At 39.5% G+C, this 118,504-nt stretch overlaps 3 protein-coding genes across 12 annotated transcripts; 1 reads left to right on the top strand and 2 right to left on the bottom strand.

Moving 5' to 3' along the window:
• Nucleotides 1–1,335: 1,335 nt before the first annotated feature.
• cdkl5 (cyclin dependent kinase like 5) lies at nucleotides 1,336–36,510 on the bottom strand. Of its 5 annotated transcripts, none has more exons than XM_019278104.2 (21): nucleotides 36,148–36,510; nucleotides 33,358–33,685; nucleotides 31,011–31,045; nucleotides 21,560–21,605; nucleotides 21,328–21,464; nucleotides 20,804–20,924; nucleotides 19,745–19,804; nucleotides 18,702–18,792; nucleotides 15,427–15,529; nucleotides 13,279–13,365; nucleotides 12,705–12,785; nucleotides 12,406–12,581; nucleotides 10,382–11,235; nucleotides 9,651–9,991; nucleotides 7,945–8,046; nucleotides 7,501–7,606; nucleotides 6,667–6,808; nucleotides 6,041–6,146; nucleotides 4,288–4,410; nucleotides 3,007–3,267; nucleotides 1,336–2,060 (listed from the first exon to the last, which is right to left on the bottom strand). In XM_019278104.2, exons 2-21 carry the CDS (start codon nucleotides 33,392–33,394, stop codon nucleotides 1,656–1,658), a joined length of 3,414 nt encoding a protein of 1,137 aa, XP_019133649.2. In that variant the 5' UTR covers nucleotides 33,395–33,685; nucleotides 36,148–36,510; the 3' UTR covers nucleotides 1,336–1,655. The 5 variants fall into 5 exon arrangements, with proteins under 5 accessions (XP_019133649.2, XP_019133646.2, XP_019133648.2 ...); XM_019278101.2 differs by having other exon boundaries at nucleotides 4,249–4,410; nucleotides 36,148–36,509; XM_019278103.2 differs by lacking the exon at nucleotides 36,148–36,510 and adding an exon at nucleotides 35,908–36,097 and having other exon boundaries at nucleotides 4,249–4,410.
• A 2,249-nt stretch (nucleotides 36,511–38,759) lies between these two features.
• scml2 (Scm polycomb group protein like 2) lies at nucleotides 38,760–62,962 on the top strand. 5 transcript variants are annotated; one of them, XM_019278110.2, is made up of 15 exons: nucleotides 38,760–38,837; nucleotides 42,308–42,394; nucleotides 42,540–42,628; nucleotides 42,847–42,912; nucleotides 43,775–43,845; nucleotides 43,926–44,160; nucleotides 44,829–44,917; nucleotides 45,557–45,800; nucleotides 56,987–57,303; nucleotides 57,627–57,753; nucleotides 57,869–58,075; nucleotides 59,003–59,176; nucleotides 59,407–59,625; nucleotides 60,377–60,531; nucleotides 60,769–62,962. In XM_019278110.2, exons 3-15 carry the CDS (start codon nucleotides 42,607–42,609, stop codon nucleotides 60,892–60,894), a joined length of 2,052 nt encoding a protein of 683 aa, XP_019133655.1. In that variant the 5' UTR covers nucleotides 38,760–38,837; nucleotides 42,308–42,394; nucleotides 42,540–42,606; the 3' UTR covers nucleotides 60,895–62,962. The 5 variants fall into 5 exon arrangements, with proteins under 5 accessions (XP_019133655.1, XP_010730148.1, XP_019133653.1 ...); XM_010731846.3 differs by having other exon boundaries at nucleotides 57,624–57,753; nucleotides 60,380–60,531; XM_019278108.2 differs by having other exon boundaries at nucleotides 57,624–57,753.
• A 4,257-nt stretch (nucleotides 62,963–67,219) lies between these two features.
• nhsb (Nance-Horan syndrome b (congenital cataracts and dental anomalies)) lies at nucleotides 67,220–116,563 on the bottom strand. 2 transcript variants are annotated; one of them, XM_027281610.1, is made up of 12 exons: nucleotides 115,747–116,563; nucleotides 78,337–78,489; nucleotides 78,099–78,235; nucleotides 77,696–77,743; nucleotides 77,413–77,457; nucleotides 77,273–77,317; nucleotides 76,539–76,731; nucleotides 76,092–76,223; nucleotides 75,352–75,504; nucleotides 71,783–74,971; nucleotides 71,422–71,563; nucleotides 67,220–71,232 (listed from the first exon to the last, which is right to left on the bottom strand). In XM_027281610.1, the coding sequence occupies exons 1-12, from the start codon at nucleotides 116,024–116,026 to the stop codon at nucleotides 70,605–70,607; spliced, it is 5,145 nt and encodes a 1,714-aa protein (XP_027137411.1). In that variant the 5' UTR covers nucleotides 116,027–116,563; the 3' UTR covers nucleotides 67,220–70,604. The 2 variants fall into 2 exon arrangements, with proteins under 2 accessions (XP_027137411.1, XP_027137412.1); XM_027281611.1 differs by having other exon boundaries at nucleotides 71,422–71,545.
• Nucleotides 116,564–118,504: the final 1,941 nt, after the last annotated feature.

Genomic DNA, 118,504 nt, shown 5'->3' with positions numbered 1-118,504 from the left:
CCCTGTGATGGACTGATGACTTGTTCATGCTGTAAAACGTCTTTCACCCTTGTCAGATGGGATTGGCTCCAGCCCTGGATGACCTTGACAAGAATAAATATAATGTATTAACACAGTTTAAAACAACAGGGCACTGTAGTCTTGTAGCAAACGTTACACAAACAAGAGCAGATACTGAATTTAGTGGGGACTATTTTCAGCTGTGGATTAATACACATAGCAGCATGGTGTATGTGCGGTTAATTTAAAATAAACTACAGTGCCAATGTCTATATGAATAGAGGAACAAGAATTATAACACAGTGCAATGAACTATATCAGTTTCGGACACAGACAGCACTTGTATTAGGTTCAGTCCATTGTTGGTTTTCATGGGATTTATTGACATTAAGAACGTATAAAACACCACCAGAATTAACCTTTAAGATCTTAAAGGTTGCAGGTGAGGTATGCGTTTTTGCAGAGACTTCTCCTACTGTAACAATTCACCACCAATGAACACCAACGTCTCGACGCCTGTTAGGCTGTAGACAAAACCAACATGGCAGCATGGAGCTGGAAAGCTGATAAATGAACTGAGAGACGGGGCTTTACATTTTGAAATGAAAACATTAAGAGTGGGACATAAAGTGAAATGACAGTTACTGTATGTAAAGCACAGAGCCTAACAGTCTCACTCTGGCTGTTCTGCTACCAAACCCTGTTGACAAATAGCCCAACTTATCACAAAACTTCAAAACTGATGTCATGAGGGTGAAGGGCAGATCTATACTAGATGTAATGTCCAAGATTTTTTTTTTTCCACTTTGGGCAACAAGTATTTATCAATATTTTTTACATTTTGATGAAACAAACAGAAAAAAAGGGTAAAAATAACACAATATAACCTGAAAATCTGTTAATAACATATCAAATTGAACAGAAAAAGGACATTCACCATTATTAAATATTCCTTGTGACATATTGTATTATCAACACATAAATATCTATGCATTTCTTTGTGTCGAAACTAAAGCTCTTGCAATTACACATTTAATTCTATATTACCTTATAATATTCCCATATAGCCTACATACTGTGTCATTTATAGCTTATATCCTTGAATTTAAAACAAATAAATATTTAATAAATAATGTTGATATAAATCTTTTTTTTTAAATTATTATTATTATTCTTATCAAATACCAGAGTTTGAAAAACATTTTGAGTTTATTGGCCACCGGTGTGACGGCGGCTGTCTGACGTGTTGCTGTAGTGTCCTGTGAGCAGTAGATGGCAGCAAAGAGGCCACATGGGCAGTGTCTCCTTGATAGGAAAGATCAGCTTATTCTGATGTTCTAACCTTGTTGAGTAGAGAGAGAATAACATACAACCGATACAGTACTGTCATCCCCAGGAGGGAGAGGGCCCTTTGCTGTCTTTGAATCCTTAAACAACAATGTTACTGGTGTTTGGCCTGTCAACGTCTATAGTCTTTGTAGATTTCAGAGGCGTTAACAGATAACTATGTTTCTGTATAAGGACTTGATCCAGTGAAATAGGCTTTCATGTAAACTTTTACTACAGTATCACGATGTCTGCGTCTGGCAGATGCTTCCAGGATGGAGACATATTGGAGGTGGTGTGGTTTAGAGGGGTTGGGTTGGGGGGGGGTATTACAGCGCGGTCTCCTTCAGGTCATTGAGGTTTGGCATCCTGGTGCGGGAGGCTCGGGTAAATGTGGGTCCATTCTGCCCCGGTTTGATGCCAAGCTGTTCGGGTGTGAACTGAGCACCCTCCGCCCGCTGTAAAGCAGACACATGCCAGCTGGACTCGATCTGTCCGGGAAGAGGGTAGCTGGCCTTGCGGCTCTTAGCCTGGGCGGAGCTGCTCACCCCGGTGTGCCCCCTGCTGTCGGCGTGCCCTCGACCCTCAGGATAGCCCGCTTTGGAGGAGGGCTGAGGGGGGTTGGGTAGGGGGGCTTGGAAGCGCAGGTCTGGAGGAGGAGGAGGAGGCTGTCCTTGATTTGAGGAAGAAGGGGAGAGGTGAAGGAGCCTGCGGAGTGACTTGAGTGGTTGACTCTGTTTTAAGAGAAAGCGATAAAGTTGATGAAGATAAGGCTTTTACATAGAAAAACCCAACAGTCTCTCAATAGTCTGACTTTCCTAGCCTGTCTGTGTTCATTCCTACTGAAGACATAAGTCTTAAAGTTAAATATTGGAGCAGCATTTTATGCTTTACCAGGCAAATTCTCTCTTTTGAATCCCAGTTTGGGATTATTAGGCAATGTAATAGACATAGAGGAGCCTTAATACCCAACCGACCTTCCTTTTTCTTCCTTTATTTTATTCTCCTTTATTTTACTCTATTGAATCTCTGTGTGAGACATTTGCCAAAAAAGACCTGGTAGATTCAAAAAGGATGACTTATTTTAAAAAGAAATCTGTTGCCATGAACTACCTTTCTGCAAATGTATTTAAATCAGTAACACTTTGTCATACATTTACCATTTATTGCAACAGATGGAGACACGGTTATGCTTGGTGCTGACAGCTCCAGTTTTAGATGCTCCCTGGATTAGTCATAAATATCATTCAACCTTTAAGACCTGCTAGGATTCTGAATTAGAAAGGTGGAGGTTGGGGTGACGGAGGCAAAGCTTTGCCAGCAGTAGCAGTAGCAACAACGGTGTAGCAGGGATCTGTGCCATATTTAAATGGATCACCTTGTGATGAGAATTGGCCGTGTTTGGTGTGTGTATCTGATTATAAATGATGATTCATTCAGCTGTCAGATGATTACAGCTGGGGCGTATGAGCATGAACTATCAATGATGCCTCATTTGTGACAAGTTGACATGCGTTTTTTAAATGATGCAGAACAACTTTGAATGACTTAACTTACAAATGTGACTGAAATAACATAATTTACGTATTCATGACTGTCACAGGTAGAAAACAACACAGCATCATGATATTTTGATGATCTGAAAACAAATCCAAACTAACGTCTCCAGTATGTAAATACCTGGGAGTGTGAGTCCATTGGTTTGTCTGGTGGCCAGTCATTGACTCTCTCTCTCTCCCTCCCTCTTTCCCTCTCTCTCTCCCTTTCTCTCTCTCTTTCTCTCTCCCGTTCCCTCTCTCTGTCTCGATCCCGGTCCCGGCTCTGTTCCCGTTCCCGGTCTCTGTCTCGGGATCGCTCGCGGTTTTTCCGTCGGCTGCTGTGGTGAGAGGACGACTTGGAGCTTCTCTGCAGGGACAGGTGTTCTTGTCCGTTACCAGGAACCTGATGAAATACAGAGATGTCATTATTAATTATCTAAAATATTGACTTTGTGTTAATGTTATTCCCTCTGCCACACTCATTTTCATCATTCAACACATCTCACTCCGGTAAGGTTCTTCATGCACCTCTCTGGCAACACCAGACAAAACACAAGGAGGCGATGATGGTGATGACTTTATACAGATAAAAATGTTTTGTGTGCGTGTTTTCACTTCAGGGCTGCAGTTAACAATTATTTTCATCATCACCATTACTAATGAATTAATCATTAAAACATCAGGAAACAGTAAAGAGGCCCATCACAGCTTTCCAGAAGCCTGTTGCCTGTTTTGTCTCTTCATCAATAGTCCCACAACAATAGTCAAAAGAAAAGCAGTGAACTCTCGTTTTTGCTTGATAATTGATTTAAATGACGTTTCAATTGTAAATTATTTAGATGACAAGAAGAGCTTCGGTGAGCCAGACTATTTGTTTCCCAAAACAGGCTGCTGTTCCTCCATCTCCTCATCTAACTCTCTGCAAGAAAGCAACAATTCCTTCAGTATTCTTCCAGTACAGTACAATAAATGTCTACAGTATGAGTTTGGATGCATGCATGGGTTCATGTGCTCATAAAAGAATTAAAAATGTTCTTGACCCTTTTATGATAACATGATATTTATCATAACATGATATTTTTTTGACAATAAGAAGCCTCGATGTGCAGAAGTTTTGGCCTCAGAAACAACACTGCAGCATGAAATCAATGTCTTACAATGCAATGTGATGCAAGGGGACTGCGTTTGACATACCGTACAGCGAGACAAAACGGATGCACAAACAACGTGCAGTATTAAGACTCCAAACATATTTGAAATCCTTTCAAAGCTGGAATATTTCTCAGTCAATTAATCATCAGGCGCTTGAGAGGATTTCAAATCAGGTCATTCTGGTGAGTGCGGTGTGAGTTAACATGCAGTCGTAGTGTTGAGGTTAGATTACTGGTGAGGCAGGATAGGGCGCGGGAGGCTGGTGTTGTACCATAGGCGAGGCGACTACAGGTAGGACTTTGACAGCTGAGTTGTGCTTTAAGCTATTCTTTGAGCTAAAGAGGGGGAAAAGGCTTTTCTTGATGCTGGGGTTCCTCCCGTCCTCCATGTCCGTCTGTGGAACAGAAGACGCACAGCCACAACTCTCAACACAGCAAACAGAAAAACTACTGCAGCACAACTAAACATGCACATCTAAAGAACCTAACAATAGATAACGAGAAACAAATCAACAGCATCGAGAGTTGATAGTTAAGATAAAAAGGGAAGGATAATTCAGTTTTATTACAACTTGTGTCTTGTATTTAGGCCATCATCTCTATCTGTCATTTTAAATTGTACTATCCAAGGCAATTGACACGTCCTTAAACTCTGACAGGGCAGGAAATTAGTGGTGACCAGACTGTTAGCCAGGTTATCTAAACCACTCTGTTTGGAGAAACTGGGGCAACTGGACTTTGTTGTAGATCCATGAAGACGTTTCACCTCTCATCCAACAGGCTTCTTCACCTCACATCTTCTGCAACCAAGTCCTGTTATGGAATTTTCTATCCTTAGGTTACACAAGGTCACGTGTGGGCCTTGTGGTCCTCAGCAGTATTAGTTGTTTGGCTTTGGTTGAGAACAGTAGGTGCCAGTTTATCTCAACACTGTGGTGGCCAGAAACCTATTGCAGCTTTCCTAGACATAGTAGATATCTTGCCATTGACGTTCTAATCTGCGTAAACAGACAACTGTGTCTCCAGACTAGAATATGTTGACAATAACATCTGCATAGGTAAAAACATTCTCTTTGGCTAATTCTGAGCGTATAGTATTTGTGGTGTTATCTTGGGGTTTAAAGTCTATCCACCAGGATGAGTTGGGCAGAATGTGAGACTGACTCAGGCACTTCTGATGAACTTTGAGAGTGTCTCTAATTCTCCTTGGCCAAGCGTCAATAAATAATACAGCATAAGACATCAGAGGCTCCTGAACACTTTCTTCCCTCCTGACTTCACCACTGACCTTTGACAGCAATTTCTCCACAACAAGTCCTCTTGCCCGAATTTGATCTCTTTTTTAAAGAAAGACGCAATCATCCTTCCTTCCTCATCCTTAATTTCACAGGTAAACTGTACCATCAATACACATTTCAAGTTTGCACATAAACATAGAAGAACTGACAATTAAAAAAAAGGTTAAATATCGTAAAGAAGTTGTGTATCTATGCAAACAAGCGCAATGGAAACAGACTTAATGAAGTAATCATAAAACGACTTAAGATCACAAAAGCTTCCACTCCACTGGAGAGATGAAAAATGGCTGCAGGTTAATATATCAGATATGTTTGGACCAATGAGGAGACTCTGACGTTCTCCAAATCAATAGATGCCATTTTTTGCCAACATGTGTGATATTTCAGTAATATTCTTTTAATTACAACATGTCGCGCTCTTGTTTTGCTGTGATTTAGTGGCATGGAAAATAAGCACCACTGAAAAAGACATGACTAAATGATTTTGATTAAACTGGGGCTATTTTTACTTATTATGTCACCGCTTCTTGGCCCATCACCATGACTCCAACATTATTATTACCCATTATGAAAAATAAGACCCATGTTGTAATAAACCAGAACTGGCACATGTAGAACACTGATGACAGAAAGTATAGATGCTACAAATAACCATTTTTACTACACTCTAGAATAAACAACAACACCTCCTAGATGAAATGACAGGTGATGTCTTATATGATCTTACTATTTGTGTCTTCTTCTTCTTCTTTTTAATGGCTCTGAAGAAGCCTTGTTTTTCCTTCTCTTTGGTGGGCTCTGGAGGATTCATGACCATCGCTTCTGCGGTAGTCCTGCAAGGTAAATGTAAAGAATTGTTCATATGAGTCATGTTTGTAATCGCAAGCTCAATATTAAATCGTGACTTCTTCTCAGGTGCGTCTCGGGCAAACCGAAATAAATAATGTGATGACTATAACACAGCATGAAAGGACACAAAAATAATAACATCAGCAAAATAAAATGATGTAGAGTGCAAACCAAAAAAAACATTTAGAGTCTCTGATACTTTACAGACGACACCACAAGTGATCTTGTAAAATCATTTGTATCTTAATTAGTGTTGTGACAGACTCACAGAGAAGAAAATATGTCGCATAGAAACACCCGAGTTTGATCAAGTGAATACATTTTGACGACAAAGTTTAAATTTGTCTTCATCATTCAGCATCTACTCCTCAACGTATTGTAGAAGCTCATCTACTAACAGCTAAGAAATGCATGTAAAGTGTAAAGTGTTTACGTGCAGACACTTTAGGTCATACTTAAGGCTTTTTATGTGAAGTCACAGCTAACAAACATGGCAGTTCTCACCAGTCAAAAGCCGTCTGGCGTTTGGAGTGGTTAGCCATTGCAACAGGATCGACAGGTACAACAGGTACGACTGGACCTCGACCAGGCACCTGCCCAACACCATCATGGAAAGAGGAAGAGTTATCTGGTCTCGGGGACGGGACTGAAGAGAAACAACGAGGAGAGAGAAAATCATTAAAAGTGTACATCTTCAGATTTCACTGAGGAATTTAAAGGGGTTAAAAATCTGCCTTGGATATTATGAATGTGTGAGGTTAAATTTATTCTGCAAGTTATTCTGCAATGTTTTTTGTTGCACTCACATCTCCCAAAATGCATCATGTCTGCCTTGTCTATTTAAGTTGATATCTGCCTCTTTTATTATGGATTTTTCCCTCTATAATTGTCAAAGACAATGCAAAATGGCAAGTGTAGAAAGAAACCCTTCTAAGACCTGACATTTACTATTAATCTGTCATAAACCCCCAAGTTTTTGTGTCAAACTAATTTATTCAGAGCAGAGCTCTGATAATATCTCTTTCTTTTTCTTTTTTGGTTTGTTTTTCCCCCCTTGGTCTTTATTTGAACTCCTTGTTTATAAAGCACTGAATGGTTTAGATGTGTCTCCTTACTGTTTCCAGGATCAAAATTTAACATGTAGACACATTTTTTATGCGCTATTCATCAGACACAAACATCAAAAAGTCAGGAGGTAGGATCCAACTTTCATTTCTCTTAATACAAGACTTTAAACCTTTTTGTTTGCCACTGCATTTCAATAAATTCAATTCAAGGATATTTATCAACACAAATGAACTTTGAATTAAGTGAAATTCACTTTTGATGATCCCTTACCTCGATAGAAGCTGCCTACTCTCCGAGGCATGGACTCAGTGAAGATCATCCGGTTCTCCTTGGAGGAACCTCCGTCCTCACCATGAGGGTCATGATACATACCCACCTGAGAAACACACAGAACATGTGGACACACAAAAACGCACAAATACAAACATGGACACAGGACCATACATACAAAGTTTCTCAGTATTTCAGCTTTGTGATTGATAATCTCTCATTTAGATTCACTTCATTGCTTATCATTAGCTATAACATTGTTCGCTGGCTCACATCACAAGACATTCAGGACAATCTTAGAGCTTTTCAGTGAGGTTACATTTATACCAGCGACAACGTGCAGTGAAGCTGTTGACCTGAGTAGAAACAGAAAAAGCTATGGGGTCAGCTACTGGCTGTGTTTAGTGAACTGGTTGGAGGTAGGGAGGAGTCAGGGGGTCGGACCTCGTTTTTAGAGCGCTGTGTATGAAAAGCGGCTGTGTTGTCCCTCGTAGAGTCTTTGATGGGGGCACAAGGGTGGCTCATGTCTTTAGGGGACTGCTCACTCTGTTGAGAAGACGGACAGGCGCAGGTCAAAGCAGACTGGAGAAGCAGCATGAAGCAGAGGCAATGATAATGCAAGACAGTGACAGTCCCTGCACACACTTGTGAAATGTGTAACTTTACTTGTGTAAGTGAAAATACATTTTCAAAGAAAAGATTCACCCTTAGACGCTCTTACAGTATTTAATGTCTTGAAGCTGTGTGTGGCCTTGAAAGTAAGTCAGAAAAAATGCTATGATTTTTGTGTGTCTCCTATTTCAGTCCAGATTTCTTGTTTAATAATTCTTAGTAGACTGCCTTCACCTGACTTTAGACGTGGGTTTGAATTGCAGGTGGAGCAACAATATATTTTCTAATAGTTTCCAAAAACTCAACATCTTTTAGCGGCATCTCACTGCGGTCCCTTAAGAATTAGTTAGCATCAGGTTCAGGTAAAGATAAGTCATCTGTCATCTGTTTATATTTATTGTCTGTTGCCTCACCTTGTTCTTAAATCAGTCACTTATAATTGGCCATTGTATTCTTTAATCAACTGAATTTATATAGTTTCATAGTTATATAGTATACTTTTTTAATTTTGTAGCTACGCTAATGTGCTGCTGCAATATGTGTTAGTGTTAATATTGTGGTAGTGTTGTGTCCAGTCTGACTTTCTTCATTGCACGTAGGCTACAAAACCAGTTTCCCCCTGTGTGATTAATACAGTTATGTAATTATTATATTACTAATCAGTTAAACCTATTTTATTTATTTGTTTAACAACAGCTTTTAGACCATGTCTTTTATTACCAGATTCTCTGAGAAACTACTGACAATCATAGTGAAAGTTCAACCAACCACAGATGTTTTCCGAGCACTAGCTCAGTGAGCAACTTTGTGTAGATCTGCGTACATGTCACCACAGGTCAGCTGCTTTGTATCATGTATGCAACCGCTGAAATAGGACTCTGTTGACAGTCTTTTTCTCATCTTGATGATTCTCATCTGATAAAATCAAACATGTTAAATATTGTCAGAAGGCAGGCACACTTTCTTCAGCACTAAATACAGTAGGAAGCAGGAAACAAGTTAGACAGTTTATTCAGATTCAGATTCTGAATAATCAAGAAGACTGTCGACACACGTCCTTTATCTCATGTTTCTAGTGTGATGTGTTTTATGGAGACATAAGGGATTATTCAAATTTTATATTTCTTAAAAGGGAGTTTGGTATCATATTTCCCCCGGATAGAGCAGGGAGCTTTAGCTTAATTCAAACTGCTGCTTAAATATGCTTAATTCAGAAACAATAGGTAACTGCTGAGTATGATAAGGTTGTCTGTTAATCATTGGCTTGATTAATGGTTGTGTATCGATTACTGACAGTGACAGATCAGGTTTATTATCAGCTAATCTTATTCAGTTTCTAGTTTCAGTATGCAGTAAATAGTTGCCCCTTGTGTGCTTTTTAAACTACTTAGTAGGAGTATGTTCATATAATCTAAGATTGACGATGACTGTTAACTGTCTATATCGGATCATAACTGGACCCTCTTAACAGTGTCAGTATTTTAGGGTGAACGTTTCCTTTAACTACTACCACACTCACAGGACTGTCTGCCACTAACCCTCGTCATGTCATCAGTGCAGTCCTCTCTCGAAGAGCTCACTGAGTGTCCAGTGAGTGTGGTCCGGTGCTGCAGTTGAGGGGAGAGAAGCTGCAGGCTACTGGCACGTGTTGGTATCGCCTGCCCCGGGGCGGGCAAGCCCGCCATACCGCTTTCAACCCCATGCGGTCGGTGGCGCTCCCTCCTCACGTACATGGAGTGGCGTTGAGGCCGTTGCTGAGAGGAGAAGGGGGAGGTATAGCCCAGGCCGTAATGATAGGACTCATGTGGAGAAGGCAGAGTGTGAGTGGACGGCATCCCTGCTCCTCCGGGGTCTAAGAGCTCCGGAGCACCGGCCTCCTCTGGAGAAGAGCGAAAAGATCAAAGTTATTAGAGCTTCAAGTAATGATTATTTATTTTATTGACTATTCAATCTATATAGTGTGTGAAAAAAGCATATACAAAGCATATTCTTGGTGTTTTGTCTTTAAAATATAGATTGAAATACATATTTTTCTGTACATATGGACACATTAACTGTCCATGTTATCATTTGTTCTACATCAGCCACTATTTACTGTACTATACCAATTATACAAGCAGCTTCTGGCCATCTGTTTGTTTCTTTTTGCTGTTTGATGCGTTGAATATAAATACTTACAAAAAGATCTGGTTGAAGCCTGAAGCCAATGTCATTTTTCCATTCTTAATTCACTGAACTCTTGAATACAAATGTGACAAACGTGACCTACCTGGCGCTAAAGATTTATGTCTGGATTTGTGTCTGGATGACGAGTCCAGAGTGCTGCTCTCCATACGGACGTTGCCGCTGCTACGAGAGGCAGGGCTGTGCCCAGATCGATCGCTGTGTCGAGCAGAAGGGCTGCCAGGTGGCCCCGGAGGACCTGAAGGGGTATTGAGGTCCAAACAGCTGGCAGGGAAGAAGCGGGCACTGGGTCCCGCCCCCACTGTCGTGTTGGCGTTTGGGTCATCTGGGTGGAGTCGACCGTCGCTGAGGTTCCCCACAGATTTGGCATCACTCAGCGCGCTGTGGCTCTTCGACAAGCTGAGATAAGAGGCTGAACTCTTAGAAGAGGAGGACATGGATCCATGGGCAGAGTCGGCCATACTGTGGGTATGTCGGCCATGTTGTTTCTCTGCTCCAGACTGCAGTGTGTTGGTCTTATTTTCCAGGAAGGTGTGGCGGCCGGCCTGCTGCTGCTGCTGTTGCTGCTGCTGCTGCTGCTGCTGCTGAGAGCGAGAAGAGGTGGGTTTGCTGTGCCCGTACTTTGCCCCGTGTCCCTGGTCTGACAGCTTCGGGGAGGGTCCCATGCTGAAATCAAACTCTGTTTTGCCTTTGGCTTCTTTGGGACTGAGGAGGTGTGGCAAGTTGTTGTTAGCCAGGTCTTTGCTGGATGAGGCAGAACGATTGAGGGTCTGGGACATGTACTGGCCCTTAGGGTGGAGTGTAGGACTTAAACTGGATGGGGGCGGTTTGTTACCATTGAGAAAACTCTTGTTGCCAAGGTGATGGAGGTCTCCATGGCGAGGGAGGCTGGAACATTCTTTGCTGTTGGAGCGACGGCTCGTGCTCTTGGTGTGACTCCTGAAGGGGACGAAGGACAGACAGTAAAGGGAGTGTTTACTATTTAAATTTAACATTATGTCGAGTCCAAATCTTTTTGGATGAATACTCTCTGTTTTGGTGAATGTTGCACAAACCTGCACTCAAAATGATCCCCAATGAAATCAAACTTAATCCAAAAATTCTTCTACTGCTTGATCTAAGAACAGACACACAAAAATATTCCACTCTCTTAACTAGAAGAAATAAATCCCTGAATAGGACAAAAACAATATTTGTGTGAATTACCCAAATATGTTGCTGTGTGCATGGATGGTCTATATATATATATATATTTATATGTAAATGTATGCGTTTTGTTTATGTGGCTTGTGATGAACTGGCGACTTGTCCTGGGTGTACCCTGTCTATCGCCCAAAGCAACTGGGATTGTCTGCAGCCCCATGCGACCAAGCGGCAACCTCCACGACTGTGAAATGAAGCCAATGTGCAAGTGCCAGTTCCTCAAATGTCCACTTGAGGCTGGCTACAGAATGAGTCAATCTCCATAAGTCCCCATATTGAAATATCCAACTTTACAGCAGAAATAAACATGTTTACAGCCTGGTACAAAAATTAAAAGACTGTTTTTATAGCTAATTTCTCCGTTCATGGCAACTGTACTGAGTCTGATGTGCTTAATTAACAGCATGGCCGCTTGTTTGAGCAACCAGGCTTCATTCTGTCCGCCTCAGATCTGCCGATGATCCACGTCTTTTCTGATTTTCAGATTAGCTGGGAGGTAAAAGAGGTAGGACAGCCAAAATGGCGCTTCGAAAACCTATGGGTGATGTTACGCATACACATTGCATCCTTCATACTATCAGTGCCCGCAGTGGTGGTTATTGAAAATGGATCGATTGTTTTTCAACAATCTCCAAAGGAAACATCTTTAACTTTCATTGCATTACAACAGCATTACTTTTCATTTTCAGCATGCGCTCTATGGATGCCCTTATAGAATTAGGATGTAAGTGAGATCTATCCATCAGTGAAGAGTTTCCTATATGGTTTATACTGAGATGGCAATCTAGGACTTTACTGGATAAGCCGAAAACCAACATCAGTCCTGGTGTCTACTAAGCGGGATTCAAAATGATGACTGCAGGTAGAAGCTATGGAGAAAGTGAAAATAAACAAATGTAGTGAAACCTTGTAGGAACTGTGTTCTCTCCATGATGGTGTGTTTTCCTCTTGGAGGAGCGCGGTGGGTTGGGAGATGCAGGAGGAGGCCGCTCTCTCTCCGCCTGCCTCAGAGGCTGAAAGGCCGGATGGTTTAAACTCTGCTCTGTCAGATAACGCTCAGTGGGGTTTAGCAGCAACAAGTTCTGATGGGAAAAGACACACAGAGGGGGTATATGTTAAATTTTATTGATTTAAATAATTGGTGGATAGATTAGGGATGCCTATGTAAATACTAGAATAAAGAAGTGAATTTCTTGGCATTTTACCTTCATCAGATCCAACATCAAACCACTCAAGATGCCTTGGTACCTTCTCTCCAAAGTCTGAGGATGAGTAACAGAGGGAAACTGGCACACACACACACACACACACACACACACACACACACACACGCTGGATCAAATTCATATCCAAACTGAACTTTTTTGTGTATGCAAAAAATACTATTACGTTTTCCAACATACAGTAGATGTTCCTGCCAGTAAAAAAAAAATGTAGCTCTCAGTTCATATCACACAAAAATCTATCACCAGATCACACTAAACAAACCACCAAACACACACACACACACGCACACACACACAAAGTCTTGATCGGCCTTCTGGGACATTTTCTCTCGCTGCTAAACTGAACACCAACCACCTATCTCATGAGTCATAGCAATCCACTCAGTCATGGTGCTGGGAACATTGCCACAAGAGAGAGAGAGAGAGAGAAGGAGACAAAGCTGGAGACAGAAGGAAAGGAGGTAAAAACAGAGAAGAGGAGGAGGAGGAGGAGAAAGAAGAAGAAGAAGAACACAAGCGAGTGTAGAAAAGATAAAAGATAAACATTTCCTACCCTGATTCCATGAAAGCGAGGGTTATTGTAGAAGAGTTTCATCTGTTCTGCAGGAAGTGGCCCCAAAACCTTCTGAATGGTGAAGAGCTGGAGACAAAACGAAGCAGCGCCTTCATTAATAAATGCAAAATGACCTTGACCTTGGAAACTGCAGTTTGCCAAAACAAATCTCAAGTCAAGGTCAACTGAGCAGCCACATTTAGAGGTGAGTTTGTGGTAGGTAAGGTGGTAGGCTGAGGTTAGCACAGTTAAAAACAGTTGTGATTGGCTGTAATTTTGTTTTAAATCACATCTAAGAAATGACTTTCTCTTCTGTGAGTTGCTTCTGAACATGTCTGTCTTTTTCTGTTCGAACCTGCACTGATTGTTTTTCTTTTTGTCCGTTAATTGTGTGATAATTGCGTCATTACTACAACTGACCAGTCATATACACAATCACATATGTGTAAAATATGACACATTAACATCAAATTGATGATGATGATGATGATATGTAATTCACATGTGTTGTACAAATATATTAATAAAGTTAATAAAAGTTAGTAAGAGGATTTCTTTTCCTCTTACAGTTCACTGTTTTATCAGGCAAAATGGTGATTATGATGGAAATCAGCCAATCATGTCGCAGTGCATTGCCCCAGTCCATAAATTTCACAATTGTTGAGATAAAAGCGGATATCCATGAAGTCTCACAGTAGCATGGGGGGTAGGTTTGAAATGAATGATTATTTATAAATACTGATGCACCCTTTGCTAATTTCAATGAGTTGATGAGCTGTCTGAGGGTCTACAGAGCGAGGACAAACTTGCATAACACCTTATTTGGACAGTTCACCTACAAATAGTTTATAGAGAATTTGAAACATTTTAATCATTTTAATCATTTTCTGATATTACAGCACTGTGGTTAAGGATTGGTTAGGTAATGTTCATGAATGGTCACATATAATCTATAGATAATCAGTTAAACATCTGCTTAGAATTACCCAAACTTGTGATTGTGGGTTATAGACTTTTGAGCGGACTTGTTTAGTCCATAAATGTCAAGGACAAATGCTCATCCCCAGCTCCAACAGCCTACCGTGTCGTCTTTCAATTGCTTATTGTGTCTGACCTGTTTACAACTAATTCAAAACACTGCAGCCTAGTTATTATGAAACCAGAAACGAGACATCACCTCATATTGTTGCAGCCTTACGCTGACCCCATTTCATTCCAGTACACATTTCAAAATCCTTTTAACTATATCTATATCTTTTTATGTCTTACCCCTATAATCACACATATCTCTGAACAACTCACCCCTGATAGCACCATCAGACCTCTCAGATCCACCACAACAGTGGTTTTCTGTAGTGGCTTCTTTGCTTTGAATAGCCTGCCAGAGGCCATTAACCAGGCTGATGCTAAAATAAACCTTAAGACCTTATATAAGACTTTTATTCTCTAGTTTTTAAATTGTATTTAATCCATCCATCCGCTTTCTTGAGATTTTAAATAATATATTCATACTCATATTCATAACACCGTAGGTGTTAATGTGAGTGTGAATGGTTGTTTGTCTCCATGTGTCAGCCCTGTGACGAAGGGGTGTACCCCGCCTCTCACCCAGTGTCAGCTGAAAATGGATGGATGGTTGGATATTCATATTCATTGATTAATATTTAAAGCTTTTTGCTTAATTTTTATAACATCTCTTTTACACACATACGTCTTTATGCTTGTATGTGTACATGCATGTCTGTGCTATAGTGATATAAACTCAAAATCTGTCCCAAACAGTCAGTGTGCAAAAGAGATGCACATCTGTCGGGTCAGGTGCTGAGCCCAACAAACTGTAACTGTGATTTTCATCTCACACTGATTCACAACACTGTTTAAAAAGTCTATTTAACCACTTCAGAAAATAATTTCAAGCCCAAATTCGCTTTTCGTCAAGTAGTGAGGAACCATTTGTTCTGATTTGAACTCAGTGAGATTCACTAAATAAAGATATGAGATGAAGAAAAGCGTCAAATCCTCACTAGAATCCACAAATACCACTTTGATTTGGCAAATCAGTTCAAACAATAAATCATTTATTAAAGTTGTTGTTGATTCATTTTCTGTCAAACTTATTTCATTATTACTCAGGGCTGGCTCACCAACCTGATCTATCTCACTTTCCCCTGGAAACAGGGGCTGTCCATCACTCAGCTCCCCGAGGATACACCCCACCGACCACATGTCCACCGCCTTTCCGTAGGGAGCCCTGAGAAAGAGAACAAAACATTATTTATGTGATATTTCGTGGCAATCTTGTCAATAAGATGGCAGGAGTGATGATAGTGAAAATGGGAATGATGATGATAGAGGTGAAAATGAAAAGACTTGATGATGATGATGATGATGATGATGATGAGAAGGATGGCGATGGTCGTGCGGCAAAACGAGATGATGGATACTGTGTTTCTGATTGGAGATGCTCATAAAGAAGATGGTCATTTCTGAGGGAACGGCGCTGAGGAGTCTGGTGAAAAATGGCGAGAGATCTGGCAGCAGAGAAGCAGAGGAGCGATGGTGTTGGAGGGAGAGAGTATTTGAGTGGGTGGCATTCAAACACTGTCTCAATAAATGTTCCAGGGCATTTACTAAATCAGGCTACAGCAGTGAGGCTACATGACGTTCATCTGTCTCCGAGCTAGAATGGACATTTAATGCAGCAGAAGCATCAAAAACAACATAAGCAACAATAACAACTGCGAAACAGAAAATTGATCTCAGGATATGCTGGTGTGCACACGATGGTTCATGTCATCGTGTTGTAGCAGGTGAATCATTGCCTCTTTTTGGTGGAAAGAGTAAAGCTGTTTCTCAGTGATGTGAATTAAAACAATGAGGGTGAAAACATGGAAGTTACACAAAATACTCTGTGGGACTCAACAACAACAAAAAAGTCTAATAAATATTCTTAAGTCTTAATACTGGACATGAAATTAATTATAAAAAATAAACATTTACATTTAAAACAATACAATACTTAATTTAACATGTTGGTTAACAATGAAAGTTAACAAAGAAAATCCACTTTTGTGTCTGCTTGGAAATCTCTCTTAAACACTATGAGGAAGAGGATTAATTGTTTTTAATGTTGGCAAGGAAAGCCATCATGGTGAAGTGGGTTAGGGAAGACTCTCCTATGTCCATGTGGAAATCTCTGATCTCTGAGGTCCTGACTCTGGGAAAATTAGGACAATTATGTTGATGGAAGGACTCATCTTTTTCTGCAGAAATGGAAAAAACCATGAGATTCTCTGGGTTTTAATCTGGATTTAAGTGGGTAACAACTGTGGACAAATGACTGAATTGGGGACAATGGCATATTTTTATTTTTTTGTGGATAGGTTTTGTCGTTTTGTATTTATGCAAAAAAACTTTAATCAAAAAATGTAAAAATAATAATAGTAATTTAAATTATTTATATGTAGAAACATTTAGAAATAGAAACACCTCCTTTTTTTTACAAACAGAGCTTGCATAATGGATTAGGGTGACAAAATAAGTTTATTGTGGGAAGAAAATGACAATAAAGCGTTGTTAAATAAACTAAATAAGGAAATATATATTCCTTTAGCTTCTCAAAAAGTAATTATAACATAATAAAACTTCAATAATAGAAATCCAATGAGACTTATTTGCTATTTGGGAGGACTAGTGCAATGTAAAAAACAAAACAAAAAAACTGTCAGCATCTGAAAATGTAACTATGTTTTACATCCGGGGTTATCAGAAAACAAATAAATATGCCATAAGCTCAAAATTGTGTTTGCAAGCAATCCTGATAAAATTACAAAAAGACAGCATGCCGATGAAACCTATTAAAGACTCTACAATACCAGGGCGCATGCAGTTAAATTATTTCAGAGCAAATTTAATAAAATACTATTTTTTTGTCCAGTGCAATTCTAGAAGATTTTCACTCTCTAGTAGATTGACAGACAATATATTGGCAGCTATTTTGAAAACTCATTAATTAGTGAGTTTCCCTCCACAATCTGGAGACTGACTGGGATTCAGATTCTTCGTGGGCTAAGTCAAGGCTCGCTCGACAGACGAGGACATGGAGGTCCATGTGCCCCATCCACGCAAGAGAAAGATGTCTAGAGAATATGGAAAGTGTCTATTTTGCAGTCATGCTCCATGACTCAACAGGAGAAGCAGAGAGGCCAGCAGTCTCTAGTTGTTATTGTGGACTCGATTCAACCCTAGCAGACAGAGAGGGCCGACCCCTACTACGAGTTCCTGCACATCCAGAAGAAGATCGAGGAGGATATGTGAGATGAAATATGTGTAAGCAAAACCAGAAATATTCTCTCTCTTACCCTCATACAGAGTGCCTTGGATATAACTGGACACTATGTAACTGTAAAGCTGTGCTTAAGGTAATGCGATGTATTAGGAGTGACAACCAAGAGGAGAGCAGCTCTTGCATATTGTTTTTACAGTAACGGTGGTGCTCATTACTCTGGGGACTCCCTGTAATTCCCTCATGGTTCCCTGGAAACCACTAGCTATCTGTAGCCTATTTTAGTGTGTCAAACAACTAATATGCTATGCCAGATCAGAATGACAGTCTTAGCCTGAATACCTCATGAGTATCTTATGAAATGGATCAGGTATCAGTCAAGATGCCATGTTTTTTTTTATGGCTGCACTGCTCATCCATTCGAATACTTTACGAATGCTTGGTATACACCAGTGGCAGGAGCAAGTCTCAGCTGACATTTGGCTACACCTGGGCCAGCTTGGCACACCTTCGCACCTCCACAGTAATTAACCAAAGCGATTAATTAAAAGGAGGAAACTAGAGGGAACCCCCTCCAGACAAGCTGTCAGGTGTCAAACCCAGAACCATCTTGCTGTAAAGCGACAGCACTGTGACAGTGATAAGTACACACACACACACACCTGCACCACTCAATCAGATGGAAAGATTCAACATGTCTGCTGCATCATTTTAGGCGCAGAAAAAATTCAGCCTGACATTTGCGATCTTGTGAAATTTTGGTCTGAGTTTGACTGTTACACGGATGGGTCGTATAGTTTCTTTGGTTTCGTTATAAATTTCTGTGTTTTCTCTGTCTGTTATGGCAGACTAAAGTTTTTAGTGCTACAGCAATCTTTGCCTCAACTGAGTACTGGTATTGGATAGGTACTCCTACCTGTGTTTGAGGTACTGGTATGTTATCAGGAGAGAAATGTACAGATCAATGTGTCCCTATCTGATACAGTCTTATATAAAAACTCTGAGAAGATAGATGAGAATGAACAAGCAACGTAATGAGGTCTCCTTCTCTCTCTACTCGTTTCTCACGTAGTCTCCTGCACACAAACACACACACACACACACACACACACACACACACACACACACACAAACTCACCCCAGCAGCAGCTCAGGCGAGCGGTACCACCTTGTAGCCACATACTCAGTGTAGTTGGCATCTGTTCCTTCAGACAGGTTACGAGCAAAACCTGAGAGCCAGAGTAACATGGAAATGAATAAACCACACAGACCTGATGCTGTATTTTTTAGATGTCCAGTGCGTGCGTGACAACATGCAGACAGTCCTTTACATAAAGGAGTAAATAGCTAATTAGTAAGAATTAAACTGCAATCTCTCAAATTGTTTTAGACAGCTACAGTGACAACATGGTCATCATCTCATGTGACCAGACTCTTAATTATTAGTTATGTCACCGCAGGCGAGCTGAGACCATGCTTCAGATAACTGGTGTACAGAGAGTCAATTTTAAGCATGAAAAATCACAATAAACAGCTCCAACAGTGAATAACAAACAAATCTCACCCCGGCTGACTCAGTTGGGTTGCATTAGCCAGTTATGCAAAGCTAATTGACCGTGTGATTTTGCAAAGACTCATCCAAATGTAAAATACACACCTGGGAAACTGTAAAATGACAAAACTCAGCTGTGTCAATACAGTTTATTAGTAGGAAAAGGGTGATGAACATTAACCTGACTTTCTTGATATATACCTCTTGGCAGATGCATTGTGATAACCACCAGAGTACATTTAATAGTGCTGGTTGGCAGCTTCCCAGTGGCAGAATTGATCCTTCTGATACACAACTTACAAGGTGACAAATGAATGGTGGGATTTTTCACAGTGAACTGAGCCCAAGAAACCAAACTGCCCAAAAAATGGAATCACAGATATAACTGCAAAAATCACAGATAATTTGACACCATTATGGTGAATCTGCACCTACGGCAGAATGTCTGATAACTCACCAGGAAAAAGCTGATTCAGTCTGTTAAACGAGCACCTCAATTTTACAAGCAGTTACCTTTATTTCACAAGGTAAATGTGCGGTGTCTGGGTGGTTTTACTGCACCGCACATGCAAATCTCTTGTGACAGTCTGGCTGCTGGAAAGAGGAGAAGGAAAAGACCAAAGACTCACCAAAGTCACAGAGTTTGAGAACATCCTCTGAGCTGATGAGGAGGTTCTCCGGCTTGATATCTGTGAGAGAGACGCAGCCAAAAGACCGTTAACAACACAAGCTTCAAGCGCATCACTATCAATACTCCAACTCACTGTTATGGAGCATAACATCGAAACACGACTGTGTCTTTCACATCTTAACACATGTTACCTCAACATGGGGAGTAGAACTGCTCAACATAACTTTACCTTTCGATTTTTGTATGTGAAAATAAATTCTGTTTCAAAGCCACACTGCCAAGAAAAAAAAAAGATGTTGGGGAAATACTGTATACACATATTTGTTTGGTCTACAGGTGCTGAAATTTAAATCTATTTTAAGTCTGGAAATATTATAAACAACCTCTCTAGATAATCACACTGACCGACATGGCTGATTTCCTGTTGGTTAGAGAGGCATTTTCTTTTCTTTTGCTCTCAGTAGCGAATGGTCTATCCTTTCCAACAACTTCATTTTCAGCTGATATAGAAACTGTGGTAGGAGTTGCCAGATTAATGTTTAAAGTTAATGCTGTTTCATACTGATTAGAGAAATGAGTCAAAAGTTGTTTTAGGAATTTTTACAGTTGCTGCAATCTCATCCACACATCTACACTGATAGTAGCTTGTTAGCTTGATAGTAGGGTAACGTCCCCATTCTTAATCCTGCCTACAAAGCTCTGATTGCTTGATTGCTTCCCTAAATGGGTAAACTGCTATTGTTAGGCACAAGACCTCTTTGAATCACTGCCTGGAATTGGGGTAACTCCCTGCAGGTCCGATCCTGTGTGGGTTATTTACAGTAATTCCACTTTAATTTCTTCTTTTGCTTTATTAATTTCTCTAAATCAAGCAACAACATCATTGGGGAGGTTATTCAAGCATCAAAAGTGTCACAGAATTCTTGAATCGCTGGCAAATGACTTCCCCTTGTTCTAATGTGAAAATGTGATTTCAAGACTCGACACGACTAAGTGATCTTGATATTTTTGCAGTAGCGATATATAAAAATATAAACGAAGAAAATAAACTCCTCACCTCTGTGTACTATCTCGTTCTTGTGACACCAGTTGATAGCTTTGATGAGCTGGTAGATGTAGCTGCGGACTTTATCGGGCGGTGCACCGTTGGGCAGTTCCTCTAAGAGCTCCAGCATGTTCTGCAAACCACAAACACATTAACTTGTAGGAAGAGCTACAGGAGTGTGTAGCTGCAGATTTTAATGTAAAAGATAATGTTGCTAAGTAATTCTTGGAGTGGGAAATCCTGGCCCTAGCCCTGACTGGGGAGCAAGAGGGGACACCGCGCTCAAATGACGAGAATACAGCATGAAAATAAAACCTGTCATGAAATAAGCACTTGGCTGGATACCCTGGCAACACAGTGGGGAATACCATTATTCACCAACAGCATAGTTCATATGTTGCCATGGTGATGTTTTTTTTCTTCCTAACTGAGCAGTGTGAGTCTAGATACAGCAGAACAGGGATATGTAATGTAAGAGTGAATGTATGCACAGTGTGCACACAGTGAAATAATAATGATAGTGTCTTTAGGCTGACCCTCTCCACATATTCAAAGACAAGGTAGAGTTTCCCCCTCCTGCGAAAAGCCTCCTTCAGCTCGACGATGTTGTCCTGCTTCAGTGTCCGAAGCATCTTCAGCTCCCGAAGAGTCGTCTCCTTGACCTCCTCATTTTCTGTGTGGAGATTAAACAGACAGAAATGACATAAATGTCCGTCTCTTCCTCTTCCTCTTCCCATCCTCTTCTCCCTCCCTCGCTCCTTCACTCACCTTCGCTGTCTTTGAACTTTTTAATGGCCACCAGCTCATTGGTGTCCTGTAAAGAAATGAGTAGGTGAGTTGTGTTAAGACGAAAAAAAACAAGTGACTGACTTTAAACAGAAGCCTTGGTGACTCTCTAAAATAGGATAACGCTTTGGAAACTGTCTTGCTTCACATACAGTACATCCAAAGAAAATCTGCAAAAGGAGTTCCATCTTGTGTGAGGACCACGTACACAGTCACAGATATATAAATTAACTTCCTGACCACTCTTAAGATGAAATAAATAAATAAATAAATGTGCCCAAGTAGCCAGCAGTGCCAACAAAAGCCATGCAAGTGTTCTCATTTCAATTATTTTACCACAGGGCACTCGCACACACAAAAATCAGCACATGCTTGGCATAGTTAATAAAGCATCTTAAGTCTCCTTCAGCTTCTTGCAGGTTGTTTGATTGACCTCACTTAATTTAACAAGCTGGGTGTTGTTGCAGCTACGGTTCAGACATCAAATATGTGTGGGTATGTTTTGTAATCACGCATACAAAAAAAAATCTGTTTTTCTGCAGCTTTTCACAGAGCTTCAACACAGGTCAGTATGATCATGAAGAGGACACAGGATAATCACACGTCTTCATATACTCTTAATGCAGTTCTATTGGATTTATTTCTACTAGCTAGATGCTGGAGTCAGTAAATTGACCAAAAACACAGTAAGTACAAACAGATATATAGAAGAAATATCAGACTATATAATGAGTACTGAAAATTTGATTTATAATTAGATTTTTGAAGACTTAAAAGATGACCCTGCTGAACTAGAAAGCAACAGAACAGATTGAGCTCTACATGTTTATAAGACTATGTTTCAGGATACATACCGTACTACATCTGGTAGTAAGATTACTCCTTATTTTTATGGGCTTTTTTAATAAACATTTGTTTGTTTGATGATTGTGAAAGGAGAATGGAATGGGCTCTGGATGGAAAATTCATCATGTTTTTATGATTCCTGTCACACGCAGATCCATCTTTTCATGAAGCTTTGCCTACATCCACTGCAGGAGTGACATCAGGAACTTTTTCACAATGCACCTCACGTTTGTCATATTTTTCCGATAACAGCCTCAGTTTGAGTAGAGCCTCGTGTGTTTCTAATACATGCTGCTGCAGCAGATAACCACATGACTTTAGCCAGTGCTAAACAACTGGAACTGGAACATCATGTACCAAGTTTGAACTGAAGCTGCCACATCATTTTATTGTTTTTCCAGCAAGTTGTTGTCAGGATATTGTTTGTCCACATCTATGATTAAATGGGAACGCTGTGTATTTAATCTTAATGTTGGACTCTGAGATTGGAGTGAGTGAAGACAGGGGTCTGGAGGGAATCACAACATACAGACCAGTCTCCCACTGTCCTCTTCTCCTCTCATGTTTCTCTATTGTCCCTTTGTTTACGGGGGATCAGACAACAGAGTGAGCCTTCGTGTTGAGAAGAGGCCGGGTGATGAGGAGCTGGGTGCCACTGGCAGCACTCTTACTCACACAAGCCAATTGTTTGACTGAACACGTTTTTTTTTTTTAATACAAAGCTTTCTGTTTTGAGATTTTTTTTGGAGTGACGAACATCAAGGATTTACAGCTTTAACAACACTTACTCCTGTGAGTAAAGATAACGTTTCTGCAAAGGCAAACTGGGAGATTTACTGTTTTTACCAGGCAAAAACACACACACACACACACACACACACCGCAAGTGTGACATTTCAAGCTCGGTGGTAGCACCTTGAAATGTGCTGATGATGCCCGTGCTCGTGTGGGGTGACCTCCACTGATTTACCTTTTGAGCCACCTAAAAATAGATCCAGGCTTGCTCATGTCCTGCTGATGACACGAGAAGCTCCCAATTGTCACAAGACACAAGAGTAAAGCTATAATGTTTCACTTTTTCCCTTCACGGAGACATCAGCCATGTTTTAACAAAGCACGGCCTCAGATGTGGTGATATTGCTGCAATTGTTTAGTCAACAATTATCTTTTAATATCTTTACATGTCTGTTGAATAGAGGACATTGTTATTATGCAATGTTGGGGCGAGTTGGAATTATTTATTAATGACTTGCTTGACTTAAGCCCTTTGCTCCTCTTGAGAGCATAGGCCATTGACAAACGTCCTCCAATTTTTTAATAATGGATCCCATTAAATAGAGCCAATAGGGCCGACTCCTTTTTTTCTCCATTGCTATGTTTTTATGAAATTGATGACGATTGATTTGCATCATTGCGATGCAGTTTCTTCAAAGATATTGTCATGGTTTTGAGTTGTTTCATGTTTACGGTTTTATTTTGTAACAGGCCTTTTTCACAGCAGCCAGTCTGACATGAACTAGTTGGGTCAACTCAGGTGTTTCCAATGATACTAATTAAGGTTTTATTAAGGTCGTGTATCTTTATTTACTATCTTCACCTTTGTTGCATTTTATCGTCCGTTTTGATTCTGTTGCACTCACCTGTGTCTAATTGTCCTGTCCTGTGTTCCTTTGTGTCAGCGTCGGCTCATACTGTGTCTGTTGTGCATACTCTGTTTTAGTTCAGTGGTTCACACATGAAATAGTAGGATAAACGCAGGTGTTTCCATTCATACTAATTAAGGTTCCGTTCCATTTATTGCAGCAGAGACTTTCCAGTGAGCCAACATGCACTCACAGCAGCACCCTGACTCTGTCTGACCTGAATGGAACTGAACCTTAATTAGTATCACTGGTAACACCTGCGTCTACCTGCTATTTCTTGTCAGACTGGCTGCTGTGAAAAATGTCTGCTCTGAAATGAACGTGAATGCTTCTTTCATCCATTAATAGTTTTGCCTTTTTTATTGATGCTGTGATTATAAAATGACATAAACCATGACAGAAGGCTAACCCCACTGCTGACCTCTGTGCTTTAAAGATATAGTCAAAATAAAACTGTCAACGTTTGCATATAAAACTGACAAAACCTCATTAAAACTTATAAACTTATAAACGTATAAACTAGCAACCAACAATTATTTCATTATTGTCCCAAAGCAACGTCTTCATAATGTAGCCCAAAAACAATTCAGATTACAAAGATTTAAAATCAAGCAAAGCTCCACGTTAGACTTGTGGATGTTTTCCTTGATAAACTGCTTAAGCAATTAACCAATCCTTGAAGAGTCACTGATAAATGGATCAACTACCGGAAATTAATTAACATATTCTTTAGCGCCACAGTACAGCTTAGAGATACTGTATAGGCACCAGGAAACACTGGCTAGCGTGTAGGTTGTGCTATTGTCACAAATTCAAGATAACACATAAGCCTCCATACACACACCCACATACGCTAATACAACACTTCCATAAAGTGGCAGAACATTGCACAAACGTTAGCACACATTCGCTCAGGCTAATTAAATGTTCCACCACACACGTACTGCACTGTACTGTACTGTATACATTATTTATACAGGAGCACACATTTTAAATGAATTCTTTCCTTCGTAGTACAGTTAAGAGTCTATTCTGAGTCACCTGGTTGGGTTTTAGCCCGGTGCTCAGAGTCTCTTTGATTCTCTCACCCATACACATGTCTGCTGTAGACTCCTAACAGGGTGACCCATTTACCATCAGCATAGTCTCCATATTCAAAACCTCCCTCTGCATCTCCTCCTCTCCATCACTCTCTCTCTCTCTCTCCGCCACCCTTTTCTCTTTTGCCCTGCTTCCAGCGGAGAAAAGTAAAAATAACTGCTCTCTTGCAGCAAAGCTAAAAAGCTTTTATTGCTATGGTCTTAGTCTCTGGCTCGACATGTGAACATGAATCACCTATCTCTATATATAAGTGGGAAACATGTCACATCTCACTTCTTAGTAACCTACTTGGATACTCGTTTTAACACATACTGCACTTTGCCTGAAGTATATTTCGTCTCTAAAGCCACATATATAGCGGACAGTCGTCTGCATATTACCACACTGAAAGTATTGAGAGGGTCCCTGAGTTGAAATATCTCACATTGACGCACAGTAAGCTATGACAAAAATGGATATTTGTATTGGAACAGAGCTAATTTTCTTATGTTGGAAGCAGATCATTTTGGTTGTCTTCTGGTTTATGGTTTTATCTGTATTCTGTTGTTCTCTACTTGTTTTTGTTTTTTCAAGTAATTTCTATTTTGTGTGTATTTCTTCTTTTACTCTCAACATCATCAAATAAAGACATGCCCTTGAGATTAAAATAAAGGTTAAATGAATCCATCAATTACATATTTTTCATATAATAAATTAGTATGAGAAGAAGAAAAAAAATTGTTTAATTTACCTACAAAGTTATTGGCTTAGATATTTGTACTATCTGAGCATGAAAACATATTGCAGTTCACCCAAAGAATATTTGTCCTACTTGTTGGTTCTGTTTCCCATGTTCCTATATTCTTTGCTTTTATTTCTCACACATTTGTCCAACAATATGACACATCGCCTGCTGCCTCAATACACAAAATAGAAGTCATAATCAATAACTAGAGGCTTCTGTCTCTGCTGCTCAGTCTCTCAGTCTCTCTGCTGGCTATTTCATAGAAGTAATAGGTCGTCAGTAAGTCATTTGCAGTATATTTGTTATTTTCTTTAACTAGTGTTGATAGAAAAACATTTGTCGCATTTAACTTTAGGTAATGAAGTCACAAACCTGTTAAATGTACCCCACGCATCACATACAGACATATTTAGAAGACGAGATGAAGGAAATGTGTCAACAAATATACACATTCACACTCCTGTGCATTCTGCATTTTTATCAGACAGTGCAGATTGTTGCTTCTTTTTAGCTTTTATCTGCCTCTGTCGGGCTGCAACTTCCTCTCTAACCACCGCGTTCTGCTTACCATGTCATTTTGTTCATGGTCACAAAATGCGAGCGTGCGCATATTTAGAATTTCACTCAATGTATATAATTTATGACTCGTTTAAAATTTTCATGAAGTGCAGCACTGAGAGAACTTCTTGGTCAATGAATAAATGTAGGGCATAAAATGAAAGAATCATGCACAAATGGCATTTAAAAGAAAAAGGGACCACAGAGCAAACACCAAGCACCCTCAGTACTCCATAATGAATCAACCTGTTTTTAGAAACACTGGTTACACCTCAATATAGTTTCCTCTTCATCTGTCCTAAAGTGTAGGTAGTAATAACCTAGCTTTGTTTTCATTTCAAACTGAGTGCTACATTATGAAATAAAACGTGAAAATAAAATTTACTTTGTTAATGTAAATCCTCTCTGAGAAATACACGAGGATAGCAGCAGCATTAAACATTTAAAACATCTCTTTCCTCTCTTGTTAACTCTGCTGTGACTGTCACTCCTCCCACAGTTGTCCTCTCTTGTTCTATGTGTGGAGTGAGGTGTTTTTTAACAAATATATTATGTTCAGAAATGTGCTGACAGAAGGAATGATATAAAATCAGACTAAAAATATGTAATCCTGTTCAGTCTACGCAGAATATGTTGCTTTATTCACAGTTGATTCTTTACTATAGAACATTTTGAGGAGGGTAGCTCACTGCGGCTAAAGTGTTTAGCAGGGCGATAGTAGAGAAAGTGAGAAATCTATTTTAAGTATATAGATAAAATCTATAAATACACGAAGAGATACAGTGTGGGTTTATCTGTAGGATAAGACTCAATGCTGAGCAAGATGTAATATGTTAAACCTGTGAGAAATCATGGTTAATGATGAATATGTTGGGACTACAGTTTTTACTTTATTTACTGCAAGTTTGCAACAAAAAAGTTTCTTTCTCACATTTTCCAGGTCACAAAATGTTGATGAAATGATGACGTTCAGTGATGACGTGTGTTTGTTTTCCCTATAGTATCTGCTCTTGCAATACAGCATCTACCCAAAGCAACCAGGCGTGTAATTTCCACCGGTGATAAGGATAAGGGGGAATGGTCACTCTCACTTTCCAAAAATCCTATTTGTGTCACCCTCACTTTCATAATTTCAGGTTGATCTTCTCACTGAAGTCTCACTGAATATTGTTGTGGTAACGTTCAGACACCATAATCCACCTGAGTGAAGAGCTGAGTTGATAAACGTGTTCATACACACTTTGAGTCGCTTCAATTATTACTGTGCAGTCAAAGCAAAAAGCTGAAAGAGCGGCAGTGACTGGTGCAGCGAGTGCTTAATGGACACGTTTTTTTTCTCCCCTGAGTTTTGCCTCTCAGGCTACATTTAGGCTGAAGGTTGTTGGGGCTGTATGCAGCATGAAAGCGGTGCTAGAAACAAATAAGACAGCTTTCTGAAGACATAAACTTATCATTATCTTATCTAAAATTATTTAAACTGTTTTTAAAGGTTCAATGTGTAACATTTAGGAGGATCTACTGGAAAAGTGTTTTTGTTACTTTAAAATGAGCCCTTTGTATCTACAGAGAGTGCAGGTCCTCTTTCACAGAGTCCGCCATGTTGACCTACTATGTTTCTACAGTAGCCCAGAATGTACAAACTAAAACACCGGCTCAAAATAGTCGTTCCACAGCCACCGTATTTCTCTTACATGCTTGGCAGTGGATTGTGAGGCAATGCCACTAAATCCTAGTGATGTAGCAAATTTCAACCCTCACATTTCACCCTCTGCTAGCATGTAGGAGAAAGTGTGGTGGCCATGAAATGCGTCCTATCAAGAGTAAGTGTCTATTTTGGGTATACTTCTAAATCCCCTTGTGCATCATTCAGTATTCGGTACTTCAGTACTGTTGTAGCAAAGGCATAATCCTAGAGTCCAATGATCATTGTGGATGGATTAAAGGATGAAATATACTTTTATACTAATGCTGATTTCATAATGATCGAGATAGAGAGTTTAACCTTTGCTGGATGGGCCACTTTAAAAAACAATTTGAGGCATATATTAAGAGTATACCCATGTTTCCAGCACCATTACACCACAGAATATATGCTAATGAAAATATAGTTATGCATATTACATTCCAATAGAGCCCCCTAAATCTTACACACTTAACTTTTAAGTAGGGTTACACTTTTAAAATGGCCTTTAACACACCAGTTCCCGCATAAACAAATACTTGTTCTTGTTCGATTTTCATTGAATAAAATAAATGTTTGTGACAACTCTAAATATAGGTCACAGTATTATGAAATTTGATTTGACACAGTTTTTAAAGATGCTGATATAAGACTCTACTTTTCAGTAAATTATCACGTATCTCAGCAGCACTAAATGTGGAAATGGCTATTTTTGTAGCTGCTGTGACTCTCATCAGCTTTACACCAGTAAAGGGCACCTAAAATTATCTTTAATTATTTCCACCTAGACTTTTAACACATTGTTAAATAAAGACAGAAAGTCTCTCTTTTCTTTTTTGTCTTAAATATTAAGACAGGGCTACAATGCACTGTTTGAAATGGCTCGTTTCTGGCATGGTTCTTTACATCAAACTATACAGATTAGATAATATTTGTACATCTGGAATTACTTTCATCTTACCCTATTTGACTCAACACTATAACTAATATTAATGTGATGCTTTGTTATAAGGTCACATTTGGTGTTGTGTTCATCATCATTAATAAACCTAGCCACAAAACCAACACATTTTCAAAATAGATAAAAGTAAAGACAATTCATAAACTGATTATGTTTCACCTCTGATGTCTGTTTTTATTTAGTTATTGCATTTGATCACACAAATTGTGGATAAGTAAAATGTTACATAGACAATCCAGTAAAAATTATGAAAATGAAAATGTGATTGTTGATGGATCACCTGCAGGTGTTAATAATCAGTCACAGTAATCTGCCATTAACCCCATTCCTGTCTGATCATTGTAACAATGGTGATAGATTTAAAGATGTTTTAGCCTTCATGCTTCTAAGTATATTCACTTATATGTCAATAGTTTTACTTTTTGTAGTTTTCTAAACATATTGTTCATGTTCTTTAACATCACCACTCTACTTTGGACAACATGCCAAAGATTATGTCAAAAGCAATTGCCCGGAAATGCCTCCATAAGCCAATTTCATTATATTCATCCTATGTGAAAAGACTTTGGTATGTGTTGTTGAAACATGGGCATAATATAAATTGTAGGTTTTTACTAAACATTAAGTTACTTTAAAGGTCCCTAATCACAGAAAATCACAGACAAAGGTAAACTTGTTGTTGAGTGTGGAAAGCTGGACACTTCTTGCCCTCAGTGGTCTCAGTGGTTATGTAGCAAAATGGGAGGGACCGCTGGCATTTTAAAACTGCTAGAGCTGAAGCTGTTGCAGTGAATACCGCAATTTACAAATGTTTTATGTTTGTATTTATATTTTGGCGGTCAAATGTTGGCACTAATGCATGGTTGCAATTTGGAAGAAGAGAAGATGAAGCAGTAAAACGTTGCCTGTTTGTCATTTCCGTGAAATGCACAACGTCCGTACTCGAATTAAGACAAGATTAGTACGCTTTGTCATGAAATACATAGTATACAGTGTACTACGTAAAAGTGCATGGAAGTATCTAACTTCATAGTATGCGTAACTAACTGATCCTCTTTGCTGACTTACTCTACTTTTTACCATCATGAATGTATGAATACACAAATTATCCCACAGTTGTCACTTGTTTTCACGCCAGCTGCATAGAGTAGCTTAAAAATTGACATTGGAGTTAAAGTTAAACAAATACAGTGCATGACAGTACACTTACTACTTTGCAACTTTAGGATGTGCAGCTCTGAACGACACAGGTTGCAAATAATGCCTTTGCTTGATGAATACACCTTAGAAAAGCAGCAAACAGAGGAAGATACAACAGCACTACATGAGCTGAGAACCATGCAGTCACATGTAGTAGGCCCTGCTGGATGAGTCACACCATCAAGCCTTGCTTTCATGCATACCAAGCACATTAATGGCATAAATTTCAATACTTTTATGAAGAGACATGGCTAGAACCCACATTATACTGCAATCTTTCCTTGAGAGCACACCACAAGCAACTGGTGACATCAATTGTTCCCCAGCTTGTCTGTGGAAATTACCATTCTTGATGATGCTGATTTGCGATTAATTAAAATCTGTTAGTGATAGCAAGGATGGCAAGAGGTTATCTAATATCTCAGCACAGATTAACATTTTATGTAAGATGTTAAGCACTTACGCAGATTTTCTGATACATGAGAAGCTGGAGCTTCAAAAATGTCTCATCTATTATCGAAATAGTTTCTTTCGACCAACTAATCCTTCACTTAACCAACTGTTGCATCTTAAGTTTCAATGTTGCATAATTATATCTTCATTATCATCTGATTTTAATATCTCAAACTGCAAGCTGCAAGACAAAGACTTCAAAATAATGCAAACCACGAATATGTTCATACAAATGACGGGCCTACAGAAATTAAATGCTGTCTTACCTTATGCCTGCACTTAAGCACGACTCCATATGCTCCTGTACAGTGAAAAAGACACACAGATACTAAAGATCAATAAAAAAGTGAGGCTGCGACATGTGTATAAGTTTCAACATCTTAATTATGTTTTAGCCTCTTAAACCTCAAACAAACAAGTTCCTCAAAAACAAGTGCAGTAGGTGAGAACCACCAGAGAAACAACGGTTAATAGGTGAGGCGGAGGCATACGTACACTCCCACACACTCAACACACACATATGCCTGTTTTGACAACTAACACCACACACACACACACACACACGGTGTCCCTGTAGCTTTCTATCTTTTCTAAGCACATCATGTTCTTGGTCGATCATGTTAAAATGTGTCGTTTACGAACATCAATCTGTTTTCTGACTTGGATTGGTTAAATTTATTTATTTAAAATCACACATGCAACATAATGAGGTTAGGTAAGTGCTGCTAATCTCAGACACTAACCCATGTGTCCACTTCCGGTTGTCTCTGTACCAGTTTAATATCTTTATTTGACTAGAGAACGGTGCAAGAATATAGTGAGCTATTGTACATCATGGACAAATTGATAAACAAACAGACAAAATAGTGTTGTAGTACTTAGCCCTGTTTTTTCCTGTTACTAAGTTACAAATGGAAATCATCTTAAAGACACAAGCCTGATACTATAAATCTTATGGAGAGCTGAGGTCACACTCCTTCCCCTACAGCTAGCCTGTCATGCTACCCTCTGTAACAAAATAGCTGTTCATTGTTCTTTGTGAAGAGCTGAAACCAGATAAAACAATTATTAGTGTGAACTACCACAACCTTGTGGTAGCTGCAGTTGTTTAATACTGACAGAATGAGGGAACATACTTTGTATAAAGTAGTTCAGCTTTTCAGAAGGATTGAGGAAACAAACCCTCTATGATAAAAAAAAAAGTGCTGAGTTATTTCAGACAGCTCTGTCTGCAGGTAGGTCACAATTTGCAGGATCAAATTCGTAAATAATTTCACTCATAAATTACAAATAACAGAGCTCTCACATGCTCTGACAATGATGAGCTAGAAAGATGAACAACTGCTTTAGAAAATCCCTCTTTCTTTGATAATAATTTAGACGTACAAGATTATGTGACTCCTAAGAAGTGTGTACAAAATTCAGTACAGCTAACATGAGCTAAAGGAAAAGGTTATACTTCATGGAAAATGCAGTCAGTCAGTAACACAATAGTTGCTGATTGCAACCTCCTCCCCTCGCCCTCACTATCCTAGCATGAAGATGAAACTGTGATGGCCCTATCTGACCCTGTCCTGGGTCACTGTAGGGACTGGACCTTTACATTTCACATCATTTAATTGCTGTTCTTTGTGTGTCTAACGTTTTGATTTATGTACGCTGACAAGGAGCGATGTTCTTCACAGTTAGTGAGAATTATTAACAGTACAATAAACACTTGGTCACTCTGTCTTCTCACATTAGATTGAGGCCAGGGATGCATGTCAGTCCGACTCACAGAAATCAACTCCAAAATGACCTGTGTGTGGAATACTTGAGAGTAAAATGCAACTACATTTTACAAGTTTTATCCTTATTTATTTCATTTTCTGACCACCCATCAAGTGCTGTCCCTGGAGCAAAAGTTGACTAGCCTTGTTATTCTTCAGCAAAACACACACAGACGTGCACAACCGAGGCTTATCTCCATGACCTCAGCATTTCAGATATTATAAATAAATATAATAAATATTTGTATGAGCCCAATAAATAAATAAATAAATAAAACAGAATGTCACTGCTATGTCCAAATATGCTTATTTTCATATTTCAGAAAGGAAGTATGAAGACAACAAGTAACAGTGGAGGATGTTTTTTTGGGTTTGCATCAACAGCTAATCAAAACAGGACCAGATCATGGTATGATTCTTATTAGAGGACGTGTCTAATATAAACCTGTTTCAAATAAAGCCTTGGTTCTCTCTGCAGTTGAGGTAAAGTCCCTGGAAACAACTTGAGTATAAACAAATGACTAATTCCTTGTGAGGACAGTCTCGAAGGATTATACACTGCTCTAGGAGAAATTTCACCAACCTCTCAGGCTCACGAAGCCCTTTTAAAGTAAAAAATGCTATGCTCATCTAAAACATATACAAGATTTGACACCAGTGATATGCAGGTTTCAGCTGTCCAATATAAAATCCATGTAAAGCTGCTAAAACACCTCAGTTTCCATAAATAATGAAGTGGATATGACCTCAGAGTCCTTGATCAACAGGATCAGAGTTGCAGGTTAAAAACAATCCGCACGTTCTACAAGCATACAGTAAAATCTGCTGTGTTAAAACCACCCACCTTCTCCCACAATGCCAAGGACTTCAAACTTATTCATCACATCACCGAGAGTGGGGGCTCCTCCAGCAGATGAAATGAGCTGCTCGGGTTTTAGCGAAGAGACTCCTGCTTTGACCGGTGGTTGATGGTGTGAACTGTAGAGTCCAGGAGAAACGTGGCGAGCGTCTGACCACACCCCATCTTCACTCCTCTTCTAAGCCTGTTTTAAAATGTCAGTTTGTTTTATTTATGGATCCGACTGTAGGTGTTCCCAACTTCAAATTCCCTTTATTCCATGTCTTGAGGTTGTACGTCTCGTGCTTCTATCCAAACCTCCACATGGTTGTACCTGCAGGACCAGAGACAAAACAGAGAGGCAAGATGTTATAATATGCTATTGTGGGGTCATTCCAAGGTCTAACTTCCCATCATCCCTTGCACAGGCAGTAGCATGCTGGTGGTATTCCTGGCACAGATGGTGGCTAACTAGGACATGTACTGTGCATGATGCACAGGAAGGCATTTCCTTGAGGACACATTCAGAGCATGGATGACTTAAGCATGACTTCCACACACTCATTCTATCCCTCTAGTCCCAACAGCCACACATTCAATCTGGGGGATGCTGCAAGTGTGACAGTCTAGCATGAATGTATTAGGCTGGCAGCACTGAAAAAAGGTGGGGTCAGTCATACTGGAGACCGATAGGTGATTGTTGAATCTTGTTCCAAGGTTGTCAAATACCAAATACCCAGCTTTGGGTTATGGTACATGGGAAATGAAGCACCTTGATACAATAGGTGATGTTAGTGATGGGAACAACACTCAACAATCAACTGTCCTGATCCAGTCCTGCTAAGTCCAACTTAAATTCAGTTGGACCACCACTTTGGTCCAAATATCTCAACAACAATTTGATGTATTGTGGTAGAATTTTGTACAGATGTTGACAACCCCTTACACCCCCAGGATGAATCCTACTGGTGATCCCCAGACTTTTCCTCATGAGATATTTTGTCTTTCAGTCAAATGTCTCAACATTTACTGGATAGATTGCCATACAATGCGGTCCAGATATGATGGTGGTGCCAAGAAAATGAATCCTAAGGGCTTTAGATGATCCCTTGACTTTTTCTCTAGCGGTCAAAGGTTTCACTGACTAAAATATCTCAACATCTGCTAGGTGGGTTGGCACAGTTTTTGGCACAAACGTTCACAGTTCATAGATGTATCCTACTGATTTGGTCACCTCCTGATTGCTACACTTACGCCACCAGCAGGTTGACTTATGAGAACTGTTGGATGGACTGCTGCCATGACATTCATTCAAAAGGACATTCCCACTTTGAGTTGTACCCAGTGGATAATTACCTACAGCTCTCTGTTGCTGTGCTCCGTTGCAGCCTTACTTTGCCCCCCCCCCCCAATTTTCAAGAACATGTTCTGCATTTATTCACCCTCAATTTGTTTTACTAAGAAAAAAAGAAGAAGCTCACAATTATATCCAAAAGGCTTAGATCTCCTCCTGTCACACATCCAAAAACTGACCACGGTTATTAAATGCCTCTTTTGTAATGCGAATGCTGTTGGACTGGAACCATCAAAGCTTCTCACAGTATCAGTCCAACTTCATTTGTATAACACTTGATTTATTCAGCAGTGCAAAAAACACTTTAATGTTGATTTGGCTCATGTGCCTGTGTGGGCGTTTTCCTATGCAGTGTACACTCCACACAGCTAAGTCTTTCCAGGGGGAAGTGATAAGGTGGATGTTGAGGCCATCCATGGCTAGTCATTTAAGGATACAGGGCTGCCACTGGGGGTGGGGGTGATTAGATCCATACTGTATCTCGGCTTAATATACTGATATACCCTCAAAGCTTGCAACTGGAGCAACCAAGGATGCAATATGTCCTGTCTTTCAAAAAAATCTTTAAAAACATGATTACAGCACAGGGTCAGTTTATTGATAAGCTGCTGCTCCTCCTTGCAAACCATCAGGCAGACAGCTGGTAAATGGAAATAAGGTGGAAAGCATCACTGTTAAAGTGCTGAATACATTGACAGAGCTGACTGAAACATTCATCTTGCAACAAACGCCTGTTGGTGACTGCATGCGAAGAAAAGAAAAAAAAACACGCGAATGAGGAGTGAGTTTGAATTGGAGTGTGAATTTAATAGGCAGGTGCGTGCACGAGAGTATGTGTGTGCATGTGTATATGAGGTGTGTGTGTGTGTGTGTGTGTGTGAGAGAGAGAGGGAATGAGAAAGAGAGAGAGAGGGAGAGAGGATAGTAATGCTGCTCTCTCTGCATCGAAACTGCGTCTCTATCATCGCTGCGTTGCGGAGCGCACCACCATTCCATCGCTGTCCACGCGTTTCTCAGCCTACACAGCAACCAGTGCATACATTATAACCTAGTTCACGGACCAGTGTTCACGACAGTGTTGCACAAGATCCACAAATACCCATAACCCCTACACAATTAGCCAAAAAAAAACAAAAAAACACATAGAAATAATCAATCGCAGGCTCAGTCCATCCATTAAAAACCAACGAACCCCTTTTTACCTGCAAATGTGATGATGTGTCGCCTGTGTGAGGTGAGAAAAGCTGAATCTGTGAAGCACACACACGGCATCATGCCCCAATGAAAATGATGATGTGGGAAGACGAAGAAACATCATGTGGAGCGACAGGAGGAAGAGAGAGAAGGAGGAGGAGGTGGAGGAGGAGGAGGGGGAGGAGGAGGAAGGGGGTATAAGCCCCGGGCCCCCTGCGCGTCGTGACACGATCAAATATCCTACTCACTCAATCTCTGGATGGAGATGGAGATGAGAGCGAATCCGCAGGCATAACACCGATGATGGGGTCTCCATGTACCGTCAACAGTTCTTCGGAGGCTCCGTGTTCATAGCCACAGCATCAGCTGGTTATAGCAGCAAAATCGTCATTCATCTGAGCGACGCTGCGGACAGCCAATAGAAACGCGGACGTCTGCGCGTTCCAGCACTGATTTTTTTTTATTTTTTATATCCAATATGAGCTGTGATCAAATAAAACTTTTGGGATGGAAATGGAGTCCAGCTCATAATTTGTTAAATCTTATACATGCCTCATATTAATCACACAGCTGGTCCCCTCATGGTGCTTCCTCTCTTTTTGGTTGTGTCAGTGATTAAAAATCTTTCCTGCAGCTCGTCTCTCCACTCTCTCCCACCTACACCTCCCCTTCATGACTGCACTAATTGGCGAAATCAGTGTGAATTCACTGGATTTTACAGACACTCGGTCTGTTTCGTAATGAGCAAGTGTTATAAAATATTTTGGACAGTAGAAATGCTGCAGCTACAGGCTGCTGCAAGACACCACCTTCTTCAGTGTTTGACCTCCACACCACCATCACCTTTCAGCTTACTGTCCTCACTGAAACAACTTTATTGGACAGCTCCAGATGTGGTTTATGGCAGCTTTCTTCTCTGACAAGAACATTTAATGCATTCAGTGGATACATACTTAAATATATTTAAAAAAGCCAGTGGTGAAGGACCATTTCTGATACCACAAGTAGGCTTAAATTCCTGCATCAAAACTATGTATACCTAATTGTGCACAGGACAGAATGACCTTCTTCATATTGTATTACTGATGACTTGACGATGATGATGGTTGAGATGGAGCTGCTATGGAAACTGGGTTTTGTCCGGAAGGTAGTAGAGTTACATGTGTTTGTAAGTAAGTGAATGTACCACCAAGTGGTCTATATGATGGGACATTGTGGCCTGACTCATCTTTACTGAGGGTATCATCATCAGTGACATTTTTATATTTAACTTTACAGTCATTGTGCAGAGCTGATAAAATAAAAGAACATTTGGTCGGAGTCGTCGCCAAAGGAAAAAAAACAAACTTTCTCACCTACATTTGATGCCACATTTGTTATCTGAGAGAAAAGTGTTTGAATATTTAGAGATCAAGTTTTCAAAGAAGTTATTTCAAATTTTATCAGTAATCATTTCATTACAAGTTATATCACACATCACTGTACTTAGGCAGTAGGTAAGCAGCTGTGTTAAGTACATTTACTCAAGCATTGTACTTGTATTGTACAAATCTGAGATATCAGAAGAAAATACTGCATCTTTTACTTCTCTTTAGAGTTTAGGGTGTTCAAACAAACAATATTATTAGTTTAACATAAAATAAAACTTTACTGATCCCAGGAAAATCATTTTTACTTTATTTATCTATTTTATTAGTTTGATAAAAAAAGCATTATTAAAAATATGATGGTAAAAACAGCCTTTAAAAGAAACAAATTCTAAACATACACATCAACAGTGATATATATACACCGACTGGCCACTTAATTAGGTACACTTGTACAATCCAATGTAATCTAATAAGACAACTCTATACTATAAATTCTACCTTTACGAAGCTTTTAATGTTTCAGCTTTTGTTGACGCTGTCAAAGAGGTATTAACTCTACTTTATGTTTATTATAAAAGTCTTTATATTGAATAGTGTATTGCATTATATTGAAGGTTTTTCTAATATTATGGCCATCTCATGTAGATAGATTGGACAAAATATTAGAAACACCTCTCAATATAATGCAGTCCAGTTTAACACAGCTGCAAACTACATCCTCAATAATAAAATAATAGTTAAATGAATGACAGTGACAGCAAAGACTGAAACATTAAAAGCTTCGTAAAGGTAGAATTTATGGCAGAGTTGTTGTATTAGATCACATTAATGAAGTGTATAAATGATACCACACTACAATATGACACACTGACGCAGATGCATCAGAATATTAAAGAGATTAAAGAGTTACATTTTAAGTTTTATTTAATGACTTTAAGAGGGACTATTCTGCATAATACGTACTATATTACTTGTAAACTTTTACACAAGTACAATTTTGAATGCAGGTCTGTTTAAACATAGTATTTTTTTAGTACTTTTAAAAAGATAAAAACTTGAATAATCAATCCAGAAATAACCTTCTGATGTTGTTTCCCTTAAGTAGATCGTGTCGTTATATTATTGTAACCATCTAAACCACTCATAGAGTTTGTAAAAGGTATATTTCTTCTTCATTATCACTCGGTCACATAACTCTGACCTTCCTGTACCTGCAGTTATCTCTCATCTCACCTCATCCTGCACGAACAGGAAACACTTTTGCACAATTTTTCGTTTGCACACGACGTGCGCTTTATTATGAAAACCCAACACGAAACAATATCCGTCTTAATAAAGCGACTAATTAATAATTTCCTCTCCTCCCTATCTCTCTCTCTCTGCTTTAAAAAAAAAAAAATATATGTATATATATATAAATATATATATATATATTTTTTTTTACCAACAGCAGCAAAAATATGAATTACAGCACTGCGTAGTGGACATGCGCGGAGCTGCAGCGAATATGGCGGCTTGCATCTGATAGAAAGTGAGGAATCTCCCCATGAAAATACCCTGTTCAAACGGTTGGTACGGCTCCATGTCTCATTATTACTCTCATGTTGCTGCCAGCGACACGTTTCTCTCTCGTTTTGCGATCATAAGAGATCAGCTCGTTTCCTGCCGTGCGTCCAGTGCGCATTGATAGATGAGCACAGCGTGTTTATATTACTGTCTTCTGTGCAAGGCGGAGAGCTTGGTGCGTACAGCAGCAGCAGCAGCAGCACCAGCAGCGACATTGAACTCTGCAGATTTCCCTTTGCTTTCTGTTTACAGGCTTTCCTGCAGCGGATTTACACCGCAACTAAAGAAAGGCGTTCGGCATGATCCCGCAGCCTTTTTTTTTTTTTTTGGTACTATCACGCCTATTGTTAAATAACGTAACGATAGCGGTGTTATAGCCCCGCATAATAACCACCGTCCCGCCCACAAAATGTGACCATAAAACCAAATGAAAATGCGTCACAGACTTTTTCCTGCAAATTAAATTAAACCTTTAGACGATTCAGTTTGTAAATCCTGCAAATGCAAGACGAAATTGATTTTTATTTAATCAACCACACATGCAGCCTAAAACCACAGAGGTATGATGCAATTTAACCTCTTTATTAAAAAAAAGAAAGAAAAAAGCTATTAAGAAAAACTGGATAACAAAAATATGTCATGAGAGTTATTAGATATGAAAGCATATCCTAAGTTACCATCCTGGAGGTGACGCCCTGCAGCGGCTCACACCCCGCAGCCTCTCAGCAGTAATATGATCCTGCCTTTAAACTGTCCTGCCCGACTCAGAAATCACCAGGGGAGCCTGAAGAGATGCTTCTCGGTCTGAAATTTGTAGGTTGATCTAATTCATAATCACATTTTAGGGGGAAAAGGGAAAGGTTATTTCCACTCTAGTCCCACAAGGAGGATGTGCTGCTGCAGGAGAAACGCACATACTTTGTCTTTAGGATTTAAGTGCATTGCAAATTTATTATAGAATCAGCTGAAATGAGTTGACCAATCATTCAGCAACTACTTATTATCATTAAAGTTATTTGTTGAGGAAAAGATGTGAAACATTTGCTGCTTTTTCTGTTGTAAATTTGACTAATCTTTTGTCATGTAAAATATTTCCTTGTTCCAGGTCCTTACTTGTGAGTTTTTAAAAATCTGGGCTGCAACTAAATTATTTTTATTATTCATTTGTTTCTTTAATATTTTTGTCAAAATTTGCCTTTAATGTCAAGGGCCAAGAGTGACATATTCATAACAGTTCACAACCAAAATATATTCAGTGTCAGCAGAAGCTAGAAAATATGTGATATTTTGGTGATTTATGACTAATTGATTATAAAAATAGTATAAAAGGTTAAAAAAAAAGGTCATCTAAACAAAGTAAACGTAATGTTGTGTTGATATTATTATAAGTTCTTTTGACTTCTTTCCATAAATGTAGGTCAAAATAATGTTGTGACCTCTGAGAAATTACGGCCGCCTCCTGCTTCTTTCTAAACTTTGGTTTAGTTACAAATGTCTCACTTTTATGTTGTAAACATGTTAAAGAAATTCATGCAAATGTTATTGGTGCTGAAATAATTAGTCAATTTATCGTTAACTGATCAAAAGAAAATTAATCAACATACATTTTGATAATCAGTTGTCATTTAAGCCATTTATCAATCAAAAGTGTTCTGTGTTTGCTGTTTTTCTTTTTTTGATTTTATTGTGAATAAATTTTGGGGGATTTTTGGATTGACAGGATAATTTGAATTTGTCAGCCTTGGCTCTGGGAACCTGAGATGGACATTTTTAATACACATGTATGATATTTTCTAAACTCAGTCAAGTAATTAATGATAAGAGTAATCCACTGATTATTGGTTTGTTGATGAAATTAATCATAGTTACAGCCCTAGCATCAATGGTTAATACTGTTTTATTTATAGAAATGTGACATTATGTTTTTCATGTAACTTCGGGTAAAATTTATACCATACTATACTGAACTGACACAAAAAAGTTACAATATTTGTTTGAGCATCATGTGTCGTAATCAAGCTAAATATGAATATTACAACAATACTGCTTTTAGATTTTTATAAGACATATTTGAGTAAATTTTAAAGTTTAACCTTGACAAAAACACTTTGACAGCTCCTCCTGTCAAAGAAAAGTTACAACCTCCCCTGAAACCAGGTCTAGGGTCATTTTTTAGATCTTCTTACTGTTCAAGTTTGTGAACTTTACACTAATCCAAGATAAGTGGCTGCCTTAGTGGAAATGGAGGTTGTAAAAATTAAGTGCTTCCTGGTCTGCGGGGTGGTTTTTGTCTGACCCCTCTTGAGCGAGTCAGACAGACCAGTGCAAACACTGAACCAGTCTGGAGCAGGGCGAGGAGCAGGGCAGGAATCCTTTTCATGTCGGCCAGCAGACGTCCCACATCCACACGTCTTAATGGCTTTTTATGGCAGCTTGGAATCTTTATGGCTCCTTCTGACTCAATGGGATTCGCTGTAGAGACAGAGGGGTCTTCGGAGGGAGGGACAGCCACAATACATTGCAGATGCTAAAGGTTTTAAACACAAGGAGAAGAGACATTGTCTTGGTTCTGGGGGAGATTTTAACCTTTGGATTTCTGGGTTTAATTTGGAATATATCTTTTTTTTTTTGATAATCTGGATTACCTTTCTGCTTCATTTTGAGCTGTCACTATGTTCAGACTTTACAGGGAGTTGGACAATGCTCAGAGTTTTTGTAAACCTGGATGTTTTTGCCAGAATTTCAGCATAAACCGTGTGGTAACAATTACATTTTTTTAAACAATTCTTACAGTGCCACAGGAGTAAATGTTAGTAGTGTAGTAAAGCTGCTAACTTGAACCTTTTGGCCAGAGGTCATATGGATTTAACAACATGTACCATTTGTTGGACACTTTTTAAAATCCCCTTGTTTGTGTTTATACTGTATAATACCTATTTATCATTTACAACTAGCAGGATTAGATGTTTTAATTGGGATCTAATGCATTTTTTATGGCTTTTTTGATGTGTAAAGTTTCAGTAAATTATAGAATATTATCTGCTTATATCCAATTTGTGAGGATTATAATAATGCAGTCTGAAAAGGGTTAATAACTATTACCTGTGAAAGTTACAGAATGAAATCTGAAGCAGACAAACTGCAGCAAAACAGAGTATTTAATTGAAAGATTGGCCTTGATTGTGGGATTATCTTGTTGTCAACGAATCCCATTGGAAAAAAAACAAAAAACAGAACCACAAGATGTTAGTCCATCTCTTAATACTTTCCGACCTTCCTACCCTGTTTGCAGGATCGTGCCTGAAGCCTGTTTGTGTGATGTTGTTCCTACTGCAGACAAAAATTATAAATGTAAATTTACGAATATATACAACAGGAGTAAATAGCGCATTTGTTGGGGGAGTATTTTAATGTATTTTAGCAGCCGTTTAGTGCAACAGCATTGTTTGAAAATCAATTCTTTGACACACAGGAAGCCAGTGTAAAGATCTGAGAGCTGGAGTGATGTGATCCACTTTCTTGGTCTTAGTGGACAAAAGTGGAATGATTGTTTTTACATGTAAGTTTCTAATCTCTTGATTTTATTGTGGCTGTTTATAAAAGAGGCATTTCAAAACAAAAAAAAAACTGAGGATGTAGTTCTACAGTAGATCTGTCTTTTTTTTTAATGAAGTTTTCAGACTGTATCTGCTTCCCTTTTCCAGTGTGTGTGTAGGTCAAAGCCCGTCTTACTTCACCTCCTCTGCAGCAGCACGTTTATCTCTTGTCATCATGGGTCGAACCCCGCACAGAGGTACGTCCTCACAATGCTGTCTTTCTGGTTGTCTTGACTCTTTCTCAAATGTCTCAAAGTGATTGCAAAACAAACATCAAAATGCTCATTGATGTTTCCTACCACGTAATTAGAATTCCTCGTGTTTGAGAGTCATTTTATTTTCCCCTTGGTTTTCTGCTTTCATAATTACAGTCTGTATAATCCTGATGAGTGTTTAAGTCATCTTTTCATTTCAGATCAAAAAGAGGAGAAGGAGAGACGAAGCAGCATCACGGCAGGCTCTCCCCTCGACAAGTCGAATGGTTTGGCAACTCTGATCTCTGGCTTGTTCTTTCAATAACAGTCTAAACTTAAACTTTTTGAGTCGGTGTCCCTTTTGATTCAGCCACTTTTCATGCCAATTCTTGGGTTGGCAAAAGCACACATAAGTTAGATCTTTAACTGTGTATTCTGAAGATTTTAGCAAGCTATTGATCTACCAAGATTACCCTCATTCTGCGGCATCAACAACCATTAAATGGGCATTTTTCTCCCTGTCTTTAATCCGTTGTACATGCAGACAATTTATTTAGGTCTGCTATATTTATGAGTGTAGTGAGATTTTTATGACAGAGTCAGGTATTTCTTTTTCTTTTGGCCTTTTCAAGCTTTTTATTTGGATAGAGACGGCTGAAGAGTGACAGGAATGTGTGTGTGAGAGAGACAGGGAATGACATGCGGGAAAGAGCCACAGGTCGGATTCGAACCCTCGGCTACCGCAGCGAGGACAACTGAGCTAAATGCCGCCCCAGAGTCAGGTATTTCTCACAGGAGTTGGTAGAGACCAAAAACAGATCAAAAAGAGAGGGAATATGGTGCTTATGTTTCGTTGGGAGGCCACAAACACAACTCAAAATGAATGCAAATGTTGCTCTGTAACTACTGGATGTATTATAAACTGTTGTGAAGTGAGGTTGTGAAATGTGAAGAAAGTGAAGATACTGTATGTAAATGGTGTGTTCACAACTTGTTTCTGCTGCCCCCAAGTGGCAAAGAAAGTCACTTAAATAAGACAAAAAAAGAGGAAGTTTTATTCTTCCTAAAAATGTTTTGTTTTGTAGTAGTTCTATTTATGATTCTCACTTTACTGTTTTTTCTCACTGTTCATGTTGTTTTTGTTGCTAGAACCGTTCAGTTGGGAAGACTATCTGAGAGAAACGTCCTCTATTGCAGCATCGCCCACTTGCTTCAAACAGGTAGCTGATCATTAGTATGTATATTAAGTGTCCTCGTAATATATGACAGTGACTGAAGGTCCCTGTGTGTCCTTCTGCAGTCCAGAGTCCCCCCCACCAATGACTTTAAAGCTGGTATGAAACTTGAGGCACGGGACCCTCGCAACTCTAACTCTGTGTGCATTGCAACGGTGATGGGCATGATGGGTACTCGTCTACGCCTGCGTCTGGATGGTAGCGACAACACCAACGACTTCTGGAGACTGGTCGACTCGTTAGACATCCAACCAATAGGAACCTGCGAGAGGAACGGAGACATGCTGCAGCCACCACTGGGTGAGTGTCTTTTAAACTCTTAAATAAATATAAATATTTCTCTATTTTTACACGACTTCAAGTTTGTTTGTTTGTGAAATACTTAAATAAACAGTTTCTCAAATAAATGTCTTACTCAGGACGTGACAGAAGTGTGGTGGGCGTAAGAGCAGCCACAGAAATAAAGCATTCACACAATCTCTCTTGAATTAAGGCTTTTTGTTGCGTCCAGAGACAAGTCCAGAATAAGAAGAAGAAGAAGCAGGAACTCCTAAAACACTTACATTTAGGAAGATTAGGAACTAAATGAGGCAACTAATTGAAAAAACTACACAGGGTTCCACAGGAGTTTATAATTCACTGTTCATAATTTACAACAAAATCCATACACATTTTTTCAAATTTACTCTGTGTAATTTTCCTTTGAGAAAAGTGTCCACAGTTTACAGCTACAGTTTTATCTTGCAGCTGTCACCTGCTACAAGAGCCAGCCATAAATAACTGTTAATTTTAATGAGTTTCTACAAAAGGTTGTGTGAGAAGTTTTTCTTCATAACCTTCGTGGCTAAGATGAAGGTCAAATTCCTCTTTATGGGAGGACTTCTGAGAGATAACCGAACACTGAATATCATCATATAATTGTCTCCACTTGAATGAATCTGACCTTGTGTTTTGTCCTTTGTGTTCAGGTTTCAGGATGAACGCCTCCTCGTGGCCCATGTTCCTCCTGCGGACGCTGAGCGGGGCGGAGATGGCTCCTGCCTCTGCTTTTAAAAAGGTAACGACGACTCTGTTTTCTCCTGGTTGTGTGAGACAGAGTGAAACAGCATGAATTGTTAACATTAAATAGGTTCTATCTTTCCAGGTAAACCATGGAAACAAGGTGGCCAAATAACTTTACAGTGTTAAGAACACTTTGAGCTCCGTTACTACTTTTAAATTAATTTATTATTTAATTGATTTATTATAACTAATAAAAAGCCTCATAATTAATGCACTTATAAATCTGTAAAAATATAAAAATATGAAATGTTATTGTGTAGTTTTAACTTTTCTTACATTGTTGCAATAATCAGCACAGACACCAGGGGGAGCTAATCATATGTGACGTACACTATGCATCAGACAGCAGCATGGCAGTAAACACATGCAGTGTTCACCACAGAAAAATGTGGAGAAAGCAGTATTTTGTTTTGGTTAAATTAAATTTTAAATTCTATATTTATAGAAATATGTACAGTTCTAGATTATGGTGTAGTTTAGTTTTAGTTTTGCTGTATTTTGGCACGTTATTGACCTGATATACGTGGTTAACTTTTGCACAGCTCTTTGTTTCACTCAAAAAGAGAGATCGTGTGAATGTACAGCATTATTCTACTTGTTTATGTTGCTATGGTTGTGTGTGTGTTATGTTTAGGAACCAGCCAGCCCCGCTAAAAACTACTTTCAGCCTGGTATGAAACTGGAGGCAGTGGACAGGAAGAACCCTTACCTGATTTGTCCCGCCACAGTGGGAGAGGTCAGAGGACAGGAAATATTCGTCATGTTTGACGGCTGGCGAGGCGCCTTCGACTATTGGTGCCCCTTCGACTCCAGAGACATCTTCCCTGTCGGCTGGTGTGCCCTGACAAAACACAGCTTACAGCCACCTGGAAACTTCTGTAAGTGCTGCTTTAAATTATTTATTTCTTGTCATGCATTGTGTGGAAATGTCTAAAAAAATGTGAATTCCAGATGTTTTTTTTAAGCAACTTTGGAGTTAAAGTTGATGACCTTGCATTGGTTTTCACTATAAAGTAGATTAAATGATTGTATTTTGGATGACCATGATGTATAAACTTGCATCCAAACAAAGAAAAAGAGACTTTTATTCAAGCTATAATTCCGTAATACATCAAGATTTAATTGCATTGAAAATAACTAGGTTTGCTGAGTTCATATACGATTCAGAATTCGGTTGTTTAAGCCCACATATATCTTATCATAAGATGCTCATGTAGACCAATGGAAAGCTAGTTTAGCACATACTTATTTGGTAGTTATAATGATGGACAGGCGTTGGATCTCAGACTGTCCAACGTTCACCAGTAGAGAGCAGCAGAGCACAAATTCTGATGTATCTGCTTCATCATCATCATCACAGGCGGTAATCTTAGTTGAGGCAACCCTGTAACAGACTCCTCGGCGTAGTTGTAGAGTTCACTTTACAGCGAAACGATGCGATGTGAGAAGCAGATAGTCGTCTTGATTGTTCTGCGCTCAATCATCCTTGATACTGGGTGTCGTATATCTGCTGGCTGTAGACTCCAGCCATTATCAACACAGAGCGGCCTCGATCAGAGCTTCTTGACTCTGTCTGGATCCCACTGAGAACACAATGTATCTCAAACGGCTCATCAGAATGAAGTTCCTTGTCAGTGGTGGAGAAAGTACTTAGATGTTTTACCGAAGCAAAAGTAACACAAACTATAGTGTTAAAACCACGATGTGCTTCCTGTTAGAGTCCTGTGAGAATGTGCTTTTAAAAGTACGTAAAGGTTACTCATTACGTTGTCGTTTTATAATTATTGATACAATAATTTGTTTCTTTATAGTGCGCATGAATCAATTTGAATGAATTAATTTAAAGGCGTCATTAGAAATTTGTTCAACAGAAACATTTGCACTGGATCTCGACACTCTAAAGCAGTGGTTACCAAGCTTTTAAAACCTTTTCTATCATTTATATAAAGTGATGACCTGTAAGTGACCAAATTTTATTGAATAAAATTCATATTATGTTCAATGCCGATAATACCGGTAAACTGTACGGTTAACCCAAATAGTGAACGTGATAACAGAAGGAAGATTCTGTAAAACAACTAATTAGGATGAATTTTGAGCAGACTATTTTATGTGAATATTATATTACAGAGTTCTTTCTTATATTCTGGCAACATATTATACAATCCTCTGTGTATATGTTTTTTTTGTTACATAATACACTTATTTTTTGACAAGTTAACTGTTTCCTCCCCCCCAACATTTGGTCGTTGTTCTATTGGCTCTTTGGTTGTTTTACCTGCGTACTTTTCTAACGCAGGACAAGCCTGTGTAGCAGCTTTTTGCAGATATTAATGAAATGCTGAGATATAGGTAAACTGTATATATTTGTATTTTTACATTTTATTACACTACCTCAAAGTCACGAAGGCCTTGCGAGGCTTTGGCCACCTCTAGTGGATTCAAAGTGACAAAAATGTCTCTGGCAAACAGTAACGGTGTGATTATCATAACAGGAAGGAGTCTTGATCATACAACGTAATATATGAATAAACAAAGGTTATATAATATAATCTTTGAAGCATTTTGATTGAGAATTGTAATCAGTGATGGAAAAAATGGTTTTGGTTAATTTCACAGATTTACTTTTGGGTAAATGAATAATTGCTCATTCTTAATTATGTAGTATCATGATATTATGTCTCACCGGATGGTGTGATCGGCTAATAAGGTTTATTTATTCTTCTAATAAGATAAATACTTTAGGATAGAACCATTGTGTGACACATTGGTATTTCAGTCCAGTATGAAGCAATAACGTAGAATATACAGAATTTACAGATGTGTCTGTGCTGGTGTTCACTGAAACACTTTAAGAATATAGAAGAAACTTGGAATAAATAAGTGTGTTTGTGTTTCCTCTATATGCTTTTTCCCTCTGCTCTGTGTTGACTTCTCTTCTTTGTTGGTGGGGTTGTGACCTGCAGCTCTGACCTCCACTCTGAGTTCCCTGAAGATTCAGCTTGAATAGCTTTCTGATCTTTTTTTTTCTCATATATTAATCCACTGCTTTACATAACCACAGGCTGTTTTTTTAATGTGTGATTGTTTGAGCTGTTTTTAGTTCCATGTTGGCCTTTTTTGAGAGACGTGATAAAGCAGCTTGGCAGTTAGACTAAAACAACAATCACTGATTTTTCCCACAGAGGTACAAATTTAGTCATGTATGTCCAGAAACAACAAAATTCATGTTATAATCCTCTGAAGAGAGTTTGCATGTCATCTCATTTAACTGAGAACTGCTTCAGACTTCTTTAATATGTATCCAAAATTTGAGTTTTTCTGAAGAAAATAAATATGCAAGATCTGAACTATACTAAGTAAAATTTGAAAAAATAAATAATAGTTTAAAATAAATAATAGTTTACTTTATTTGGAGTAAAATAAAAAGATGTCCAGGCACATGAAATGATGTCACAAAGTTGTCAAAATATATCTAATTATAGTTTTAAACTTTAATATTTCTGTTTTGCTTTTTTGTGTTGATTGTGGATTTTCTTGTTTCTAGGTAAGGTAATACACATGCACACTGAGGTGACTCAAACAAAAGAACCTTTTTCAAAAAAATCTGTGATGCTTGCTCTGTTTTTTTTGTTTTTTTTTTCAAAGTTAAATGACCATTTTCAAAATCAAATTTCTGATTTTATACCTTAATGGCTTCTAGAAAAATTTTAGATTGTAGAGGAGAATACAGTATATTGCACATGTAGTTAATCTGAAAGAAATAATAATTCCTAATAATAATTCATAATAACTTTTCAGATAGCGATAGAAAAACTCAGATATCAGCTGTTTAAACACTTAAAATAATTTAATATTATATTATAATTTAATGTTTTTAAAAAATATTTCACAGTGCTTCTCTGACCTCTTTAAGATTTGTCAAATGTGAAAATTTGTCTTTGGCCCCTTCAGATAACAAAAACATCATACCACTTCCTTCTGTATGTTTTAATATACTCCTAATTTTTCCATGGACCCCATGCAGGACCCCTGAACCTCCCTATGCCAAAACATTCCCTGTGTGTGTCTGTGCAAATTAGAGCTTTGGTTGATATTATTAAAGTGTGAAGGCAGCACAGAACTATTAATTATCAATCAGGATGTAATTATATGGTAATTATGCTCAGCGGTTACAGGAGTATGTCACCATATGATCTGCACAGTTTAATGTTCAAGGTTTAGCTGTTTAGTTTCTTTGGCATGGTTAGACGTTCGTCATCCATCAAAATGAGTTTGACAAATGTTTCCGGAGTGAGTCTGTTGATTCTGAAATTGGGGTTTTTAGCAGGTGTAATAAATATCAATCATGCTTGCGGATATATTACATTAGCTCTAATTCAGTAATTTCCTCCTCTTTACCCTGTTGTTGGTGCCCACTGGTCAGGAAACATGTGGCTTTGAATTACCCAGACCAACAACCTTCTTGATTAATGCAAAGTATGTGTGTGTGTGTGTGTGTGTGTGTGTGTTTGGGTTTTCCTTGATTTTGTTGATGGATGACAGCAGTTACATGTATGTCAAGCATGTTCTCCAGGCTCGGCCAATGAGGCAGTCAAGTTTGCAGGATCAGTCCAGTGTTTATGTATCGATACACATGAAGGACAATAATATCAGCTTCAGATGGAGTTCCATATTAGACGCCCCAGCCTGCAAAATACTGATCTTAGTGGCTGAAGGGAGCAGTCATGATATGACATCCTCATATCTTATTTATATAACTTATTTGATATTTGACATTGGACTTTTTACTTCACTACAATTATTTTGCAACTTAGTTACTTTACAATTTAAGATTTTTGCATTCAAAACATTCAAATAGCTTATAAATGATTGTGTTATCAATTAAACTATGGATTGGATAAAGCTGGTAAACAACAAAATAATTAATTGAATCTTTCAAGGCATTTCAAGGTTTCAGCTTCACATGTGATGATTTGCTGCTTTTCCTTTTGATTATTTTCATTTATTTTTAAATAATTTGGACATGGTGCCCCCCACCTCTCACCCAATGCCAGCCCCCAGCGACCCTGATAAGCAGTTACTGAAAATGGATGTATGGATCATTTTGAGGTAGTTTTTTTTTTTTTTTTCAAAACTATTACTACTTTTTTACAAACTAAACAATTAGTCAATTAATGAGGAAAATAGTCAGATTAAACCACAATGAAATCAGTCATTAGTTACACAAAATCAGCTTCTCTTCAACCAACAGTAAAATCCTAAATTCCTGTACTAATGCATGAGTAATAATAATTTAATATATAATAGTAGAAGTGCATTTTTAATTATATTTACATACTTTTACTTGAACCTAAAAAGTTAGTCACCCTATCCTGAGGCAGACCCACGTTTCCATGGTAACACACAAAAAAAAGAAGGAAAAAATCGCTGAAAATTTGTGGTTTTCTAACAATTTTGTGAAGCAAATAAAAAGGAAATACGTTTTTAGAGAGTGTAGTGACCTGTTTTTGGAAAGTAACTGATGAGTTAACATAAATACTACATCCTGCCTCAGCTCTGCTACAGGTATGCAGTGCACCGAGTAAGTTTTGCACTATTTGCAACTATTTACAGCAAAATGTCACTGTTAACTTTTAGATTTGACATGGTTACTCTGTCAGCTATGTTTTAGTAGTTTATTAAGTCTTTATTCATCCAGATTTTACATTTAGATCTCTATCTGAGCGGGTAGATCTCAGCCACAGTTAAAGTCTGTGTTAAACCAGCCCACAGTCGGTGCTTCCAGTGAGACTGGCACAGATTTACCCTTTGTGTGTGAGTGCAGGGTGTGGGTAAAAAAAGAAAGGATAATGTAAATCATCAGACAGCGATGTTTGTATGTGAGTAAGTGAGTAAGTAGGGCTTGGTTGAGGTGCTAATGAGCTGATAATTAGCTTTATATGTGAGAGAAGGAGTGAGAGACTCTGTAATTACAACTACATTTGAAATTTCTAATTAGCTTTCATCCAAATTGTGCTGTTGTGACCCTGCTACACATTTTTGTAAGAAGCTACAGAGGGATTGCCAAGACGGGGTTGCTAATTATTTTCCTTTTTGTACAGTAAGCGTTCATCATCATGTTTTTTTTTTGTTTTTTTTTTACTTTATTTTTTACATTTTGTTGTGATACGTCTTTGTCTTTGCTTGTGGGTATTAAATTGGGTCAGAATGGAGAATAGTGCTCTCTGAATAATGCATGAAGAACGCAGCTTGTCTGTGTTTTAGCAGATGGTTGTTGTTTTTTGGCAATTTAAGGCAAAGTAATATTACTTTTTATCATGTTATATTCAGCAAAAATCGCTTTGTAGAGCATCCGATTTTCTTGAAAATTTGATCAAGACAGAAACAAGGTGCCAGGCATTTTGACAGAAAAATTTAAAAATCCTAAAAATGATGTGCATTCTTTTTAAGTATGTAAATTTATTGGCCCCTTTTATTTTGAAATCATCAACTGTCAGTGTGATTTGCCCCTCCATAGACTAAACAAATCAGATCCCCAGTGGGCGTCCCAACAAGAATAGACTTGAAGATACATTAGGAATGCAAGAAAAGTGTCAAATAATTATATATCTGTAAGCCATATCTCATACACTTAGTTATTTCTGTCTTGAGGCATTCCAGTTTGCACGTTTAGATGCAGACTAAGATGTCTCTGGCTGAAGGGACTTTTCCCACGCAGGCTTCCTCTGATTGCCCTACACCACATTGTTCGGGAGTCGGGGTGATATCCGACTGTGTGACTGTTTCCTGATGCTGGACCTGGCCATCTTTCATCAGGGAATGTCTGAATAGTCTAGGGTTACACTGAGGGGGCGCCTCCTTCTGGGCCATGAGAGCTTGTGTGTGTGTGTGTGTGTTGAGGGAAAGCTTGCTTATGCGCGCACCAACTCCAGGAGTTTGCCCCTTTTCACCCGTTTCAATCAGAACTCTTCTGATCCAGTTTAACCTTTTACCCCGCTTCCCATCCCCCATCCGCTCCCGGAGCCCCACGGTTAACCCCTCTCCCCCGTCATCCCCCCCTCCCCCAGAGGCTCGCTGAGAAGCAGGTGACTGATGTAGACTGTCGATATGGCCTACAGATAACATGAATAAATGGTCAACTTCCCCCCCCCGCCTCCATCCCTCCCTCCCGTTCCTCACCTCCCCACCACACCCACCCACTCTTCCTTCCCTCACTCTACCCCTCCCCAGCGCGTATGCAAATGTGAACACCCCTCCTCCTCCTCTTACTACTCATTCATTGGGAGGGAAGCTTTGCAGCGGCTTCAACCAGCAGCAGCAGAAGCAGAAGCAGAAGCAGCAGCAGCGTGGGCTTTGTTGTGGACTACTGCCGAGTGGAAAAAAGACGAGAGAGACACACGGAGACAACTGAGAAAGCAGCTGATAGAGAGACAGAAACTAGACAATGATGTCCAAATGAGGAGAGAATTTTAGGGAAAGTTAGGAAGGGGGAAATTACCAACTAAAAGAGAAAGAGTTTGAAGGAGAGAACCAGGAAGCAACTGTACTCTGTGTACTATTGTTACGTACATCACTACTACTACTACTACATCTACTTCTGTCTCCACTACTGCCATTACTGCTAGTACTACGAAAGCCATAAGAAGTGAAGTTCTGCTTTTTTTTTGGTGGGGATTTCCTGGTGAGTTTGATATATAACAAGTTGTTTTTTTGCCCGTTTTTTTTTTTTTTTTTTTTTTTTAAAGAAAAAACTAATTGTAAGGCTCAAAGTTTGTGTTATTTGTTTTATTGTGTTTTTTTAAAAGGTTTAAAGTTTTATGATCAGGTCTAGCAGATGCAATATATTAAACTAAAGTGCAGGCACAGTCATATAGCAATAACATGTTTATTTTTTCTGTGGAAGAGGAGGAGGAAGGATCTATGTTCCTCTTTTTCATAATATGAGCGATTTATTTCCACTGAAACTTCCCTAAAATGTAACAAATCAGTGGATACAGCACAAAATCACACTATTTAAGTTCATGATTTGCTCAGTTCTGAAAGTAGTAGTGGTGTCTTGGAAATTATTGCTAGTTTAGATTTGATTATTCTGCCCCTGCTACAAATATTTATTTTAAAAAACGCATACTTCCTTCTTTTTATTGTTTTGGTAAAGTAGAAAAAAGGAAGTGCTGTTCATATGAAAGTTGCATGAAAGTGTGGCAGCCTCCGACTCCGGTGCAAATGATTAAAGCTTCACACTGTTTTCTTTGTTTAGCATAAAGACTTTTGGAATGACTTGCATTCACTGTAAGAGACTAGAGGGCCATTGCTTAGTCAGAAAGCCTCATAGTCTGTGGATTTAACAGTATTTTTGGCTGTAATTAAGTTTGGAGCTGCATGTGTTTTTAATCATGTGTTTTTTTTTTTGTCTGTGTCAAGCATCAGGAATTAGTTTGCCAAAGGCTCAGCCAAGGATCAGATCAGGATCAAATATTTTCAGTACACTGATTTTACACACCTGTCTTTTTTTTATTATGTGAAGTTATACGATACAGTTTAAAGGTGAACACAAGTCAAAGCAGATTATTTCTTCTTGTTTTCGGTGAAAGAGCTGGTGTGCCGTGCTGGAGACTTTTTGTGTATATACTTTTTGCCCTGAAGCTGTTTAAGTCACTTCCCCTCTCTGTTATCTACACACACACACACACACACACACACACACACACACACACACCTGAAGCTCGTGAGTTTACTTTAGATTCACTCCAAGGAACAGCCAGTATGTGTGTGTTTGAATGGACTGTTTGCTGTGAGGGTGCCTGGCATGTGAGGGGTGTGTGTGTGTGTGCGCGTGTGTGCGTGTGTGCGTGGAGGGTTGTAATTAGATGAGAAACAACTCTGTGGAGCCCCTCCCCCCACCCCCCAGACAGCAGACACACTTCTCAGCGAGCCCGTTCTCATGCATGTACATCCACACACACACACACACACACACACACACACACTCGCATGTGCACACATTTCCTCGGGCTCTGGTTTGCACAGGTCATCGGGTCGAGTTGGAATTATATAGTCATGATCAGTACCATATGTCTCTGTTTTGTTGCACCCAATGTATGCTAGTGACGTGGTACTTTTAAAAAATAATTCTTTGTCTGCAGTTTATCTGAATGATGCAGATTTGGATTCATATACATTACACACTTTATGTACTTCTAACCATTGTGCGCACCACAACATTTGCATGCAGTACGATATCAAATGCAAAACCAATGGCTGCCAGGAACAGGAAGAAAAATGCATGCAAAACCAGATAGTACAATATTGACTGCTTAATGGACAAGGTAATTGAAGCTGAATTTGCAACAATTTTGTTAATTAAATTAATAATATGTTATTATTAACAAACATACAGATATTTGTTGGTTCCATCTTATTAAATGTAAACATGTGCTGCTTTTCTTTGTTTTATAGTTTAATGTTAAATCATTTTGTTCTGTTTTTTTTCACTGTTTGTTGGAAAAAACATTTTGACAGCATAGATTTGGGTTCTAGGATACTGTGATATCCATTTTATTGCAGTTAATTGACAAAAAGCATCTGAAAAAAATTAGCTAAAATATACATGACTTTTAAAGTTAAACGTACCCAGTGTGGTCCTTTGCAGCCAAACAGTATTCAACCTGTTGGGATTTTGATTTAAATTCAGGTAGAGAAAGTTTCGGCAGATAAGATTTTAAATAAATCCGTTTAATGAAATGCTGCAGCCATAAAAACACGTCTTGGGTTTGCCAAGAGAGCTTGAACAAACTGACAGAATATATACTAGACTGTCAGACGGTGTGGGATGAAATGCATTTATAAGCAGATTTTCTTTGGAAGTTGTGGTTTAAAATTCAGAGGTGATTAGTTTTTTTTTTTTTTTTTAAATAAATGTGATGATAAACCAATATATAGTAGAATGTGACAGTAATCACCAGTGTGGAAATGTGGTGCATGTTGCTCTGGTGGTTGTCACATAACGTGAATGGATTAGATTTGCGGGGAAAGATCAGAGAAGGCCTCCCAACTCACATTCCCTACAGTGAATTAAAACCTGCTGATACTGATTGGTACCCTGCAAACAAATTTTGATCTGCCTTTGTAGGGCTTATGGCTTCGAGCTTGGCGTGAATAAGTGTGCCACTGAGAGAGCAGGTTGGCATCGCTGGTCCTCTGAGAGCACGCTTTGTGTGACCGCCCCTGGTGAGCGAGTGAGCCCTCGCCCTCTGAAACAAAACACTGCTCTATTCTGTGCCCACTTTCACTTTTTCCCAATTAAACAGCTTTCAGGGTGCCCCGGCTGGCCCCTCAGAGAATACTGTAAACCTTCTATAGTCTCTCCATATCTCCTCAGTCAAGGAGGCCCTAATGAAAGCCTCGGCCCCTTGAGAGCTTCCACATGCACTCTCAGGCCCCTGCTCTCGCCAAGCAATGTGTTTGTATTGAAATAGGAGATGGTTATCTTTCTTCCACTCTCCTTTTTGCCGTCTTTTTTCCACACACCCACAATGATGATTGTGTGATCATATCACAGAGTCACGCTCACGGCTAATGAAGACAGAAGGAGGTAATGGTGGTGTTTTTTTCCCCCCCTTCCTAACAATGGTTATTGCCTCACTGTTTCCCTCACTTCATTGTCACTTTCTCTCTATGTTAACACCTAAGCTGATGGGCATTTTGGGAATATATTTCTTAGCTGGGCAAAGATTTTAAGTTGGAGGGTGTATGTGATTTATAGTGCGGTGGTGTAGATTGCTAGATATTTTTCAAGCTTTTTGAAAGGCATTTTTTCTTTTATTTGGAAAGTGAACAGGAGAAGGACATTATGGGGCAGTATGGTTACATGATCAGGATCCCTAAAACCGCTGGAATTCAACATCGGTCTACTGTATAGAGTCTCAACCAGGCTATGAATTTTGGCTAATTGTAGCTTATCACAGATAAAGCACCAATAAAAACTATTCATCTACCCTGGAAAGTTTTAAAATTAGAACGTTTTTTGATGCAAAAACTATGTTGACAATCAACGTAAAAACTTTTATAGGACTCTAAACCCAGGCTAATAAAAGCCTTTAGATGGTTTGGTTCAACCATGACAGCTATTTTAAAACACTCTGTATGTTGTTATTCTGTTATTAGGCCAGTCTAATAATTCCAATATTGCCACCAATAGTGACATTTAAAATGTCACTCTACTTCGGTCAATACAAACTCCAGTGTATTGGTATCTGTGTAGGTCAGCTGGTGAGTACAGTCATGTTTTGAAAAGGTATTTGAGTCCTACCCATATAGTATAATGATATATATATATATATAGATATATATATATATAGATATATATATATCTATATATATATATAGAATATCATACAGACTTACTCACACCACACACTACCTTGTTTAGTATAGCTCAGTAATATTTTCAAGTTTTATAGACTGCATCTTTGTTGCATGTTTTTTGTATTCTTCTTTATTTTAAAACTTGACACTTGAACCCGCTGTTATTGTTGTTTAAAATGTATAAAAGCTGATCATCAGATGTTATGAGACATTCTCCAGCTTGCTGTATGTGGAATACAGTTTAAATCCCATCACCATAATCACTCTTTTGGTTGTGTTACTGAAAGCAGAAGGTTTTAGGCATCGTCTAGCAGGCAGGTCCCTGGGGGACCATGACTTTTGACTCTGATTTCAGTGTAGGGAGGGGCTAAATACAAAGGACCTGCCAATCTCAGAATCAAATCGAAATCAAAATCAAAACAAATCTCCTCTGCAGGATCACTCAGTTATTCATTTTTCTCTGTCTTTTGTGTTTCTTGCCCAATTTCCTCACTATATCTTCAGGGTGTGTTTAAATGTGACATTTCTACTGAGGACCTACAGCAAAGCTGATTCTCTTTGGATTTATCTACTTTAAAATATGCATCCCATTTTTAATGTCATCATTATCATTATGATCTGTAGTGCAATGCAATCTAACCGGATCGCAAGAAGAGTAACATTTTTTTTTGTCTTCCTCATGTTACATTTGTTTCAGTTACCCTTCCCGGTGCTCTCCTCGCTCCTGTTTCTTCCACCTCAGCCTCCCTCACTACACGTCGCTCTTCTTCCAACTCCTCCTCCTCCATGCAGACCTCATACCGACTGCCCAACCCCTTGCCACCCCTCCCCGTGCGTAAGGGTGTCCGAGGTCGTCGTCCAAAATCCCAGACTATTGCTTTGCTGAAGGCAGCGGCTGAGGCTGCAGCAGCAGCAGCGGTAAATGGAGCATCACAGAGCCCCGCTAGAACAGGCTCTGAGACTCAACTGGCCCCCAGACCACACAAGAAGAGAGGGCCCAAGCCTAAGAACAAGGTGAGATGTCACAGGAGCTGTAATCTGTTACGCTGTGGCCCAGTGACCCTGACATTTTCTGTTTTATATATTATGGCAGAAATGATTTTGATAAAGAGGAGACAGGGTCAGAGGTGGACCGTCTGAGGTTGGGAGAATTTTTTTTTCAGATGTTTATTCATGATAAATGAGGAGAACAGCTCTGTTTTTAGAAGCTGCTGTGTCTGCGTTATGTGTAGCGGTGAAAGAGTAAAAACAAGCCTTTTTATAAATCATTAACTAACAGCCATTGTAGGTTACAGAGAGTTAATGAGAGAGGGTTTGTTTGTCTTTTGCTTCAGAAGAAGCCTCGGGTGGTGCAATCCCTTGGGGCACCTTCGGTTACAGCTCCGCCTCCAGAGACCAGACTGAGTTCCAGCCATGTCTCAGCGGACAACAACCATAGCAACGGTTCAAATGTGGTTTGCACAGGTAAACTGGATAACAGAGACAACTGAGTCTGATGCCTGAACGTCACCAAAAAGTGCAATAATATTTAGGTTGGCTCATCTTTGCCCGTGTCTAATGTTCTTAATGCCGTTTCCAGTGTGCGTCTATGTAAACAAGCACGGTGACTATGGCCCACATCTTGACCGAAAACTGGTGCAGCAGCTCCCGGACCACTTCGGTCCAGCTCCAGTCAACGCAGTGCTTCAGCAGGCGGTTCAGGCCTGTGTGGACTGCACGTACCAGCCCTCTGTGCTGCTGTCGTTCCTACAGAGCCAGTCCCACACAGGAGGAGAGGTCATCAGAGGTAAATGCGGTGAACACCAACGGATATTCCTCAAGTTGATGTCTCCGAATTGTTTCTTTTGTCCAACTAACACTGCAAATCACAGATGTAGTCAATACAGTCTCTGTTTGGCAACTGGTCCTGGCCAAGAAGTAGTCTGAATGGTCATGATAACGTGTTAACAAGCCAACTTTAGAAGTGCTGGTAGGGGGATTTCATTGCCTTTGAACAGAGCCAGGCAAGCTCTTTCCATCTCCTGTTTTGTAATGCTAAGCTAAGCTTACAGCTGGCAGTGGCTTTATATTTATCATACAGACATGAGGCCCAGTTTTTTTGTAAAATAAAATGTTGAACTTTTCCTTAAAATGTAATTTGAACTCCTTGAAAAGCAGTGCTAGATACATTTTAATGTATTCCTAAATGCCATAAAACCTGGATAGGCAATCAGCCAGATGAAATTGGTTTAAGTACACACTCTTGGGTGATGAGTGCTGTGTGTGTGTGTGTGTGTGTGTGTGTGTGTGTGTGTGTGTGTGTGAGGAGAAAGAGAGGTAGAATAAAAGACCGTACTTATGGCAGCAGCTGATGTGAGCTCTGTGTCTGTAATCAGAACTGACATGTGCGTCTAACCTGGTTTGGGATGCCGGGATTGGGTCTCCCTTGGGGGGCTGGTTTGGGAAGGCTATGGGTGAAGCTGGAGGGGGGGGCGGGGGGTTAATTTGTGGATTTGTGCAGGCTTGGCTTGGGTGGGAGGGTGTAGTGTAGAGTGTGGGATGGGGCGAAAAATGTGGGTTTGTGCTTATAAAAGGGAGGGTGCTAACCCTAAACCATCTGCTACTTTTCTTTTAGCTGTGAATACATGCAGTGTGTGTGTGTGTGTGTGTGTGTGTGCACGCGTGTGCGTGCGTGTACACAGACTAATAGCTGTTTGTGTTGTGCCACCCCAAGTGCGGTCAGAGCATGGTATCCGCTACGTGAAGCTGCCCTCCGCCTCCAGTACGTCTTCTGTGCTGCGGTTTCTGGAGAACATGTGCCAACATCTGGAGAGTGACAGTCTGTTCAGCTCGCAGCCATTCAGCCCCTTCAACAACAACACACGCTTCTACAACAGGACCAAGTCAGGTGGGTGAACGGGCAGATGGAGTAACTGTAGCGAGAGGAAGTGAAGTGCAAAAATAGGATAGAGGAGTGAGCTGTGGCTTCACTTAATATAAGTAGTGACATCATTAAACAAATAAAATGACCTCAGACATTTCCTCCTGAGTCTTCCTACATAATTCAGTCACTTTATGTGCATAATGCAGCATCTTTCAGTTTTTCTTACTATCTCTTCCGTTCTTTTTTCGAAACAGAACCACTGTCTCACACTGAGAACGGCGTGCCCAATGACGATTCGTCAAAGGAACCCGCTACCAGCAACCGTTCCCTTCACACCACATTAGACTACAGGACGACAGCAAAGAAGGAGCGGCAATATTACCCCGGACAGACGCACACGGCTTCACCACTACGGCGCGTCAGCTCCAACCCAGCTGAAGTTGGCCCAGTGTGTGCGCACAGACGAGTGGAGGGTAGGGTTAAACACAAACACACACACACACACACACACACAGTTACCAGGAGTAATCTAATTCTTAGGGACAGTTCCTTTGAGGGGAAATTGTATTAAACTATGAAGTCATACATTTTAAACTGGAAAATATCCGCTTGTGTAGTCTAAGATCGTGTTATTTTGCTCTGCTCAAAACTGTTTGGGGAAAAGATGGTAATCTTTTCCCCAAACAGTCCATCGCATTTCAACTGATCAGTAAGTCTTGTGTCTGTGCCTGTTTAGAGCTCAATTTTCACACTTAGCATATGTAGTTTACAGTGATCACTAGAGGTATAGATTACAGATAACATTGTCAACTGGAATTCATTCAGCTCAAAGATTTGTAAAAACCATTCAAAGGAACTCTATACGTCAGTAAGTGAACGCAGACATTCAGCTGACATGCAGCACTAAGTCAGAGTGGTAGATCCAATCTGTTTTGATGCCTGTCGCTTTCTAGCTACAGATAACATGAGCTGGTTGATCTTTTTAATGTTTCCAACTGACTTTTAAATCTTAAGAAATATTAGCTATTCTGGGGAGGGTGAAATGGTCAACTAGCTTTTCCTAATTAATATAGGATGTCCCCACATTTTTGTTTAGTTTGGCCTAAATATTACAGATTTAAAAGACATTTTTGACTCAAGGACTTCTTACTGCAACACTGCTGAATAAAATCATGATAGATATATCTGTATAATATCTGATTTTCTCTTTTTTTTTTGTCACAGCAGCTAGCTCAACAACAGGCCCAGATCATGTGAAACAAGACAAAGAGGGTTCAGGGAATGACGCTTCTTCCTGGTCGGTCGATGATGTCATACGGTTTGTCCAAGAGGCGGATCCCCAAACTCTTGGCCCGCACATCGAGCTGTTCAGGAAACACGTGAGTATTTCACTGATGTTGTCTTTCTTCTAATTTACTCACTGTGCTGTATCATGCAGTCGCCTGTTTAAATCAAATCTCCCTCAGCTTTTAGTCTCAATGCTCAACACAAAGCAGACTGAACATTTTCGCCATTTCAACGCTTTAATCAAGTCATTGTCATTTTGATGGAATCGTTCTGAATGGAAGTGTTTGTAATGTGGCCCCCCTGCTGACAGCGCGCTCCTCTCTCTGCAGGAGATTGATGGCAAAGCTCTGATGCTGCTGCGCAGTGATATCATTATGAAGTACATGGGACTGAAACTGGGCCCTGCGCTTAAACTGTGTCACCACATCGAGAAGCTGAAGCAGACCAAACAATAAGAGGATGAAGGCGCTCTCTCTTTTTACTCACTGGCAACCAAACACGCATTATTCTACAGGGATGTAGTGCAGTGCAAATCCACCTGAACCAGGGTTGTTTCTACTATTTAGGGCGCTAAGGTCAAGTCCTCTGCCTGTGGAGTGCGAACTTACACATGATGGTCATTTTAGGAACTGATTCCAGTATTTTTTTAGAATCAAGATGTTTAAATTTGACTACTTTTTGGACAATATATTTTAAAAAATCAATAGTATTTAATTCTGGGCAGTGTACAGAAGGAACAGGATTTAGACATCGTGCTGGAAAATAAAAGTGTAATTGAAAAGCTAACTGAATAAAAAGTGATCATCATTAATGTCAATAATCAATAATTTTTTGGAGTGTGCATTGAGGGACTTATGACCTCAGTATTTCTAAAATCCTGGCCATGACCCTGGTCTGACATCACGTCTGTTATTTAATTTGCAGATTATATTTTAGTTTCACATTACAACAGATACACTGTACATGAATTTATCATTGGCATAAGTGTAGTTACTATCAGATATGAGTGTAGGCATATTTTCTGTTCACGTTAGTGTCTTTTTGCCTTATTATGAAAAACTGGAGTCCATAATTTAACAAATGTTTAATTATACTCTACACTTAGACACACAGACACAGAGACATACAATGTAAATTTTTCAGCTTTATCTCTTCGGATATCTGGTTGTTGAAGTATGTTTTCCCTGGTCAGTGTTTCAGGAATGGACGCTCTGCACTCAAGATTGGGAAAGTTAGTTCAGGTAGTGGCAGTGAACGTCTCACTGCATCATTTCTAACAATGCAATAAAGATTCTGAATGACTGAAAGACTGAAAATGATTGAAGTCAAACTGAGTTTATGCAAGCCAGTGAATGTATGAAGTCATGAGCATTATTACTAGCAGGTACTAAACAACAGTGAGAGTGCCCCAGTTACATGTACGAGAAGTGTTGAAGGGTTTCGTTCCAAAATCTTGTTTCTTGTAGTCAATCATTACACGAATGATTCCTGTCCTCAAACACTGAAGTATTTTTTTGTCAGATATCATGAATTAACTTTTGCAGATCGGGCATCATTATTATTTAAATGGTAGATATTTTATTTTGGAAGAAAACCTTTCACCAGTTGTGATTCTGCAGGGCAGGCTGTAGACGTAGAAAAATCAGTTAGTGAAGAGTTATTTCTCTTTTATTTGTGTCTGTTTTGTGTGCTGGAAGGCATTCAAGCTGTATTATTAGAGCTTGAGCCCTGACGTAGCTACATGATTGTACTATGCTTTGACAGTCACACTTTCACACACACACTCGCGCACACAGGAGATACGGACACAATGACTGGAATACTGTAAGTGTTGACATTAAAATAAAGAGAAGGCCATTAACTGTCTAGTTTGAGTGCTGTACAGGACGTGAAGGTACTCCATGGAGCGTACATGATGGAGAAACTGTTGTATAAAGTCAAACCAAAAGGTTTTTTGATATCATTTTGTACTGTATCAAAAAGTGTATCAATCTGTATCAAGCGTAAGTGTAATCAAATTTTTCTCTGCCTGAAATTGTTTTTGTGTGCACCGTCAAATAACTACCTACAGGACGATGTTGTGTCTGAGTAATTATTCACATGCTCAAAAGTATTTATCTGTTATCAACGGCAGAAATACAGATTTTCTGAACATTTCAGAAGCATTTTCAAACCAAATCATGTGTGTTGTAGCTGCATTTCACAGTGTTGCTCTCCTGTAGTGGTAACAAGTTGATACTTGAAGCCGTTTTGCTTTAATGTGAAACTCAGGTTTTAGTAGGGGTTGTTTCTTAGAAGATGTTTTACATCATTAGCATTTTGTGTTCATTACTACAACATAGAGGGACTGCACAATAACCAACTATGTATATTTTTATGCCTTGTCATCTATCGCTCTGCGGCATTTCGTGTGTGTGTGTATATATATATATATATATACGACTTTTTACTGTACGTTCAACAAAAGATGTTTGTTAAATATGTTTGATATGCATTCTCACAATTAAACATTTGTTTACATCATCTTAGTGTTTGAGACCCCAGTCCGAGACCACCGTTTTGTTTGAAATAGCCTGGAGAACCTTTTTGACCTCTTAAATCAAAGGAATTTGTGATCCATTGTGATAAGTTGTGTGAGGTTTTTATTTCTTGTTTTATTTTTAGAGACCTGGATGAAGAAAATTGATTAATATATGATAAAAAAGGAAAAATCGGAAGAAGAATGAATAATCCTGTCCTGTTAATCATTGCAATAACCCTCAGTTTCTTCTTGTGACCCAGTCAATGAATACATAAATGCAAAAAAGAAAAAGAAAAGAAGCACCAAAATTAGTTGAATGTCCTTTTAGTTTTGGTTGATGTGTGTGACAGTGTGTGTCTATGTCTGGAGGGTATGGGGGTTGGGGGGGTCAAAGGCTCATGGATGTCTTATTTAAGGAAAGTGACAGTCCAATAGGCATCATTGTTCCAAAGATCAACCAGTTCAAATATCTCAGCAGCAGCACTCAGGATAAACAGGCTTATTATGACTCCTCTTGCAGATTTTTTTTTGTTGTTGTTTCCTGCTTGGGAAGCGAGCTCCAGTCTCAGCTGCTAAAACTTGTATTACTCCACCACATGTTTATGATTATTTATGCGCTAAACGATGTTGAATAAATAGTATGTGTGGTTTTAAGGAAACCAAGGCCAGCTCCCTGCCACGAAGCTGGATAGTTAGTTTATTTAACAAGAACCAGTAACCGTTCAAAAGTAGACACATGACATTAAGTAGAGGGACTAAGAGTGCTTTTTACCCCATGGAATGAAAAAAATATGACTTTGTGGACTAAATCCTTGTGAATAAGTATCTTTAAGGTGTGATAATATCGTTCTGCTTTTAAATGGGATTAATGTTGTCTAGCTTAAATCAAGTAAAAAGAAAAAAAGAATACTCTTGGTTAAAAAAGTATTCACTAAATACATTTTCTCAAGAGAAATGTGGAAGAGGTATTCATATCTTTCATTTAGGTAAAAGTAGCTATGCCACAGTGTCCTGTAAAGGCAAAAATTCACATTTTTACTTGAGTAAAAGTAATCAAAATATACTTAAAATACCAAAACTATAAGTACTCATGTACATGTAGAACGGTCCTTTTCAGATTCAGAATGATGTATATTATAATATATAATTGGATTATAATTATTTACACATTTATGTGTACATAATTTTATTCTCACAGCTGGTAAATCTGGTGGGGCTAATTTTAACTATTTTATATAACTTACTGCTGCCACACAGCATTTGTGAATTTACTCCCTAGGATCAATACATAATTTTAACTTTAGTAACTTTAAGTATTATTACTTATTTACTTGAGTAAGTTATCAAAGAAATGAAGTGGATTTGCCTTTAAAGTAGTCTTAAATTATACTTAAGTCCAGTACAGTTACGTACAACACGGCAATAATTTTGAAGGTATTAGCTCATAATTTTAACATGTTTTATATTATAACATTAATTACACTGGGGAACACAATTTTTGTTGAGTTATGTCTGACAGCTGTTTTTAACTAATTTTTGGGTACGGAATCCAAAACTGATCTCAGTTTTTCATCACGTCAAGTTTTTGAACTAGAGGATCCCCATTTTCTTTAAAAATATGAAAAATACTGTACTTAACAGATATGTGCTTGTTTGTTGAATCCTCGTGAATTTCAAAATCTGCATCATTGCTGTCACTGCGTTCTTCAACATCACTCATCTTCTAGAGGAGGCAGTTGTTCAAAAACTGGCACTGGAATTTCAGCTGAATGAGTCATTGGTCTTATAGCTGACAGTAGATTAGGATATTCTGGTTTACTTCTATTTTTCCTGATATTTTCACTAAACAAAAGTATCTTTTCGCTCTTACCAAACCATGGGGATACCAAATGCCAACTTTTCACGTGTTCCTTTGGACCACATCCGTAAACTCTCGACACACTGCTTAAACACTTTGTGAGGGGCCCATGGCCTGTCTTGATCACCAAGTTTTACTTTAAAATATGACAAATGCACTGATGTTTGCTTTCCTCTGACTTGGAATGATGAAACTATCACAAATATAGCAAAAGGAGTCAGGGTTGTTTAGGCATTTACGACGAGAAGTAGCAGGAGCAGACATGATCTGGAACAAAGGAAATATATACCTATGGAAATAACACACTAAGATGGAATAGTTACAAGCTTTAAAAACTACAAAAACAGCATCAAACCAAACAGAACTTACAATGGTATGCCCATGGTTACAGGGGAAGAGAAAAGCCAGCACAAATCCTCTTCATTCTTACTATGCCGGCTTTCTGTTTGCAGATATTGATAGTACTGACCTATTGGGAGCTGCACACACCTTGAAAAAACTTGACGTGCTAGAAAAAAACGGACTGCAATTTTAGAATCAGCATAAAAATCTAACTCAACAGATTTTTTTTTTTTCAAATTGTTCCCCAGTGTTATGACAGTTTTCCCGCTATAGTAGCGAGTAGGAACTCGTGTTATTAGTTGATGTGACAGTCGACTTAATTAAGAAGTGGCACTTGGAGTTTGTAGTCAACTGTACTGGAGCTGGAGAAGCTAACAGGCTAGCTCTTTGTTTCGTTGTGTTCACGTAAATAAACAGAAAACGGTGAGCACTGTGAGAGACACCGGTCCTTATCACCGAGGTCTGACCTCCCACCACAGTCAGAGTAAGTCTAACTAACGTACAGAGCACACAACAAACACTTAAACATCATTCATTAGCTGGATATTATTGGCTACAGCTAACCTGTTGAAGCAAGCAGATGTGTTTACTTACCTTTGGAAATCATTAACTCAATTAACTAGTCTTTTTGGAGCTTTTATATACAATAAAATCAAACTTTATTTATTTATATTTATATATATAGCACCTTCCATGCAAACACACAGCCCAAAGTGCTTCACAGAGCATAAAGTACATTAAAGTAAAACATAAAGTATAAATCTTAAAAACTGCTTTAGTGGAGTTAAGATGACATAAAACTACAGGTTTTTTTTAGTCAGGTCCTCAACAAGTGAAGAAACAAGTCTTTGCAAAATACAAGTCAGTTGCAAGATTTAAACATATAATTACCATTAATAATTACCAGTACGGTCATACATTTTATTTTTCTCATTTTATCACGATAAAGAGTTATTTAATTTATTTTCTCTACATCTCGAGTCATTTGTATCCCGAAATAACATGTCATCACATGATAATGAGATAAAGAATAGTCTGATATATTAAATTATTGCAGTTGCAATGCTCCTCTGAAGATGCAAAGATTTTAATATACTAGACTATTCTTTTTGTTTTCTTGAGTTTTCTCAAATTTATTATGTTGTTATCTCGCAAAAAAACGACAACTAAGTTTTGTTATCTTGAGAAAATTATTCTTGGTTATCTTGGGTTGATGGCATTGTTATTTCCATATTAATAAACATATCAACATAAACAACTTGAGTTTTCGAGAGAGAAACAAAATATACTTGAAATGTGAATACCGCTCAAAGCTGCGTTCAAATCAAGTTTTTAGAGAGTAAAGTAGTAAGTTAAGTCACCTCATTTGATCTAGACTGATTTGGCTCAAGCTTACTGCCTTGTTTAGTCACTATTATGAGACAACCCCATTTTTTTGGGTGATATTGTTGATTGTGTTTGTAAATAAACCTTTTTCACAGCAGAAATTTTGACATAAAATAGTAGCTGAACACAGGTGTTTCCAGTTAGGGTGGGGCATGTCGGCTCACCGCAAAGTCTCTGCTATGCAATAAATGCAACCACACCTTTGTAAGTATCAATGGTAACACCTGAGCTGACCCTACTATTTCATGTCATTTCATGAATCCCAGTTGAAATGTGTTCAATGCCAGTAGTTTCACAGCCAAGCACTTCCATCTAGTGGAGAGATCGTCTCGGTGCACTCGGTTCTGATGTCGGGGTAGAAAATGAAGCGTCACACAAAAGGCCTTCCGTTTCAATGCAATCACATTTATTGGCTTTTTTTTTCTATGCACAGTTACTAAGCAGCCTGATGAGCTGTTAAAATGAATTAGATATAGAATAATGGAATTTTCACAATGTTGTAACCCCTTCCCAAGAAAATAAATACAAGACTGAAGGTGGTGCACAGCTCCAAAATATACAAAGTCTTGGAAATAATCATGTAAACTTTGGGGGGAAAAAAAAAAAAAACCTTTTTTGTTTTTATTAATTTTATTGATTTATTTTACAAAAGAAAGAATTTGAAACATTTTTTTCTTTAAAAACTTATTTACAGGTTTATACAAAAATACAAAAGTGATTCAAATCTGTTAAGTCCTACCTAGTTTTAAACATGGAGCCTCTTTTAAATAGATATAGTTACACTGTGTCTGTATTTTTCTGTTCTCTGTCAACATATTTTAAAGTCTGTTTAGTGTTATTCCATACTGTACACCTTTGAGAAAAAATGATCCAGTGGTTTTTGTCACACTTCCCTTTAGGGCAAAATTGCGTGCAGATGTTTGCAAACATGTTGGGACAAAAACTCTATATAGAGCTTTATTTTGTTATATTCCCAAACTATTAAGGACCGGGGTTTGAGAGGGTTAAACTAGAGTCTACATGGCAACCTCGTAGTTTTTCCTCTCTAATCAAATTGTGTCTGTCAATCATCTATCCACTGCTTTCACAAATAAAGGAAACAGTCTTAAAAAATCCTCTATAGCATCACTGTCAGGTACAGTACGGAAAAATCCCACTAAACAAATTGTCAAATACTTTGGGTATTTTTAAACTTTCAAATGGTATTTCACAGTCACATTGCGATTTTCATGTAATACTGTATCAACCTTAATGATTAATGTATTTTAATCATTCAGTAACAATGTTTTCAAATCAAAATACACTGCTGTAAGTCAAAAGTAAAGACAATGACCTTTTCATCAGATCAAACTAGTTTTTAGCTATATGAAATGATATTTTCTCCATTTCTGTATTGTTGTTTTTTTTGTACATTTTATCCAAAGTGGCTTGTCCAGATATGCACTTTAAAGTGAATCAGCTGTTTCTCCTGGAAAATATTTCTCTCACTCCCAACTTCCGCAGCTCCAGCAAGACTAGGACCCAGCACCAAAAGTGTTCAGATTCTCCATCCCAACAGATTCTATATCATTTTCTTTACAGTCTCTTATACGTATGATTGTCCAGTGAGTAGATATACAGTACAAGATAAACCCCTGTTTGTGATCACGACTATACAGAACAGAATTAGCCAGACAGTTTGTACATCTATAGAACACACTATTGAACTTGACATTTGAACGGAAAATACAAAATCTTTTTCTCGTGGTATGGAGACATCCCTTAGATAAAAATAATGATATGGTGATGTCGTTTTCTTTTCTTCTGCCTTTTTTTTTCTTCACTTATTGCATGCGATAAAAAACACAACAAATAAAACAATGAACAGGAACAAGTGCGCGTCAGCAATATGGGTATGATGAATGTAAAATTCTAATAATCATTTCACAGCTTTTTACTCTCTCCATCTTACACAGTGTCAGTTCTGCAATTCAGATTCGCTGAGTATCAAACAGTTGTGTTTTTGTTATCTATCTATCTATCTATCTATCTATCTATCTATCTATCTATAGCATTTACAATAAAACAGTAATATGCTTGCTGAGGTATTCACAGAATACAGTGAATGGTTTCTACTTAAGTACGGTCTCTGAATGTAAGAAGTACAGTATATGTGTTGTGTTTGCTGTGGTAGGCAGGTGAGAGTTCAAACTTGCTTCTGTCACACACTGGATACTCTACACGTGTAACATTTATTGGAAGGATGAGATTGATTTGAATACTCTAACCCTGGTGTTGGATAGAAAAGGCTGCCACAGTGCAATGGATGCATTGCTGACATATATTGGTGGTATGTAGTCCTTTCCTCCTCTTGTCTCCTCTCTTTCACACTTTGTGAAATGCAGTTTGGAGGGTAAGACAAAATGGTGTACACCAGCCACTGGGTTGAGCTTTCACCTGTCTAATGCTACTGGGTCAGTGCAAATGAAGGAGAGGCAACAAGGAGAGGAGAACAGTGTACATTGTTATACATTGTCATGTGTGTTGTTAGTATCAGTGAGACCTGTTCTTCTTTGCTACACTCAGGTTGATTCCCTATAAAATTTTCTGCTCGTTGTTTTATAGATATGACTTTTTATATTCAGTACAAATATACATATGCAATTTCATTATAAGATATATTTTTATTTTCAAGGAATATTCTTGAAGAATCATGAAGTGCAAAAATGAGGTTGGTTCTTGGAAACCTTTCCAAATTAACCTCTTGTCAAACCGATTGGGGACCCTCTAAAGCATTTTCACCGTCTGCACTCAATGGTATCTTTAAAACTGCTTTGAAATGCACCTTTTCCACTTCAAGTCAGCACAGCAAGACTGGCCAGCAGTTGGAAAGCTAAATCAGTCTTAACATACTAGATTTCAAGATTGGGTCTAAATAAGTATGTGATTGAATTCTGGTGGAACATGGCGCAGGTCCATGTATATGGACAGGGACTTATAAATGCCCTGTTCAATACAACCACCTCTAGTAGAGAAAGGCCACTGTGCGATTGTCCAAAATTAGCCTGTATCTTTGACAAATGGGCCCCATCTAGGCGCAAGCCCTTGCTCCTTCTTGTTAGACACTCAAATCCAAGACAAATTAATTTAGATCACTGGCAAATGTCACTAAAACCTTTCACAGTGAAAGACTAATTATTTTTATAATACAAAGGAACCACAAAAATGTCGACAGAAACCTGGATCCAGGGGATGTTTCCATATAGGGTCATGCAACATGGTGAAACTTTATCATCATGTTCTGAGGCGCAGTTTTACAAAAATACATGCATTATGTTATCTTTTTGGATATAATTAATGTGAAGAAATATATGATTGGCTCTCTGTGATATATTTTCTATGCCAGGTCTGCAGATGGAAATATAATAGGTAAGTTGGTGCTGTGTTGTTAGTAACGTCCACCACTAAACAACCATTGCTTGTTGGCAGGAATATTGAGTATGGACTCTGGGAAGTCTGGCCAATGCCAAGTTTAAATAATATTAAATTTCATAAGAATTTTTCATTTCAAAAGGAAAGCAGTTACTCAGCGACACACACACACACACACACACACACACACACCATTCAAAACACAAGAAGTAGAAATATCAGTGGATGTTACATGTGCTTGTTCATGCACACGCACGTTGTCATACTCCACACAATTTCTTTTCTTATCACAATTTACCAAACCTTAGGGACTTTTTAAAATTATTATTGTTTTTTTTTTTTTTTTTTAAAAGACTATTCAATCAAAAAAGGTTCTAAGTCTTGCTCTTTTAACTATGAGGTCTTTTGATAATACAGTATTTCCTCAAAGTTTTCATAATCATCCCTTTATGGTTCAGCATCTCACAACACTCTTGTCTTACACCCTTTAAATAGAATAGTAGATCCAAAATTGAGTGCATTTTAGCAACAGTCAGATTATGTGTGTCTATTGGCCTGGTTGACACATCTAAGATTATAAAAGTAGAAGGGGCCATTTCAAATGTAGGACACAGCTAAGAATAGAGGACATCTCTCATCAGGTGGTTTTAGGATGATCTGTCATCATGGGGGCTCCCGTCTGAGTTCTCTGTCTCCCCTTCAGAAATGGCTTGCATGGGGGCTGTGTAGAGTCGACTGCGTGTACTGTAGCGACTGCTGTTGGCTACAGGGGGGATCCGAGAACGTCCCTGTCGAGATGCAGCTGACATAGGCAGGTTTTTGGGGGTAAAACTCTCAGAGTTGGCCCTGGGAAAAAGACCTGGTATTTGGATTGGGTCCAGGCCAGAAATGGGTGGCTCTTGAAGTGTAGAGAGTGGCTCCTCAGCCTGTCTAATGGGCCCTTCCTGAAGAGGCTCCCCTGGGGTTTTAGGGGTGATAGGGCTCTTCAGAATCTCTGTAGCTGACATGCGATAGCTGGAATCAGATCTGCTACCTTTCTTAAGCAAAAGGAGTTTAAACTCCTCATTGGACGTGCTGGATTTCTTGGCGCTGCGGTAGATTGGCACAGGAGCTCGTTGTGACCCAGCAGCAGTGGGTAAGGTGGCTGGGATGTTGAGAGGAGGCGCTGGCGGGATAATGACTGTGGAGACAGGAGCCACTGGTGGTACAGGACAGAGACGAGACTTCATGTTTAAGTCTCCTGAATCTTTACGGCCCAGGACCTTTCTCTTGGATCTGAATGAGGAAGTAGACAGTGGATGAATACATACAATTTTGGATAGGCAAACTAAGATTAGATAAAGATTTAAGTAGCTGAGGAAGAGAAGTTGCTGCGGGATCACCACTAAAATCTAAGAAATAAATAGATGCACATGTACATGCAGTGCATAGATGCTGTAGACAGTCAAACATTCAAACATTTACCTGTGTATCATGGCAAACAGGTCCTCGGTTGTACGGGTCTTGTTGGGTGATGTGATGATAATGTCATCATCCACTTTGGTGTCATCCGTCAGGGGGGAGAGTGAATTATCACTGGGTGTGGAATCTGTAGCACACAACATCCCTATCACATGTCATCTGGTTGTCTGGTCATTTAGTATACAATTGGTGAAATAACCATCCTGTAAATTTTAGTGGTACTGCATGATTAATCATCTATTGTAGCAACAGTTGGCTCTATTCTTACATAAATAAATAGTAGTATTTTCTGTGTTATTTTCTGTAATCTCTCCTGAAGAGTTGGCTATTACCTCTGCTAATTTAATTCAGTTTAAAAGCTTACCTTTACTGAAGTAATCTTCAGTGTCAGGAGTGGTGGAGTCATCTTTGCTCTCCTGTGGCTGCTGCTGCTGCTGATGGGCACTTCTGGTAGCACCTGATGTCACTTCCTCCTCGTCTTCCTGATCTTCTTGTCCACCTTTCCTTGCATCGCTGATTAGGTAAGGATGCGATGTCTCCATTGTGGTACCAGGCACTTTGACTGGACTAGCCCAGGGCCCTGAGTCTAAGTGGGATCCCCCAGCAAACTCATACGCTGGGGGTGGAGGGTGGTCCGATCGCATGCCTCCTCTGGAACATGCAGCCCTTGGTGGCTCTTTCACCTGTTCCTCCTCTTCCTCGTCATCGTCATCATCATCATCATCATCATCCTGGGAGAACGAACGCTCCCCCAAAACCCTAAACTCAGGATGTGCATGAGCTGAGTGCGGGAGGCCTCTGAACTCTGTGTGCGAGTGGATATGTGTGTGTAGATCCACAGGCGAAGGGTGGGGAGCACGAGGCACAGGCCGATGCAAGGGTGAGCTGTCTTCTTCTGATGATGGGTCCATCCGGGTTCTAAAGCCTGTCATTGCCCAGAAGGTTCCAGGTCCATAGCGGTCCTGTCTGAGTAGCAGGCTTTCATAGGATGGAGGCCCATCAGGGTGGCGACCAGGGGGAGGTGGTTGCACGTGTTCAGGGGAGGAGGTGTGGTCATGACATGGAGGTCTGGGAGGTGGTCTACGAGGAGGGAGAGGCCTAGTGTTGATAGGCGGTGGAGCCAGAGTAGAAACACTCGGAGGACATTTGGGTCTTGTAGCAGTCTCTGCTCCACTTGCTGTTTCCTGATCTGTGGTGGTAGCACTATCTGTAGATTTGCTAACAGAATGGAGCTGTACTGAACGAAGAGCAGATGGAGTTATCACCAATAGGTTGGAGCTGGGAATTGTTGGAGCAGTGTTTGAACTTGGTGGTGGGTTAGTATTTGATGCCTCAGGGACCAACAACTTTGTTCCAGTGGTTAAAACACTTGCAACCCTGTGTTTGCTGTGGTGGAGTGTGTGCATGTGGTGCGTCCGGTGGGATAGTGTGTGTCTGACATAACCACCATGGAGAACATTAAGATCAAGTTGAGAAGGTGGAGGTGGGAAGTCTGGGTCTCTTTTATAGCCAGAAGAAATGGAAGCTCCATCTCTGGAGAAGTGCTGCAGGGAAGAGAGAGAAGACTTCCTCTCGGGCACTTTTGGCTTTCTCTTTCCAGTTGAGGGAGACAGAGGTCCTGGAAAGAATGCTGCCGAAGATGAGGGCAAGGTTGATGTTGGAGTCTCTGATTGGCTGGAATAGCCACTTGATGGTGATGCCAGGCCAGCAAGTTTCTCAGGTGACCCAAGTTTGAAGTCTCCGGGCGGGAGAGGGGGACTAGCTGCTCTAGTTTCTGAAGCCTGGGCAACGCCCTGGGTTTGGGTTTCCGTAGAGGAGGAAGAGCTGTCTGGTGACTTGATACACTCCATGACTGTAGTGCCTGTGGCTGTGCTTGAATTGGACATGGAGGTGTACTCACCGTTGTTGGACTTCAGCTCAGAGTTGTGAAGCCATAGATCTGCATAGTCAGATTGCACAGCACCTTCATCCTTAAACGAGTGTGTATCTGCAGAGCTGAAGGACATGGGCTCTACTATATCCACGGTTTCACCCAGTCCCATTCCCCAAGTTCCCAAAGGCTCTGCCACTAGACAAGATGTTTGTAATGGTTCTGGAGCACCTCCAAGCTCTAGCTCCAGTTCCAGCTTCATATCTGTGGAAGACAAGGTAAGCTCTTGTTCACTAACCATCTTTGGTTGATCCTGATCTGCCTGTGTGTCCGTTCCAACATCAACACAACTACTGGTGTCCTTCAGTGAAGAGGTCCGTTTGGGTGGTGGAGGTTTGACTTTTGGTTTCCTCAGAGGACGAGAGGTTCTCCCTAGGGTCATAGTGCCTGCTCTGAAATCAGTTGAGGGCTGGGGGTAAACTCCATGGGATAGTGATGCTGCCACAGTGTTGGATTGACCACAGTCAGGTCCTGGGTCTGCATAGTTATACATGTATCCCCTGTAACTCTGATTACACTCACCAAAGTGCACAGAAGAGGAATAGAAACCCTCTGTATCGGATGGGTAATGAGAACCAGGCTCTTTTTCGGTGTTGCTGGTCTTGCTGTCACTGAAACAGGTTTGGTCTTCTAGACCTTGTTTGGATCTGTACTCCTGGGCTAACCCATGACTCTGGCTCAGATTTTGGGTCTGGTCAGGATCATGGTCTGGATCAGTCTGGTCTTGGTCTGCAGGGTATGTCCACTCCCCCTCACTGGCTGTACTGACCCCTGCATCATCAAGCTGGTCTGTAGCTGACGATGTGAACGAGCTTGACCTGTGGCCCTGGCCCTGGGGTCTGAGGTCAGAGTGGTATGAGGGATCCATGGAGAATCCCTCATCAATGGCATTGGGCACAGTGTTGAGTGACAGCTCTGAGTCGCAGTGGGATGAGCCTGTCAGTGGCGGAGAAGAGGGTGGAGGGATGGTTTCAGATGTCTGAGAGGGGCAGGTGGAGCTGGAACCACTCCAGTTACCACTAGACGACTGGTGATCCTCCTTGTGATCCACATGGCTGCCTAAAACTCCAGTTGTAGATACAGAGTGAATAGGGCTGCTGAAAGTATCTGAACTTGATGAGATCTCACAGCTACCCATGTCAGCCTTGCGGGGCAAGCGAGAACGGCCCCTCTCTATCCAACTATGCTCTGGGCTTCCTCCTCCTCCACCCCCTCTGTCTCTTTCCCCAGATCGCTGCAACCTTTTTAGGCTTCCAAGTTGCAGTGGCTCAGGAGCTGCCTGGTCATCTGTGCTCTCTTCCTCATCCTTCATCATCATCATCTTCATTCGCGGACTAGGACCAGGTGGAATAAAGTCCTCTACTTCATATGGTGATAACTCCTCGTCTTCGTCATCATCATCGTAATTGTCATCGTCATCTTCGTCACTGTCCATCAGACGTCCACCCTCTCGCGGTAGGCTACGAGAGCGTAAGCGTCCACCGTGGACTGCAACACTGGTATATGTGGAATCTGACTGGTCACCCAGGGAAGAAATGTTGCCTGTTGAATGGGACAGCGAGGCAGGGATTCCCTGATGGCCACGTTGAGCTCTGATGCGCCTTCTGGAGGGAGCAGCTGTACCTGCAGAGGGAAAGACAGAAGAAAGAAAGGGGAGTAGAAGGAGACATTTCATTAACATGAATGTTGACCATATGGACTATAACAAATTACTGTGAATAAATAATTTGAATTCCAGTTTGATGGATCTTGTTTGAAGATAAAACTACTGATTTGGTATTATTGGCAGCCTTCAGATGGTTGTCCTGTTCAAAATTAGCGATGGCAGCTATCTGAGAAGGATTATCCTACAAAACCATCACAGAAATAACTGCAAAGTCAAATTGTAATTTAATTTAAATCAGGAATGTCTCATTCTCATTCATAGCACAAATATGGGACCCTCACCGACTAAAAGGAACAGAAATAAAGAACCAAATTCACGTCCATTTTCAGAAACTTACATGCTATAAGGAAATCATCTGTCTGGCAGCCAGAGTCACGAGTGTGATGGAGACGACCACTAATTGAGAGGTCTTCATGACAGAGAGAGAGTTGGTGGGGATTGGCATGGACGATCACTGTGCGCTCTCTTGCTACAGGTGATTCATCCGAGTCTGAATGCAAAGAGACAAAGCATGTTGAGTCTCTGAAATATCATACAGACCTTTTCTTCAGAGGATATAAGGAACCAAACATGGTTTCTATGTTGGAAGGGGAACAACAAAACAACAAAGTTTAGGATTTTTTTTTTCTTACCACATACTCTTATTTTTGTAATTTTGGCCTGTACTTCTACATGTAATGGAAACATTTTACACAGTAGCTTTATTGCTGAGAATTGGGACCTCCCTGATTCATAATCAGATTGTAAACAAATCAACAATCCATTTTACTAAAACCACATTATTTGAAAGTGAAACCATCTGAAATACATGACAATTGCCCATTTCATTATTAAACTGTATACATGCGTAACTATATAGGTAAACGCATCAGAGTTGAACCAGGAGATATCTCACAAGTAACTATTACAGTTTGGGTTGGACAGTTTAAAGGACCGCCAAGTGTTTTTGTTTGCATGTGATTGTTGCTGCTCTTTTATCTTAAAACCAATTCATATAACCAACCAATAGTAATTTGCCAAACCTATTATTATTCCCTCTAAATTTTTACCAGTTAGCAGGTGTGCTCTATAACATACCCATGTCGTGTTGTACTCTTTTGGGTATTCCTGTGATAGTCTTCCTCCTTCTCAGCTTCCTTCTCCTCTGAAGAACTGACTGGGAATGGACTAGAGAGCAACGAGCACTTGCTTCCCTGTCAAACCCAACTCCTGCAATAACAACACAGAAGCCATAAGCCACATGCAAATAGAAAGTGAAATATATTTATCTTTACAACAGACTGTTAAATACATTAGAGGTTAACACTGCTTGCTTTGTTTTTTATTAAATAATAATATCATCTTGATACGCATTCCCATATGGTATAGTGGTAGGATTCCTTGATTCCATGCAAGCAGTCTGGGTTTCATTCCTGATATGGCAAAAAGCTGTTGCCTAACAATAATAATGTTCCAGGGTTGATCCTCATTCAGGCCAACCTTGTTCTTTATTATTTTTTTGTTTGTTTTTCTTCTTTGACTTACCTGTGACATTGATGGGGATGATGCAGGAGGAGATGGCATGAGAATCGGCAGTTGTCTTCTGATCCGATGGTGGGACATTTTCCTTGGACCAGTTAGTTTGTTTATCCTGGGTCGAGGGGGCATTGGGGGCTGAGGCCTTGGCTCTGTGGCCTCCCAGGGCCTCACCACATTCACCTTCCCCTGTCGAGGTAGCCTGGAAGAAACAGATAGGTGCTGATACAATCCTATAGTTTTAATAACGCAATAATAGCTACCTTTGTTGTACAGGCTAAAAGGAATTATTTACAATGAAGCATGTATCAGCCACAGTTTTACCATTTTTCAGTAGATGTAATGTAATGACAAAAATAATATCAAAGGTAAACTAGAGTGAACTATTAGACAAATAATGTGACTAGAGGATAAACAGAAAGTTAACAACACAAATGCTTGATACCTTTCTACTCCATGGAATGAAGATGCAACTCTCAAAAGATTGAAGTGAGTAAAAGCACTCAAACTATGAACACAAAATACAACAAAAAACAAAAGAACAGATGATATGACATGACAACAACAGGTGAAATCATTTGAAATAAAAACATTAAGGGAAAGCCAAAAGGTGAAAGATGAATGAGACAGACTGCATTGTTTTATATTTTTTTGTCTTTCAATAACTACATTCAGGAAAACCTGAGTTAAAATTCATCACAGTAGAAGTCCAATATAGTTCATCATTTAAACATCTTTCTTACCTTTCTTTGGATCGTTTGAATATCTGCTTCTCTGCCTGGCCTCTCCTGTGACAGCAAGAAAACGCACACATACATTGCACTGTGTATAAACACAGGTATTTTTACATATTTACTGACCACGTGTCAGTACGTTTTCTTACTTTTCTCTGAATGGTCTGGATCTCTGTTTCTCTCACTGCCCTCTCCTTCAAGAGATTCAAAGAGAAATTGAGATTAGTGTGCTAAAAAAGACACAAAATATACCCATAATGTATACCAATATATAGCAACTGGTACCAGTGCAACCACATAATAAAAACAATGTTTATATTGGAAGCTAATGTATTACTGTAGTGCAATGTTACATGAAACTCCACACACACAGCAGTAACTGTACACACAAATCATTAACGGACATAAACACACAGACAAATATCTGTTTACCTTCCTGGGTTGATAGTCTAACTCTCGCTCCCTCTCTGCTCTCTCTTGCTGCATGGCAACATCAGAATGAGATATTGTATTATTTTATTGTAACACATGTTTAATAATAACCAAAGGTGTCAATAAGCACAAAAAAATATGAAAAGAAAAATGAATAAGAAAAATGGCGAATGAGTTCCCTTGATGTTCTATGTGAATGTTTTCCTCACTATCCCAGACCTCTCAGTATGTACAAGGCAAGTCCCGTAACATGAGTCCAGAATTTATTGGCTTACAAATGAATACAATCACATAATCTTAGTTCCTGCCATTTAAAGTAATCAATTTCTGGATAACTGCCCCCTGGTTGATTTTATTGGTAGATATATTATATTTTCACTTGTGCACAGTGTGTCGTCCTCACCGCTCGCGCCAGGCGACTCCTCTGTTGCCGGCGGATGGAGTGTGGCGAAGGGAAGGTGGGCATTGGGGGTGCCACTGAGATAGAGATGGTCACCCTGTTTCTCTCCCGACTCGTGGAGCGGTGGCACTGTTGTTCATCTGTTAAACCCAAACACCCACATATAAAAACTCTACAATCCGTGTAAATTGTACACACACAATTGTAATGCGGCTGTGCAGTCTGGATCAGCCTCTCTCACCTCGGTGCAGGGCTCTGAGGCTGAGCTGGGCATTTCTGTGCAGCTCTTCCAGACATGGTGGTCGGGTACACGGATGAAACACGTTGTGTTGCTGGTGCCATGGAGCCTGATAGTGAAGCGACAGCTTGCTCTCTATATCCAGGTTGGACACCGCTAAAAAGTGAGACAGAACATGTTAAATCTTTGTAAACTACAAGTTATCACCATCAGACACATACAAAAAATCCAGTCAACACATGAAAGCAGCACATGAAACAAAGAAAAGTAAAGAAAATATTACAAGCTGATACACAAAAAACTATACAGAAGGTTTGATGTAAGGCACATCACAATCCTCTGTCAATACTATGCATTAAAACAAGACCAAGATACACCAGCAGGTGGCAGCTAAACACATCTCACCACTGCAACTCAGAATGCATCAACAGACCACTGGCCATTTCTCAGTCGTCTGTGCTACCACAGTATATTATTATCAGAAAACACGACCTGTCATCATGAATAATGTACAACCGAGAACCTCTAACTTTCATTTTCAAATATTAAAACGTTTGATTTCCAGACGAAAAGAGAGAGAAGGACTGTGATTATCCATCTCTCTTATCTGCTCTCAGAGCCCCCTTTAGCTTTATTATGAATCCTATTTCCCCTCGTTTAACTCAGAATTCAAAATGCAATTGTGTCCTTGAAAGCCACACAGTACATCAGTAGCCAGGCAACCTTTCATTGCTCATCAAGGCTCGTATTTGCCTGCAATTAAATCAGTGAGCTCACATCAGCAGCATTTGGCCAAGGTTAAAGAAGCACAGCAGACCAGCTTATTCACACTAAACAAACAGTTTCATGGCTTTCTGCCCCAAAGACTGTGTAATACAGATAAAGTTATTTTTCTTGATTTGCATGTTACACCTTGTGTCTTTAACATTCATGAAGATAATGATTAGAAAATACAACTGCAGCTGAACAAACTCACTAGACATATGAAATTATATCTATTGTCCATAGAGGTGCAACAGTAATAAGACAAATTGAAATTAACTTAAGATGAATTCGTCACTTTGAGCATTATTTTTCTCTCACTAAATGATGGGCCGTTCAAGGAAATTCTGAGAGATCCTTGTGCTAGTTGTATAGAGTTAGACTAAAGTGACAGATCTGCAAAATTCCCCAAAAGCATGCTTTGAATATTGTATGTTATTCTTGGTTGTGAGTGGTAATTACCATCAGTGGCGGGAAAAAGGAGGACAGAGAAGTAGCATATCGGAACCAGGCTGGAACAAAGGTGTTTCTTTGAAAACAGTTTGTAGGTGCTGACCTAGTTGTTGTGACACAGTTAAATTAGCAGATTTGTTACTTTGGCTTCACTGGTTTCCTTGATCTTCTCATCATCCTTTCCTTCTCTTCCTCTCTTCTTGCCCTTGCTACAGTGTGAAGGTATCTTCTCATCATTATTATTGTAGAGCTAAGACTGCATTACTCAGTTAAATGTTCCCTCCTAAGAGTCATACAAAGGATTTTTTTTTTTAATTAAACGTCTCCTCTTGACATCTTTAAAAATTATGAAACCACACTTTTTTTCTCTCACCAAAAGATTCAGTTAGTCTGATCTTAAAAGCACATCTCCTGCTTCAGAAAACCCAGACAAATTTAACTGCAGGACACAAAAAATCTTTTATACTTCACTAAAAAGTCTCTTCTGTGTGCTGGAGATTTCATGTTTCCACATTTCACTTTACTGGACCACAGTTGGCTCCAAAAACGTGATGTCACAAAATCATGCTTGTATATAGACCCCTTAAACTTTGGCCCTTCAAATAGATGGAGATGACTTAAAAACAGCCTTCTAGTGTCAAAGTTCATATGTAAATCAATCTGCACAATGAAGCTCAAACATCCAAGGGAAGCAGACTATAAGCAAAGCAAAATTTTGGGAACATGCACCCATAAAATCTAGAAATATTATAGAATACCAGCATAGGTAACAAAAATTTCTATTAGACGTAAATTTAGGTCCATTGACAGGCTGCAGCAGCAACTTAACTGATCAAACATGTAAGAGAAATCAGTATTTAGCGTCGGACTGGTGTGAGTGTATTAGTGTTTCCCTCTTGAACACTGGGTTCTATACGTTGCCAACCTTCCCTTGGGCTACAACTCACATAGACCTTAAAGGACTCAGAAACACTCATGAACAATGCAGTGCTGGATTCAAAGTTGATTATGATATCTCAAAGAATCCACTCGAAATACAAATAATTTCCCCGAATAAATTATTAGTAACACAAAATCTACATTTCTGTATTCAGCATCTTTTAGAGTTTCACCTCTCTTCCCTACCTGCATTGTCCTGCTCCTGCCCCGCTTTTGCTGTCCTGCACCTCTTCTTGCCCATCTGCATTCGCTTGTAATGAAGCTTACGCTGGGAGTTACCCATCGCTATAACATCCAGGACCATTCAAGACATGGCTGAGCACACATACATACTCCTCTAACGCACATTCTGTTTCACTCGCTCTCTTTCGGTCTCTTTTACCCGTCACCCCTCTACTTCTCACTGTATTCCTCCATCTCTGTTCCCCTCATCCTGAAATCTGCAGGTGCAGTGTCAGCAAATTGCAGTGTCATCATCAGGACTTGCATGCCAACAGCACCAAGAGAGGAGAGGAGAGGAGGTACAGTAAAAAAGAAGGTAGAAAACACTATGTGATAAAGAAATGCAGTGCAATACAGAAAATAGAGTAATGCAGCAATGTACAGGTGCTCTAAAACATTAGCTCAAAGATTACACAGAAGCTATGCAAATATTTATGGTTAAGTTGTGAACTTTGATGCTATTTATGTGCTGAAAAATGTTAAAGGCGAGAATCTAATAAGAAAGAAGCACTTTATGTTAATAACAGATGGCTCCACGAGGAATAACCTTCTTTATTTTAAACAAAAAAGGTTTAAGAGTCGAACCAAACATTGAGATAAATTCTTGTAGACAGAAAAGAGGAAGAATAGAGACATCAACACAACAGCTGAGGAGTATAAATGAGAGGAGAAACGGTGAATGTAAATGGATATATCAACAGCTAATAGGCTGTTGTGCCCTCTGTGAATCATCACTTAGAAGTTTACAGGCACATGCTTGTAGTGAAGGGTTTAAAGGTGCCAATATACTCCAACCAAAGTGTTTATTAAATGGTCAAGCAGCTTTAGAAACCCCCTCAGCCCACACCTTTCTGATGTTAGACTGGGGGATGATGATGAGGGTGGCTGTGTCTGTAACTATCAAAAACTGACATTCTTGCCCGTTTTACACTGTGATCGGCCAGGTGTCTGGATGTGAAAAAAAGGGCAGTGTTTGAACTTCTTCTTTACAGTTAGAGTGCAACTCCATGACCATCTTCAAGGAGAGACTTGAAATAAACACAGTTTTCTACATATTTAAACTTAAATTTCTCTATGACAGCCGGCCTTTTCACGCTGCCTTCAATTGTGGATGTTTGAAACCACTATAAATTTTGCCTTCTGATATTATCGGACAACAAACTACTTCATGTATTGCATACGTCAAGTATACAGGCAGGAAAGTGTGTTCAAACGATCAAGTGGTCTCACTACTACTACTTGCCAGAGTCCTGGAAACAAGAAGAACTCAAAAAGTGTATCAAATGAGGCAAAAATTAACCCAAGTGCTGCTTAACTGAAGCAGATTCTCACCCCACATCAGCTACAAGTGTAAACTTAGTCCTTCAGTGCCAGAACACAACCTAACGAGCTGACAAAGGCAATCAGGCTGACTTATCTGACTATCTGAAGAACAGCAGCTCCAAGGACTTTTGTGTTGAAATGCTGCTTTTACCCTATGTTGTTTGGGAATCTTTTAAGGACATCGCTATTGCAAGTTTTCAATGCATGCCCAACTGGCAGGAGGACTGGTGGCAGAATTAGTAGCTAGGAAGTAGGAGGGCTTGCCTCCAAAGGGCTTCTATGGAAGAGGACATTTATGCTACTCTACTTGCTCTTGAAAATAGAGGGATAGGCTGACTGTAGACAAGAGGTTTCAAGAAGATTTAGCATAGATCTCTAGCCTTTACGAGCTGCTGAAATGCTGCTTTAATGTCGATAAATCTCACCCTGGATACACAATAGCATGGGGAATCTTATTTGCAGCAGATGCCTTCATATAGACTTGACAGTGGTCAGTCAGTCACCAGGAGAAAGCCTGGTGGGGCAAAATTTGTGTAATTTTATATGGCATAGTGTCAGGAGAGCCATCTCAACTAACAACTGTCAATGCCAGACTTTAAATGTGTGAAGTACATACAGTGAGTTATTGCTTAAAATGTAAAAGTATTTTTTATGGTGCCACTTCAGTTTCATCTGGCTAATGGTTCTAATTTTCATTACCTAAGAGTGGATGAGTTTTTTTAATCATATCTGGGAGGCTTGGCTGATGTGAGCTTTATGGTTTCCACAAGCATTTAGGGAAGTAGAAGAGAAAGGATACAGGGACAGAGAACAAGAACTGTAATACATACATACATTGAAAAAACAATAACTTTGCTTATTTATGGTGTGAGATGTAGTAGCAAACCACAGCAACTGAGCAAACAGGACACACTATATTGTAAAAAAATAAATTAAATAAAAACATGAAAACCAGACAATCATTCATGACGTGCAATGAGAGCACGGACACGTGTCACTGCTTTAGTATAGCTCTTTCTCTTTCTGGTACAGCTATATGATTTTGAATCACTCTCTCCGTCTCCAGTCCAGATGTGAGTGAATGTAAGTCATTAGTGTAGAATGTATTAGGGTGTATCTGGGTCAGGCAGCACACTCCCTATGGCAGTAGCTGCAGAATCTTGTCATAGTAGACAGCTGTTATATAAGAAACACTAGCTGGCCAGTTTCTGCAGTGGAAAAACTGTGCACTGTTAGCACTGTAAGTGGGCCTACAACGGCTCAGCAGTCACACCATGTACCACCTCAACACTTTCATTTTCAGGAATAATTGTTTTACATTGACTTCCCACTGGCAGAATACAACATAGTAACATAAGTGACTAGCATGTTAAATCTTTAAACATAGCTGCCGCCCTTAACCTAGCTTTAGAGTCCGTGTAAAGGCAATTCCATGTTTTCTTTCAAAACACAATAAATATGTTGGAAAATAGTTGCTGAAAACACATGAAAAGATGATGCATGTACTGAATGTGGAGTTAAAGGTTCAAACAGTTTTTCACCAGTTTTTAGTCCTGGATTTTTTGGGCGGTCCTAAAAGGAGACCGCGTGATGTCACGCGGTGACCACCCAGCCCCCCTTAGCGCAACGGTATAAAAGCCGCAACACCCCCGCCCATCATTTTTGAATTGCAACACTGACGTACAGAAAGACCGAGATTCAGCTCGCCCAGAGTGGTTCAGTGGACACGCCCCCACAGTCCTGGAGCTGAGTACTGTCCATTTTTACGTAATCTTGACACCTAATTTCATAAACCTGTCGTTATTTTTAATCATTCAAATTTGGCTGGGTGGTTGATAACACTTTCTTCTTTAGTCTGACAAACTCAAAACACACATTTATTTTGACTTTACACGGACTTTAAGGTTGTTAAAATGATCCTATTCCACACTGTCTGGCAGTGTTATACATGTTATCTATCACTCTGTTAACTCTTCATTGAAGCTATATTATGGTTTTATACTATAAGTCTGCAGCTAACAATTATTTCAAGTGTTTGGTCAATAAAATAGCACAAAATACTGATAAAAGCCTATCACAAACTCCCAGAACACAAGGTAACATCTTCAGTGTATTTGTATTCAGCTAACCAACAGTCTAAAACACAAATAGATTAAGTTTACTATTAGAAGACAAAGACAACTGGTAAACATTGTCATGAGAGTGTGTAGCTAGTAAATCGTTGCCATTTTTACTTGACAAAACAATTGTGAAATGACAAAATTATTAATTGATTATAAAAATTGTTGATTCATTTTCTGTCTATAAACGCATCATTTAATAATAATCGAATACGAATTCTAATCTCATCAGCCCTAGATGCTTACAATGTGAAGTGAAACATTCAAACTGGGAGTGAAAAATGTTTTTTCTTTTTTTCAATGGATGCACCTTGCAAATAAATATTATTTTACAATATTCAGCCGACATATTTGATATCTTGAAAACTTTGAGGTTAAGTTGGACACTTTTCATCACATATAATCCACTCATAAAACACTTCATGTCCGTGCCGTGACACTTAAGTCGCATTCTTGTCTTGATTAAAAGTCATTTAACAGTATAAACAATGATTAACAGCAGCCAAATGGGTAGTAACAGATTTTAAGGGGCACACAGTACCTTTGGATTGCACAGGGACGCAGCCCAGACCCAGACAAGCCAAAGCCATGGTCAGCAGCTGTTTACTCTCTCTTCTTCTCCTCTTTTTTGTCTGTCACTCCTCCCTTTCTCCCGCAGACTCCGTGTCATCTGTCTCTCAACAACGCCACCTTCACTCCTGCATTCACTCCTGCAGACCTTTCTAACACATTCCTGTGCAAGTCCAACATCCAGACTAGCAACATCTGCAGATACAGACCCTCCCCCTCCACCTCCTCACCCACCCACCTGCTGTCCCTCTGCTCTCTCCTCCCTTCAGTTGACCCAACCCGTCACCGAAATATTTCTTGATGACATGTGGATGTTTGACTTCTCTATCACAGAGAGCTACATGGCACTTACAAGGAACGATGCCCCTACGCTGTATTACAAACTCTAACACTTCTCTGTTCCATCTCTGTTGTCTTTATGAGTCACCCCTGTCCACTGGTGTCAGATGGTAGGATCCTGCCTGGGCATGGCCTGTCCCTGACTGTAATCTCTTTATGATTCAGTAATACGTGTGTTTATGTGTGTGTGTGGGGTGGGTGTATTAATGTATTAATCCACCACATGCTGGGAATATCTATCACGTGTTCAATCCTTCTATTGCTGCCACCAAAGAGTGATGATCTAAGGATGTGTGTATGTGTGTGTGTGTGTGTCTATTTGAGAACACTTGTTTGTTGGCGCAAAAGCATTCATTCTTTCTGTCAAATAATTTAGGCATAAATTGGACATTTCAGACCAGCTGAAAGCAAATTATTCAGTGTCTTCATCAAGGAAGAAATGTTTTTGTCTACGATGATTATGAGGAGTCAACATCCCCATGCAGCATGACACACACACACACACACACACACACACACGCGCAAATAGAAACAGAGACAGTGTACGAGCACCCTGCCTGGTAATCTGCTGTAATCTGGAGCTCTGGCAGTTCACTGATTTTGGAGTAGAGCTGGCAGTCTGCTCGAGAAGCTTTCAGCCTCCCGCCGTGGCCCGGGAACGACACAGACACACCAAAAATATCTGCACACACATGCGAATCCACCACGTTGTCCACACGCGCTTCACCGCAGTGGTCAACATCAGCACAAACAGACGAGAACACGGTCGTGAATATTAATGTGCGGATATTTCCCCCTGGCTTGCCTCAGTTATTTACACCAGTTTCTCTAAACAGGGCTGCTGGGACTGCTGGCTAATAGCTTGTCATCCCTGTGGTTATTTGTCAGTTGCGGTATTGAGTGATCTATGAAACATCAGGGCCGGATCACAGGTCTTTCAACCGCATATAAGCCATGTTGTAACCTGAGCTTCTTGGAAAGGACCCTAATGGCTTGCCCTGCCTGAGGAGCTTAGGCAAAATCGCTTTCAGTATCATCTTTTGTGTCACTTAAAATACACTTTTAAGGGACTTGTTTTTTTGTAGGGACCATACTCAATAATTCTGTAGATTTCAGTGTGCTCTCTCTCGGTTTGGTGCTTATGAACCACAACAGAAGCACTAATGATAAACAAATCTCTATAAAACTCCTCTATTTCTCTCCCCTTCTGCTCCTCTCTATATTTGTCTCTATATTTTTGTCTCTGTCCTCCTTCCTCACTAAATGAATAAATCATACTACCCCCATTCCCTTTTCCCATCCCTCTTCCCCCAGCTGCACACCTGCACCATTGTTCAGCCTCCCTCCTCAATCCCTCTGTTCTGCCCCTCTGACCCGAACAACATTCATGTTATAACAAGTGTGTGTGTGCACGTTACTATAAAGGTTCGAGGCCTGGTTGTAACAGCTAACATGGGTGAGTCACAGTGTCTGACATTAAAAAACAAAAGCCTTATTTATAGCCCTCACCACGTCACAATGTGCCCGATGAGCCAGAGAAAATATAAACAGCATAAGAGCAGGTTAAATGTTCAAGGGATTATTTCCTGCCTCTGCACATGCTGTTTACTCAATATTAACAGACTCCATTGAAAGTGCTCCTGTGCTGCCCCTTAGTGGCACAGCATGAACACTACATAGTTAGAGACAATGCTGTACTGTACATGCTTCACGCGTGGACTGAGAGTCACATAATTAAAGTGCTCGGGGGGATTTATGAGTGCTCCCTGCATGTTTATCACATAGTTTCTATATGTTGTATGTGTTTCTTCATGAATGGCTCCCATCGTAGTAGACCACTCTCACATTTTGACACAAGGCTTATTTGCTTTGCAGGTTTAGAGGAAACAAGCAACTTTCATGCTTAAAGAAATAATTCAACATTGTGTGGGAGATATGCCTAGAGCTGGAGTTAGATGGCGATAACATTGATACCACTCATACATTCACTAGAAAGGAGAAAGCAGATGGAGAGACTAGGTGGTTGCTGGTCCTTTAGAACAACACCATGCAAAATGTATAACAATATTGCGTTATAAAGGTTATTAATTGGACAGTTCAGTGTGCAATTAGGGAGCTATAGAGGTCTTGGTAGATAGATTTTTTAACTTTAGATTGAACCAGGCTTGCTGTTGTCCCCATTTCCAGACTCATGCTAAGCTAAGATAATAGCTGCTGGCTGAGTGCAGTGGTGCAGAGAGAAAGTGAATATATGTGCATTTATTTTATTATTTAGACTTTTCTTTCAAATCCTTTTTATTTTTATAGGTCAGATTCACAGATTTGTCTCAGAGGACTTTACAATAGGAGCAGCATAAGAAACCCCTCCCACTCCTTAAGGTGGGAAAAGGACGAGAAAGGAAGAATAACAGGGGCGGGATCCTTCTTTCAGGACAGACATAAAATAAAAACAGTAGCAAAAGTAAAATTACAAGTAGAGAAGTAAATATGAAATGTAGTTATTGGTGCTTTAGACTTTAATCTTAAACCGCAAAAAAAAGCGCATAATTTAATTTACACGATCAATTTCCCAAAAGAAAAATATTTTACAGCTGTCTGAATGATGTATGTTTCGTGAGGCACAAAAACATTAACGGAACAATACGTCTCTGTCAATGGACACACGGTTTCTGAGAAAAGCAGCAGCAGTATATCAATGTTTTACCATCTCATGTTGTTGTAGGGCCTCATCTCCTAGCTCAACCCTTTATGAGGCTTCTGTATTTCCCCAGTCCTCATCAATATTGCAGCATTGTTCCTAAAGAGGCAGTAATCAGGGAAGGAAATATGGAGAGAATAATAGAGTCGCTTAAACTACAGGAAAAATGTCTGTTTCTGTATCTTTTGTCTGAGCAGTGTTTGAGTTTGGAAACATGCAGAAAACTAGCAACAAAACTAGGATGGATTTTTTACATACAGTGTCTGAGGTAACATGGGGATCACCTACGAGTCTAGATTAAATGTTAAGCCTGGTATGCCTTAATGAGTCACTGATGGTAAGAACAGAATAAAAACAATCCTTTGTCTCTCTCTGTTTCGAGCTTTACTAACAACTACTTAATCACAAATCAAATAAATTACATCCTCTGACTCCCCTGTGATATGTGGACCAATGCTATACGGTAGCTGTTTTTATTAATGCTGTCCTCTCTGTCACTCTAGTCCTTATGTCTGTTTCTTTGTGATGTGAACGTCTGAATCAGAGCATTGTAATACTGTATGCTGTAATACCTGTGTAACACAGCCTCCATAGGGGGAATAGATGAATTTTTCCTTTTTTTTTTTAAAAATATTTTGAAGAGGTCGAGAAGAAAAGAAAAAAAAATAGTGAATGATTCCGAGGAAAGACAAAGAATAATATGTGATACTGTGATATACATATGGTAGAAATATGATTTGTTTACCTGTCTAACACATCATCTCCTGACTAGAGGAATGATGTTGATCACAGATACAGAGCTTCAGTTAAAGGGCAAATGTTTTGACATTCTATATGTCGAGTGAATCACACAACCACCGTCCTAATGACATAAAAACTCACTATTAATTATTAATAATTATTAATCTGCAGCTGAAAATACTCAATAAATGCCCTATGTACTCCATTCTCTAAAAACGACAGTGTAATTGACAGAGAAAGAGAAAAAATAAATAAAATGAAGTGATATTGTATGATCCATTTATAAAGATTTCCATCTTTAGCCGGAATTAATGGGCTGGGGGCTGAGAGTATTGACAAAAACATGTGGAACCCATTGTTGGATTTGGTCTTTTCATGGGATTTAAATAAGACAATAAGCCAAATACAGAATATTCTTAAAGCTCACACACAACATACTTCTCACCTAACTATAACATAACACAAAGAAGTCCATAGCAGCACTACAGTAGGCGTCTTGTTTTCATCTCCCTCCAACAAAACATCTGATATCATAGACCAACGGCAGGAGGGTGGGAATAAACGGCACTATCATGCCAACAATGATGGTGGCAGAGAGTGTGTGTGTGTGTGTGTGTGTTCATATTGTTCTCTGTGTGTGCTTGTCAAACAGACTTCAGCCAGAATTGTGTGTGTGTGTGTGTGTGTGTGTGTGTGTGTGTGTGTGTGTGTGTGTGTGAATGCTTCAGCCATGTTGGTGGAATGGCACGAGACAAGCCATCGCCCATGTTATTTTTAACTGCGTGTCTCCATGGAAACCGGCACATATGCAGGGAGGGGGTGATCTCCTGCTGTGCGGGTGTGTTGAGGAGACTCTTACCGTTGGTCATAGTGTGAAAGGGTGTGTGTGTGTGTGTCTGTGTGTCTTAGTGAATACAGGTATGTCTATAAGTCTATTATTATTTCGTATTTGTTAATCCACCCTTTTCAAATTAAAAGCATACATTCTTACAGTAGCATTGTTAGCGTTTCTGAGCTGTGTGTATGTCACATCTGAGAGCCGGAGAAAGACAGGAAGAAGGGAGAAAGGGCTTCTGTGGCAACTGAGGAAACACCAACTTGCTGTAGTTGACAAACGGAAGGGGGGGCGTCTTCTGCCGCTGCCTCAGCCTGAAATAACCCAAGTTGGGCTGCGAGTTCACTAAAAACATCACCTAGCAAATGTCACCTGCCATGTCTCCCTGCAAGCAGGTGAGTTGTGACTGGCTCTCCATTTGTCTATGCTCCTTTAAAATATAACACCTATGCACTGAAACCTCCATTTAAGAACTTAAAAAAGTAAAAAAAAAAAAAAAAATCATCTGGAGACAGTTATTTTGGTCCTGCGTGCCTGGCATCATCAATACTAACTCTTCATTATTTGTAATTAATGGATCAATGAGTATACAGTGACTAAGACGTTCCTCTGTTGGGTTGCGGGGGAGGTTTATGTTGGGTGAGGACATTCTTCTATAGCTTTAGAAACCATCCAACAGTTATCAACTGAGTGAACATAGTCGTTTCTATGGAAACAACTTAAAGATTAAAGCTGTGAAGAGCAAGAGCCATGCCAGAGTGATTCCCATAATGCCTTGTGCCTGGGGATCTCAGGAAAAGAGAGAGAGAGAGAGAGAGAGAGAGAGAGAGAGAGAGAAGGCAAACGAGGGAGTGTATGTGTGTGTGCACGCGCACCATCGTGTGTTTGTCAGCTCTAGAAGCGCCGTGCTACAAATCCCCGCTCTATTGTGACAGCTCACATGACCAAAGACATCAAACTCAGGATCTACGCACAAATAGGTTGATAGGATGTGTACACACACACACACACACACACACACTTTTTGACTTTTTTGCATTGACTTACATTCATTCCCTCATAAAACTTAACCATAAATAAATGTACCCACCCCTATTCATTAGCCTAACATGAACCAAAACTAAACCCTCACCTTAGTCCACAGGCATGTTTAGCAGCCTGTGAGGCTGTACTTATGTACAGGTACATACATACTGTCAACATGCTAACATGCTCACAATGACAATGCTTACCTGCCATATTCCCCATCTCAGTTTAGTACACCTGAGGCTGATGGGAATATGATTAGTTCTGCAGGTGTTCATTCATAAACCAAAGTATCGGACAAATTAAGAATTTAACCTAATGGTGGCACTAGATCAAGCAAAGTTAGTACAAATTCATCTTCCGGGGACTTGAATGTGTGTGAAACAGTTGTTGAGATATTTCACTCAAAAGTACAGATGTGAACCTCGTGGTAGTATTGGAGGAAAAGTCATCTTCATAGTCATTAAAAGTCTTCCTCTGGGAACCACGAATGAAATATTTCATTCTGGACCAATGTAGTGGCCCGACACACCGACCCACCCATTGGCCAATTCCTAGAGCCAGTATCGCAAGCATGGCTAAAAACTAAACGTAATTTTTAAATCTTTATTTTACCTCATCTTTACCAACCCTGCTTAAGTTTTTGTTCCCAGATGGTGACAAAACGCATGTGAAGAGCGAGAGCCATGCCAGAGTTGTTTAAAACATAGTTTTGTCCCCAAAATGTGAGTAATTCAAGTGCACACACACCTTCACCATCTCATGAGCATCACCGTGTCTAATTGAAGCCTTTACCTCACTCTCATGTCTCTTTTTCATCCAATCATCTGTGTGCATCGTTAATTCTTTTGGATTTAATGTATGTGCCTCCTCCCCATATCCTCCTCTCTCTCTCTATCTCTCTCCCTTTCTCCCTCCCTCTCCCCTCCCCCTCCCCCTGGGTGATGCCAGTGCTGTTGTCAGGCTGGAGCTGAAAGCAGCCAATCGCGTTGCTCTGTGCTGAGGAGCTCTGGGGTGATGTTAGGCAGTTTCATGCTCATACGATGAGCTTTGCCAAATGTAGGTCATGCTTCTCCTCTCTCTCTCTCTTTCTCTCTCTCTCTCTCACTCACACACACACACACACACACACACACGTACATAAACCTCTTCACCCCTTCACACACACACACAAACACAGAAAACAGATAAGAAAGTGTGTATTTTCATCACATACACACACACACACACAAAGGTGTACTCATACAAACACATGCAAACACATATTTCATCCCTTCACACACAGGGTGGGGTGGCACTATTCGGCGCTAACACCCTCAGCTGTTTGGTAACAACTGGTGGACCTGCTCCCCAGAGGACGACAGCTCACAAGACATTAGGATTCTTCCTCTGCAGTCAATATTTCCACAAATGATAAAAAAATTGATTACAGAGTGAAATCACACTATGAAACAAAAAAAAACCTTCTCATGCCTTCGCCTGAACTCTTGTTGAACTACTCCTGTCTCTGCTGCAGTACAGCAAAAGAAGGATTTTGATGTGAACAGCAGCCATAGCAGCCAGCGGATTATATATAGACGGTAAATCACAGACCTGAACCGAGCAGTTTGTCTGGATTTAGAAAAATAATTTAATGAATGTTATATTGGAGGTTTTTTTTTATTATTATTAAGTACTGAGGATTTCTTTTAAATACTAAGCTCATGAGTTCAAATTTCTCCAGCACAACCCCCCCTACATAAGAAAGTCTGGTAAGAAAATACACAATTTTACATTTTATCTATTCATGCAACTGTTAAATTATATTTTATGTAAATGTTATCTTACTAGATTATACTGTGCTATCAAGTTCATTCAGAAAAAATATGTAAAACTTAAATCAATCCCCCAAATTTCCAGGAATATTACTGACCTTTACAAGACGTGAAGGACGTACAGATAAGATCAAGAGGTGCCACTTGATCTGGGAGTATTTTTCCCCACTGTAAAGTCACATTATTCACTATATAACCAAAAGTATAGCCACATACTTTTGTATACTTTTTGTCTGGGGCTGGTCGGGCCCCATAGCTCCAGGGTAGACGCCAAGGTCCATTGGGTAAGATTTAGTCAGTTGAACCACCATGTTTCTACAGTAACCCTACATACTGTAAATTGTAATGCTACTGTACACAATAATATTTTACACAAGTGTGGTTCAATATAGTTTTGGTATGATGTCTCATCATGACAACACACAAGACAAGATTTATAAATATATGGTTTTCCCTGCTTGGTATTGAAGAATTTAAATGGTTTGCACTGAGCCTTTACCTTAAAACTGACAGCGAGCCAGACCTTATTGCCATCTATAATGAGATTTATTGTAACCAGTGGTGACATGTGTGCCTCCTCACACCCCCAAAAGTCAGAATAAAGCTAATAAACAGTTTTTTGTGTAATTCTTTTTCGAGCCAGAGCTTAATCATTGTTTATACTGACGATTTAACCAGGAGAATGTCATGCTCTTTCAAGAGTTGGAAACGAAACAAATGAATGAAAATCTGCACTTTTACTTACCGAAAGCTAGCAATGCGCAAGTAGATCTTTTCTGTCAGCCTCACTCCTTCTTAACTCTATAGATTTCTCTTATTAAATCATAAGAAGGATAACAATAAGAGGAACAGGCATATTAGTGAAGAATTTTAAATAGTTTAGATATAACTTGTGTACTGCCACACGGAATCAAAACCCAGATGTTACTAATTCTGAATTGCTGAAGGGTCAGAAGATTTGGACATCAAATGAACTCTGGTTTAAGTTCAGCAGCTTCTGATTAAAACTTTGAGTTGAATTCAAAGCTGTTGAGTTGTTAGTTCCTCACTGAACTGAGGAGTGATATTAGTTAAGATGAGCTGGCCATTGGGCCAAGTGCAAAATGGGAAGGTATGAACAATACACTAAAGTTCTTCAAGTTCAAGTTCTTCTCAGAAGAACTTGAAAATATGACCATTACTCTGATATGACTTATCTTCTAAGGGTTCTCCGTTTCCCTTTTAAGTCATTTGGACCTGAAAGAGTCAAATTTATTTTTAATTGCCAGTATAAACCTTCAAATCTACATCACATCTTCGTGGCGTAAGACCTGTACTTTCTAGTATACGTGTCTATATGATTGACAGTTGTGTAAAAAGTACTTAGATCTTGTATTAAAGTGAAAGTCCTGATACAACATAAAGCAGTCGGTTCCAAAGTAAAAGGACCCTCATTACTGATATATTACATGATTCAATTGGTACTATAGTAGTACAATTGCATCAGTGTGTAACTACAGTATTTCTAGCTCTCTAGTATTTGTAGCTGGTCGAACTACTATACCTCCTGTTTAATCTAGTGATTCTCAACCAAGGAGTTGAGCCCCTGCTAAGGATCACAAGATAAATCTGAGAGGTTGTGAGATGATTAAGAGTTTTAGAATGAAGTAAGATCAAATGCTCTAATTTTTTTTAACTTTTCTCAAATTTTCTCTAAAGACAGTTTGGGGTTGAACAGTTATTTAAATGAAACCATGTGAGAAGTTTATAGGGACAAAATATAAAAAAAGAAGCCCAAAGCATTTTAAACAATTATGGATTTTATTTTATTTTATTTCATAGCTTTATTTTTGCGTAAAATCTTGATCTGCATAACTAAAAGTAGCAGAGTGAAAGTGCAAAGTAGTATAAAATGGAAATATCTTGTACTTCTACTTAAGTTACTTTCCACCAGGTTTGGTAAAAGTCTGAAAAACTACCTGACCAAATAATAACTATATTAACGCTAATGTTGTCGCACCTCGAATCATTTTATGCGCGCTGATGTTTCCAGATAGATCTACTTGTGCACTGACATTTAGCACTCTTTGTGGCTTACGGGTGGAACCTTTTCTCTTAAATTGCTTTGTTTTAACATATGAATTGGCGTTACACCATGAGCTGCTGACAAATAGGCAGCCTCCCCTGACACACACACACATACACATACACACACACGCACACACACACACACATACACATACACACACACACACACACGTACACACAAAGCTCCTCCTCAAAGAGAGAGAATCATTTCTACTTCCCTGGGTTGCCACTGCTAGGTTGACCTATTTTTGCCCAGACCTCTCTCTCTGTCTCTCTCTCTTGTCCCTGTTTCTGTCTCTCACCCTCGCTCACTCGCTCCAGCCCCATAATTCACCCTGCTTAATAATTCACTACAGCTTTATAAGCCTCTACTCTACTAAATGACAGGCTCAGGAAAACAACAACAGTTTTCACAGATGCATTTTGCAAAGCCACATAAATAGCATAGCGTGCACATATAATATAGGATGTACTGTATGGAGGCAGGGTATATATAGTATACAAAAGGAGGGAGACAAGGATATAAGTTACTTGTTACTGTAAGGAGTGTTGGCAGGTAATTTCCATTCACATGACATCCATCACTTTTTGGAGGATAACAGAATGAGAACGTAGAAAGAAACAGGGATAATGATGGTTGTGGTTGTGGGGTGTTATTGTAAAAACTGCAGATTATTTGCAAGTCTATGCACAGACTCGCTCTGCCTGATGTGATTGGATGGCCGGATTGAGCAGGAACCAATAAGGACACCAGGAGGAAGAGAGCAGGCACACAGGCTGGTGCTGGGCACACCCTGTAGCCCTATGTGTGTGTGTGTGTGTGTGTGTGTGATGTCTATAAAATTAATGTCTATGCTAAATTTGCGATTATTTATATATATATTTTTTGCACATGTTTGAAAGATAAGATATTTCCTTTCAACTAAAAAAAATCCTGCTTTCTTTATTTTACATCTACCCTGCCCCCTTTTTTAAATCTCCTCCCAGGAGCTGATGCAGAACAAAGACAACAACCATAATATATTCTGTACCCATATTGTCATTGCATTATAAATAACACTCGCACCTCTGCAGTTTCTGCATAAGCCCCGTGCATGTGTGAATCTTTAAATTTGACGCTGTTATTTCTGAATTCCCTACTTGGGCTATTTTTAAGACCTGCGAGCTGCAGCAGACGGTTCAGGCTTTAAGGGCTTTAGTGGGAAGAGGAACGAGGTTGTCCAGATGATCTAGTCTTAAAGGAACCTTTTTTTTGCTTTCTTATTGAGAATGTTGGAACAACTCCTATGTCTGTCCATTCAATATAAGGATACAGCAAGTGGCCGCTTAGCTGGAAAGACTGGAAACAGAGGGAAAAGCAACAAAATCTACACAGCAGCACCTCTAAAGCTCACTATTTTTATTTATTACACTATGTTACACTAACACTATATCCAGTGCATGTAATCCATACATTCTGAATCAATCTACTGATTTAAATTTGAATTGTTTTGGTCATTTCGGTTCAAAGAATCATAATCACTGACTATGTTCTGAATTTTCTTGACGCATCTGTCTTCAGTTCAGTAGTAGCTTCAATGTGTTGCTAGTTCAAGCTATCACATTAGATCAGTACAAAACTAAAGTCTGTTTATGAGGTTAATAACTCCTCAACCAACTATTATATCATCATGAGTGTTCCTGTGGCTTCTGCAGTCGTTTAATAATGTTTTAACAGGGAAAAAACATGTGAGCTCAACTTCTAAAAGCGACACAGTGTAGACAGTTTGAAGATTCAGCGTTCATATATGTACCGAACACCTCTAGTTATGCAGCTTTAATTAGTGAGCTTTAGTGGTACTCTCCAATGCTGGCTGTAGCTTCACATTCATCACATATATATGATATTCTCATCTAATAAAAGCGGATTATTCCTGTTAAACTATGCCTTGAAGTGAGGGTGAAAACAATCTGTTAGATTTTAAAAACAGCCTCCTTGCTTCACTTCCTAGCTATATTTTTCACGCTGTCTCTAAGACAGAGCGCAGAAAGAGCAGAGAGAGTGTTGTGTGTGTGTGTGTGTGATGCTGTAGTCTGATCGATGTGACAGTGAGAGTGAGTCTCCTCGAAGAACCCCGGCCTTATTGCTCTTCTCTTACACACTGCCCCCTCACACACATAACATACTCTGTCTCTCACTGCCTCACACACACACACACACTGTACAATGGTTACAGTTTCCTTCTCTTCTATCTCCCTCTGTCATCTTCTTCCCTCCCGCCGTCCTTTTATCTCTTGTTCCCTTCACCATTCCTTCACCCCTGCTTCTTCTTCTTCTTCTGTCTGCACTTCAACCACGGCTGCATGGAGGCCAACCAACTGTGATGATCGTGTTGTCTCCGCTCCACCTCCTCGACTGACCAAATACTGATGGCTATTAGCCAATCAGCGTCGTGTGTGTAAATATTCTCAACTCAAGGTTCACTCAGTAGCTTTTTTTCAAAAACTGTCAGCGATTGGTACTAGCTCAGGTTTCATCAAATTAAGTCTATGTCCAAGTCACGTGATAAGTGATGCTCATTGCTCATGCTCATGCTCTATTTCTGTCTCTATTTTTCATTCAGATAATGACTCCTGATGACAGCATTTGCCTTCTTCATGGGATGCTGTGGAAAGTACAACTAAAAACATAAGAGATGATTAATCAGTGTAGCTGATCAACAAAATACTGTACCCCATATAGTTATAGTTATAACTCATCAGTGACTTGTTCAAGCCATTTTTCAAGCAAACTTTATCATTCCAGCGTCTTAATTCCTTTAATGTTTTTCTATTTGGATTGTTCGTTGGACGAAATAAAGAAGTTAAAGATATCACTTCTGGATTTAAAAATTCACTATTCATTGTATAGACCAAACAATTAATGAAAAATTAATTGTGATATTAATCGAGAAAGAAAATATTTGTCGGTTGCATCCCTTGCCAAAAGCTCCAGAAAAGGCAGTAAGTGGACCTTAAGTTTAAAGTATTTTATGTTTATGCTATGTTTATGATATTTTGGCCACTTGAGGGCAGCGGCAAGACAATACAACGCTGACATATCATCACCTTTTGAGTTGATATGGCGAACTTGTCAGCAAACAGTCGCTCATTTACACATCCAGCAGTTACAAAGTAACATTATCATTCATTAGCAGTCGTGTTCTGTGGCCGACTGAAGGATTTAAGTCCATTATCCACTCTCTCTTTTAGCTCTGTTTATGATCTCTACCAAACTCCCGAGGGAAATATCTGGCTCTTTAGGTACTAAATGCTCCACTATGTTCACCAGCTAGTCGCTAACTGTGTCTGTCTGTGTGGCTGTTTGTGCTGAGCAGGTAGCGTACAGTGTTTTTTTTTTTTTTTAACTTTTTCACTGTATACAGCTGCCTATGAGAGCAGTGAGTTCATCAAAACAGTAAAAAGTAACAGCCAGACATTTAAACAATGAGCTGAAGGTCGCGGGGAGCTGCCGGTTCATCACTATGAACGACCTCTTTCATGTTGTTTTCATGTTGCTATATACACACAAAAATGTCCATTTTGGTGCGAGCAGACCTGCAGAGCAACACTAAAGTTTGCCAAAAACTTTCATTCTGCCTTTCCTTCTCGATGAGTGGTATCTAGCTACACAGATAGTTTTCACTTGATATCTATCGCTGACATTTTATGCTTCCACCGCAACACAACAAAGGAGAATGAAACTTCACTTTGCGCTGCTCACTGGGTTGAAAAATGTAAGAAATTCACAATAACAGATGTCCTTGTTCCTCTGTCCTCACAGACCTGTAGTGAATGGTTTTTCTATAGCACGTAGTTCCACTGAAAAGTGCTGGAGTTACACCAGGACACCACTACAGTGTGATCGCCGCAATCATGCTTGTGGTTCTTTCATCAGCTGTGATAGAGATTATGACATAATGTTTGTTTATCAGTCAGTCAAGATTATGGTCCAGTTAAGTGAGAAACGTTGTTATAGGATTAGTCTTTTTTCCCCCGACACTGGTGCCATCTGCAGAGCTAACTAGATTTTTTTTACAAATTTAACTAACTGGATAGTAAACTATAAGAGCCCCAAGAAACAGGCGAGGAGGCACATGGAACGTCGCATTGAACAAAAAGTAGATAATCCCTGAAAAACATACCAACCTAACCTTTTGAATGTGACATAAATGTGCTGTCAATCCACGTCAAATCTTACTGAATAAAGTTTTGAAAGGTCTTGAGATGTTCAGATGTAAACAAAGTGAGCAGTTTGAGTCTGGAAAGAGGTGGCAGAGGACGGCCGCATGGATAATCACTTCCCAAATCTATTGAACGATTCTGACAGCTTCGAAGGGCTCGGAAATACAGCCATCGAGTTTTAAACCGCACCGGGGGATTTCACTTTCGCATTTAATCCCCTCAGAGTAGATTTCAGTAGAGTAAAAATGCATGCGCGTACGCGACAGTATCCATAATGTTGGAGGAAATAATAACACCGCTTTGAAAGTCTTCAAGTGTTTGACACAACGGTCTCAATACAAGGTCCATTTGGTGGCTGTTCTAAAGCTTTTGATCATATCACAAGATCGTCCTCAGCAAAGCGGAGTTTTCACAGAATTGCGGATTTGCAACAGAGTGCGATGCAGATCTATTAACGAGCTCTAAACGCAATCCTTCTCTCAGCCTTGCTTCTCCTACAAAAGGAAACAACATAATGAGATCAAAGTCAGCCTTATCTGTTTACTGTGGACTTAAGCAAGGTATTAACTGTCTGTAATCTGTTCAAAGGCTTTAAGAACATGCTATATACTCACTATTCTTTAACCATATGGATTCTACAGACAAAAGCTTAGTTGGCCTCTGCATTAGCAGATATAACATTCATAACACAGGCAACTTAGATGTTTCTTTTACCCTTGCTCACAAAACATCATCTCTGATGATCCGAATTGCAAATACATATACAAGATTGTTTTATGTGCCGTACACAGCTTTGAAAACTTACTTACTCCTGAATATTTGAATATTAAGCAAAGATATTTACTGATTAAACAAAAGAAGACCAACACAAGCACATAAGAATTAAGTTCAAGCATTTCCTGTTTCAACTTTTAAATGTGCATATGCAAACAGCTGTATCTGTCTTCAGCTTGGTTTTAACTTCCATGAAGTGCTGTTTTTTTTGTTCTGACAGTCTGCAAGGAGCAAAAGTTTGTTTCGCCTTTTGAAACTTTTTAAAACCATCAAACCGACATTCTTAGCGCACTAAGCTTGCTCTTTACCGTGTTGGCAAGACTTGTCATCTTGAAGAGACGGGACTATTAAGAACAATAAAAGTGCACGCATGAGTCGCATAAGTGAAGTGTGTCAAAAACCTTGTGTGACTTTTGGTAAAGACACTCAAGCCATCATGTCTACAACAACATACATAACCGTTGTTTTATGTTGCGTACGCACAGGTTTGAAACCTTTCTTCTAGAGCGCAGTTGTGAAATTCTTTGAATAATAAGTGGAGATAGTTAGTGGTTAAACAAAATAATGAGCAGCAGTAATTTTGAACATTTTCGTCATAAGTTTAAAAACCCTTTACTAATTCATCAACTTCTCTTTATCTGCGTCTGTGATGGGTATAGACTTACTGTAATCAGTGAGGATTAGCGGCTTTTACCTGGATTCACCTCTTCAGTGCATTTCATGGAATGAGAAAGAGATCCTGACAGCCTATAGACTCAACTGTAATGTGGTATAAATAATGAGCGCACTGTTCACTGCAGTCATAAATATTAATCTGAAATTACAGAAGCAAAATGCAAGGGAGGAAAAAAAATACACTCAAACCTCTGCAATAAACCGTTTGGTCACTGTGACTGAACATCTGTACGACATGGGACGAGCAAGCAACAACTTACGCAGAAAATCATTCCGGAGTTGCACTTGAATAAAAGTGGTGACATTATATGGCGAGCTTCGTCTCATTAGAAACGACCTGTTTTTAGGCAGAGGCTCTGACTGTATTATAATGAGCAGTTGAAGAGAGGAGAAAATGTATAATGCATTATCTCCCCTTTTTATCCTGAGGATGAGAGGAGGGCCGGTTTCTGTGGGACATCCAAGTGTTGGTCATGGATCTGTGGATCTGTGCATCTGTGCGTTTGTCTTGAGTGTGTCGTGCAAGTGTTGGTGTGCGTGTGTGTGCAGATGTTTTAGTGTATTCGTATGAAATCTTTTAGAAGTCTGTGTACAGTGGCCTCCTCCTGTGAGATAGCTCACCTTGTGAAACAGGCGACAGCAGAAAGGAAAAGAGATGAACTCACCTATAACACCCTGTAAATAAATAAGCAGAACTCATCTAGACAGATTTTTGTTTGTTTCTTGATACTAATATTGGCACGGAGACCAAATTGTCAAAGCTACATTAACATGCATTAGCCGTTTACCATATGCGATAATAAGCGATGTCATTGTGTGAGATCAGTGCTATCAGGGCTGTGACCACACTGCAACGATAAACATCAGATGGTGTCAATGCGCCGCACAAAGGTTCAGCTGGGACCGTATCATCCTCAGGATCACTGCTTCTGATCCACTGCAAACCATATGGCACCGCTTCACTTTAACACGCATGGATTAAAGGTCTGGTTTGCCCAGCCATGGACACTTGATTTGAATCTGTTCAAATCACTGTATGTGCAGCTTTTATTTATTTTTCTAAGATATGGCAACCAGGCTTTTAATTAGGATGTGTTAAACCAGTATTGACACCGATCAGAGACTCACAACCAGCCAAATGTCATAAAAGTAACTTGTTCTTTTCCCCTTATTATCAGAGAGTGTCCAACATATGTATTTATGAAATAATATGCATATTCTTTGAGTTAAGTAGCATGATATTTCTTAGTAATACAGCTTCGTTGCAACTATACCTGCATCTACAATATATTATTATACTACTGGATTTGTTGTATGGAGGAATTTGTTTTATTATTGGGCTATTTTGTATAATATTAGGCCTATATTTTGTTTAGGTCAACCTAAAACCATGATTACTCTCGAAAAATGACCTCCACCAAGTCTTTTGGATAACGTTACATTAAACTTAGCTTACAGTATATGAACAGATGGAACTATTTTTTCAAGGCTTTGATTACAGTTATGACTTATTTGTAATCACTGAAATGACATTTGGTTTTGTGCGTCAGCAGTCCTCCGCCAGTTATTGTGTGCCAAAAAGTTGAGTTCAGTGTCCTGCACATTTAGCCTCTTCTCTTTGTGGAATTAATTTCTCCATAACAAATTTACACTCTTTCCTTCTTTGCACCCTACAAACAAGAGTCATTATTAATAGTTTTTGAATTACTTTATCACAGTGAATGTTACTTTTGTTTTGTATTTAAGCTGGTTTTATTGTAAATATCAATTTATTTGCGTTAACATACATTTTATGCATGAATTGTGCTGTAGAAATAATTATTATTCTCACAAGTCCTTGTCACTTTAATGTAAACATTTCTTGGGAAGACAGTCTGCTCCTTACATCCTATAAAGATGGTCTAGATTAAGGCTTGAGCAAATATAAAATAAAAACTGAAGTAAAATAAACTAAACTGCATATGATTAGTAATTTAGTCATTTATTTTAAGTAGCAATTAATCAGTCTTTGCTGTAAAGCCATCGATTGACATTACTGCCGTGTGTTGTAACATTTTACTGCACATTTATTTACATAATATCCTTAACTCCAGACAATAATAAATAAATGATACATAATTTTATCCTAAAGTATAAATACAAAATGATCCATATGCCAATTTACTGTGATTAATTTTAGATTACGCTGAATTTGACGCAGAGGAAGAAGTCGTCAAGTGCTAGATATTAACTGATTAAGCACTGATACAAGGGGAACTAATAGGGATTGTGACTTTAATATGTTAGGCTATTAATCTGCTATCACATGTCATCTGTAGGGACTTGGCCTCAGTGGAGTAATCTGCCGGGTAAGACACATACACATACACACACATACACGTACACACAATAGTGCTGGGAAGTCCCCAGTAAGTCACACAATCAGTTAATTGCAATTTCTTGCTACTGTAATTATTCGATTGTGTGGTGATAATTACTAGATCATAGAATGGGAGCAGAACTTGTCAGGATACTGTAATTATTTTACACATGTTGTATCTGGAGTATTAGTACTGTAAAATATTGGATAAACAACCATTTTACCCTCCTCTGCACAGCATGTATGTGCTGTAATTCTCCTGTTTCTGCAGCCGCAGTGGATCTGTCAGCCGGTCCAGACTGAAATATCTTAACAACTATTGGACTGGATTGCTGTGAAATTTGGTACCGATATTCACGTTTCCCAGGCGATGAAGCTCAATGACTTTGGTGACCCCTGAACCTTTCCACCGGTGCCATAATGGGTTGGCATTATGAGTGAATATCCATGAAAATGATCTAAATGTTCTGCTCTGGATGGAATCGTGATAACGTCCCTGAACTCAACTCATCAAATGGCATCAAATATTTACTCAGCTGTACTCGGTGTTCAGAGATAATTAGCGAATGTTAGCGTGCTAAACGAAGACACCGCATGCGGGAATTGTCATTGTAAGCACGTTTCGCGTGCTGACTTAGCACTTAGCTCAAAGCCCCTCACAGAGTTGCGAGCATGTCTGCGGACTCTTCGTCTTGTTACTGTGCAGCTCAGCTCATTTCCTGCAGTCGGCCTTTTTTTTTTTTTTTTCCTCCCTTATATCCTCACCTCACCTCTCCTCTCCCGTGTAACAGCTGTGGTTGCCTGCAGCGTTTAACTAACATATCTCCGGCCTGTCATCCGGAGGTACTTTAGCGGGCTCATCAAGCAGGACACAGTACACACAACACGCATGCAAAGCCACTTCTCTGCTCAGGTATGGACAGCCTGATATCAGAGTTTTCCTAAAAACTGGGAGTGCATGTGTGTTAGTGTGTGTGTACATACAGCATGCAGGTGTTTGTGTGTGATGCAGAAGAAAATGGTTGGCTTTGGTAGGATCACTGATACAATTGATAGTGACAGATATATGGCTAATTAGTGCAGCCTTGGCTCGGCTGTCCTCATCTCTCACCAGCCCGCTGTGAAATTGGATTAATTTACCTCGCCTTAATACACTGTATCAGTCGCGGAAATGCAACCAATCGCGAGTCTCTTTAATGAGCGCAGATCTGTTTCTAATTTGGACAGGAACGTGTTTCAAATTTTTTTGCTTAATATACAATGTGCGTGCACATACTTTTAATGTTGAAAACTGTAGCACAGTATGAGCTCCCTCGCACAGGAGAGACACATATGCTTGGCACAGTATGGTGAGCATGACATCTTCAAGGCAGGGGTTGTTAGTAGTCCAATTAGGTTGGCTCTTCTTTATGCTGCGCTAAGGTTCTTACAAAAAGACAATCTGTTTCTAAGGAACTCCTTAAGAGGAGCTCAATCCTTAAAACAAGCAGCAGACAACCTCTCCTAAGCTGTTTTCTGGCTCCATCTGTTCCCATCTTATGATAGTTTAGTCTCTCCAGAAGCTCGTCCGTTGGAAAATCATCTCAGGCGTCCATGCTTTGCCCCCTAAATCCCCAGCTGATACTCATAATCTCTGCTGTCCATATTCTGAACCCTGCTCAAGCACATGGTCCCAACATTATTGATATAATTGGCTTCCCATCCTATTTTTGTCATGTGCTAATACCAGGATACAGCAACTGACAGCTCGGGTCATTCCAGCTATAGGGGTAGTATTAAGGGTCTCCTGCTGATCCAATGGAGAAATAATAGCATCTACAAAACCTGAAGGTCCAATTCCTCAACTAATCTGGTGTAAAGAAACAAAGATAATCAGGATCATGTTCGAGGAGTGCTTCATAATAACTTGGTTTCAAGTTTGTAAAATGAGTTTCTCATGTTAAGACAACACCGTCCTTCTTTTGTGCTCACTCATCATGAAATCCATTTTTACACATATTTAATAAATCTGTCTGTTTTAACATGACTGCTCTTTGCCAACAGCACCCCTGCAAAGTACAAAAACGTCCGTCTGTGAGAGCCTCTGCGTGGGACTTTCTTGTGATGCTGAGAGGAAATCACTGACTGAGTGAGTGAGTGAGTGAGGAAATGAGAGACAGAGCGAAAGAGAATCAAAGTGTGTCTATCTATTGTAACGGTTTGGCCCGCCAAAATACTCTAAATGGATCTCAGTTCAAATGTGACATTACTTTTATACTGAAATAAATATGTAGAATTAATTATGTGCCACGTCAAAATGTCACTGACTTTCATTTCAATCTTAAAGCCCCTAAAAGTACTTTTAGAAAAGTAATTATCTACAATATTTAATCTCTGATTAAATAGGTTTGTACAAAAACTCCTTATGTGTTATTTATTAAAAGTTAAAGAACAACTTAAGACACACTCTTAGCCTGAACACACCCCCTGCATCCTAAACCCCGTCGTCCGCAGGTACCCCATGGTGGCATCTAACATCCACAGCTCTGTCAGATAAGTGTTTTTCTTTATTGGCTTCGTCTAAGCTGACACATTTAAACTGTTTTCCCTCACATATCCTCACATTTGAGGAGCTGGAACTCGGTCAGTTAAGTAACTTAATGATAATTGGTTCTTCTGAATACTATTTTTCGGTTGCAGCTAAAAAAGGTTTGCACATACAGATACTGTATGTTTCCTCTATGCCGTCTTTGTGATTTTTAATGTAAAGGCTGAATTCCACCATGCACAGATGCGATGTGTTGCGTGTGCTCCATAGCTGCCAGAGATAATCACCTCCGTTTTAGTCTCAATGTTTCAAACTCCAACAGAAGCGCCGTGGTCCGTTTGAGAAGGAGAAATGGCATTTTTGGAGAAATGGCTGCCTGCTCTGCTTCGCTGAAAATATATGGCTGTTCTATTTTTAACAGACACCGCGAGCAGCCCATGTCAATCTGTACAGGACAGATCGTAAGCTGGTAAGAGGCAAGAAGTAGAAGCAAGACAGAGAAACGGCACAGAGAACCTAGTTGATTTTCAAAATAAAACACCCTCCCAATGGAAAAACAGCCAAAAGGGAAACAATTTAACTATGTAGCATATTGGTAGAAGCAGCCAAAAGGGAAACAATTTAACTATGTAGCATATTGGTAGAAGCACACAAACCAGAAAAAATACAAAATCTAATGCACAGTATAGGGGGGAAAAGTTAGGACAATTCCAAGGGCCCACGACTGACAGGGGCCCCAAAAATTATTGTTGACATACGTGCAGCTAAGTCCAAAAATTTTCATTATTTTGAGAGGATGATGAGAATTTATTATGATTGAAAATTCAATATGTCTTTAAGTTTGTTCACTTTTCTTTTTTTTAAATCGATCATTAATGTTAAGAGAATTTTCCATTTTGAAATTTTACAATAAAAATACACTGATACTGTAAAAAATTTCCTTTAGCAAATTTTTATGGTGGCTTTTAATCTTGCATCAAATAGTGAACTGCACTGCATACTGTATGCAGACTTGCATGCATGTACAAATCACCAGCAGTAAATATTGTGCTAGTACTAGTATTGAACTAGAAGACCCAAAACAGTTGCAAGCCTTTAATTAGAGTTATGTAAAGCTTTTGATGGGATAGTTAGATCCTAGAGATGTGGTGACAACAGCTGCGCAGAGGAGGGGGCCCAATTTGATTTTTTTGTCATGGGGCCCAAAATTCCAGGCGGCGCCCCTGCTAATGCAAGTTAAGAAAGTCTGGTGGGCAGAACACTTGTGCCGGGTTTCCTAAAGAACTGACATCCTTCTGACAGCTTCTGTGCTCCGGCGTGCGGTGACTTCAGAGTTTATTGAAGTCTTTTGTTACATAATACTACCCAAGGAGAAAAAGAAATCATTGATGTTCGTGAAATTACTGTACTGAACACTACGATGCTACATGCTGGAGTCACTAGATTACCAAGATGTTCACTCGAGTGCACAGACACTGACACACACACACACACACACACTGACCCAAAGATTGCTGAGTGTGTGCATTTTTTTTTTTTTTTTGGTCCACAGGCATCTGTCAAAGGTTTTTGGGGGAATAGTGATGATGGGGTCTCCAGACGGAGATGAAAGCAGTTCAGGACAGTTCAGTTTAACATGTCGCAGGGGGCTGACACACAAATGTGCACACACACACATCAGAGAGGCATTTATGCACGAAAAGACATATTGTATACACACATGGACATACACAAAAAAAGAGCAACACACTGAGCTACAGTGTCCTGTGTTTTACCAGGAAACAGAGCTGTAACGCAACAAGGTTGTCACAATCTATATACACCAGCACCTGATTCTGTCATTTTAAAGTACATTTGTCAGCATTGTTATGATATGGTGCTATAGAAATAAAATTTAATTGAATCACTGTCTCAGGATTATGAACATAATTTAGGCTCTTATCTAAAATAATCATGTTATTAAGTGTTTTCTGTTCCCCTGAAAGTCTGAGTATAGCAGGTGCTTTATTGCACCTTTACTAACATGAGTGATATTTGCACCCAAATTTAAGGAATTTCGAAGTTCAACACAATTTGGGAAATTCGCTTTTTTAGAGAATTAAAAAGTTTGATACCACTGTCATATCTGCCTGAAGCTACAGCCAGAATAGCTGAACTGTCCCTTTAACCTTTGCTAAACAAAGAAACATAAACATGGAAGTGTTTTAGTCACAATGATGTCAGAATAACTCTTGATTCATGACACTAGAATCTACATAATTATTTTCTCCAAACTCTATTATTGCTTAGGGGGGTCCTAGGAGTTACTGCAGGGGTGCCCGAATTGATATTTTATCATTTTTTGCTTTAAAAAAATTATACATCTGTCTGACACAAACAACACTGACCATAGGCTATCCATGAATCCTTGTGCAGTCATGTGAGCTAGCACTAAAGGCCAGCCGACATATTATTGTAGCCACAGTTTAATATGCAGCACAATTTTATACTCAGTAGGTAGTGTAAACCTTCAATTGACACATGTTTATCATCCTATATACACAAAACATGCCCTGTAAGAAAAGGCACGCATACAAAGCTTGATATAGACAAAACAAATATTCCAATGCCGCCCTTTGTTTGTTTATGCAAAAAGTCAAAAAACTGTGCGGCTACACTCTTAACAAGCAGCTAACTACTACTATGCTGTCCTTGACGCCGTGAGCCAAAGTTTGGGGTAGTTTTGTTTATTTCTGGAGTAACTGCCCAGCTACAGCAGAGCTACAACAACATGAAAAAAAGCCAGAGGCCAGCCTGCGCAGACGAGGAATCATCTCCAGAAAGCGAGCACGCCAGCCATCCAGCCGACCGAGTGCTGTGATGTACAGACCAAGAGGTTCTGCATGCATGTTTTATTGCAGGCTGCAACAGCAACAAAGACAGGGGCACTTAAAGCAGAATTGCAAATGATAACATGAGAGACAGAAAGAAGAGGCTCGAAAGAGTTCAGTGGGTTGAGTGTGCGTGCGTGTGTCTGTGTGATGCCTTTGTGCGTGCTCGTGTGTGTGCAAGTGTGTTTTTGTTTGTGTGAGACGGTACGTGTATGAGTGTTTACCTGCTTGTATGGGGAAGGCTGATCTAAAAGCATGTCAATTTTGTGTGTGTGTGTGTGTGTGTGTGTGTGTGTGTGTGTGTGAGAGAGAGAGAGAGAGAGAGAATGTGTGTTACTATATATGAGGCAGTGGAATCACTTTAGCCAAAATTAGCATAGAGGTAATTGGACCATGAGAACAGAAAATGTGCAGTGATGATTTTTACTCTCCATGACATAAGAGACTCTGAGGAGTTGAATAAAATAAACTGTGTGTGTGTGTGTGTGTGTGTAAGTAAGTCAAGCAGAGCTGCAGCTGGGTGCTTTGTTGTCTTGCGTTCATAATAATAACAAAGTGTGTGACAGTGTAAGTTTACATCCCCGTGCACGCAATATCATCACATCTCTTTTTGCCATGACCTCCCCACATGCCATGGCCACATGTTTCCGCGGCAACAATAGTGTAAATAAGCTGACCGTATGCTTTGATTTAGTTGTGGTAGTTTGTGTGTGTATATCTTTCATACTCTTTCATACACAATCGTAAACACAAGAGAAAGAAAGACAGAAATGGAAGGCGTGATTTCCACAACTCTAGAATGTAATAAAGATTATAGTTTCAAGAATTGATCTATGATTTAAGTCCTTCTTTCCATGGATGGAAGGATGAGCCCTTTTCACCGGGATGCTCCCGTGCATGTATTAAACATTAAATGAGGTGCCTGTTCATTTGAGTTAAAGCCGCTCACTCAGTGCACACACAGATCAGTGTCTTTCGTTGGCACCGGTTGGCTGACTTCCCAACGTGAATGAATGGTCTCTTTTAAATATATATGTGGCCTAATGCTTCTTAAAAAGAGTAATATTTAGATGTGAACATCACATGACCCTGCAGGTTATATGGTGGCCACTACATAAAAACTTGCACCATTGATAAACACTATTTCCGAGTGCTCGAATCTGCATTTTTAAAATATAAAGCTTGTATTGCCAACATGCTCTCAATGGGGGAAAAAAAGCTTTTCGAGCATTATGTTTTAGATTGCCAACTATTGGTGAGAACTAAAGGTCCCTGTAGCAACTGTCATTTGCTGTTTGCTGTGTCATGTGTGAGTCTCTGTGGCATGGATGTATTAAGAGAGCTGGATGAGGTACTGCCATCTAGTGCCAACCTCCTTTGCGGATGCTTATGGGGCAAAAAACGCAGTTCCTCAAACAGCCACTTGAAGCTGGCTGCAGGACATGTCACTTCCCATAGACACCCGACTCACGTCTTCAAATTATATTAAGGCTTAAGTTATGCATAATTAACAACGTGGAAGCTTTGATTGACAGGTGGATGGTTCGTTTGGACACCCAGACATGATTCGGCCTGTCTCAGGTCCGCCAATGATCCACGTCTCCTGGTATTGCAGCAAATAAAAACTCTTTTCCTCATAGAAAACCATTGTAAAAGTCTGTTGACGCCTTAAACTGCAAACAAGATCAGTACAAGGTCTGTGCTGTGAACTTTTTAAGAAAACACTAATATGCATGTGCAGTCGACCACACAACATGTAAGAAAACCCAGAAACATTTTCCGGTGTCCACTTCTTATACATCTATCATCTGTGCTTGTCAGATCCATGTCCCATGTATTTAGGCAGTCAGTTTTGACGTGATGTGAGGTGGGCACGCTCAAACAAAAAGTGAGTGTTGCTCTTTAATATTCTTCTCCATTCGCAGAAGCCCTATACTAGCATGGCTTCCCCTTATCTTTCTCTGTCTCTCTCCCTTTCACTCTGTTATCAAACTTTCTTTCTCCTCTCCTCTCCTCTCCTCTCAGCCTTGTAAGTGTCTGGGTGGAAATCAAAGTGCATTAAACATTAAATATGCTGTCAAGAGGCAGAAGTTACTCCATGCTGATGATGACTGGAAAAGTAGGGCAGTGAGGGAAGAGGTATGGATGGAGAGGAGGAGGAGGAGAATGGACACAGATATGCAAAGATGGAGGGAAAAGTCAGACAGAGGCAGAGATAGAGAAACCGAAGAAGCAAGTGAGCACATAAACCATCACACATATTGGATTTGGAAAGCATTTGAATTGATGCGCTCGGTGTAAGATGTGTGTGTCGGTGGTTAGATGTGAGACGAACAAGATGTGCCTGGACAGAGTGCATCCTAACCTTCATCCTGTGGTTGAAATCAGATCCCTGAACCACACACAGAAAAACACACTGAACAGATTAAGCCTGCTGGCCAGTTGCACGATATAAAGTTGGTAAATATGTCTCTATTTCTTCTTTTTTTTACAGCAGGAGTTTTTCTGTGTGTTTGCAAGTGAGAGACAGAAAATAACACGTTTACTTCTAAACCACTGAGGCTCACACACAGGTTATCCTTCTCTCTTCTCATTTTGACCATAACAAACTATTTCAACAATATTACGTTAGCTGGAGAATGGATGCTAGTTGTACTGCAAAAAAAAGTAGCATCGAACATGTATGACCAGAGAGAGAGAAGAGAGAGAGAGAGAGAGAGATTGACTCAGCTGAAAAGGTTAAAGCAGACCTCCCTCTCTCTCCTGTTACTATGCAGACTAGCGAGATAGAGCAGTCCCCCGCTGCCACAGGCCATACTCTCTCAAATTCAAATTCAAAGTCAAATTTGCTTTAATGGCATACCAGGAAGAAACCAGTGTTGCCAGAGCAGTGATATATATTTGCTACAGACCAATATTTTCACATTAAAATCCCTTCCACCTTGTGTGTGTGTGTGTGTGTATGTGTGTTCAGCGCCAGGAGAGTTGGTGTGTGCTGTATGTGATTCTGAACCCAGACCTGTCTCCTTACAGTAAATGCTAGTAGAGTTTTATAAGCGAGTAATAATTAATTGCAGCCTAATTTACACAACAAAATATCATGATATACTGTAATAACAGTAAATAAAAAGCCCAAATACTAAAACCAATGGATGCTACGCAAATGCCCTATTTCACACATTATCCCAAGTTTGTTTACCCCCCGTTGCTACCCTTGTAGTCACAAGGGAAATTATGCCTGAATATGCTATTTTCAGCGTGATACATATTTTTATTTCATTAACAAGTGAAACCACAAACAGTAGTTCCTCTACATTTAGATGAATTTATTGTCTTAGTGTATTGATACTACTTGGATGATTTTAGCCATTTTGGCACAGGTTTGTTGATAGTTAGTGTAGTTCTTTTGTCCGTCAAGTGGTGGATATCTTTAGAAATTTGTTAAGGCAGCTATGGTATTTGGCTGATATCAATGTTCTTTCTTACTTGGGCTTATTTAAAAATCAGGCACTGTGGTAAAAACTGAGGTCTTCGCTTTCACTTGAGTAGGGGTAGTCAGTTTGGGCTGTGATGGTGGGGGGTTGTTGAGTATGCCGGAAAATACACAGAGACCTGGCAGAGAAGTTGAAACAGAATCAACCTTTGGATAAACTAAATCCGAAGTCACAAAAATCCAAGCACTATCCAGGCAGAATCTGTGGTCTTAACTTTGTAAACTCCGACTTGTGTCCTGGCTTGGTTAATTATGTGTACATAAGCTTTCTTTAGTTTATATCCGTTTGTTTGAGAGAAAAAGAGACAGCAGTGGTCAAGCGACAAAGACAGTGAATGTGTGAGAGGGAGCACCACTGCACGTCCTGCAGCTTGACTGATTTGGACTAATTGTGGACCTGTGGAATATGACGTGAATGTGACATTAGCTCAGCTTAGTACAAACAATCGAGGTAGGGGGAAACAATACTAAGAGCCTACAATCAAGCTAGCAGCTCTATGAGGCTGTACTTAGACACAGTGGTGCTTTGAGCTAAATGCTAACATCAGTATTCACCAAGCATCTGCGAACATTAACAAGCTTTCGCTAGATGAGAGCAGATCATATTTTATAGAATTCATCCTCTAGGGGACCTGAATGATTGAAATTTCAAAGCAATCCAAGCAATAGTTGTCATGATAATTCAATTAAAAAAATATATATATATTATAATATATATGATCAAGATATATATTAAAAACTACATATTTTGGAGTTATATATATAGTATTAATAATATAAATGACCACCTCATGGTGGCGCTAAAGGAAAACTAGAAGGGAACCACCACTGTGTCTTCTGTACTTACAGGAACACACATAGCAATACCAAACACATCCTTAATGTGTAGTTAATGAAGTTTCTGTCTTATGTCTAAATTTCTGTATACTGGCAAATAAACATGCACTGTAAAAATACCAGTGGTCAAATTTGCATTAGTAGCACAAAACAAACACATTACACTGATCATGTTCAGTCTGAAGTCACCTTACAAGCAAAGTAACTGTGATGCTTTTTATAATAAGCAAGAACAGGACTATTAGTTAGTTAGTAGTTACTGTAGTATTAGTAGATTTTCACCACACTGCCATGTATCTACTGTGCACTGAGCTGCTTTTTCTTCAGCCATTATATTGTATTATACTGTACTCCCATGATACATTGTATTTATAAATATAAATTGTGTATATTAGATTATTCTTATATGAAAAGGATTATCAAGTTTAAAGGCTGTCTCTTGTAGTCTTTTTAGTGGAGTCAAGAGCAACTTTTAACAGAAGGTGATCGCAGACATCAGTCTTAGTACCTAAGTTTCTTTATTCTCAAACATATTTGAATTGTTAACATCTCAAACTAACACCACTTATACTCAGGTGGGCAGGTATTGTGAGTGTCTTCTGTACTTTGTACGGCAGCTCTTTCTTAGTCTTTTCTTTCCAAAACATTGTAAAGGAAGACATTAGCTTCTGTCAGTAGCTGGTATGCCACAGTGTTTACTGTGAGCTAAGACCGTCACAATATCAGATCTCTAATACCATTATCGTGGCCAAAGGAGCATAGCACTGACAACAAAATAAAGGACAAAAAGGAAAGGAAAAGAAGTGATGTTAGCGCAGGGGTGCAGCATTAGTTGGTTGTAATATACTATACACAGTCCAAAAGGAAATTACAGGTGAAACAAAAGACGAATTGTCCTTTAAAGTAGCAGTAAAACCTTAAAGTTTTTGCGACTTATATCAGAATTTGTGTCATTAAGGACAAACAGCAGACTGACAGAGTGCATGAAATATGTTAAAACAAATCATCAGACAAGCTGAAAGTTTTACAATTTTTGACTTTTTGACAATTAACACCATGTGTAACTGGGTAGCTACTATTACTACTACTGCTGGTGCTGACAGATGACTTACTGGAACAGACTGTTTGAACAAGTTTTGATAAATGTCCAACACAGCACATTGTTTTCCATGAATGTGACAGACGCAAATTGTCTCAACACCATCTGAACGCTGACTACTGCCATGTTCAGGATCAATCCAAGTTAGCTCCATATTGACTGCCTTGAATCTTGATACTCTCTGAGTGAGGAAACTCTGTTGTCAGACATTCAATCTCAGCTTGTTTGTACAAACAGAGATATTTAGCTCCTTGTAGTTATTGCTATTTGAGAGAAAGAGAGAATATAATACCCCTTTTGAACAAAAATAGCAAAACTTTGGTGGGCATCCAAGTATGAGCATTGGTCTACAGAGGACTCGAAGTCTCCCTGCAAACAAGTCCCACACAGCCAAGAGTTTTTTTCTCAATTTTCTCAGTCATCTGGCTTTTACTTCCCCTCCAAAATGTGTTGAATGAACTATCCACTGACCAAAATAGATTCCAGATGTTGACTTGCCAAATGATTATGTTGGTAACCAGACTGTCAAGAAGAGATGTACCACATATGATGGATATTTAGTCAATCACAGCAGGGGGAAAAATGGATGCAAGCAGATACATGTCATTGCATCGCCCAACTGCTTTGCCAAGTTTTTGGCATGTAGCAGCAAAATTCAAAACAAGACGTTGAGAAGATTGTAAAACAGGTTAAGAAATCCAGCCTTATTCTGATTGGTATGTTTGTAGATGTTGTGCCATAACTACAGTCGCACTGGATGTGTCTAACGATATGATCTAAGACCACTTTTTTGTTTAAAAACCAAAGATTTCTCCATGTTTGTCTGGAGCAGCCCAAAATCGGCAAGTGCAATGGGTGATTTTAAACCTCTCTGATTGTTTCATTTGGTTAATATTTAGAGGCTTGAACAGGTAAAACTGCAACATTTCATAAAGCAAAGCAAAGACTCAAGAAAAGTTTCCTATCTGGGCAACCCGCTAGATTTATCTCATGTTATCTCTAGAGTAAGCATAAGTTCTTGATTTGAGATTCACAAAACTCTCGGAAAAGCACGTGCTAAGTGATAACTTTTCTTGCATGTCTTGACTGGCTGCAGGTATTGAAACACAAACCACTCAACAAATCAATATTTCAGGGATTTCTGAGCACAACAAGTGTAACAGACAGACAGGTTTCTGGGCTTAGCATCGCTGGCCAGTTTAAGGAGTTTATAATGGTGAAAAGTGAGTCTACTGTTGTGTTGTTTGCTGTGTGGAGAGACACAGACAGTGTGAGTGATGTACTGTATGAGGGCTTTCGGCATAGAAATATAAATGTCTGTCGCTTTCTGCTGGACAAACACACCAGAGCTTGTTCACACAGATCCACAGCAAAGAAACAGAGTAAATACAGTAAGACAGCTTTATGCAATAAAGACATCCTCGCTTATTCTTATTCATTGTGTGTGTGTGTGTGTGTGTATGTTGTTGGGGGTTGGTGGGGTAAATCTAAGGAGGGAGTTGAACCTTACAGTAGCTTTAGGCCCCAAAATGCTCTTTGATTGTCCCAGATTATGATAACCTGCAGCAGGGATGAATCCCACTGCACAGAGCTGGACTAAAATCACTAAACGGATCGTCTAAAATGGAAAGCCTTACACTGAAGGGACTGCAGGGGACATAAATAATATGTAGCTGCTGTACAGAACGTGCTGTTACATTGAAATGAGTCTCACTGATGCCAACCAAGCTTTTTTTTAAATTTTTTATATGTGATCCGTCCAATTATAGCGACACCTGAACATCTAGTCATAATCAGCCCATATTTACCCTGCAACATGGACATCTGGATTCATTATTGATGCTGTGTTGGTGCCGCTGCATGTGGAAAGGGTGGGTTTTGGCGCACGGGGAGTCGCCTGTAAAAACCCGAACACACACACACACACACACACACGTCTGAAAAAAAAAAAAGATTTTTTAACACATCCTCGACCGTGAACTTCATATATTCACAACCTGAACCAACGAAGGTAGACCCCTTTTTTTCCTAAGCCCCCGAAAACACCGCCTGAACATGCTTCAGGTGTGCGCTACCCGCAGTAACAAGACTGCGATGCTGAGCCAATGCAGCGGCAACACACGCCCCTCCGCTCCGCTCCTCTCCGCGCTGCCTGCCTTGCCTGCTTGTGAGCGCACACACACACACACACACACACACGCACCGATCACCCCACCACTACACACACACACACACACACACATACATACACACACTTATACCCCCCCACCTCCCTCGTCGACGGACACGCACATATCCGAGTCTGGACCGCCAAATGAAATGAGCAGTCAAGCACCATCATGCGCTGTGAAAAAAATACATCTCGATGTTACTGGATGGTCAAATGTGCAAATGCAACCGTCTGACACATTTCAAATGTTGGGGAGGGAGAGAGCTGAGGATGGAGAGGGGGTGAGAGCGCGGCTGCTGGCGTGCGTGCAGCTGGGTGAAAATAATTTTGAGGTGGGCGCCCTTCGAAGCATGAAGACACACACATGTGAGAAATGAATGAATAAAATCACACAGTGTGCAGGTGTAAATCGTGATGTTATTTATGTTTTTTCTTTTATATACATATATGTATATATATGTATTTTTTTTTATATACACTTGTGGTGGTCTACTTACGCACTGCCTCCTTTTTAGGGTCTAGGGCACTGGCAGTCTGCTGTATCTGGCCTATTTTGTTCTGGAGGACCCAGACCCGCTGGTTGGTGTTAATGATGTCGTTTTCCAGCTCCTGAAATAAGGAGCAGGCGTGCCTGGCCAGGTCGGACAGCTGTCGCAAGGTCCGGGACAGAACCACGTTACTGATGGCACACAGGTCCTCGAAAAGCAGACCTTCATCGTTGGGGATCTGGTGCCTGCAAAGAAGCTGCGGCTCCACAATCCTTTTGGCGAATGGCATTTTGCACGCCAGAAATAATATGAGTTGTAAACCAAGTGTAAAATCCCACTGCCTAGAAGAAAAAGGGAAAGGGTGGAAACAGACAACATCCAAATATATTAAATCCACGAGAAACCCGATGAGGTTCAGGGCCGACCGCGCGTTATCCCCGGGCGTCAATCCAAAGTTCCCAGATTCTCCTTGAGATCCTCCATCCTGCTGCTGGTTTCTGGGGATCACTCACACTCACACACGCACACACATGCACACACATGCAGGACACGGCTAAGCTCAGGTCAGTGGTGTGAGGATGCGTGTTGAGTCTGCGATCATGGGTTGCCTCCGTGTAGCGTCAAAACAGCCAGAGCCAAAAGGAAACAGCGCTGAAAGAAATTTCAAAATAAGAAGATGAGCTCAAGTGGAATTATGAGCAATGATGGCGGAGAAGTCTGCAAAATGTATAGAACATATGCAAAACACAGGCATTGGTGAATGATAACACAACAGCACGCAGGTAATCTTGAACAGACACGTGTTAAACTGCAGAAATATAGTTTCACACCCATTCTGCACGACTTAAGCTTTTATTTTTTAGGTCTGTCTTTGCTTTTCCGGTCTTATTGTGGTTGTTTTTTTTTTTTTTGGAGGCGGATTGATGCAGCCTGCCTCTGTGGCCTGAACAGTGAGCAGGCTGAGAGGATGAGAGAGAAAACTAAGGTGAAACAGGGAAATGTGGATGTGTGTCGACAGGGAATATTAAATAAAAAAAATCAACTTACAGCTACAAGTTTCTCATCATCAGGACAAAAAATCTGTTTATTAACCCTGATGTTGGTGATCAGATGAAGAAAATAGACAAAGTAGAAAGAGGTTCTAATGTGGAGATGATTTCAAAGGAGCAGACAACAGAGCTCAACTTTATCTTAAGAATTTCCACCATATTAAAAATGTCTAGGGTTTAAATAACGTCTAGAAAAATCTAATGTTTCTTTACAGGCTCAAACTTAAGATGAACTAATATCTTGAACTAATAACAGTTTAATAATAAGAGGTCTAAGAGGGTTTGATTTATTTAATCTCTAGTGGTGCAACATCGATAAAAGTGCAAAAATCATATAAAACAATGTTATAATCATATGTTATTGTTATTTTGTCTCCTTCACTAAATGTGCAAGTCTTGTTGAGTAGATTCATATTCAGAAGAAGGAAGAAAAAAATATTTAGCAAAAAAAGAAAAAGAAAAGATTTCTCATTATTTTACACATGCAGCAATTAGATCTGTGGGAAGTGAAGCTATTGTTTTTACTTTATGGAACGTATATCTTTCTTCATGAAGTGTTATTTTTCCCATTCATGATTCACGTGAAAGTAATGGAACTGAAGAATAAATAGTCAAGACAGTTTAAATCTATTAACACTAGTTTTCTTTTTCTTTTTTTTTTTTTACAATATAATTTCACTGAGACAATGAGAATCTATATTTTACTGTTTGCAAGTATAATTTCAATCCAGATATCACAGACTAGTGCATTACATGTGGAGGAGAGAGGGACATCATCTCCCTTCAATTCAATTGAACATCCTGTTATCAAAGATTTTATAAAGAAAGTGACGTGTTGCTCACATCAATGCACTCTGATCTTACTTTGTGTCCTAAGTTATATTTACTTGGTTGTATACTGTACTTCTTACAGTACTGAGAAAATATTATGTTTTATGTGGACAATTGCCATGTTTTATTTATTTACATATTTATTTGTTTGTTAAAACACTTAAGCTATCTCTCAGCTGGTGGTCCATATGTTAAAAGATTTGATGATGGACTTTTGGAATAATAACTTTGTGTAGGCACAGAACAATGAAGCGATACCATTGAAAAATATGGACAATTTGTTCACTAATAATAATTTGTTATGTATTTTTGTATGTGTTGTTGCCCATTGTTTGACAGAAGCACAAAACAATGAACACACGAACACACACACACACACAAACACACACACACACACACACACACACACACACACACAATCAAAAATAGATGAGTCCCAAAGAGTGTGAAATATCTATCAACTAGTGCTAGTGGATTATTAGAAAGCAGTGCAGGACAAAATACAACAACATGTTACAGTCGAAACCAGCAGAATATAATGTGACACACACATAACAGTGCTCATGGTCAAACAGAGAGGATCTCAATTGCTACTCAAACTGTAAACTTCTCAAAGTACACCTACAGCAGGAGCCTATACTGTAGCTGAATGACGCCCAGCGAACTGATTTTTTTTTTTTTTTTTTTTTTTTTTTTGCTGAATGTGAGTTTCCAGGATGCTAAGCCTGGCTGTTGTGTGTTTCATTCACAGTGATTAGCCTATAGCCTCTAGGCTCAGTCTGTATATAGACCTGTCCGCAATAAACTTGCTGTTGCAGCAAATTTGAAGCAGCACAGATTGACAGTAACCTATCACGGGCCTCACTCTGAGCTGCCAAGAAGACGAC

The sequence above is a fragment of the Larimichthys crocea genome, chromosome VIII (genome assembly GCF_000972845.2).
Source record: "Larimichthys crocea isolate SSNF chromosome VIII, L_crocea_2.0, whole genome shotgun sequence".
Classification (NCBI taxonomy): Eukaryota; Metazoa; Chordata; class Actinopteri; family Sciaenidae; genus Larimichthys; species Larimichthys crocea.
This window is presented reverse-complemented; position numbering and strand designations above follow the sequence as displayed.

Coding starts and splice junctions, on each gene's coding strand:
- nhsb (XM_027281610.1), bottom strand. CDS start 116,026: ATGCCATTCGCCAAAAGGATTGTGGAGCCGCAGCTTCTTTGCAGGCAC. Junction 76,732..77,272: donor TTCAAACGATCCAAAGAAAG/GTAAGAAAGATG, acceptor TGTTTCTTCCAG/GCTACCTCGACAGGGGAAGG. Junction 71,564..71,782: donor TGAAGATTACTTCAGTAAAG/GTAAGCTTTTAA, acceptor GACATGTGATAG/GGATGTTGTGTGCTACAGAT.
- scml2 (XM_019278108.2), top strand. CDS start 42,607: ATGGGTCGAACCCCGCACAGAG. Junction 42,913..43,774: donor TCCCCTCGACAAGTCGAATG/GTTTGGCAACTC, acceptor TTTTGTTGCTAG/AACCGTTCAGTTGGGAAGAC. Junction 45,801..56,986: donor ACAGCCACCTGGAAACTTCT/GTAAGTGCTGCT, acceptor CATTTGTTTCAG/TTACCCTTCCCGGTGCTCTC.
- cdkl5 (XM_019278101.2), bottom strand. CDS start 33,394: ATGAATAAGTTTGAAGTCCTTGGCATTGTGGGAGAAG. Junction 18,793..19,744: donor TCTCAAACTCTGTGACTTTG/GTGAGTCTTTGG, acceptor TCTGGCTCTCAG/GTTTTGCTCGTAACCTGTCT. Junction 12,786..13,278: donor CTCGCTTTCATGGAATCAGG/GTAGGAAATGTT, acceptor TGTGTGTGCCAG/TTTCCCTCTGTTACTCATCC.